Here is a 141,451-nt window from a genome sequence, read left to right on the forward strand (position 1 = left end):
ATACTAAAACATTATTAGCTGCTGCTTTGAAATTTAAATCCCACTGGTCAGGACTTCCCTGGGGGTCCAGCTGTTAAGACTCTGTGTTTCCAATGCAGGGATGCAGGGGGTTGGGTTCTATCCCTGGTCGGGGAACTAAGATCCCACATGCTGTGTGGCCTGGTCAAAGTTAGAAAAAATATCTCCCTGGGTGTCTTCCTCCATATTTACTAAATTTGACAGCCCTGGAGTGTGAAACCTTTGTGGCCTGGACATGGCCTCCTCCAGGAAGACTGTCTGACTTCCAGCCTGGGCTGGGCATTTTTTTCTCAGTATGTCTCTAATACTGCCCTTGACCTCATTAGGGTTTTCTCTGACCCCTTGTCTCTACCCTGGCCTGGGAGCTCTTGGAGGCAGGCACCATGCTGAGTTGTCAGTGGGTTCCTGGGCTCAGGAACTGGGACTCACAGGTGTTGATAAAAGCTTTTCCCCTGAGAGTGTCCCTGGTCCCTTGGGGGTCATTCATTTTCATAACCCTCTCTCCTCTCCAACTGAGGCTCTTGAGCACTATTTCCATTTAAAAGTGAAAGGAAGGATGTGCCAAGCAGGCTGGACTCTGCTCCCCGACCCGAAGGGCTGGACACTCCCTTCAAGTCACCTCTGTGACTCAAGGTGGAGACTGGGCTGTGGGCCTGGGCCATCCTTCGTGTGAACCTGCAGGCCTTCCCTGCCTCAGCAGTGGGCTGGGGAAACAGGCTCCCAAGATGCCGATAGCTTCCCTGCAGGGGATAGGGACAAAGGACCAGACAGCCTTGAGCTTTCTGGCTTCCACACCAGTGCATCCAGACTGCGACTGAGTTCCAGGGAAAGATAGTCTCATACGTTCACTGAAATACATAGATTGGACCCTTATATGTTCAATATCTTCCAGGAACCAGGAACTCAGCTTCCAAGAGCAAAACACAAACATAAGGCAACCGAGAAGCCAAGTGGTGTGATGGCTGGAGCATATGGCCAGCCTGCATGGGCCGGGGATTGTGGGCAAAGTCCCCACCGCGATGGAGAATTCCATGCGAGCTGTGAAGGACAGGCAGGTTTGGGGAGGACTTTGAGGGGGTTTTGTGGCATCACAGCTGAGCTGGGGGAAAGGGACCCACAGCACATTTGCAGAGCAGTGAGCAGGTTAGCTGGCTTAGCAAAGGCTGCATAGGGCCATAGTTCTCAACTGGGGTGATTTGCCCCAACGGGGCCTCTGGCAAGGAGTGGAGAGTTTAAATCATCACATGTGGGAGTGGTGGATGCTCCTGCGATCTAGGGGGTTGAAGCTAGGGATGCTCTTAAATCCTACAGAGCCCAGGGCAGCTCCCACATTGAAGAGTTATCAGGCTCAAAATGTCCATGGAGTCCTGCAAGCAACAATAGGGGAGGGCATGCTGAGAACCAGGTGGGAGAGAGCAGGGGCTTCTAGGCATGTTACTCAGGAGTGCATATAGCTGTGTTAAGAGAAACTCCAGGATAAGGATGTGAATGAACAAGGGTCAGAACAACTGGATGACTGTAGACTTGGAGCAACGTCACTGCAGTACCATTATGGATCCAGATTATTCCATCTTCCTGCCCTGCCATCTTTTTTTTTTTTGTAATTGTGGTAAAGCATACATAACATAAACTTGATCATCTTAATCATTTTAAGTGTATGATCTACATTGCTGAAAGGTGAAGTATATGAAGTAAATTCACATTGTTGTGGATTCACTACTATCCACCTCCAGAACTTTTTCACCTCCCCAAACTGAAACTCTATACCCATTAAATGATAACTTCCAACCCACTCTAGGAGCTCCTGGAAACCACCATTCTATTTTTTTGTCTCTAGGAGTTTGACCACTCTAGGGTCCTCATATATGTGGAATCATACAGTATTTGTCCTTTTGTGTCTGGCTTATTTCATCTAGTTTAATATCTTTGAGTTTCATCCATGTAGTAGCATGTATCAGAATTTCATTCCTTTTTTGTGGCTGAATAATATTCCAAGCCTGTATATGCCACATTTTATCCATTCACCTGTTGATGGGTGCTTGGGTTGTTTCCACCTTTGGGCTGTTGTGAATAGTGCAGCAATGAACATTGGTGTACAACTATTTCTGCTTTCAATTCTTTCCGAGTTGATTTCTTTGTAATGACACATTTTGATTCTGTTCTTGTTTTCTCTTGTTTATAGTGTATAGCTGCGTTTTTTGGTAGATAGCATGGACATTAAATATAAATCCTAAAATCAGTCAGTCAGTTCAGTCGCTCAGTCGTGTCCGACTCTGCTACCCCATGAATTGCAGCACACCAGGCCTCCCTGTCCATCACCAACTCCCGGAGTCCACCCAAACCCATTTCCACTGAGTCGGTGAGGCCATCCAACCATCTCATCCTCTGTCATTCCCTTCTCCTCCTGCCCTCAATCTTTCCCAGCATCAGGGGCTTTTCAAATGAGTCAGCTCTCAAATCCTAAAATACAACTATCTAATCTGAATTGATGATAACAATGTCAAAGAATACAAAACTCTATTCCTATACAACTTCATCTTCACTTTATATTACTGATGTCACAAATAACATCTTCTTACAGTGTTTGACCAATAAAAATCAAATTATAATTTTCATGAATTTGTCTTTTAAATCATGTAGCAAATTTAAAAATACAGTTACAAACCAAAGTTGCAACAATACTGGCTTCTATATTTGCACATATATTTACTTTACTAGAGACCTATATTTCTTTAAGTATTTTTGAGTTCTGTGCCCTTTCATTTCAACCTGAAGAACTCCCTTTAGTATTTCATGTAGGGCCGATCTAGTGGTAATGAACTCTTTCAGCTTTTGTTTATTTAGGAATTTCTTAATTTCTTCCTTATTATTGAAGGGTAAGTATGATATATATAGTATTATTGATGTTACTTTCTTTCAGGACTTTAAACAAGTAATACCTTACTGCCTCTGGCTTCCAAAGTTTCTGATGAGAAATCACTTTATAATCTTACTGAAGCAAATTTATACATGATGCGTCACTTCTCTCTTGCTGCTTTCAAGGTTATCTCTTTGTCTTTGGCCTTTGACAGTTGATTATATATAATGTATCCTGGTATGGATCTCTTTGTGTTTATTCTACTTGAAGCAATGATTTATATCTTTGAGAAAATCTGGGAAGTTTTTGGCCATTATTTCTTCAAATAATCTTTCTTCCCTTTTCTGTCTCTACTCTTCCTTGGACTCCCATAATGTATATGTTGCTTTGCTTGATAGTGTCCTAAAGTCTCATAGTCTTGTCAGTTTTGTCTCATGCTTTTTTATTTCTGCTCTATATTCAAGTCCACTGATCATTTTTTCTGCTTACTTACATCTGCTGTTGAACCCTTCTAATGGATTTTTCATTTCAGTTATTATACTTCAAGCTCAAGAATTTCCTTTTGGTTTCTTTTTAGATTTTCTCTTTGTTGATATTATAATTTTGTTAATACATTTTTTCCTAATTTCCTTTAGTTCTTTGTACCTTCACCCGCCCCCCCGCCATTGCCTTCTTGAGTATATTTTTTAAGAAACTAAACGTTTAAAAATATTTAATTATTTGGCTGCACTGGATCTTAGTTGTAGGATGCGGGATCTTTGATCTTTGTTGGAGCACGTAAAATGTTTAGTTGCACCATTTGAATTCTTAATTATGACATGTGGGACCTAGTTTCTTGACCAGAGATCGAACCCAGGCTCTCTTCATTGGGAGCACGGAGTTTTAACTACAGGTTCACCAGGGAATTCCCCAAAATAGACTTTAAATAAAAAAGTTTACAAGAGACAAAGAAGAACCTTGTATATTAATAAAAGATTCAATACAAGAAAAATAATTGTATATAAACATTTATGTACCTGATGGCAGACCATCAAAATCTATGAAGCAAAACTTGACAGAATTAAAGTGAGAAACAAAGTTCTACAATAACAGTAGGAGAGTTCAATATCTCACTCTCAGTAGTAAGGAAATAGAGGACTTGAACAACACGTTAAACCAACTAGATCTAACAGACAGATACAGCACACCCTGCCCAACAACAACACAATACACATTCTTTAAAATTCATGGGTTTTTTTTTCAAATATAATGGAATTAGGTCACAAAGTCTCAACATTTGAAAAGATAGATATAATGTGATATATATCCTCTGATCAAAACTGAATGAATTTAGAAATAAATAATAGAAGGAAAACTGGAAAATTTGTAAACTTGTGGAAACTATACTTAATTTTTAAACTCTTAAACAATCAATCACTCAAAAAACAAATCACAAGAGAAATTAGAAAATAACTAGAGATGAATGAAATGAAAACACAATATACTAAAACCCATGTGATGCAGTGAAAGTGGTGTTAAGAAGGTATTTATAGTTGTAAACAAGAAAGTTTGCAAATTGATAGTCTAACTTTACAACATAAAGAATTAGAGAAAGAGGAACAAACTAAACCCAAAGCTAGCAGGAGGGAGGAAATAATGAAGATTAGAGCAGAGATAAATGAAATGAAGAATAGAAAAATTGTATAGAAAATTAATGAAATCAGAAATTGGTTCTTTAAAAGCATCAACAAAATTGACAAACCTTAGTTAGAATCAAGAAAAGGAAGAGGGAAGACTGCAATTATAAAATTTTAAAAATGTAAGTGGGGACATTACTACAAATTCTACAGAAATAAAGTATAAGAGAGTACAGTGAACAATTCAGATCAGATCAGATCAGTCACTCAGTCGTGTCCGACTCTTTGCGACCCCATGAATTGCAGCACACCAGGCCTCCCTGTCCATCACCAACTCCCGGAGTTCACCCAGACTCACGTCCATCGAGTCAGTGATGCCATCCAGCCATCTCATCCTCTGTCGTCCCCTTCTCCTCTTGCCCCCAATCCCTCCCAGCATCAGAGTCTTTTCCAATGAGTCAACTCTTCGCATGAGGTGGCCAAAGTACTGGAGTTTCAGCTTTAGCATCATTCCTTCCAAAGAAATCCCAGGGCTGATGTCCTTCAGAATGGACTGGTTGGATCTCCTTGCAGTCCAAGGGACTCTCAAGAGTCTTCTCCAACACCACACTTCAAAAGCATCAATTCTTCAGCGCTCAGTCTTCTTCATAGTCCAACTCTCACATCCATACACGACCACAGGAAAAACCATAGCCTTGACTAGATGAACCTTTGTTGGCAAAGTAATGTCTCTGCTTTTGAACATGCTATCTAGGTTGGTCATAACTTTCCTTCCAAGGAGTAAGCGTCTTTAATTTCATGGCTGCAGTCACCATCTGTAGTGATTTTGGAGCCCAGAAAAATAAAGTCTGACACTGTTTCCACTGTTTCCCCATCTATTTCCCATGAAGTGATGGGACCGGATGCCATGATCTTAGTTTTCTGAATGTTGAGCTTTAAGCCAAATTTTTCACTCTCCACTTTCACTTTCATGAAGAGGCTTTTGAGTTCCTCTTCACTTTCTGCCATAAGGGTGGTGTCATCTGCATATCTGAGGTTATCGATATTTCTCCCGGCAATCTTGATTCTAGCTTGTGCTTCCTCCAGCCCAGCGTTTCTCATGATGTGAACAACTGCATGCCAACAAATTAGAGAAATATAAAATGAACAAATTCCTAGAAACGCAAAATTTACCAAGAATAAATTATAAAGAAACAGATAATCTGAATAGACCTAAAACTAGTAAGCAGATTGAAGCAGAATAAAATATCTCCCAATAAAGAAAAGTTCTGGACCTGACAGCTTCACTGGTGAATTCTACCAGACATTTTAAGAATGAACACTAATACTCCTAAAATTCTTCCAAAAAATCAAAGAGGAAGGAACACTTTTCCCACTCATTCTATGAGAACAGCGTTGCCCTGACACCAAAGCCAGACAAAGGTAGAAGATAAAACTACAGAACAATATCCCTCATGAAAACTGAGGCAAAAATCATCAACAAAATATGAGCAAACAGAATTTAGCAGCATGTTAAAAAAAATTATACAGCACGACCAAGTGAGAGTTATTTGTTAAATGGAAAAATGTTTCCACATACTAAAATCAATCAATTTAATGTGCCACATCAACGAAATGAAGGAAAATAAACCCACTGTATCATCTCAATTGATGCAGGAAAGAATTTCACAAAATCCAATATGTTTTCATGATTTAAAAAGAAAACACTCAGTAAATGAGGACTAGAAGGAATACTTCATCACAATAAAGGTCATATATGGAAAAACCCACAGCCAACAGTGTACTTAGTGATGAAAGACTGAAAGCTTTTTCTCTAAGGTCAGAAACATGGCAAGGATACTTACTTTAATCACTTTTTTTCAAATAGTTCTGACAGTTCTAGTCAAAGTAATTAGGCAAGAAAAAGAAATAAAAGGCATCCAAATTGGAAAGGAAGAAGTAAAATGATCACTGTTTGCAGATAATGATCTTATATGTAGAAAACCCTAAAGATTCCACAAAAATACTTGTTAGAACTTAATAAATGAATTCAGTAAAGTTGCAGTATACAAAGTAAACCCATAATCTCCATACATGACACAATTCTGTACAGACAATTCAAAAAACAATTCCATCTATAATGGCATCAAAAAGAATGCAATACCAAGGAATTACCTTCTTTAGTAAAAAGGAGGTGAAAGACTCATACACTGAAAACAGCAAAACATCACTGAAAGAAATTGAAGATGATGTAAATAAATTGAAAAACTTCCAGTGTTCATGGCTTGGAAGAGAATATTGTTAAGATGTCGATACTATCCAGAGCAATGTACAGATCCAGTGCAATTTGTATCAAAAGTCCAATGATAGCTTTCACAGAAAGAGAAAAACACACCCTAAAATTTATATTGGAACCTCAACAGCTAAAACAATTTTGACAAAGAACAGAGACAGAGCACTTACACTTCCTGATTTAAAGAATTATCACAAAACTATGTAAGCAAAGCAACATAGTATTGGCATAAAGCCAGAGAATAGAATAGAAAGCTCAGAAATAAACACCCACATGTATGGTCAAATGATTTTTTGATAAGAAGACCAAGACCATTCAATGGAAAAACTGTCCATTCCCCCATTGTCCATTCAGGGGAATGGACAGTCTTTTCAACACATGCTGGGAAAATTAGATATCCCCTTACAAAAGAAAGACGTCAGACCCACACTAATACCATATACGCAAGAGACCAAAGACCTAAACTTAAGAGCTGAAAAGCTACAAAACTCTTAGAATAAAATATAGGACAAAGTTTGTATAACATTGGAGTTGGCAGTGATTCCTTGGGTGTGACACTAGGAGCACACTTAGCAGAAGGAAGAGTAAACAAAGTTGACGTCATGAAAATTAACTTTGCATCAAAAGTCACTGTCAACATAGTAAAAATACAACCCACAGGATGGGAGAAAACATCGGCAAATGATATATCTGACAAAGATTAATATGCAGAATATAGAAAGAGCTCTTAAAACTCAACATCAAAAAACAAAACAAAAAAACAACCTATTTAAAAAATTGGTGAGGAACTTGAATAGATATTTCTCCAAAGAAAATATATGAATGACTAATTAGCATATGAAAAGATGCTCATAAAGGAATTGAAAATCAAAACTACAATGGGATACCACCTCACACGCATTAGGATGGGTACTATCAAAAAACCAGAAAATCACAGGTGTTGGCAAAGAAATGGACAAATTAGAACACTTGTGCACTGTTGGTGGTAATGTAAAATGGTATAGCTGCTGTGGAAAAAGGTATGGTGGGTCCTCAAAAAATTAAGAATAGAACTGCCATATGGTCCCATAATTCCATGTCTACGTATATTCTCCAAAGAACTGAAGCAGAGTCTGGAAGAGATGCTGTACATCCGTGTTCACAGTAGCATTATTCACAATAGTCCGAAAGTGGAAGCAAGTGTCCTTTGACGGATGGGTAAGCAAAATATGGGTGTATACATACAAGGACTGTTATTCAGTCTTAATAAAGAAGGAAATTTTGCAATATGTTATAAGATAGATGAATCTTGAGGACATTGTGTTAAGTAAAATAGACCAGTAACAAAAAGACAAACACTATGATTCTACTCATATAAGGTAGGTAGAGTAGTCAGATTTATAGAGGCAGAAAGAATGGTGGTTGCCAGAGGCTGGGAGGAGGGGAAGATTGGGTGCCAATGTTTCATGATATCGAAGTTCAGTTTTACAGGGTGAAATGAGTTAAGAGGATAAATGATGTTGATGGTAGCATTTATTTATATTTAATGTATTTAATACCTCTGAACTGTACACTTAAAAATGGTTAGATGGTAAATTTTGTTATGTGTATTTCATGAACCATAAAAAAGGTATACATACTACTCAGCCATGAAAAAGAAGGAAATCATGCCATTTGCAGCAACATGGATGCAACTAGAGATGATCATACTAAGTGAAGTCAGAAAGACAAATATCATATGATATCACTTAAATGTGGAATCTAAAATGATGGCACACGTGAACCCATGTATAAAATAGAAACAGATTCACAGACAGAGAACAGACTTGTGGTTGCCAAGGGGAGAGGCAGAGGGATGCACCGGGAGTTCGTGGTTAGCAGATGTAAACTATGACATTTAGAATGGATGAACAAGGTTCTAATGTATAGCACAGGGAACTATATCTAAACTCCTGTGATAAGCCACAATGGAAGAGAATATATATATGTGTGTGTGTGTGTGTGTGTGTGTGTATAACTGAGTCACTTTGCTATACAGCAGAGATTGTCACAACATTGCAAATCAACTGTACTTCAGTAAGAAAAATGTATGCACAAAGAGCTGTGGTTTTCAGCAGTTTGGATTTGGGGAGAGGGAAGGATGAATAGGTGGAGCACACCAAGGGGATTTTTAGGCCAAGACACTATTCTGTATAATATGATGATGGTGGATACATGTCATTATACATTTGTCAAATCCCATAGAATGTGCAACACCAAGAGGGAACTTGAAGGTGAACTATGGACTTCAGTGAATAATAATATGTCAATATTAGCTCATTGATCGCAACAAATGTGCCATACATTAATGCCGGATGTTGATAATAGATGAAACTTTTGAAGGGATAAGGGGCATCTGGGAACTGATACCTTCTTCTTAGTTAAAAACATTTTTTTTTTAATTAAAAGATTTACAAAGCTGTGTTTGCTTGGTTTTTCTGTAAACATAAGACTGCTCAAAAATTAATTTTTTTTCAAAAGAAGTCTTCACATTGGGCAGAACAGGATCACGGGACCACTGCTTGTTGCAAAGGAGGTTGGGAGAGCAGGGAATAGCATCTTTAACCTGGACTGTAAACACAGCTCTTCAGCAAATAGAATCAGGATCTGATGGCAAAGATGAAAGCTCCACAAGATGACCAGGCTTGAAATCTTAACCTGCAGGCTGGTTACCCCCCAGGAGCCAGAAATTACCAGAGGCTATTCACATCCCTGCTAGTCAGAGCATAGCACACGTACCTGGCCAGGTGCCACGGCCTGGACCAGTGACCAGTAGAGCATTGCAGTCATATCTTGACCTCTCAGCCCAGACTGCAGACCCTCTGCAGGCTCCTGGGATGCACAGAGGCCAGTCAGTGAGGGAAGCTGAATCTGCCAGGCATCCCTGACCGCAGGAGAACCGTCCTTGCCACTTCCTGAGCTTAGGGATGGTGTTCAGTTCCAGTTCTCTCTCTGCTACTGCTCAAACATATTCAGTCCCATTAGAAATAAAGGAAAATTGAAAATGAGGCATCTTTTTACAGTTATTAAATGTGTAAATCTTGATAACAGATCGAACACACCGTGAAGATGAGGCTAGTGATTTGGCATTTTTGATTTTTGCTGGTGTCAGTGAGAAGAATCACAGACCCGGGGAAATTCATGGGTGTCTACCATCACCAGACACCAACCAGAACCAATCAGCACTGATCAGTAATTATCAGGAAAATTACTCAATGTATCCTAGATTAGATTAGCCCAAGGAGAGAGCTGATGAACTGTGTGCACTTAGGGTTGTAAACCTGGTACTCTTTAACACTCCAATCTCATCTCTAGAATCCCGGATTAAGGAAGGTAAACATGAAATAGAGGAAACAGAGTTAGGCAAGGAGATAGTCACCCAAAACTTGTTTATTGGAAGCAGCCTGACCTTTGGCACGAGGAAAGCAGACGATCCATCACTCTGTGGGACACAGCCCAGTGACACAGGTGCTAGTCAGAGAGTAAAGGAAGCGTTGAGTCTGTGTTAAAAGTCAGGAGATAAAGTGGGATACAGGAGTGTGCAGAAACTGTGATCACAACTGAAGTCTGTGCCCCAGGGCATGACCTCAGAGACCCCACATGCACAGGGAGCAGCTGGTGCGTCTGTGGCTGAGCGTTTTCCTCTGTAACTCAGAACTGGCTGGTACTGCTCTCATCCTGTGTGTGTCTCAGAGAAGACTGCAGATACCATACATCTGGGCTCCATCTCTAGGGGCCTCCCCCTGGGAACAAACTAGATCAAGGGGGTGTGCCTGGGGGCTCCACACATGGCAGGGGGGGCCTGAGACTGAATCTGCAGGGAGCATCCTCAACCAGCAACCAAAGAAAATGATGGACAAGCCCACACCCTCTGGGGCAGTCTCCCCGCCATTTCCCAGAGGATCTCTGTGGGCACACAGATGCCCACATGGGAGCCTACTCTTTTTTTTTTTTTTTACTGTAAAGCATAGCATGTGGGATCTTAGTTCCCTGACTTGGGATTGAACCTATGCCCCCTGCAATGGATGTGGAGAGTCTTAACCACTGGACCACCAGGGAAGTCTCAAGAGCCCACTCTTCAATGCACCCTGGTCAATTCTTTCCATGTCCTGGCTCATCCCTGCTATCTGGTACTGCCCTCTGGGATCATCTTCCAAATCAACTATTCACACTGGAATCCCTGTCTCAGCATCTGCTTCTCAGGGAAGACATCTGGGAAAGAGAACAGAGCCCATAGCTGTGAGCTGGAGTCCTCAGCATCTGCCGGTTAGGGTGTGTGGGGGCAGGGCCAGGGAGATGCTGGAGGGAAGTCACTGCACACAGGCAGTCCCTGGGCCATTGACTCTCCTCTCCACTGTGGCTGATTCCAGGTTTAGGGATCTGTCTGCTCCTGCCCCCGCATCCCCCCTTGGCGTCTGGTTCCCTTCCTCTTGGCTTCTGTCTTCCCCCGTATGTGTTGGGTAGCTCCCTCTGAGTCAGGCCAGTTTCCGTGAAACAAACACAAAACCAGGGAGTTAGCAGGTTCCTTCCTGCAACTGCCTCTGGCAGGTGGCCACAGGGGAGATAGTCTCTATAGGCTGCCCTTATCAGCTCAGCCTTGGCATGGGGGCCAAGGTCTGGCCCATTCTGGTGATAGTGAGCCCAAGGAAGCCTTCAGAGATCCCTATCTGGAGGGAGCAGGGGTGAGTGCCGAGTACCTGGGCCCATGGAGGGTGGGGCTGCTCGCCTGGGTCTCCCAGCAACATTCAGCCCCCTCCACGGTGGGTGGGGACAGACACAGGCAAGGGACATAAGGGAGGGGGCCAGGGCTGAAGAGCAAGGCTGTGGCTCTCAGCCCTGGGGTCTCTGTGCGCTGTCAGACGCCAGCGAGCTGGGCCGTCTCCTCTACCCGCGGGAGGAGACTATTGTCCCTGCGTCACTCCACTCCCCCCTGCCCCCTCTGTTATCGGATTGTTAATATTAATTAACAACAGTTGCTAAGGATGACAGTGCAAGGGTGTGCCCTAGCCAGAGCTGGCCTGGACCCAAGAGGGCACTGAGGAGAGTAGGGGTCTGAGGCTTGGGATCTGGGGTGGCTGGTAGGGGCGGTAGAGTTTCGGAGGGCCAGTGTCCAGACCCACCTGAGTCTCCCTCTTCTCCTGGGCCTGGTAGCTCCTGCAGCCGAGGCTGTGTGGGAAACTCTCGGCAGGTCGCTGGCTGGCCCAGCCCTCCAGCCTTGGCCACTTTGGGAAGTGGGTAAAGGGGAGACCCTGAGAGGCTCATCTGAGAGGGTGGGACCAAAGGTGGGAGGGACAAGTGATCAATCATTAACTAGCTGAGAGCCCTGGGAGGCACAGGGCTCAGCCCCATTGGTCCCCAACCCAGTCAGGTGATGCTGTCCCTGGTAGGGAAGCTGGCCTGTAGTCCGTCCCCAGTTTCAGTATATGTACGGCTGAAGTGGGCTCTGGCATTGTCAGGAGCCGGCCCTTGGCTGTCCCCAAGGCCTGGCCTCACTTACCCTCTGACCCCTGCCCAGTGCCGGGATGGTGGAGACTGGCCTGAAGGGCTGGTTGCTCTGGGCCCTGCTCCTGCACTCGGTGAGTCCCAGTCCCTGTGTCCACTCTGGGCAAGGGCTGCTTGGCAAATGTGAGAGAGGGTCAGGGGTCTGCAGACGGGGGCAATTTCTACATAGATGAGGGATGCCAGGCACCCTAGAGAAGGGGTGCAGGTCGGGGGTCTTGGGCTGCTCAAGTCTCCAGATCATGGGGTCAGATGGACACAAGCATGGGGAATGGGACAGGTGGCTTGGGTGTGACCAAGTTCTTCCCATTGCTGGTCTGCTGTGGGTGTCCTGGCCTAAGGTGACTGGTGGGAGATTAAAGGAAGATCCAGTCCTGGGGTGCTGATGAGGTGGATTCAAGGGGAGAATCACCCACAGAGGATTTGGCATCCAGGGAGGAGGTCCGAGGTTCTTACCTCTCAAGTTTGCTGCTCATTTCCACGTCTGAGGAGGTGGGTGAAGGTTTTCAGCTCCCAGCAGGTGAAGGCAGGGGAAGCTCTGCTCAGAATCTCCAAGAGGGGCCCCGGCCTCTGGGTGTGGTCCACAGTTTGGGCATGGTGGTGGCTGACTGCTATGGCAATGATGCCCGAGGCACACAGGGCCTGCATCCACATGGCCCCTGGGAGTCAGCCCCTCGACTTGTCCAGGGGCCACTTTTTCTCAGGAGGACCACACAGGGGTCCAGGGGTCTCCTGGCTGACCCTGTTCTCTCCCAGATATGTCAGGTCACCTCTTTCTTCAGGGACCCTGTCACTCAGGGTCAACCAGGCCTTCACCCATCCGCTCACAATCCTTAGACACCGCCGAGAGTCCCATGTGCTACTTGGGCATCCCATCTCCTCCAGTGCTCCCCTGGACCCCCTGGCATCGTGGAGCTGCCCGACGTCCACCCCTTACCTGCCCTGTTTGGCATCATTCCCCACGCCCTCCCTGGCTGCCCACTGCCCCATCAGCTACCCAGAGGTGCTGGCCAGCGCTGGGGCCCGTGGTGACACTGCCCTGTTCCACAGGCCCAGAGTGAGGTCTACACACCCATACACCAGCCTGGCTACTGTGCCTTCTACGATGAGTGCGGGAAGAACCCGGAGCTGTCCGGAAGCCTGGCTTCGCTGTCCAATGTGTCCTGCCTGGATAACTCGCCTGCTCGCCACATCACAGGTGACCACCTGGTCCTCCTACAAAGCATCTGTCCCCGTCTCTACACTGGCGCCAACACCACCTACGCCTGCTGCTCCTCCAAGCAGCTGGTGGCCCTGGACATGAGCCTGCGGATCACCAAGGCCCTCCTCACTCGCTGTCCCGCCTGCTCTGACAACTTCGTGAGCCTGCACTGCCACAACACCTGCAGCCCCAACCAAAGCCTCTTCATCAATGTGACCCGAGTGGTCACACAGGGGGACAGCCAGTCCCAGGCCGTGGTGGCCTACGAGGCCTTCTACCAGCGCAGCTTCGCCGAGCAGACCTACAACTCCTGCAGCCGTGTGCGCATCCCCGCAGCTGCCACACTGGCCGTGGGCTCCATGTGTGGCGTCTATGGCTCTGCCCTCTGCAACGCCCAGCGCTGGCTCAATTTCCAGGGGGACACGAGCAATGGCCTGGCACCCCTGGACATCACCTTCTACCTGTGGGAGCCTAGCCAGGCCGAGGGGAGCGTGATACAGCCTCTAAATGATGAGGTCGTGCCCTGCAATCAGTCCCAGGGCGACGGTGTGGCGGCCTGTTCCTGCCAGGACTGTGCTGCCTCCTGCCCCGTGATTGCCCAGCCCCGGGCCTTGGACCCCACCTTCCGCCTGGGCCGGATGGAAGGGAGCCTGGTCCTCATTATCATTCTCTGTTCTCTCTTTGTCTTGCTCACGGCCTTCCTCCTGTGGTCCCGCCTGGCCAAGTGGTGCAGGGGCAAGCACAAGACGCCCAAGCCCAAGGCAAGCATCAGCCTGGCCCACAGGCTTAGCCTCTCCACCCACACCCTCCTCAGCCGCTGCTTCCAGTGCTGGGGCACTTGGGTGGCCTCATGGCCACTGACCATCCTGGCAGTATCTGTGATTGTGGTGGTGGCCATGGCAGGGGGCCTGGCTTTTATAGAACTGACCACGGACCCCGTGGAGCTGTGGTCAGCCCCCAACAGCCTAGCCCGACGTGAGAAGGCGTTCCACGACAAGTATTTTGGCCCCTTCTTCCGAACCAGCCAGGTGTTCATGACGGCACCTCACCGGCCCAGCTATAGGTATGACTCCCTGCTGCTGGGGCCCAAGAACTTCAGCGGGATCCTGTCCTTGGATCTGCTGCTGGAGGTGCTGGAATTGCAGGAGAGGCTGCGGCATCTGCAGGTGTGGTCGCCAGAGGAGCAGCGGAACGTCTCCCTGCGGGACACCTGCTACGCCCCCCTCAACCCACATAACGCCAGTCTGTCTGACTGCTGCGTCAACAGCCTCCTGCAGTACTTCCAGAACAACCGCACTCAGCTGCTGCTCACAGCCAACCAGACGCTGTCAGGGCAGACCGCCCAGGTGGACTGGAGGGACCACTTCCTCTACTGCGCCAAGTGAGTCCTCCCGGGACCAGGTTCTGGGGTCAGCGTGGGCCTCGTGGGGCCCAGGCCGGGTACACATCTTGTATGGTCGAGGTGCTCTGCCTCTCGGGTCATGTGGGCTGTGATGTGCCGTGTCTCTCCGAGTTCCTTCTTGGGTTCCGCATCCTCAGTGGAGTGCACGCTCACCATAGCTGATTCACACTTGACTGTCCTGGCCTCCATGTGGTCTTTCTGTAGCGCTCCTGATGTAGCTGGACTCGTCCTTGCATGTTCTTGGTTTAAGGGTCACAGAGCAATCTGAAGGCCCTGCTCACTGGTGTGCTTTGTAGTTTCCCTTCTTTGCTTCTGTGCTGGGCCTGGGTGCAGGCCAGCAGGGCCGTGGGCAGCCCAGGAGGTGCCCCGGGCCTGGGCCTGGGCCTGGGCCAGGTGCCCTGTGCAGGTTGTTTGGGGCTTGGTCCCCAGCTGCGTCCACCTGGCTGTAGTGCAAGCAGGAAGCCAGTGAAGCTTATGGGTCTTAGGACCAAGAGTGGAGGTTTGAGAGCTACCAAGCCTTGAAGGGAGCAGGCTGGCTAGCAGCACTGAGGCCCCTGGGGTTGGAATGGACAGAGGTCTTCAAACGCTTGGTCTCAGGGTGCCTTCACTCTTGACAAAAGACCAAGCACCCCAGAGAGCTGGGGTGTGGGTAGAGGTTATATTCACTGACATTTACCACATGAGAAAGTAAAACTGAGAAATGACAAAATAGTTAATTAATTCTGTAACAATAGCTATAATAGGCCCATTATATGCTGACACAAATAACATTTTTTATTTATTTATATTTTTAAAGGAAATTATTAATTTTTTTTTTTTCTGTGCTGGGTCCTTGTTGCAGCACACAGGCTCTTTGTTGTGGTGCTCAAGCTTCTCATTACGGTGGTTTGTCTTGTTGTGGAGCACAGGCTCAAAGGCACGCAGGCTTCAGTAGTTGTGGTTCACAGGCTCATTAGTTGTGGTGCACACATGGGCCCAGCCGTTCTACAGCATGTTGGATCCTCATGGACCAGGGATGGAACCTGCGTCCCTCACACCAGTAGGCATACTCTCAACCACTGGACCACCAGGGAAGTCCCATAACATATTTTTATGAAAAAAATCGTGTTTTCTGTACTGAAAATATCAGGAGTGATCACAGTAACATTGTTTTACATCTTTGCAAATCTCTTTGGGGTCTGGCTTAGCAGAAGATGCTGGATTCTGGCATCTGGTTCTGCATTTGGCCTGTTGGTTGAAGTGCAGCGAGAATGCTTGGCCGCACACCCACCCATGTAGCCAGAGGAGGGAAGTGTGTTGTCAAAGCCTTTCCAGAGAATTGTGGGTTTTCTTTACTACTTCATCTAACTCAGCAAGTGATGCTTTCTTAAATGTTAGCTGCAATATGAAACTAAAGCCATGTCAGTGAACTGTCTGTAGGCCACAGACTTGAGATCAAAGAAGGCTGAAAACAGAATGGCATCTTAGTGTTATTATGGAAATAGTTTTGACTTTGTAGACCTTGAAAGGGTCTCTAGGACTCCTGAGACCCTGGGTCACCCTGAATACCTCTGGATTAGAGTCAGGGCTCCCACCCCTCAGGCAAACCAAGTGTGGGCTGCTTCCCGGAGTCTGTGCCTCAGCCCCAGGGCTGGCCCTTGGAACTGGCAGGTCAGGGGAAGAAGCTCTGACTCCGGGTTTCCAGTCCTTGTTGTTGTTGTTCAGTCGCTCAGTCGTGTCTGACTCTTTGAGACCTGATGGACTGCAGCACGCCGGGCTTTCCTGTCCTTCAGTATCTCCCGGAGTTGCTCAAACTCATGTCCATTGAATTGATGATGCCGCCCAACCATCTCATCCATTCCAGTCCTTGAATTGCCTTTATTTTGATTTTGGATGCTCACAACTCTTGGGTGGCCTGATTATCCCCATTTCAGAGACAGGGAAACTGAGGCTCAGAGGGGTGTGGTCAACTGCTCAAGGTCACACAGCAACCGGCACTCCCTGCCAGCTGGTGACTCACAGACGCACTCAAAATGAGAGCTTTGTCCAGGCGCCTATGACCCATTTACAGAAAGGCCTCAGTGAGGGGCATGGAGACCCGACCACAGTTACAGGGCTGGAACATTGAATGAGGAAAGAAGGAGTTCCCACCTCAGGGCCTGGAGGGTTCTGGGCTGGTGGGAAGAGACCCCTGAGGGCAGTGTGAGGCCTGTGTGTCTCTGTTGGTGCTTAGGACTCAGGGAGGGGCTTGTACCAGAATCCAGCCACCACTCCAGGGGAGTGTGTGTGATGCTCATCCCCCTGCCAATCTGGAAGGAGATGATGGTGGAGCCAGGACCATGAGGCTGGTGAAGGGAAAGTGAACTTGAGGTCCTGCTCAGGGAGCCCCAGTTCACTCTGGATTGGACCAAGAAATGTTCTGATTGGGGGTCAGGTGCTGGTGCTGGGGTCTGGGGTGAGGCACAGGGGCCATGGTGGTTGGAGTGGGGTCAGGAAAGGTCCTTTTCTCTCCCACCAGTGCCCCCCTCACCTACAAAGATGGCACGGCCCTGGCCCTGAGCTGCATGGCTGACTATGGGGCGCCCATCTTCCCCTTCCTCGCCGTGGGGGGCTACAAAGGTAAGCTCCGACCTCCCCAGGAGGCCAGTGAGTGGACATATGGGGGCAGGAGTCATAGACAGAAGGATGGGAGTGGCCATGGGGGCTTCACTGCCTGGGAGCGGCTGGGTCAGTGGGGGACTCATGGGGACGACAGAACTGCCCATCCTGCATCCTTTCTCTGTCACTTATTGCATCTTCCGCCAACCCTGCTCAGGTGGTCTGGTTCTGTGCCTGAAACCACAGGTTTTGCCTTTGACTGAGAGAGGGAAGTAGGATGTAGAATTACACAATGACTTGGATGAGGAGGGTGGGGGAGGAGAGGCAGGGGTGTGGCTGCAGTTGGGGGAGGGGAAGCAGGGGTGAGGCTGGAGTAGGGGGAAGAAAGCAGAGGTGTGGTTGGAGGTAGCCGAGCATTTTTCTTTCCAGGAAAGGACTATTCTGAGGCAGAGGCCCTGATCATGACCTTCTCCCTCAACAATTACCCTCCTGGGGACCCCAAGCTGGCCCAGGCTAAGCTCTGGGAGGGAGCCTTCTTGGAGGAGATGCGAGCCTTTCAGCGTCGGATGGCTGGTGTGTTCCAGGTCACATTCATGGCGGAGGTAGGGGCTGCAGGGTCTCTGGCTCTGGGGCAGACAGTTCAGGTGGTTTTGGTGGGGTCCTGTATCCCCATCCTGCCCTCACCCCTCCCGAGTGACCCTGAGCTAACGGGTGCCTGCCCAGGAGGATGGGGTGATGCTACAGCTGTTTGTGAGCCACGTCAGAGTTCACAGGGGCTCACATACACGGTGCCCTCTGGCTGAGCTCTTGGGTCAGGGGGTCTGGTCGGGTGTGTGTCCACAGCGTTCCCTGGAGGATGAGATCAACAGCACCACGGCCGAGGACCTGCCCATCTTTGCTGTTAGCTACCTTGTCATCTTCCTGTACATCTCCCTGGCCCTGGGCAGCTACTCCAGCTGGCGTCGGGTACCGGTGAGAAGTGAGAGGGGAGCTGTGAGGGTGAGCTGGCCCACCATCAGGGTGCCTAGAACTTTCCCAACCTACTTTCTAGAGCACTTCAAAACAGCAAAGTGGACATACCCAGGGTGGCTCTTCCAAGGGGTGATGCTTCTTGAAGTGTTCTGTTTCGAAAGGCCATGCGAGTTTTCACTCTGCTCATGACAACACTCCCTCGACTTGTGAAAATGCAAAGTTGGTATTTACATAGTCTTACAATGCATGCTCGAGGAAGAAGTGGTCAGGCTCACAGGGCCTGCTCTCGGGAGGACGGCGCTGCAGAGTGGCCAAAGTGCAGAAGCTCAGAGCATGCAGCTCTCCTCTAACGAGGGTTGGGGCACATCGGGCAGCCCTGCAGCCAGGAGGCTGAGCCTGGTCCCATTGCAGGTGGACTCCAAGGCCACGCTGGGCCTGGGCGGGGTGGCCGTGGTGCTGGGAGCAGTCGTGGCCTCTATGGGCTTCTTCTCCTACCTGGGTGTCCCTTCCTCACTGGTGATCCTTCAAGTGGTGCCCTTCCTGGTGCTTGCCGTGGGGGCCGACAACATCTTCATCTTCGTTCTTGAGTACCAGGTAAGAGGACAGGAGTTCTGCACACCTTCAGCTGCCCCTACACGCCCAGGCATGGCCCCATGGGTTTGCTGGGTTTATTTCAGCCTCTTCCTAAGCACTGATGTCCATGTGTACAATTCCTGTAGAAAACAGTGCTCTGTGTTTATCTTTCACATAAATGCATTTGTACATCACATGTCTCCTGAACTTGCTCTCAGTTAGCCCCACACTGTGTCTGGCAAGAGTGTCACACAGCACATTTGTTACTGAGCCCAAGCTCATACTGCTCACTGCATGACAGTCCAATAAATTGAGAGATGAGGTGCTGGGGAAAGGAATAGTGACTTTATTTGAAAGGTCAGCAGACTGAGAAGATGGTGGAGTAGTGTCCCAAAGAACCACCTTACCTGAGTTAGAATTTAGACTTCTTTTATACTAAAAGGGGAAGTGGTGTGGCTGGGTGTTGCAAACCTTTTGGTGCCAGAATCTTTTATTCTTGCAGCTGTCAAAGTAGGTCCTAAACCCCTCCAACAAGGCAAATGTTAGATTCTGTTCTGCACCCTTTTAATCTCTATATGAATGGATAAGTGTTATACCTTTAAAGGTCAGAGCCTTGGCAATGGGCTGTCATGTATATTCCAGGCTCTGGGCAACATCCTTTTACAAAAGATCCAGAGACAGCAAGACTAAGCACAGGCAACAGAGCCCAAAGTTAGAGGTTCAATATGGAGTCATGTTTGTTCGTCTCTGTTCTACATAGAGCCACCTCTGTCTTTGTAGTGCTAGATAGCATTCCACAGAAAGACAAGTAGAATCTTTAGCCTCTCTTGTTAATGAACATTTAGAGTTCTAGTGATGAGTCAGAGGAAGGATGCTATGGACATCCCAAAATACACTATGCATTTCTCTGGGCCAGACCCTGAGAAGTGGAAGATGTGGCACGGCAGAGTGTCACTGCCCCACTGTCCCCACTGGGGAATGTGGGGGTAGTTCCTCAGGCCTGGCTGCATCTCCAGGCAATGCCCATGCCTTGGGGAGTGAGGGCATGTGGCAGCTCCCAGCTGGCCTGTGAGGGACAGAGCCCTTGGTCAGATCTTGACCCTGTCTCTGCCATCCACATGCAGAGGCTGCCTCGGAGGCCTGGGGAAGAACGGGAGGCCCACATCGGCCGAGCCCTGGGCAGAGTGGCCCCCAGCATGCTTCTCTGCAGCCTCTCTGAGGCCATCTGCTTCTTCTTAGGTGAGCCCGAGCAACCCCTCCCCACCAGGCACTGGGAGTTCTTAGGCTGGCAGCCCCCTTTCCCTCTATTCCCATCTGAGCAGGTGCCAGGCCCTGAGATTCACTCTTGACCCCCCTCCCCATCCCCCAGGAGCCCTGACCCCCATGCCAGCTGTACGGACTTTTGCCCTGACCTCCGGCTTTGCAGTGCTTCTTGACTTCCTGCTACAGATGTCAGCCTTTGTGGCCCTGCTCTCCCTCGACAGCAGGAGGCAAGAGGTAGGGGTGGAGACAAGGCCCAGGGACTCACCCTTGGTCCCCATCTTGGCCGGGGATGGAGTGGCTCCACTTTGCACAGAAGGCTCAGAGCATGGGGACAGAGTGTGGGAACAGCGTGCTGGAATGTTTAGGCCACAAAGTCCCTGATGTCCCGTGGAAAATTAACTTTGTTTTGGTCATTTGGGGGAATATGATCAAACCTGCTAAAAGTACCTGAGGTCGTGAAATAAAGTATAAATGAGAGATTGACAGGGAGGGAGCTCTTGTTTCGGTGATGGTGCAAAGTTCAAAGGTATTTTATCAAGGCCGAAAATGAAGATAAAGAAAAGAGCACACTGACATGTCCCCTTCATGCGGTGCTGGCACAGTCCACATGTGGAAGGTGACTCTCCCACTCCACGGGAGGGAAGTGGTCCCCAGGGTCTGTTTTGGGGTCATCTTGAGTGCCTTCCTCCTTCTAGGCCTCCCGGATGGACATCTGCTGTTGCAAGACAGCCCGGAAGCTGCCCCCGCCGAGCCAGGATGAAGGGCTCCTGCTCCGATTCTTCCGCAAGTTCTACGTCCCATTCCTGTTGCATTGGCTCACCCGCGTGGTCGTGGTGAGTGGGCGAGAGGGGAAGCAGGGGGACCTTATGCCACCCAGGGCTGGGGGTGCCTGGCAGTGTCTGGGGCGGGAGGGTCTGCTTAGCCTTGATCCTTGCCCGTGGTCATCGGAGGGATCTGGAGCTTGCCCAGGTCCAGGGGCTGAAGCTGGGGCGGGGATGGGGGTGCTAAGATTCAAGTTGGCCCAACTCCAGAATGTTTCCTACAAGACCCCGTCCAGACCCAGACTGGGGAGTTGCTGGGTGGGAGGCTTTCAAGTGACGCTTCTCTTCCCAGGTGCTGCTCTTCCTGGCCCTGTTCGCAGCGAGCCTCTATTTCATGTGCTACATTAATGTGGGGCTGGACCAGCAGCTGGCTGTGCCCAAGGTGGGTGCCCTCCCTCCCCTCTCCTCAGTCCCCAAGGCTGTGAGGGCAGTCAGCAGCACAGAGTGGATGGGTTGGCCTGAACCAGGGGTGTGGTAGGGGTGGGGGACCATTCATCATGCGGAGTTAGGAAGAGAAGCCATATTCTGCATGGAAAGTGCCTGAGTTCGGTTCCAGCCCCAGGCCACCAGAGGGAGACGACCAGGCAGCCGAGTGACTGGCTGTGGGAGCCGATCGTCCAGGCAGAATGACCAACACCTCAGTGAATGCCTGCCTAGTGCCAGATGCACAGTGCCTAGTGCCTAGTGCCTGCCTCTCTGTCCTCAGGCCTGGGTTTTGCAGCAGCAAATATCCCTGGACTATCCTCGGAAAGACAGGGAGGGTTGGGGGCTCTGGGGAAGAAAAGACCTGGATGGTCTTGAGGGTTCTGGATGGAAGAGAGGCTTGAGGGGTGTCTGAGCATGAGTGGGATTTTCAGAGGAAGGAGGCAAGGGTCACAGCACTGACCCATGGGCGGTTGGGGCGCACCAAGGCTCATTTACTGTGTGCAGGGCTGACTGTAGGTGTGGGAAGGAGAGGCAGTAAGGCCGAGAGCTGGAGGCGCTGTAGGTGACGGGGTGGGGAAATGTGCTGACCAGGACCAGCAAGCATATGAGGTTGACAGGAATCATACATCAAAGAGGCCAGGGACCTGAGGTTTGTCTGGACATGCAACCAGAGCTGGGCTGGTGGCTGGGGGAAGCAAGTGTGCATACCTGTGCTCTAGGGGAGAGAGAGCATCATGAGGGCTTGGACATCCAGGGCCACTGTAGGGGTGGCAATGGGGGTCTGGGCGTGGGCAGGAATCTTGGATTCAGTGGCCTGGTAGCCATCTTCTGGTGGTGCTGGTCTTGGAAGCAAGATGAGGCGGGAGCAGAGCAGACAGGCAGGATGGCACCTTCGAGCCACCATAGGGAGCAAGAAGAGGCTGCAAAGCCAGCAAGGGTCCAGAATGACTTTGCCACTCACGGTGGCCCTGGGGACTGCTCACACGGCTGAAGAGAAGAGGGTCCCATATTAGTGGCCTGGTAGGCCAAACCAGTGAGAAGGAAGGTGGTACTGGGCTGTAAGACCAGCTGAGGGATTTTTTTTTTCTGGTTGCATTGGCTCTTAGTTGGCATGCTCGGAACCTTTAGTCCTGGCATGTGAAATCTTTAGTTGTGGCGTGTGGGATCTAGTTCCCTGACCAGAGATCAAACCAGGCCTCGTGCACTGGGAGCGGGGAGTCTTAGCCACTGGACCACCAGGGAAGTCCCCCAGCTGAGGTTTTGTCTATGCTCTTTGTTTATTTTCCTTTGGGGGAGATTTGTTTCTTATGACTATATAAAATGTATTTCTTTCAATTTTTTTTCTGGTAAAATATAACATAAAATTTGCCATTTTAACCATTTTTTAAGTGGCATTAAGGACGTTGTACAATCCTCACCATCATCCATCTCCATAGCTCTTTCATCCTGCAAAGCTGAGACTCTGTCGCTATTAAACGCTAACTCCCCATTCCTCCTCACCCAGTCCCTGGCACACCCCCTGCCCCATTCTCCTTTGTGTCTCTGCATTTGTCTATTCCAGGTCCCTTACATATGTGGAATCATCCATTTGTCCTTTTGTGATGGGCTTATTTCATTTAGCATGATGTCCTCAGGGTTTGATCATGTTGTAGCATGTATCAGAATTTCCTCCCTTTTTAAGGCTGAATGATATTCCTGTATGTATGAATGCATATATATCACATTTTGCTTAACCATTTTTCTGTTGATGGATATGGGTTGCTTCCATGTTTTGGCTATTGTGAAATAATGCTGCTATGCACATGGGTTTACAAATATCTCTTTGAAACCCTACTTTTAATTATTTTGGGTATATACCCAGAAGTGGAATTGTTAAATCATATGGCAATTCTATTTTTAATTTTTTGAGGAACCTTCATACTGATTTCTATATAGCTGTACCATTTTACATTCCTACCAACAGTGCACAGGGTTCCAATTTCTCCATGTCTTCACCAACACTTATTTTCTGAGTTTTGTTTGTTTGTTTTTTGACAACAGCCATCATAATAGATATGAAGTGGTATCTCATTGTGGCTTATTTGTGTTTCCCTAATGATTAGTGATGTTAAGCATTTACTTATTGGCCATTTGTATATTTCCTTTGGAGAAATGTCTATTTTTGAATTGGGCTGGATTTTGTTGTTGTTAAGTTTAAAGAGTTCTTTAGATATCTTGGATAATCAATCCCTTATCAGATATGTGGGATTAATATCTGATTAATTAATATTAGATATCAGATATGTGAATTGTGAATATTTTCTTCATTTCTGTTGGTTGCTTTTTTACTCTATTGGTAGTATCTTTTGATGTACTTAAGTTTTTAATCTTCATGAAGTCCAATTTGTCTATTTTTGTTGTTGTTGTTAACTGTGCCTTTGGTGTCATATTCAAGATAAATCATTGCTGGGATGTATAATTTCTATGACTTTGTGAATTTTTCAATTTTCCTTCTGTTGATGATTTCTAACCATGCAGTCATGGTCAGGGTGTATACATAATATGACATCTATCTTTTTAAATGTTGAGATTTAATATGTGGCCAAATACCTAGTTTATCTTGCAGAATGTCCCATGTGTATTTGAGAGGAATCTGCATTTTGTTGTTGTTGGGCAGAGTTTCTGTATAAGCTTGCTAGATTTAGTTGGTTTAGCGTTGTTCAAGTCCTCCATTTCCTGACTTGTGTTCTGTCTGGGTGTCCTACCCATTACTGATGTGGAGTACTGAACTCATTGTAGAACTTACTATTTCTCCCTTCAGTTCTGTCAAGTTTCGCTTCATAGATTTTGATGGTCACTCATTAGGTGTGGAACTGTTTGTATACACTTACCCTTGCTGTACTGAATCTTTTAATAATATATAATGTTCTTCTTTGTCTTTTGTAAACTTTCTTGATTTAAAGCCTATTTTACCTGGCAGTGGGATAGCCTACTATTGCATGGAATATCTTTGCAATCTTTGCAAACTGTCTACTATTTGCATGGCATATCTTTTTCTATACTTTCACTTTCAACCTGTGGATGTCTCTGTATCTCAACTGACTCTTATAGACATCATATTGTTGGATCCTATTTCTCTAACCCATTCTGTCCACTTCTGACTTCTTATCAGAGAGTAGTCTATTTACATGTAAAGCAATTACTGATGAGGAGAGACTTGCTATTGTGCTGTTTGTTTTCTATGCACTTTATAGCTTGTTTTTCATTTCCTGCATTTCCATCTTCTTTTGTGTTTAGTTGACAGTGAAACGTTTAAATTCTTTTTGCATTTCCTTTTGGGTATGTTATATGACTATTTCTTTTGTGGTTACCAGGGAAATTATGTTAAATATCCTACAGTGTGTTGAATTTATCCTAGGTTAACATGGATTGCTTACAAAAAATCCGTTCCTTTACTGCGCCTTTCCATTTCCTTTCAGTTATTGCTATCATAAAATCACATCTTTATACATTGCGTATTCAAAAACACAGAATAATACTTTTTTAATGTATCAATCTCTTAAGATATGTAGAAATAAAAAAATGGAACTGCAAACCAAAGTTATAATAAAACTAGCTTTTATAATTTCCCATGTATTTACTTTTACCAGTGATCTTTATTTAATTACATGACTTTGAGTTATGCTTTAGCATCATTTCACTTTAACTTGAAGGACTCATTTTATAGCTTCTTGCAGGACAGGTCTTCTGGCAACAGACTTCTGTAGTTATTTTAATTTTTAATGCTTTAATTTTTCCCCTCATTTTTGAAGGACAGTTTTGCCAAAAATAGGGCTCCTGGTTGAGAGTTTTTTCCCACTTAAGTACTTTAAATATACAAATCCACTGCCTTCTGGCCTCCAAGTTTTCTGATAGGAACTATGCTTATAATCTTTATATATAAAAGCCTCTTCTTTCTTGTTGCTTTCAGAATTCTCTTTTTGTCCTTATCGTTCAACACTTGAATTGTAATGTGCCTTGGTTCTGGGTCTCTTTGAGTTTTCCTACTAAGAGTTTGCTAAAGTTCTATGGATTTTTATACTCATATCTTTTATCAAATTTATGAAATCTTGGCCATTGTTTCTTCAAATAATCTCTTTTCCTCTTTCTCTCTCTTTTCTTTCTGGGATTCTTATGATGTGTGTGTTGTTCTGCTTGATGATGCTGCATGATCCCTTAGTCTCTGTTCACTTTCCTTATTCTTTTTTCTTTCTGTTCTTCATTTGATAATTTCAATTGTCCTGTCTTCATGTGTGGCCATTCTTCTTCTGACTGCTCAAATATGTTTTTGAATCCCTCTAGTTATTTCTTTATTTATTGTACATTTCAGCTCCAGAACTTCTTTTTGGTTCTGTTTTATATTTTCTCTTTATTGATCATTCCATTGTGTGTGTGTTGTGTGTGTTTTGGCTGTGCTGGGTCTTCATTGTGGTGCACAGGCTTAGTTTCCCTAAGGCATGTGGAATCTTAGTTCCCTGACCAGGGACTGAACCTGTGTCCCCTGCATTGGAAGGCAGATTCTTAACCACTAGATCACCAGGGAAGTCCCTCCATTTTGTTCGTACATTGTTTTCTTGACTGTGTCCAGAAAACAATGTTATTTTGGCTCTTTGAGTATCTCTAAGATAGTTGTTTTAAGGTCTCTATCTAATATATCCATTGTCTGGTCTTTCTCAAGGATAGTGTTGATTAATTTTTGTCCCCAGGTATCGGCCATATCTTTCTGAGTCATTGCATGCTTTATGATTTTGTTGTTATTTTTGAAAAATGGACATTTGAGTCCAAAATAACTCCAGAAATTAGATTCTCTCCCATCCCCAGAATTTGCTTATTTATTCATTTATTTTAAAAAGTTAATTGTTGCGGATGTCTCTGTCCTGGAGATCAGCTTGAGATGTAAAGTCTTTACAGATCTTTTCTGAGTCTCCGCTTTTCCCTGGGCATGTGCAGTGACTATCTACTTTTCCTTGTATTTGTGGTTGCTTTTGAGTGTCATGTTTCTTAAACGTCTGGCTCTCAAAAGGAGATAAAGGGAAATATGAAGGGGGAAGACAAATTTAGCACTTGCCCTTTAATATCTTGGGCAAGTAAAGATAATCTTTAAATATCTTGGCAGTCACTTCAGTTTGAGGTGAAGGTTCTAATGGCACCTGACTTTGTTTCTGCTCTACTGAGATTAGAAGCAGCAATGAGTGATGAGAACACAGATCCTTGATATTTAAGAGGTAGGTCTGCAAGCTGTGTGCAGACTGTTCCTGGAATGCATTCATGGCTGCCTGCCACAGGTCCGGGAGGATAAATGATGACTAGCTAGTACCATACTAAGAGCTGAAGTAGATCAAATTAACCACAATCTACCATCCAGAACTTTCTCTGGAAACTTGAAGCCCTCAATAGACCCCAGAGTGCCAAAATAGTTATATCAGGCAGATTCTGCCAGTGCAGTTATTATCTAGATGGGGAGGTGAATCCTGGTACTTCCTACTCCACCATCATTCCTGATGTCACTTTGAAGTTTTATGTTGCAGGAGAAGGGAATGAGCCATGAAGATGCCTGGCATACAGCCTTGAGGGTGTGCACGAGGGTGTTTATATATGTGCATCCATGTGGGCTGTGGTCATAGGCTAACTTGCTAGACTGTGGCTGTGCCAAACAGGGGATGATAGGAAGGGGTAAAACTATGTGTATGTGTTCGTATGTGTGTGTCAGAGAGCGTGTTCACGCAGGGGGGTATGTGATGCCCTGTGCTTGTACCTCCGTTGAGTGTGTTCTGTGTAGGTACTTGTGATTATACCTAGATAGGTGTATCTTGGAGTGTGTGTGTGCCTCTGTGGGTATACTTATGACCATGTACGTCTGTAGTGGAACTGTACACATGACTCTGTGAGCCTGTACCTCTGTGTGTATCACTGTGTGTGTATCTCTTGAGTGTATGCTGGAGGTGTGTCTGGCCATGGGCTCACTGACTGTCTTCCATTGCAGGACTCATACCTGATCGACTATTTCCTCTTTATGAACCGCTACTTTGAGGTGGGGGCCCCAGTCTATTTTGTTACCACTGGGGGCTACAACTTCTCCAGTGAGGAAGGAATGAATGCCATCTGCTCCAGTGCAGGCTGCAACAACTTCTCCTTAACCCAGAAGATCCAGTACGCCACCGACTTCCCTGATATGTGAGTGTCCCAGCCCACCTCTGTGTGTCTCTCTCCCTCCTGCCCTGCTGCCCACCTGCTGCTATGCGCCTGAGGGGAGCCAGCGTGGAGGTTGGACTGTAGGAAGGACCCACAACAGCTTGCCTATCTGGTCCTGTCCCCTGACTTCCTCTTCCCTGACATTCAGGTCTTACCTGGCCATCCCTGCCTCCTCCTGGGTGGACGACTTCATTGACTGGCTGACTTCATCTTCCTGCTGCCGCCTTTATATCTCTGGTCCCAATAAAGATGAGTTCTGCCCCTCGACTGTCAGTGAGTATGGGGCCTCTGGGAGTTCAGGGCCCACCATAGCCTGGGGAAATTGAGACTAGAGAAAGGACAGGACCAGTGGAGGATCTCTTACCCCTTCCTGCCCTCCTACCGGGTCAGTTTGGGGCAGGGGCCCTGTCTAGGAGCTAAGGTTGGGGTGCTACACCTATATATGTAGATGTCCAGCTGGATTACCAGGCAATCGCACCCTCCTGGCCCTGTTGAGTTGTGCCCATACCCACTGAGCAGACTGGTGCTCAAGTGCCATGTGAGTCGAGTGAGAGTTGAGGTTGGTGCATGATCCTGCCTCAGCAGCTGCGCTTGTAGGTGGAGTGGGGAGGCCCCGTGGAGGCTGTTTCTCTGCCCTGAACTTTGCTTCCTCCCCTGCTTGAAGGTACCAGCAGTTTCCATATATGAGAGGGGCACTCCTCCCATCTGTAGAGGCAAACACATATCTCTCCACAGTAACCATGCTTGTTACAGCAGTGGGAGTGCATGGGGATCCTGATGGGAAAGGAGCACAAGGTGGGGCAGGGCATCGTCTGCCTGGCCTTGGGGGGTTGCTGCTGCCTAGAGCCCCCTACTCTCTTTGTAGACTCCCTGGCTTGCTTGAAGACTTGTGTGAGCCCCACATCGGGCTCTGCCCGGCCATCCGTGGAGCAGTTCCACAGATATCTTCCATGGTTTCTGAGTGACGAGCCCAACATCAAATGTCCCAAAGGGTAGGCAGTGGGCGGTGGTGGGGGGCACTGAGGAGGACAGCTGTGTGGGTGCCCATGGCAGGGTCACAGGGGGCAGGAGGCAGTGCGGGGCCTCTCGGGGTAGCCATAGGCCAAGCTCACAGAGGGGACAGATCCTTGGCTAATCTGTTCTGGTCCTCCTCCTGCAGTGGCCTGGCAGCATACAGCACCTCAGTGAATATGAGCTCAGATGGCCAGATTTTAGGTAAGTCTGGCCTTGACTGGAGGGGAAGACCAGGGTCAGCTGCCCCGGGGGCCCCAAGAGTCCCAGGAGACAGATTCTCCATCTTGAACCTTCCCTCCTTCTTCCTTTCTGGGGGACTTCTAACTGTCCTGGTCCTGTCTTCAGAAGTCATGTCACCCAGTTTCACGTCCTCGGACTCCACCCCGTGTCTGCCTGCTTCCTTCTCCCCATCCCCTAAATTCATAGTCAGTGTGACATTCATGGAATTCTCAGTGGCTGATGCTGCACTTGGGGGCCACCTACTTCCCCTTCTCTCAGGTGCAAGTCACACCCAGATGTGGGCAGTGGGCAGCCGGTTCAATGAATGACTATTCTACTTACCCAGGGGGTCCCCCAACCCACAGCTCTGTTAAGTCAACTGTTGTATTTTTTGTCTCCCTTTCTGGTCCTTTCTTATAGGAAAATGTGCATTGGAAAAATAATGAAATTAATGTTAAGAATCCAGTGCATGTTTTGAAACCAGACAGAGCAGTGTTTGGGTTCATCCAGGAGATCTCTCTCTTTCTTTAAAAAATATATTTATTTATTTGGCTGCATTGGGTCTTAGTTATGGCATGCAAGCTCTTAGTTGTGGCATGTGGGATCTAGTTCCCCAGTTAGGAATCGAACCCAGGCCCCCTGCACTGGGAGCCTGGAGTCTTAGCCACTGGCCCACCAGTGAAGTCCCTCAGGAGAACTCTTTAAGTTTCATCCATCAGAGGCAGGGCCAGGACTTGAGTCTGGCACAGCAGTAGGACCAGCTACAGAGCTTGCAGGGCTGGGGGAAAACCGAAATGCAGGGCCCTTTGCTCAACATGTATTAAGAGTTCCCAAATGGTGGCAGCGGAGCCCTGAACTCAGCTGAGCACTGCCTCTTGGGGGTTCTGAGGGTATCTGATGCAGGCTCTGGCTTTCACAGCCTCGCGGTTCATGGCCTACAACAAGCCGCTGAAGAACTCGCAGGATTTCACGGAGGCTCTGCGGGCAACTCGGGCACTGGCAGCCAACATCACTGCTGACCTGCGGAAGGTGCCAGGCACCGACCCAGATTTTGAGGTCTTCCCTTACTCGTGAGTGCATGTGCTCCAGAGGGGGGTGCGGGTGAGGGTGCTGGGTTGGCAAGGGTGGCCGCGAGGTGGGGGTGGGCTCCAGCAGAGGGGCTTCAACTGCACCTGGGCCCAGTGTTCATCCCGAAGTGGGCACAGGAAGCTGCGGAGCAGTGACTGTGCTCTGTGCCCCACAGGGTCACCAACGTGTTCTATGAGCAGTACCTGACCATAGTCCCCGAGGGGCTCTTTATGCTCACCATCTGCCTGGTGCCCACCTTTGTCGTCTGCTGCTTCCTGCTGGGCATGGACGTCCGCTCTGGCCTCCTCAACCTCTTCTCTATCATCATGATCCTGGTGGACACTGTGGGCTTCATGATGCTCTGGGACATCAGCTACAATGCTGTGTCCCTCATCAACCTGGTCACGGTAACCCGCCAGCTGGAGTGTCAGGGCTCTAGTGTGGGAAACGAGGCTCCCAATTCTTTCTAGAGTCTAGGTGCTGCCTGCTGGCCTGGGTGAAGGCCCCTGCCCCTGCCCTTGGGTGGCTGAAGCCCCCTTTCTTCCCTCAGGCGGTGGGCATCTCTGTGGAGTTTGTGTCCCATATCACCCGCTCCTTTGCCATCAGCACCAAGCCCACCCGGCTGGAGAGGGCTAAGGAGGCCACCATCTCCATGGGCAGTGCGGTGAGTGATAGGCTGCCTTGTATGGTCCTTGGCCAGCCACCCTGTGCCCAGTCTGACACCTGCTTGTGACCCCCAGGTGTTTGCAGGAGTAGCCATGACCAACCTGCCTGGCATCCTTATCCTGGGCCTGGCCAAGGCGCAGCTCATCCAGATCTTTTTCTTCCGTCTCAACCTCCTCATCACTGTGCTGGGCCTGCTGCATGGCCTGGTCTTCCTGCCCGTCATCCTCAGCTACCTGGGTGAGTGCCAGGCCCCTCCCACAAGATTCCAAGCCACAGGCAAAATGCCAGGAACACTCACAGCACCCCCTCACCTGGAACAGGTACTGCCCCAAATTGTGGGCACACCGTTCCTCCTGGTTTGGAAGCTACAGTTTTTCGTTTAGCATATGAAAGCATCTTTTTTGGGTCAGATGTGCGTTTCAAACACATTCAGTGGCCATATGGTTCTCTGCTGCATGCCATTGAACTTTTGATCAAGACTTGAGCAAAAAATAGATTTTCACATTGAGAGGTGATATGTACAGGTATGGACATGGACATGCAGAGTAGAACAGGCCTTTCACAAAATAACACTGCCTAAGAAGCTTCAGGTATTTTCTGTTCTATTCTATCATTGATTTTTTTAAAAATTCCAGTGTTATCTGAGAAATTGATTTCATGAGTCATTCATGGGTGACAACTTGCAGTTGAAAAACATATCCTTTTGTATGGATTGGCCACAGTCCATTTAGCCAGCCCCCAGTTGCTGGACAGTAGACTGTTTCTGGCATCACCGACGTGATGGACATGACTTTGAGCAAACTCCGGGAGTTGGTGATGGACAGGGAAGCCTGGCGTGTTGCAGTCCATGGGGTCACAAAGAGTCGGACACTACTGAGTAACTGAAATAGAGCTAGAACTAGACTATTTCTGACTTTGCATGTTATTGTCAGTGCTGCAATGATTATCCTTTGTGGCTGAATCCTTGACCTCATTCTCCAATATATCCTAGAGAAAGTTCAGTCCATGAATACTGATTGTTCATTCCAACTGTTAACACCCTCCAAGAAGTTTTACCATTTAAACTCCTACTAGCAACATGTACATTTTTGTTTCCTCACTGTGGAGCATTCAGTTCAGTTCAGCTCAATCAAGTCTGATTCTTTGCAACCCCATGGACTGCAGCATGCCGGGCTTCCCTGTCCATCACCAACTCCTGGAGCTTACTGTAGAACACAATTATTCTTTTTTAAAGAATTATTTATTGGCTGCTCTGGGCTTTCTCTAGGTGCAGCGAGCAGGGGTTACTCTCTAGTTGTGGTGCGTGGTCTTCTCTTGTTGTGGAGCACAGGCTCTAGAGTACATGGGCTTCAGTGGTTGTGGTGCATGAGCTTAGTTACCCCGAGACATGTGGGATCTTAGTTCCTGGACCAGGGGTCAAACCTGTGTCCCCAGCATTAGCAGGCTGACTCCCAACCAGTGGACCAGTATAAAAGTCCCTACTGAGCACAGTTATTTACACACCCCATCCCTCCACAGAGATTTAAACAGGACCCCTGGATGGAGCATTCCCCCATAGGGTGGGCAAGCTGAGAGTTCAATTTTGCACTGTTCCCTGACACCAGGACTAATAATAATGGTAATTTTAGATGAAACATTTATATTAATAGAAGAGTGTGTTTGTGTGCTAATAAATATATATTAATTCTCTTATCATCCCTGGAGGTAGGTGATGTTTTCATCCCCATTTCACAGATGAGGAACCTGAGACCCCTCCATCCCAGTAATAGAGCTGGTCACATGCAGTGTATTTGGAGGCCACACAGCACCGGCACCCCTATGCAAGGCACCCCAGTCTTGTAGAAACTTCCTGACCCCCTTTGGAAGAGGAGAATGTGGTTGTTGGGGACCTCCCCAGAGGCTACCTGGCTGAGGAGCCACAGGTCCCATAGGTCATGGCCACCCCTTGGAGATTCTGAGTGGCCCACCCCCTGGAGAGTGGCTGGGATCCTGACAGAGAGGCGAGTGGCAGGCGCAGGGATCCGGGTCCCCTCTCTGACCTGAATCTGATGACAGTGAGGAATGGCTTCTCTCAGCAAGGAATGCTTGCACAGCGTGTCCAAGGAAGAGAGGAGGGGGAGGGAGTCACTGGCTATGGGTGGCTTGGGGCTTCCCCTGCCAGACCCCCAGACAGCAGGGACCTGCACTGGAAGGCAGGGGGGACCAGGGGCTGGGCGTGGGTGGCAACTGACAGTTACCAGCTTTTGGAGGGTATGGTGAAGTGAGGGCTGGGGTGAAGGGCAGTGATGGGAGGTGGGGGGCTTAGGACTTAGCTCTCCCTCTCTAGAATTTCCATTTGAGGCTCCAACACATGCCTGCATCCCGCACCCAGCATGCCGCCTCCCTGACCGTGTTGCTCGTGTCTGTCCCTCTGCAGGGCCTGATGTCAACCCAGCTCTGGTGCAGCAGCAGAAGCAGGAGGAGGAGGCAGCTGCGGCCAAGGAGACCTCTTGCTCAAAGCACCCCACCCCGATGAGCACTGATTATGGTGTCTACGTCAACTACAGCTTTGAACATCCTGCCAAGAGTGTAGGAGGCCTCGAGAGCTCTCCATCAGAGAACAGGCAGAAGTTCTGATGGGGCCAGAGACCCTGTCCAAGCTCATCAGCCATGACCTGAGGGGCCACGAAGGCTCCTCCTGGGGGTCCTTTGACCTATCCTTCCCCCAGGCCCTGAGAGAGGCTGTCTCCACAGGACCGTCCACCATCGGTCATCCTCTAGCCACCAGATCTCACCCATAAGGACACTGATTGTGATAGAGGTGCCACGTGATGGCTTGGGTGTGACCTGGTCCAAGTCCATCTCTTGAATTTGACATGTGTCCTCCTCATGCAAGTTTTAAAACTTTAGTTCCATATATGTGAACAACATATTTGTTCACATTTAAAATTTTCCTTAATTGATACCATACGTGACCTATCCTCTTACAATAAGGTTTTTTTTTTTATGCAGCATACATTTTTTCGATTTATTCATGACGATACATGGAGATCTAGTCCAATCATTTTAACTGCAACACAGCTTTCCATTGTGTGAATGAACAGGATGTTTTTTTATCCATTCCCCTGCTAGTGGGCAATCACATTGTCCTCAATTATTTTTTCTGCTATAAGTCCACAGTCACTTATGTGGAATTTCAGAACCCCCAGAACTCTGAAAACCTAGTGTGTTTGTTTTTTTCTTTTGTAAGTTTGGGACAAACTCATTTCATAGCAAAGACTGATCAGACATGATGTATCTATTTATACTCTTTATAAATAGGCTTCCCTGGTGGCTCAGATGGTAAAGAATTTGCCTGCAATGCAGGAGATTCAGGTTCTATCCTTGGGATGGGAAGATCCCCTGGAGAGGGAAATGGCAACCCACTCCAGTATTCCTGCCTGGAGAATTCCATGGACAGAGGAGGCTGGCGGGCTATAGTCCATGGGGTTGCAGAGTCAGACACAACTGAGCGACTAACACTTCTCTCTTTTTTTTTTTTCCCCATAAATAGGATACTTACACTCTTCAACCAACTTGATGTGAATAGTCATATATTTCAGCACATTAACAAGTTTGATTTCATGTTGCTACCCCAGATCCTGATGAGGTCTAATATCTAATGTACTGTAAGCATCAAATTACCTTTCTAAAAAAATGTTATAAATTCTGAAATTCAGCTCGCGTATGGGATTTCAGGTATTGAACCATGGACCTGTGTGATGAGCACGTGTTTACACGTCTCCTGTCTATGTGTGGGGAGCTACCATCGCTGTAGCACTGAATGGATACAGACTAGCGTCTTCCAGGGCGTCTGCCCTATTCACAGCTCCACCAGCAGGGGATAAGGGTGCCTCTTTCCCTGCACCAATACCAACACAACGCTCCACTTGTTTCTGGGAGGGAGGGGAGTGGGGTTATGGATTGTTATCCTTTTCTAAAAAATACTTTTTTAAAAGAAAACTTTTTTTATTTTAGAATAGTTTTACAGAAAAATTACAAAGATAATACAGAGAGTTCCTGTATGCCCCCCGCCCCCCAAAATTTACTTGAGTAACACATTAGTGTGATACACTTGTCAGTGTACCATGAATGAACCAGTACTGATAATTACTACTAACCCAAATCCATATTTTGTTTAGATTTCCACAATTTTACCCAGGGTCCTTTTCCTGAGCCAGGATCCTGTCCAGGACACTCCACAACACTGTTGTTATGTCTACTTAGGCTCCTTTTGTTTGTGACAGTGTTTCAGGCTCTCCTTTTCTTTGGTTTTGGTGACCTGGACAGTTGAAGAGTGGTCAGGTATTTTAAAGAATGTCCTTCAAATGGGGTCTGTCTAGTGTTTCTCCCAATTAGACAAAGGTGATGGGTTTTTCGGAGGGAGATCACGAGGCAGAGAGCCGGTCTCAGCCTATTGTGTCAAGGGTGCCTGCAGTCACCGTAACTTGTCACTGTCACACTGGCCCTGACCACCTGGCTGAGGTTGTGTTGGCCAGGCGTCTCCTCTGTACACTTATCTTGCACCTGTTTGCGTGGTGCACTCTTTGCAGCGAAATTGCTATGCACAGCCCACACTTAAGGGTGAGTGGTTATGCTCTACTTCCTGGAGGGTGGAGTGTTTACATAAATTATTTGGAACTCTTCTGAACAGGAAAATTGTTCTCCATTTATTATTTATTCAGTATGCTATCTTTATCAGTATGGAACCAAGGATGCTCATTTTTTACTTTGGGTTTTAATATAGTGACTATTTGCTCCACATTTGGCCATTGGGAACTCTTCCAGTTGGCTCCTAGGTCCCTTTGATGTATTCCTTTCACTGTGGGGTTTCCCCACACTTTTTGAGCACTTTTGTACTTCCTGGCATTATAAGATAGTATAGGCTCAACTTGTATATTTCTATCCCAGTCCTAGAGTCAGCCATTTCTCCCAGGAGTTCCAGTCCTTCATCTGGAGATAAGATTAGAAATCAGGATCTGGGTATTCAGTGTGTGTTGCTGCTGGGGCTTTGTTGCTTCTGATCCTCTCAGCTGAGAGAGCAAGGGCATACATATGTGATTACTGACCTGTATATGTACACATTTCTAGAAGTATTTCTATGAAAAGCCATCTGTATCTACATTAAGCTAAACAGGATTTTATGCCGATACCTCCAGTTCTAACCCATAACCACATGAATCATTCTAGACCCCTTTCTTGCTTCTCTGTAGACTCTCATGCCACTAATGAGAAGCCGGGCTCCACAACCCTCACCATTTACTTAGTTGTTGATTACCTTTATACATATGTAGGAGTCTGAGAAATGATAACCTATACTCCTGTGGAAAACAACTTTAGAATTTAGTGTTTACGTGCAATTCCTTTTGCCTTTAGTCTTACAGACATCATTCCTTTCCAAAGTTACTTGGGTTAGCATCTTTCAGATGGGGTCAGTATCCCTTTCAGAGAAGCTACTTCATACATTGAAAAAATATTTATTTATTTATTTTTGGCTGAGCTAGGTCTTTGTTTCTGCCTTCAGGCCTTCTCTAGTTGCAGAGATCAGGGGCTACTCTTTAGTTGTGGTGCGTGGGCTTCTCATTGCAGTGACTTCTGTTGTTGCAGAGCACAACCTCTAGGTGCATGGGTTCAGTAGTAGTGGGGTACGGGTTTAGTTGTTCTGCAGCATGTGGAATATTCCCAGACCAGGGATTGAACTCATTTCTCTTGCATTGGCAGGATTCTTAACCCCTGGACCACCAGGGAAGCCCTTATACATTTTTAATATAGTTAGATTCTTGCATCACATTCTTTATTCCATTCTGATTTTACAAAATCATGTGTGTAAAAGTTTGTTGGGGGTATTCAGGAGAACACGATCCCTGGTTGACCCTCTGGCTAGACCCAGGCAATGGGAGACTCCTCACGCCTTCCTCTGTCCTTGTAATGTATGCTCTGCTGCTCTGCGTACCATTCCCACAGCGAGAGTTGTTTTCAACAACGTCTTCCTCTCAATACCTTGAGAGAGTAAGGTGTTTTTGAGACCATCTGGACAGTGTATGTGATTGAACCCAGTTAAGGTGTCTGTATAAACACTTGCGATTCTGGCAAAGTGGATGTGAAAATATACTGGTCTTGTTGCTGCCCAGGACAAGTAACTTTCCTTGCTTATTAAATCTCCTACCTACCAGTCTGAAGTGGTCTGCCTTTTTCTTCCATCTCTCCTTGCTCTGTGTTGTGTATACAGAGACTAGATTGTGAACAAAGATCCACTCAAAGTATTAGGACAGACCAATGGATATTAATGTGACGAAGTAGGAGACATTTACTGATACAATTTCAGATTTCACAGTGCAACTAATCTTTAAGAAACTACAATTTGTTGAATGTTGATGTAGTTTCCAAGAATACTCCTCACATTTATTTGAAAAGGCAATTAAACTGCTATTTGTATAAGACTGGGTTTCTCATACTTCAATCAAAACACCATACTGCAATGCAGTGAATGCAGCAGATGTGAGAATCTGGCTGTCTTCAATTCAATTAAGCTAGATAGTAAAGAGATTTGCAAAAATTTAAAAGGATGCTTTGTTTCTCATAAACTTTTACTGCTCTGAAGAACCTTACTTCTTTACAAAAATATGTTAACATGTTTTTATTATGTTAAAATGCATAAATAAATATTTAAACATTTTCTGTTTTTATGTTCAATATGGTAACTATCAATAAACATAATACACATAAAATTTATGGAAGACTCCAAAGAGTCTTTGATATATTTTAAGAATGAAAATGGGTCTTTTTTTTTTTCTCCTTTTGGCCATGGCCACACTTGTGGGATCTTAGTTCCTGGACCAGGAATTGAACCTGGGCACTCTAATGTGAGAGTGCAGAGTCCTAACCACTGGACCCTCAGGGAATCCCCTGTAAATAGGTCCTATGTCCAAAAAGTTTCAGAACCGCTGCTCTAGAGCAATTTATCTGAGTTTGACTTTGTTTACAATTCATTAGAGTCCATACACTATGAAGATACATGTTAACTTGTCGATTTCAGGCCAGTAGAGATGCAAATCATTTCTATCCACTAGGAAAGATAATCTACATCATTTTATAGGATACCAGCCAGCTTTGTACCCAATCTAGCCATCTTACTCTGTTTTCTGAAAGCGTTATAAATACCCAGTTTCTCGAAAAGCTTCTTCAAACTAGCTTTATCATATCATTGGTTACTGTTAATTAAAATGGATAAATCTCTGATGTGTTCATTATATATTTGAGTAAGTGTTATGTTTTGAGTTTCAGATTATGCTTTGAAAGACACTTAAAACATGTATACATGCTGTCTGTGTGTATATATATACTATGCATACGCATATATACTACACACACATATATATGCGTATATGTATATTTCACAGGCTGGCACACCAGATTATTCTGCATCTAGCTCTTTCCATCTAATACTGGTACATGCACTCACTTGACAATCTTGTCTTCTTTTATTTATGCACATCACCTTGCATTTCTCTCACGACTACGTTAGTAACGGGAAACACAACAACAGAAAGGTCGCATTTTCCTCTTTGGACTCGCAAGCAAAGGGTTCTCGCTGTCCCGCCTTGTTTCTGGATATCCAGTCTGGAACACAGCCCACAAACCACGTGACAACAGCGTGGCTCACGTAACAGTTGTTGCCCGCGCTACAACTTCTCCGCCAGTTTCCAACATGGCCACTAGGCGCCCTCAATGCCTAAGCCCCGGGCCCTCTTGCGCTTCGGGGCCCACTTCTGCTCCTCAGCGAGACCTCCCGAGAAGCCCGGGGGCAATAGGGGCGGTGCCCGGGTCCAGTCGGCTCCAGCGCAGTCCAGCCCATCTCCACCGCGGGGGAGAACAAGAGCGGACCGGAAGTTTCCCGGGCGCGCTAGCGGCCGAGGCCGTTACTGCAGAGCACCGGAAGTGGCCATAGGCCGGCGTCCGGGCCGCGCCCGCAGTGAGTGAGCTTTCCTCCGGCCGGCGACGCCATGGAGCCCGGGGCGGCCGAGCTGTACGATCAGGCCCTGCTGGGCATCTTGCAGCACGTGGGCAACGTTCAGGACTTTCTGCGTGTGCTTTTCGGCTTCCTCTACCGCAAAACGGACTTCTACCGCCTGCTGCGCCACCCGTCGGACCGCATGGGCTTTCCCCCGGGGGCTGCGCAGGCGCTGGTGCTGCAGGTAACGCGCGGTGGGCGGGAAGCTCGGGGTGAGGTGGGGGAAGATCGTGGGAGCCCCGACCCCTGCGAACCCGCTCCCGTAGTCCCCCACCCTCTGGGAGCTCAGGCTCCTGCGAGCCCGCCGCTTCCGCCGCTGCCGACCTCAGTTCATCCTCTGGCGCTTCCCCAGACCCGCCTCCTGCGGCCGCGGCTTCTGCCGAGATGCTGCTCTGTTATCAGTTTACTCCTGTGCGAGAGGTGCCGGCTCTAGAGCAGCTTGGTCCGATAGGGTGCATTTGGATGTCAGAAGCGTAGGGCCGGGTCAGCTCCAGCAGCGCGTAACCCCTTCGAGTGACAGGGCCGGCCAGTCAGAGAATGAAAACAGTGCAGGCTAGACTGGGGAAGGGGCGGCGGCAGCACGGACACCTGCACACCTCAGAACTACGACTACTGGACGAGGGGGAGGCTGTGTGATGGGTGTGGTTCTCTTATTTGAAACGTGACTTTTCACGTCGAAGACAGTATAATAGTACTTAATAAGTTTACATGTGAGCATAAATCTGTGCATCCCAGGTTAAGCTTATGTTGGAGGCTATCATTCACTGAAGTTGACGGGGTATTTGAAATGTAGTAAGCAAGAGTTCACACTCTCAGCCGCCGCAGGCATTGGAGATACACTGGTTATGCGGATGGTTAAATTATGGTTTCTCTGCTTGGGACACTTAACGCTCTGTTTAAAGAGATGAAATATAGTAGCAGGGATCTTTGCCTGTTACCTGACAGAGCCATTGGAAGGAAAGGAATAGAAATGATCTTTTGGAAATGAAGACAAGTTTTGTAGAGGAGGTGGAATTTTGATGGGATCGAAAGAGGATACTCAGTCAAGCATTGAGCCAGGAACCTGAGAAGGTAGAAATGCTGGCGATACCTCTCGCTGTTGTCTAGCACTTTACAGTTTATGAAGTGATTTCAAAGGTTCATCTCGTGAAGTCTTGCTACTCACTTCAGGTTGGTCCCATATTACTTTCCTAAGTGCCTGCATGAAGAAACAAAAGCTTAGAATGTTTGAATAACTACCAGAGATGATATGGTCAAATGAGGAGTGAGGTGGGTATTCCGTTTGAAAACTTAAGGCTGTTCCTCATCCTTGTAGTGGTTAAGTACCATCCAAGTGATCAGAGAACTGTGTGTCAGAGATGGTTTTTAGCAAATCCTTTGGCAAATTAATAATTTCATGGAAGCCTGAGAAGTAGATAAGGTTGAATTTTATGTGGCAAATGAGGATGCTAGTTCAGCAGATCAGGTGGTTTGACCAAACTCCTCATAGAGCTAGAGCTCAAAACTTCATTTTTCTGATTCCATATCTTTCTGTTCTATTATTTAACCAGTCTGTTGTAGAGTGGCAACACTTTTATCTAGGGTGATCTTTTGCAGAAAAAAGAAAGGAACATTTACTGAGCACCTAGCAGTTGTTATGTAGTTTTTGTTCTAGGTTGTCTTTTGTTCCTAACAACCTGAAAAGGTTGATCTTTCTCCTTGTTTTACAGGTGAACTGACAGAGGTAATTCATGAATCTGGTAACAGTATGTAAGACACCTGCTATGTTTTAGAGACTCTCAAAGGTTAAGACTTGGTGAACAGTTTAATAAAGTGGAGGTGGGGAACAAGGCAGAGATGGGTGGGATGGGCCAGCAGTGACCCGAGGTTTCAGACCAGGGCACTGTAATATCAGTAGTGCATTCACTGAATTGTCACATGAGTTTAGGGGAAGAAGCTTAGTTTTAGACAAGCGGAATTGGAGATTACAGACAAGTCTCTGTCCATAGGCTGTTGAATTGTGGGACTGAATCTCATGGGAGGTAGAAGAATCTGAGTGGTTTGAAGGAGAGGAGCTGAAGGTGAAGGAGCACGGCAGAGAGAAGGTGCCTTTGGAGGGAAGGACCCCAGAGAAGGAATTGGAGAAGCAAGAGGCTGTGGGAGTGGGAGGGGGATGGAGGGAAGTGGGCAGGGCAGTAAGTTCCATGGAAACCAGGAGGGACAATTTCTAGCAGGTAGTTAAGAGGGGTGTAGTGTTTTTTGAAAGTGGTTCTCAATCGTCAGCATTGCCCAAGGAACTTTAAAAGAGCAGATATCCCCTGGTTATTGTGGTTGAGTAGATCAGGGTAAATCCTGGGGAGCTGTTCTTTTATTCACAGAGGCATTGGGCAGTGGGGTGCTTGGGGGGTCTTTTCAGAACTCAGGCAAAGAGAGTTTGGATGGGAGTATTGTAGTGCTCCATTCTGGAACTCCTGTTTTCCCCTGGTATTTTGGGGTATGGGATGTTTGTGTGGTTTAAACCTTCTTCAATTTTTCCTCCCAGTTCTAAGGGCTTGTGCAGCCAGGCTGTACAGTTTGAAGGACCTTCAGCAGGAAAGATGCATGTGGAAATTGTATTCCACTCCCTTATTTATTAGTGTATTTTAAGAAAAGAGTAATTTAGACTGACATTTTGTTCATTTCAGTTGAACCTGTGTTTATTCTGGAGTTCAGTTTGGGAAGCCTGCTTAAAAGGTTACCCCCCCACCCCACCTCCCCATGAGTGTCAGGAAAGCTAGCTCTTTTTGCTCCTCCCGGAGCTTCTTGGAAAGTTTTGGGAGACTCACTCTTCTCTCTGTCAATTGAGAAGGTTGCTTGGAGGTCAGGGACACGTCTTCCAGCTCCGCAATCCAGAATTCTGAAATGAGTGCTGAGGTCAGCGGCGATGTGAGAGGTGAAGCACATGTCATCTTAGAGGAGCTGGGGGTGCTGAGTAAGCAAGGGCAGTGGGGGCCACAGTGTCATCAGGAGTATGAGGCCTGGGGTCCAAGGGAGGTCCCAGTGTTTGGAGAGAGCCCTTGCTGTTAACTTCTTTTCTGGAGTTAAGATGAAGATGTGGTGTGTCAGGAAGATGAACGGCTCTGAGGGCAGTGGGTCTGGTGTCTGGTGACATTGACATGGGTGTGAGAGGAGTGAGTCAGGGGCTCAGGTTCTCTGGAGAAGCAGAGATAGGTACTGTTTCTAGTTTTTAACCTTAGGATTTCCCTTGCCTTCCTCTGCCTCCATTTCCTTTCAGTGTTTAGTGTGCTTCCTGTATAATTGTTTACTTTCTTCTTTCATTGGCAGGATCTTGGGCAAGTTACCCTCTGAGCTTAGTTTTCCCTCGTCTTTGAAATATCAGTGCTATCTTCCTAACAGCATTTTCCAGAGGGTTGTGAGAGAATGTTTATAAAAACACTGACATTGTAACTTCTCTTGTTCTGTCTTCTCGCCCAGTGCACACAGCAGTTATTTAGCCCCTGTCTGCATTCTAACCCTTTGGAAACTGACTTCTACACACTTTAAAACATTTTTGTTTTGTTAAGACTACTTTTTGGAGTAGTTTTAGGTTCAGAACAAAATTGAAGGGAAAGTACAGAGATTTCCCATTTACCCCCTGCCACCTCCACCCCTACAGCTTCCCCTGTTGTCAATATCCCCCACCAGAGTGGTGCATTTCTTACAATGGATGGACCTGCATTGACATATCATAGTCACCCAAACCCAGGCTTCACTTTGGAGGTCATTCTTAGTGTTGTTCACTTTATGGGATTTGGACAAATGTATGATGACATGTATCCCTCCTTATGACATCACACAGAGTATTTTCACTGCCCTAAAAAAATCCTGTGTAGTCTTACCTGTTCATTCCTTTCTCCCCTCAACCTCTGGCGACCACTGGTCTTTTTATTGTCTCTAAAGTTTTGCCTTTTCCACAGTGTCATATAGTTGGAATCACACATTATGTAGCATTTTCAAATTGGCTTCTTTTACTAATATGCATTTAAATAACCTCCATGTCTCTTCATGGGTGATAGCTCATTTCTTTTTATGGCAGAATAATATTCCATTGTCTGGATGCACCAGTTTGTTTATCCCATCATTTATTGAAGGATATCTTGGTTGCTTCCAAGTTTTGGCTATTATGAATAAAGTTGCTATAAACATCCGTGTACAGGTTTTTATTGGTACATGTTTTCATCTTCTTTTGGTAAATACCAAGGAGCATGGTTGCTGGATTGAATGTAAGGGTCTCCTCCCACCCACTTTTCAACGTGGATCTTCTGGCTTTCCTGTGTCCAGCTGCCATAAGAGATATTTCTTGATGAGCCCACCTCTTGGCGCTGTGACATTTCCTCCTGTCATTCCTCTGGAAGACATACCTTTCATTCAAGGTCTGATTCAGACCCCCTTCTAAGAGCTGTCCTTAGCTCTCTGTCTCCAGAATGCTCGTTTGCACCCACATTCCGATGGCATCCCATGAATCTATCACAGCCTTTCCTGTCAGACTTGTCACTTCTGGGTCTGTCCTGGCCACACTTCAGGGTTATGTGCACCCTTGAATAGTGCATGCAATATGCCGTTTTCCTGTGCACTTTTTGGATGGAGAGTTGCAGTACTTTTTTGGGTGTGACTGTGTCCCGGGAAAGATTAATGACTGATCCACATGCCAGAAAATTGAGTCCTTCAAGGGTGGGAGCTGTTGCTGGATTTTTGGCGCTCCTGGCAAGTTGTAGGCACGTTGTGAATGTCTTCTGAATTCCCAGGGTGAGACTTGCACTGTCCCTCCTCCCGTGCAGCGTAGGACGATAGCAGCAACCCAGCGAGCCGGCCTGCATTGTGGATTGAAATTCAACCAATTCCCCATCTTCCCTTTTTGCATCTGAGTTGTTGGGGCCTTTATAGCTCCCAGCACCAGGACAGTGGGTTCTTTGCATTTTGAACAAGACTCTCTGGGGCTGTAGAAGTAATGACAGATGAGACCATTTAGTTACACATCTTTTGACGTAAATGTTGGGCTCATAGGTGTGTAAATATTGTGAGCCTTGGCTTGTAAAAGTTTCACTTTTTCATTGATTTTGGAATTCTCCTGTTAAAGATTGTTTTTGTAGTGGCTTTTGGTGAATTTGAAGTGCATTTCCATTTTGCCAGTGGGAACATTTTCTTACCTATTGCTTTTTCATTCTTTTTTTTTTTTTAAACCAGATTTTGCTGTATTTCTACAGAATGTGTAATACAGTACTGGCAGATGAACTCAACACTGAATTGCTGTTTGATTTTAGGTATTCAAAACCTTTGACCACATGGCCCGTCAGGATGATGAAAAGAGGAGAAAAGAGCTGGAGGAGAAAATCAGGAGGAAGGAAGAAGAGGAGGCCACGGCGGTGGCAGCTGCCACAGCGGAGCAGGAGCCAGTCCCAGCCCCGGTTCAGGAGGTGGAGGTAGACTCCACCACAGACTCAGGTGGGCCCCAGGAGCCCCCAGGCCCACGGGGCGCCCTGCAGGAAGTGGCTGTCAGCTCTGGGGAGGCAGAGGCACCGGGAGCAGATGCTGGCGCTGCTGAAGCCCCCAGGGAACCACCAGCTCTTCCCAAGTAAGAATCTCTACTCGGCTGCTTCTTTGTTTTCTTTTTCTTTTCCCCCATCATGGTTTATTACGAGATACTGAATATAGTTCCTTGTCCCATACAGGAGGATCTTGTTGTTTATCTGTTTTATACATAGTAGTATGTGTCTGATAATTTAAACTTACAACTTATCTTCCCTTTTCTCTTTGTTAATTGACAAGTTATCTTCCCTTTTCTCTTTGTTAACTGTAAGTTTGTTTTCTGTGTCTGTGGGTCTGCTTCTGCTCTGTGTATAAGTTCATTTGTATCTTTTTTAGATTTCACGTGTGAGTGATATCATATGATACTTGTTTTTTTCTCTGTCTGGCTTACTTCACTTGGTATGGGGTATGGTAATCTCTAGATCTATCCATGTTGCTGCAGATGGCATTATTTCCTTTTTTTTTAATAGCCCAATAGCATTCCATTGTGTGTGTGTGTGTGTATCACATCTTTATCCACTCATCTGTTGATGGACACTTGCATTGCTATCATGTCTTGGCTATTGTAAACTGGGGTGCATATGTCTTTTCAGATTAGAATTTTCTCTGGATATATGCTCTGGATATAGGAGTAGTATTGCTGGATTTTGTGGTAACACTATTTTTAGTTTTTTAAGGAACCTCCATGGCTGTACCAATTTGCATTTTTACCAACAGTGTAGGAGGCTGGCCTTTTCTCTACATCCTCTCCAGCATTTATTATTTGTAGGTTTTTTAGTGATGGCCATTCTGACCAGTGTGAGGCGATACGTCATTGTAGTTTTGATTTGCATTTGTCTAACAGTGATTTGATCATCTTTTCCTGTGCCTGTTGGCCATCTGTACGTCTTCTCTGAAGAAATGTCTGTTTAGGTCTCCTGTCCATTTTTTGTTTGGGTTCTTTGTTTTTTGTTATTGAGTTGCACATTGTTTGTATATTTTGAAAGCTATAGGTCAACTAGTTCAGTCCTCTTCCTTTTTCTCTCTGTAAGGTAAGGTAATAGTCTGCCCACAGTCATACAGCCAGTTAAGAGCTTGAGCCAGAGTTAGAGCACTGGGTTCATAGAGTTATGCTTTTCCATGAGACCTACTTATCCGTGTGGAAGTTTCTCCTCAGAGTCTTGATTCTGTTCTTCCCCTACAGAAGTAACTGCTGAGATGCAGGCCTGCGATCCTCTTGGTCTAATGGACACGTGAAGATGTTATCTGATACGGGGGACTGTGGACCCAGAGTTCCCCCCAGAGTCTGCCATTTAGTAAATGTATTATCCTGGGCAAGCAGGGTCACTTTTCTGTGTCTCCGTTTTTGCCTTTGCAATGCAAAGGTGGTAATTACAGCACCTGCCTCACTGGCTGTCGTGACTGTTGAATGAACCAAAGATCATACAGCTACTGAGTGGGAGGGCTTCAGTCAGGCCCTGTGTTGGTGCTTGTCTCCACTCTTCAGAGGTTCCGCTCCCTGGCGCTTCGCTGCTCCCATTTGGGTGAGAAGAGCTGATACCTCCTTGTGTATGAGCTGAGGCAGTGTCTGAAAGACTGTGCTGCTCCTGGCCTGTTGCTGTTTTTAGGCAACTCTGCTTTCTTCCCTCTTTAATAGGACCGCTCCCTGCCCTCTCCTGGGCTGCCTCTCCTGCCTTATCCCATCTAATTTAACTTCCCTTCTGTTCTTCCCTCTCCTTGCACTCTGCCTGTGACCTGTTCTGGGGAAAATGAATTTTTTGGAGACAGGTTGGGGCAAGGCAGCAGAGTCTGAAAGGCTAAGGTCAACTGCATGGAGGATCAGTGCCTGTAACCACCACGTGTTCAAGAGGGGGTTAACTGTATGTGTGAGAAAAGCCTGGAAGGAAATACATTATGAGTGGAATTGTGAGTGATTTTCATTGCCTTTGTTCTTCCTTACTATATTTTCTAATTTTTCTTTTTTTATTTTCTAATTTTTCTACAATGAGTTGTATACTTCATTTTACTAATTTTTTGCATTCTTTTTATGTCTAAAACTCTATTAAAATAGGGGGTTTGTTTTTGATTCATGAGTAATAGATTAGAATAGCTCCCTTGTTGTTTTGCAGAGACCCTATTCTTAGATCAAAGAGTTGTGTTCTGGGTTTTGTGAATCCTACCCTGGTGTAAGTATAGACTGAAGACTTGGGTGTGTCCCAGAAAACCTTAGACTGATGCTACAGGCTCAGTGGTTCCAGGGACTGAACCTTCTTGGCCTTCAGGTACTTGCTGATTTTCCATGAACAAAATAAGAAATTGTGGTCCAGATCTCTAGCTTGCTCTGACAGGCACTGCTGGGGCAGCTCTGAAATGGAACATGAAAGCCATCCTTGTGCCCCAAGTCCCTCCAGTCAGTGCCCAGAATCACTTATCCTGTGAACTGTAGATCTGGAAAGTGAAAGAAAGAAAGTGAAAGTCGCTCAGTGATGTCTGACTCTTTATGATTCCATGAGCCTGCCAGGCTCCTCTGTCCATGGAATTCTCCAGGCCAGAATACTGAGTGGGTGCCGTTCCCTTCTCCAGGGGATCTTCTCAACCCAGGGATCGAACCCAGGTCTCCCGCATTGCGGGCAGATTCTTTACCGTTTGAGCCATCAAGGAAGCCCCTGTAGATCTGGGGATTCTGTTAATTAAATAACCTAAGACAGTTACTCTTGAGGTAGCCACACAGGAGCACTGCCTTTCCTGGGTACCCTGTCCGAAAACCAGTTTACCTAGAGTCTGATTTCCAGTTTGAGATGACTGATTTCTGATTCCTCCTGCTTGCTACCTGTTTGCTGGTGGTTCTGCCCAATATTGGGTAGTGGTGATGGCAGCTTCTCTCAGTCTACAGGCAAATCATTCTTTGGAGTCAACTCCTTGTCCCCAACCTAGGCCCTGCCAACCACAGGTTAAAGTTTTTGCAGTGTACATTTTTGCTTATACATAAAATAATGTGCAGATTTTTAACACGTGCAGATTTTTAACACATGCCACCTCAGGGCTTAAGATGCCCAGTTTTATTCCTTAGAGAAGAGAGCATTTGGGCACACAGATTTCCTTGTCCATACAAGATAGCTTTGAGAACATGCTTACTTTCTGCAGAGGAGCTTCACAGCCTCACAGTGTCTGAAGTGAAGATACTGTAAAAAGTACTGTTTCGAGTCCCAGTGTTTCTATTGGACTTGACCCAGCAAACTGTGCTCAAAGGACTTCTAGGGATACTGCTGGGAAACTTTCAGAAATGCTGATGACGTTACTGTTGCTGTGGAAGGAGAGGGATGCAAAATCAGTACTATCAACATCCTAATGGCTACATCGGACACCTCTCAGAGCAGCTGGTGGGTGGGGTTTGCCTCTGATCCCATCTCTGTGTCTGGTCCCACTTTGGTGGCAATAGGTCCTGCAGTTTTGCTCTGGATCGGCAGGTGTCGCTGTAGGCAAAACAGTGATAATGGCACTTGCTGGTGCTGGAGTGCTGACAAAGATGTCCGAAAGGCTGTGCTACCTCTGGCTTTTGCCTTTATAAAATCATGAACAGAATTTTTTAAAAAGAAGAAAAAGGAAAGAAAGCATTATTGGCTCTTCCACAATACAACCTTGAACTGTGCAGGTTCATGTATACATGGATTTTTTTCAGTAGCAAATACTACAGTACTACAGAATTCCTGAGTCCCTCCCGAACTACCCATCTTCCTGCACAGGGAAGCAGACAGAAGAGCCTCATGAGGGGGTGGTGTCATGAAACTACTTGATGCATTGACCTGTGTGGTAAAGTCCTGATAGAAAAAGGGTGTGTTAGAAAGCTGCTCAGTGCCTCTCTTATTTTGGGTGGCATGGCCTTTGTGTTCAGTTATTCCACTTTCAGATTTCAGATTTCCAGTAGTATCCCCAACAGATGTTTCATCTTTATCGTGCTGGTGCATTTGCCCATGCACAGCACGCTCTTCAGTGCTTCTGTCCCCTCAGTAAGGTCTTCCAGCCTTCTGTCCTGCTGCCTGCCACAGGTAACTGCGTCTCCTTTGAGTGTGTGTTTCCTCTTACCATTTGTTTATGACTAGTTCTCACATCTTTCAGCGTTGGGAAGAGACTTACTTAGCCTGTCTCTGGTCCTAGTTCCATGTTAGGTGAGTGTCTGATGCATGCTGAGTTCATTCCTTCGTGCCTCTCCTTTGGTTCTGCTCACCCACATCCTGTGACATCTCTGCCTTAGAGGTGCAGAGGGCATCTCTGCATGGGCTGTCACAAGAGCAGAAAGGCAGAAGTTTTCTGCTGGGGCATCCTCCCTGCGTGCAGTCACGCTGCCTGAGAGCTGGCTTCCTGGGCTTGTCTCTAAACAGGGTCCTTGCTTTGTTGGTCCCTGCTTTTTCAGGTGCCCATTGCAGGAGGCCCTTTGATAGAGTCACGTGGACATACCGGAATGCCACCCCAAGTACCCACCCTGTCGGCTTATGGTGAAGATTGACTGAGGTCAGTGTGTAAGACCTGATGAGCAGGAGTCCTGCACATAGTGAGCCCTCAAGTAGGTACTGTTCTCGGTATTGCTTTTCTTTACTTAAATAAGAACAGACTGTTTTTCTTCTTCATTATAATCAATGTAGGCTATTTGGATAACAAAGATAAGGGTATAAAGACAAGAAAACATCCTACCATTTCCCCTTAATTTTATGGGATATTTCTGCAGTTTTTTCCTATGCATGTAAACGTGCATGCATGTGTTTGAACACACACACACACGCACACACAGTATGCTTATAATATAGTTGTCTTACACTTGGCTTCTGTTTTGCTGAACATTGTATGCTGAGCATTTCCTGCATCCCTTTTGCTGATTTTGATTTCATGTTGTGTGTGCTGTTGAGTGTCGTGTGTCCAAGAGGTTCTTTTGCTCAGATGAAGGTGTTGGCTGTAAACATGTATTTTGAGAATAGTAAGTGGAAAGCCAGAGGTCCAGGGATGTCTGCCTGCTTTCCCCATAGACGCAGCTCTCAGACCTCACTGGGGCTGTGCTGGGCCCGCCTGCCTCAGGGTCTGTTTTCAGTCTCATCCAGTAGAGAAGCTACTCTCCCACCCAGCGATTCACCCTGAAACTGCCCCTTTTCTAAGGAACCTCAGGTGTAAGAGGCCTCAAGGATTTGATTTAAATTACAAGTCAAGAAACATGATATAGGTTGTTTGCTAGAAGTATTTTTTTTTCCTCTAGAAACATTATATTCCTGTTTTCATTTTGGGATTCATTTCTAGCTTCTAGGCTTCATTTAGAAGAGGTTAGCCTGTATATCTTATAGCAGTGACTTAAGTTTATTGGATACTGAAGCCGCATCATAAAAATGACCTGGTGTCCTAGCCTGTGAGAGTGAACATGAGTGTGTGGGGAAGGAGGGGGCCAGTGAGACTCCCCCAGGGAGCCCCCCCCACCCCAGGAATGTGTATTTCAAGATGCCAGAGCCTGACATTCTTCCTTTCCACCGACGGGTGGAACAGTGTGAAGTGCTTTGCTTGAAACCATAGTTAGAAGGGAAGGCCAGAGTCAAGGGGAATTGAAGCAGTACTCAGTGTGCTCTGGGGCCCAGATGTTCTCTTTGTTGTGTTAAGAAAAAAAAGAAAACAGCTATTACCAGAACTGTCTGAGAGATACTTTTCAAAAGTAAAACAGTCGGTTTCTATTTGAGTGTTTTTTGGTAGCATTGAAGAAGTATAGAGGAACCTATATGCAGGTCAGGAAGCAACAGTTAGAACTGGACATGGAACAACAGACTGGTTCCAAATAGGAAGAGGAGTACGTCAAGGCTGTATATTGTCACCCTGCTTATTGAACTTCTATGCAGAGTACATCATGAGAAACGCTGGGCTGGAAGAAGCACAAGCTGGAATCAAGATTGCCGGGAGAAATATCAATAATCTCAGATACGCAGATGACACCAGCCTTATGGCAGAAAGTGAAGAGGAATTAAAAAGCCTCTCGATGAAAGTGAAAGAGGAGAGTGAAAAAGTTGGCTCAAAGCTCAACATTCGGAAAACGAAGATCATGGCATCTGGTCCTATCACTTCATGGGAAGTAGATGGGGAAACAGTGGAAACAGTGTCAGACTTTATTTTTCTGGGCTCCAGAATCACTGCAGATGGTGATTGCAGCCATGAAATTAAAAGACGCTTACTCTTTGGAAGGAAAGTTATGACCAACCTAGATAGCATATTGAAAAGCAGAGACGTTACTTTGCCAACAAAGGTTCGCCCAGTCAAGGCTATGGTTTTCCCAGTGGTCATGTGTGGATGTGAGAGTTGGACTGTGAAGAAAGCTGAGCACCGAAGAATTGATGCTTTTGAACTGTGGTGCTGGAGAAGACTCTTGAGAGTTCCTTGGACTGCAAGGAGATCCAACCAGTCTATCCTAAAAGAGATCAGTCCTGGGTGTTCATTGGAAGGACTGATGCTGAAGCTGAAACTCCAATACTTTGGCCACCTTATGGGAAGAGTTGACTCATTGGAAAGGACCCTGATGCTGGGAGGGATTGGGGGCAGGAGGAGAAGGGGACGACAGAGGATGAGATGGCTGGATGGCCTCACTGACTCGATGGACATGAGTTTGGGTAAACTCTTGGAGTTGGTGATGGACAGGGAGGCCTGGCGTCCTGCGATTCATGGAGTCCCTAAGAGTCAGACACGACTGAGCGACTGAACTGAACTGACTGAAAGAAGTATAGCTTTTTATGCTTGCTTTTTTTTTCTGTTGGAAAAAAAGTATATGCACCTTGTGAAAAATGTATTAAGTTGACTTTAAGTACAAAGGGGAGAAGACGGAAGAATGTCATGGATCTGGGTGTACTCATTGCCAACCTGGCACCCAGCCATTTCTCCCCCTCCTGTGTTATTTAGAAGTAAGTTTTATCTCATCATTTCATCCATAAATGTTTTCAACCAGTGTTTAAACTTCCAGTTTTTCATAGTGTCAAAATGTTTAAAAAAGTTTAAATCTATAAATTAAAGGCTCCAACCACATATTGCTTATAGTTGACCCTCTGCTTTTCTATTCTCAAAATTTATTTGTTTAAAAAATCAGGTTGTTGATATGCTGAGTTTCCCACTCCCTGATTATTATGTAGTAGAGTAAATGGTAGGCTGCAGTCCACGGGGTCGCACAGAGTTGGACACGATTGAGCGATTTCACTTTCACTTTTCACTTTCATGCAATGGAGAAGGAAATGGCAACCCACTCCGGTGTTCTTGCCTGGAGAATCCCAGGGACGGGGGAGCCTGGTGGGCTGCCATCTATGGGGTCACACAGAGTCGAACATGACTGAAGTGATTTAGCAGCAGAGTAAATTAGCAGTTGGATTTAGGGTGAACACTTTTGAAAGTTATGTGAATACTGAAAATGAGTTCTCCCTAAAGGCAGCCATTGTCCATACTTTTGTAAAAACCTTTTGAATTTATTTATTTTTAATAGGAGGATAATTAAATAATTAAATAACCAATGTTGTTGGTTTCTGTCATACATCAACATGAACCAGTCATAAGTATACCCCTCCCTCCTGCCTCGCAACCCCTCTAGGTTGTCACAGAGCATCGGGTTGGGGTCCCTGCATCGTACAGCAAATGCCCACTGGCTATCTGCTTCACATATGGACATCTTTATGTTTCAGTGCCACTGTCTCAATTTGTCCAGTCGTCTCCTTCCCCCGCTGTGTCCACAAGTCTCTTCTCTATGTCTGTGTCTCTATTGCTGTACAAATAGGTTCATCGGTACCATCTTTCTAGATTCCATATGTGTACATTTATATACGATATTTGTTTTCTCTTTCTGACTTACTTCCTTTTCTATTACAGACTCTAGGTTCATCCATCTCACTAGATGTAAAATTTTTCTGTCTTATAAACTTTTATTTTTCATATTGATTTATATATGATATACTGTGTGGACTTTTAGTTACATCCCTGAGCAGCTGACAGGCCGCTGACAAGGATTGAGTCTTCCTGTTGCTGGGTGCCCTTTCTCCTGATATGCATGGTCACTGTCTTCACAACTACGGGACTTTTAAGATGCTGATTGCTGGACCCACCCCTCGAGATCGAATTTAACCGGCCTGGCTGCCACCGTGTGTCAGAGTTTTCGGAAGCATTCTGAGCGAATCTGCCTGTAGCTAAGGGTCAGACTTGACTGCAGCCTTTCAGCTATCGCACAGGATTCTCCCGCGTGGCGTGGTGTCATTGTTTAGTGAGTCTCCGCAGGGAGTGTAATTAGGCTGTTTCCAGTCTCCCGCCGTCACAAATGATGCTGCAGCGAGTGTCCTGTACCTGCACATGTTTCTTGGAACATGTGTATGAATATCTGTTGGATGAATTCCCAGAACAGAAATTACTGGGTCAAAGGGTATGAAGTGTGTAATTTTGATGGATGTTGCTAGAGTGGTCTCACAGAGGTTGTAACAGTTTGTTCTCTCTCTCCTGGAATGTCTGATGGTGGGTACCTGACCCAACCCCAGGTGCCAGCTAGCAGCCCTAACGCATTTCTTGACTGCTGTTACCTTTGCTCCATTGGTTTTACTTAAAATGTGTTTTTTCCTTTTCTGTTCCATTTATTCATAAACACTAAACCATTTGTTCTATTTGTTTGTTAGTACCTAGCTGTTTTATTTACAATGGCTTTATTGTGACACATTTTAATACTTGGTTTAATCCCTTGTCAGCAGACTTTTCTGGAAAATTTTTCCATGTGAAAAATTCTGTTGAAATTTTTATTGGTAATACATTAAATATGTAATTGTAATTAGAGAGAAATGACGGCTTTACCTTATTGAGTCTGTCTAAGAGCTGGGTACATTTTGTTTATTCATGTCTTGTTTTATATTCTTCTGTAAAATTTTAATGTTTTTATTCAATAAGTCCTGTGCACCGATACTGAATTCTCTCACTGTTTTGTAATGGTGTCTCAGTTGATTTTCTTGGATTTTCTAGGAATATAAACTCTTTAGTTTTATTATAGTGTTTTAGTGACAACTGTGTTTAGTAATACATTATATATATTTTTAATATTTTTGTAAATTCATTTTTTTTCTCTCCCTTAAAATTTGTTGCTCTGAGCCCCCTGGAAGGGTGGAGCTGACATTTGCTTGAAGGGACGGGGTAAGGGATGGCTAGTTCTGAGGGTGACAGGTTAGGCTTCGGCTGCAGTCATGTGTGTGAGGTCTGTGAGTGATGTCGGTAAAATCCGAGGACGCTAGTGATCTTGGGTCTGGAACTCAGAGGGTGGGATGTAGGCGGGACTGGAGTTGGGAGTTTGAAAAGCATCAGTATATGAATGGGTCTGAAGCCACTGACTGGATCACAGACTGGATGAGGCAGTGAGTGTAGATGGAGAAGAGGTCCAAGGATTGAGAGCTGGGGCACTATACACAAGGTGAGGGGGCGTCTGCCTTGGGGTCAGGAGAGTGGGGTGTGTGATTGGGGGCAGAGCAGGGCAACCACAAGTGCCCTGCCACGAGGGTGGGAGGCCAGTGGTGACACGTGTGCAACATTCGCTGCTGCTCCACCCTGTGCTTGCTGTCCGCTGCATCCTGCGCATCCTTGGCCTGCTTTTGTCAGTCGTCACTCCCTTCCTTCAGGACACACTCCTGACCTCTCCCCTGGTCTCTGTTTCTTTGGTTGGCTCTCCTTGTGGCAAGCGCTTCTCTGGCCTCTGGCTCAGACCCTTGTCTCTGGCCCCTGGTGGCGGCTCCCGTGTGTCCCCATGTAAACTGCCTTTTTTATATCTTTAGCCCCCTGTGTTAGTTTTCTCACCAGGAAAACCAGGAGAAGGGCAGCTGGCAGAAAGTGATGGAGGGACAGAGCCCAGCTTTTCTGTTACTGTGTGCACCTTGGCTCTATTTATCCTGTCCACCGTGTGTCCAGTGCCTGCGACGTCCCTGGCACATAGCTGGCACTTAGTAACCAGCCTAGTGAATGAGTGATTCATATTAAAAGTCATATTCAAAAGTGATAAACTTTTGAATTTTAACCTATCTAAATCCATTATCGAGTAACATTCAGGTTTTCTTGAATTTTCAAAGAGTTATGAAAATTTTCATAGAGCTTTCACATCTATGTTCTGTTCATCCCTGTCTTCTTTTATGGCAACTCAGCATTCTGTAAACTCCCTGGTTGAGTCCTGTGTGACCACAGAGCCCTTAGTCCCTGTCTCTGTACGGAGAGGCCAGGCACTTAGCTTTCCTGCTGGTGAAGAACCCTTGAGGGACAGGCCTGGGACTGGGAGTCCAGAGCCCTAGTCTGAGTGGGCCTTGGGCTCTGTAGGCTTTACTGCAAGGAGGCTGAAGCAGGCCCGAGTTTTTAGTCTCTTTCTCTTAAGCCAGGGAATCCGTCCTCCTGTGGGTAAGAGAAATCCTTCTGGGAAGGCCACCAGGTACGACAGGTGGGGGCTCAGCAGTTGGCGACATAGGGCTCTACCTCCAGGTTCACTTGGAGAAGCCCTGGAATAGGTCATCTACGATGACTCCGCTTTGAATTCTGTGTCTAGTTGGTTGTGAGCTTGGATTCTGAGTTTCTCTTGAGGGTCAAGTGCATGTCCTGGTCTCAATGATGCAGTGGAATGCAGTCAGTTGTTTCTTAGCTAAACAAGGGCCAGCATGTGCTTTTGCATATAATTCTCAAGGTCTATTTATTTTGTGGTCTTTAAAAAAAAAACTTTCTGTTTTAGATGATTAAGACCTGCCAAAAAAAGAAAAGTTGAAAAAACCATGCAAAGAATCCCGTGGATCCTTCTGTCAGCATGCCAGATGTTTGTACCTCCTGTGACCAGGGGCTGCTGTGAGCACATCTGAAGGCCTTGTTTGGTTTCACCCACTGTTCCACTAGGGTCCTTTCTCCCTGGCCAGCGTTGCGTTTGTCGTCGTCACTGCATTAGGGGCATGTCTCCTCAGTCTCCGCTCCCTGGCACAGTTTCTTAGTCTTCTCTCTCATGACCTTGACACTGTTTGCTTGGTAAAATGTCTCTCAGTGTGGTTTTTGTCTAATGTTTTGTTTTGACCAGCCAAGGTGGTGTCAGTGACTCCTTTTTTTCTGCGCTAAAGAGTTACTGTTTTCCCCTTTGTAATTAATAAGTGTCTTGTGCAAGAAATACTTTGAGACTCTGTAAATATCTTTGTTTCTTCTCATACATTGCCCACTAATTTTAGCAACCATTGATTATTCTCTCCTGAAACAGTTACCGCTGTGGTGTCTGCCAAATTGCGATTTCCCGTTTATATCCTCCTTTCCACATTTATTAGTTGGGATTATATTGTTAGGAATGGCTTTTCTTCCTCCTCCACTCACTCTCATTCATGCACTTGTTTCTGTGTGTTGGAGTGCCTTACGATGTTGACTCTGTAGTTATGACCCCCATGTCTTGTGTTGTTGCTCAGGAAGCCCGTCAGATGGACTTATCCTTTTGACATCTTCACATCATTTTCTGAGCACTTCTCATGCTTGTGCCACAAGATGTTCCATGTCATCCTATTGTGAAGTCGGCTTTTTCTCCAAGAGGCCTTGGGGTTTGTTTTGTTTTGTTTTGTTTTTTTTTTTGCTGTGCTACATGTGGGAACTTCGTTCCTCAACCAGGAGTTGAACCCGTTCTCCTTACATTAGAACGTGGAGTCTTAACCACTGGACCCCCAAGGAAGTCCTGGGTCTCGGGTTTAATTGGAGAATGGTCTGAAATTGAGAATCTGGGCACCAGGTGTATTGTCACTGCTTGTGTCCTGGCTACTAGGCCTGGGTTATGCCCGTTTCCCGGTTTCTTTACCTCTGAAACTATCCTGCCCAATTTTTCACTTCCAGTGTTCTTCTCCGCGCCCCCTTAAAAAAAAACAAACTCATGGTATGGATTAAGGGTGTGCATCTTGGGAGTCAGAAACCCTGCATTCAGATGCCAGCTCAGACCTTGTTAAGCTGTCTGGCCTTCCGGCCTTAGTTTCTCCATATGTCAGGTAGGGGTGATGATTCTCAGCTTAAAGGGTTGTTGTAAGGGTGAAGAGAGACAGTAAAATGAGAGTGTTAGTTCAAGCGGAGGGCTCACTTGGATTCTTTCATCCAGCAAGTGTTTCTGGAATGAATACACGTATAGGTTTGTCTCAGGGTCTGGGGCACGTGGCGTGCAGCAGCGCCAGGCCCGGTGGGCCCTCTGGCCGGCTGGTGCAGGGGCAGCGCCTTGGACGCCTCCGCCTTCCCGAGCTGCTCTGAGCTGGAGGGAGGCGTGGGGAGGAGTGGGCGCTTGGCTGTCCCCAGCTAAATGAGCAGTCCCGGTTCTGTCAGTGCGTTCTGCTTCCGGCAGCGAGCCCCACGCTGGGCTGTGGGTGGCATTGTCATGTGTGGAGTTGGAAGAAACTACTCCCCTCCTCCGGCATAACCTTTCTGCCTTCCTTGGCCAGTTCTTCTGTGGGGTGGGGTGGAGTGGGGTCGAGTGTGACTCGCGCTAAGTGCGGCATGGGGGCCAGTGAGGGGGACGGAGTCAGTGCCCTTCAGGTTTCCATGAGCCCTCAGGTGCTTAGACAGAATCTTTTCTGTGGGGCAGATCAGCAGGAAGTGCTGTTCCCCCTGCCCCTGCAAAGCCCTATGCCTCAGGCAGCCACTCCACCCCCGCCAGCGTCCCTGGGCAGGCAGGCTCGCTCCCTGGGAGCTTTCTGTTCTGCTGCTGCCAGAGTGTCACAGTAAGTGGGTAGGTAGGACTAGCTGTGACCTAAAAACACTTGAGCATTTTCTGGGCGTCCCTGGGGAAAGCTGAATAAAGTAGGAGGAATGTCATTTCAAATGCTCATGTTCTCCCAGGAGAACAAACTTCCAAGTCTTTTCTGGCCTCTTGTTTCTGAAGGCAGTGCTGCTGACTCTGCGACCCTGGTGCCCACAGGCTGGCCCTGTGACCCTGGTACCTACGGGGTGACCCCATGACCCCGGCACCTGCATGTGGACTCCATGACGCTTGTGCCCACATGCTTGGCAGAATGGGTGCTGCACAAAGCGATGTCATAACGACTGGTTTCTTAACTTGCTTTGTGGGACCGCCCACCCCAGCCCACTCTGTTGGGTCCTGAATAAGAGAACAGAAAGAAATCTGTTCTCCATCCCAAGAAAAACAAGTCCCCAACTCTCCGAAGAGCAAAACACAAAGGGAGTACCTCCCAGAGCTCAGGGTGGGGAAGGAGGGGGATGGTTGCCACACAGCAAGGGTCTGTGGAGCTGGGTGTGGTCCCTGTCCTCCAGCAGGTTGGCAGTGCCCTCTTTCAGAGTAGATCTCACTTTAACAGCAGTGTTCAGGTTTCTGCCAAGGATACTGGGGAGAGCCCTGCTGAGGGTGGCCCAGGGGCTGGAGTCTCACTTGACCTGGTTGGCAGTTTCAGTTGGCTGCAGGGTAGAGGCTGTGCCCCTGGGTCCAGTGGTCATTTCTTTACAGCTGGCTCCTTGTGCTCATCTCTTTCCCACTTTGTGGTCTTGTGGCCGAGGACCTTTGATTTTGCTGCTGCAGTGTCTACTTAGATCTGCCTCCCGTTATCTCTCTAGCCCTGATGCTCATGCTTAGTTGCTCAGTCATGTCTGACTTTGTGACCCCATGGACTGTAGCTGGCCAGGCTCCTCTGTCCATGGGATTCTCTAGGCAAGAATACTGGAGTGGGTTGCCATAATGTCCTCCAGGAGATCTTCCCAGTCCAGGGATTGAACCCTGATCGCCAGCATTGTAGGCAGATTCTTTACTGTCTGAGCCACCAGGGAAGCCCCCGTCTAGCACTAGAAATTCCTTTTTCCTTAAAACTGTTTTTTACTGATGTTTTGAAAAATGCTATATGCAGATATTTAAAGGGATTGTAGCAGCAGAAAGGGGAGCCATGGAACTTCAGTCCTCCTCTCATCATGACCCCGCCTCCTGTTCTTTCCACAGAGAGGTGTCTCTCCCCCTACCCCAACTCCAGGCATGAGCCAGTCACCACGGGGGACGTCTTTGAGGATCCGCAGATGTTTATTTATGCCTCGCCTCTACTTTTTAGAAAACAGACTATTTTTTAGAGGAGTTTTAGGTTCACAGCAGAGTGAGCAGAGTACAGAGTTCCCACGCACGCCTGCTCCCACAGGCACAGCCTCCCCCACGTCATCACCCTGTCTTTCAGATTGAATTTTTGCAGGGATGATAGCATGCTGTGTACACTGCTCTTCCCTTGCTTCTTTCACACAGCGACTCTTACAAATGTGTCCTCGCCGGCCTCATCGGTGCTGTGTGTTCTTTGGAGCGGCCGCCTGGCGTGTTCCGCTGTGTAAACTGCTCGGTGACTCTGTCTGCTCTGTCGGCCGTGTTTCTTGTGGAATTAGAGAACGGTGACCAGACTGTTAGATTCTGAAAGTCCTCAGAATGTCTTCAGAAGTAATACATATTCATTGAGGAAAATGAGACAGCTCAAAAGCCTAGGAGTAGGGGTTGTCCGTTTTCATAAGGTTTTTGGTCCACAGAATAAAAAAAGACAGGTTTGGGCGTCTGCAGAGGTGTTTGTTTCTGTGACTGCTGTGTTCTTGAGACGTCCATGTGTCATTGGCCTGCGCCATGCCACTGTCACCTGGAGGTCGGTCTGGAATAGAGAAACACGTGATATAACCCAGCATTTAGTCCATGGGGCCTTTTCCTTTCTAGATGCCCTGCCCCTTGGGGGACTGTTATAGAAGCACTGAGTTCTCATTTATTTCATCCAGAAAATATGATCCTTTGAAATTTTTCATTAATTTTTACTTACACAGATAACTGAAGAGTACACTCAGAAACATAGATAAATCTCAGGTAAAACCACCCCTATTGCAGTGTGCTCCCAGAGACAACTACTTTCCTGGAGTTCACCTTTTGTGTTTCCTTTTTTTTTTAATTTCAGTGATCACCAGTTTCTCAGCTGGCCGATGGATTTTCTAGAGTGCAGTATCCCTCCCATCGCTTGGAAGGGTGATCCTGTCTGTTGTGGGGTCCTGGTGCCCTGTTCCTTCTGGGGCTCACAGCAACACTTCTTTCCCTGTAGAATTTGGTGGCCCCCACCCTGGGAAGCTGGCTTGTCTCAGGGCTTGGTGATTCCTGATTTTGTGTTCCTTTTTGTGCTCCAGACTCCAGTTACCCTGTCTGTGAAGTCTGTCATTGATTCACAGCTGGTCTCGAGCAGTGTTTAGCAGGGCACGGGTGGCCTTGGCTGTACTGAGTCCGTCTCTGTTCTGCAGGAAAGGAGCACCACTTCCTACGTGTCCCCAGACGTGTCCCCACGCTCTCTGGGTTTGGTGCCACTTGTTTCATATTTTGCGTGTGCTGGGAAGAAGGCAGGAGGTGAACCTGTAGTCCTTCTGTTGTCCTGCCCTCAGCACACTGGCCTTCTTATTTGAGCAAGACCAGAGCTGGGTCTATCTCAGCATCTTTGACCCCTCCATGCAGACTGGGGCTTGAAGCCTCCTACTCGGTTCGTTGCCTTTCTCCATTCCCTTTAGTCTCATGCACACTCAGGCAGGTGTGTAAGATAATTCCCCGAAACTGGTGGCCCCCTCTCTCCCTCCCCACCTAAGGCTTCTGGTCACTTAGCCTAGCTCGTTGACACTCACTTTCTCTCCATTGCTTTTGTCCTGCAACCTCACACTCTGCACCGTTTTACTTCAGACTTCTCCCCAGGGAGCTGTCTCCTGCTCTCCCTGCCTGCCTCCATCCCCGGCTCATTCCCTGCTCATCCCCTGATCCTACCAGAATGTCCCCCCTCTTGGGAGGACACTCCCCTCTATTCCCTGGCTCCTTTTCTGTCCTTCTCCTTCTCTGACCATGCCACTGGTTCTGGGTTCAGCCTGCCTGAGGTTAGTCACATATCCTTTTCTGCATCTCAGACTTGGTCTGTGTGCATAAGTACAACTTAGGCTTGAGGGGTACACCCCGAAGCTAATTATCCGAAGCAGGTTGTAAGTGAGAAACTGGAAAGGTCATCTGCCTGAACTGCCCCCTCCACGTGCCCAGGATGCCCTCCTGAGTTCTGGGGAGACATGGGCTCTCAGGCATTAGCACCAGCTGGCTCAGCAAGGTGCCGTCTCAGTACAGGGCTTGCCCCTGGCTCTGCTGAGGGGACAAGGCCACCCCTGCTGAGGGCCCCCTGGCCTCGTCATCTTCCCGCTGTCCCTAGACACTGGATCGCCTGGCTCCAGACTTGGAAGGCCCCTGGAATACTTGGTAAATTTACCACATCCTGCGTAGTCGTAGTTCTTGCAGGCCTGACGGTGGTCTGTTCCGCCACCAGCTGGAAACCTGGTTAGCTGTAAGTGATGAGGTTGAGCTGGAGCCCACCAGACACCCCAGGCCTGTGTCTTGTGTCTCACAGTTGAGGCTGCTGCCCCCGTGAAACTTTCACTTTGATCCACAGGCGGCTTCTGGCCGACTTGAATTCAGAATCTCCCAGGGAAGGGAGTTCGCGAAGATGGGGTGCTTAGGCAGAGTGACACACCACACGCATCTGTTATGGGTGCAGTTTTCAAGTATAGTCTGATGTATTTTTACAAGCGAGCATTGCCATGAATCACCACCCAGAACAAGATATTCCCAAGTGAGAAATAACCGGAAACTTGCCCATGTGCTCCCTCCACCTCCTCCCTTACAGTTGCGAGTGTGTCCGTGGTTTTGTTAGATCAGCCATGGACACTCCCCTGTGGAAGGCTGAGCTGTCTGCATTCCTACCACAAGTGTCTATGAGCCTGTCCCCACAGCTCGGCCAGCGGAGGGTGTGCTGAGCTTTTGAATTTTTTACTCTTTGAAAGATGAGATACATCATATTTTTAATGTTTATTTCTTTTATCATGTGTAAAGTTGTGCATAGTGACATGCAGCTAAGGCTAATTGTATATCTTTTTTCTGAGAGTACTCTGTCTTTTGCTCATTTTTCTGTTAGGGTTTGTTATTTTTTTACTTTGACTTTTAAGAGCTTGCTCTCTATTTTGGAGAAATTAGGCTTTTATCTGTAATATATTATAAATATTTTCCTCCAGGTTGTCTCTTGACTTTGTTTATGTTAGGTTTTGCTCCAAGCAAAAGCATTTTTTAATATTCATAATGTTTGTGTTATAAAATTAATCAATTTTGGGGGGAGAGTTCTGGAGTTTGAATTAGGAAGCTTTTCCTGTGCTCAGTTCGGGAAGGATTTCAGCCATTTTCCTCAAGTACATGTATGCGTTTTTTCTATAGTTCTGTGAAAATAAAACCCTTGTGTGGTCTCATTTTTTTATATTTATAAAAGATCCATTTGCTCTCTCTGTATGTGTGAGATGTGGATCCAGTGTTACCATTTCCGAGATGTCTCTTCAGGTGTCCTTATGACATCTGTGATACACTGCAGGGACCGCGTTTTGCAAGAGGACTCCGACAGGTCTGGGCCCTGGGGGGCCTTTGGCTCAGCGGTGGCCCTCTCTGAGGCAGTGGTGACACTGAGGGGCCACACATCGTCCAGGAGTGTCCTGTGGTCTGAAAGACGCCTGTCAAGCAGTGCTCCTGCTGGGAGAAGCTCCCTCACCTCCCTGTTCTAGACAGTCTCTGAGGCACTGCTTAGCACTTACTCCCCAAAAGTGTCTGAGTGGACTCACTCTGAGCCTGGGTCAGGACGAGATGGCAGCAGAGCTGTGGACAGTGCCTGTGGACAAGTCACAGTTCCGTCCTGGGTAAATGAGGGGATTGTGCTGGATCATCTCTGAGGTCCCTTCAGCCCTCTGTCCTGCACATGCACGGAGCGGTTGTCTTGCGTGGAGCTGCAGCGTCCCCTGAGTGTGGCCTGAGCCCTGTGCACACTGTTCTTCGTGGGCACAGAGGCTGGCAGGTGGCTTTGTCTGTGGGGATAAGCTGTGTGGCTTGGTGAGGATGGTTTTGGGGATGATTCAAGCACATTACATTTATTATGCACTTTGTTTCTAATCTAATGCCGATGCTGATCTGATTGGAGGTACTGGTCCGTGGCCAGGAGGTTGGGGATCCCTACTTTAGATCCTGTTTTGCTTTTCTATAAGTTTATATCAAGAGGTGATTCTCCAAAGAGTTGCTAAGCATTCATTTATTTAAAAAGTGAAAACTCTGTTTCTTCCTTAGCTTCTTAACCTTGCCAGACCATGCTCCCTTTTTATAAGAAATATTTTGTGTCATTGCACTTTACTGTCCTAGGTGAAGTTTACCAGTGCAGGTACTTAAGTCTACCAGTGCAAGTCACTTAAGTGCTGTGCTAGTCAAGCATTTTCAAAGAGGTGACTAACTTTCAGGAGAGCCCAGAATCAAACAGATTCATACACGGTTGTACGCCTGGAAAATTCACAGTGTGATGAGAGACAGGCAAAAGATTGTTAGGGTTTTGTTCTAAAATTAGGCTCTATTGCAGGCTCAGATTAGTTGTAAATAGGCTGCCTGAAGTCTAGAGGGAAGGCTTGGGGGCAGAGGACAGTGTGTAGGCAGAGTCACCTGCTTCCTCCAGGCCCCCAGCGCTTCATGGCATCTCTCCCTTTGGTATCTGTCAGCCAGGTAGGACTTTGCTGTTTTCATGCACATTTGAACAGGTGGAATGAGCTGCTTTCAGGTTTCTTTATTCCACGAGAAGTTAAGCTTATACACATACACGCACACATTTATATGTTTTTAAATGTTTATTTATTTGGTGGCTTTGGGTCTTAGTTGCAGCACTCAGTGTCTTCATGGCGTCATGCGGGAGTCTCTTATTGTGGCACATGGGCTGCAAAGCTCACAGTAGTTGCAGTGTGAGCTTAGTTGCTCTGCGGCATGTGGGATATTAATTCCCCAGTTAGCTCAGTCGCTCAGTCATGTCTGACTCCTTTCGACCCCATGGACTGCAGCATTCCAGGCCTCCCTGTCCATCACCAACTCCCTGAGCCTACTCATACTCAAGTCCATTGAGTCGATAATGCCATCCAACCATCTCATCCTCTGTTGTCCCCTTTTCCTCCCACCTTCAATCTTTCCCAGTATCAGGGTCTTTTCCAATGAGTCAGTTCTTTGCATTAGGTGGCCAAAGTATTGGAGTTTCAGATTCAGCATCAGTTCTTCCAATGAATATTCAGGACTGATTTCCTTTAAGATGGAGTGGTTAGATCTCCTTGCAGTCCAAGGGACGCTGAAGAGTCTTCTCCAACACCACAGTTCAAAAGCATCCTTTGGCTTTCAATTTTGTTTGTAGTCCAACTCTCAACATCCATACATGACTATTGGAAAAACCATCGCTTTGACTAGACGGACCCAGCCTGGGATCAAACCTGAGTTCTCTGCATTGCAAGGTGGATTCTTAACCACTGGACCACCAAGGAAGTCCCAAATTTATATTCTAATCAATTTTTTATACTTATTCTCATCCTGGAGACATGATTGTTAGAGGATTTTGGCATATGAATTGCATGTGTGTTGATTTATTTATATAGGTTATTACATAGTGAACATGTTAACAACACACTGAAGAGTTGCATTTGTTCAGTAGCTGTGACTAAAACCCTGGAAATTAGTTTCTGTTGAAATCTTAGGGCAGTTTGTGAAATGTCATTTGTAAGCAGGATGTATCCAGTTCTTTTACTGTTACCTGAAATATTCTCAAGGATCTAGAGGTAACACGCATTTCTCTTTGTCTTTCCTTCTCTCCCAGGGAGTGTGTGTCTGGCTTTATTTTTACAATGCTACAGATAGTCTCCTAGGGAGGCCACCTGTTCTTGGACATCTGCTGCACGGCTGACTGGTGTGAGCGCTGATGTTGTTTGCTGTAGAAGTTGTCCTGTCATCACCTGTTCACCGCAAGTGTGGACAGCTTCCATGTGGTCACGAGTTTGGGCCAGCTGCTGAGGAGGGTGGCAGTGTCCCCAGGGACTGCTGTGTCTCACCTGTCTGGGCTTGGCTCACAGGCTTCCCTTTTCCTCAGTTTCCTCAGTTTCGGCCACTGGGGCTGAAGGCATGGCAGCACTCCATTCATAGGATGGCCCAGCCTGCGCTCAACAGCTGTGAGTGTGGGTCCCTGACCCTCAGCAATGGGGGTGGGCTGTCTTCTGCCCTTCCACTCTCTCAAATGTGGGAATCCATCAGTCCAGTGGTAGGAAACTGATTATTTGAAGTTTCTTCTTTTCGCAGGCCACCCTGATGTTAGAGGAAGTGTCTCTCTATGGTCCTGCCCTTCTACCCTCTCACCCTACCTGTGTGTTGTGTCTCTGTGGCCCGTGCCAGGCCCTGCCGTTGCAGCCAGAGGGACAGGAGGTGCTTGCAGGCTCATGGTGTGGGGATGGCAGCAGACAGCTGTGGTCCAGTGTGATGAGTGTCAGGAAGAGGTCAGACAACCCGCTTAGACATCTGAAATGCTTCCTGGAGAAGGTGTGCTGGACAGGGCCCCAGGAGCTAGGAGTGGGGGCTTCCTGGTATTCCAGCCCATGTCGTGGCAGGAGGCAGGCAGGTGAGGGCCCTGCGTGTGCTCAGGAACTCATAAGATGGGCAGGGTTGTGGCCAGGCTAGTCTTTGGGTCTGCTGTCTAGGGCCACCTCGAATTGGTGGGTGTGGAAATGAGTCATCATGCAGTTCAGATAGGCTTTAACAGAGACTTTGGGTTTTTTCAAGAAAGCCAAAATCTCTTACTGCAAATTTTGTGAAAAGCATAACAGTCACTTCTTCATGTGGAGTGTCTTGTGGTATTTGTGATGGAAAAACCCAAACAAACATTTTGGGCAACTCACTATGTTATCAAGTAAACTCCCATTAAATTAAAAAAAAACTTTGTGTTAAAAACAGATATATCATTGCATTGTTCATGGCTTCCTTTCCTTCTCTCATTAAATTCAGTTACAGAAAGTTGTCTGGAGAATTATATACAGGTTTCATGTATTCTAAGTGCAATTAATATCCAGATATTTAATGTTTGTATTGCATTTAGGAATGGCGTTTTCTTTGCCACTCTGTGTTACAGCTTGTGGCAGTTAGGAAAGCAGTTCCTCTGCAATGGAAGTACAGAGTCTTAACTGCTGGACTGCCAGGAAAGTCCCTGGAGTGTAAGTTTTATCATTTTTTTGTTAAATTTATTTCTAAGCATTTTATTCTTTTTGGTGCTGTCGTGAGTGGAATTATCTTAATTTCTTTTTCATATTGTTCACTTACTGTTATGAAATGCAATTGATTTTTTCATATTGATTTTTTTATCCCACAGCTTTGCTTAACTCATAATTTTTACTGAATTCTTAAGGATCTATTTATTATCTATCTGTCTACAAGATCATGTCCTCAGCAAATAGAGATATTTTCACTTCTTCCTTCCCTTCTGGGTGCATTGTATTTATTTTCTTGCCCAATTGCCCTGGCTAGCACCTTCAGTATTACATTGACTAGAGTGGTAAGAGTGGACATCTTTTCTTGTTTCTAGACATGGGGAAAAGCAGTCAGACTTTTACCATTAAATGTGATGTGAACTGTGGACCTTAGTCTTCCTTTACTCTTATGTTTTAGTTGAGAACACCTGCTAGTAACTTCCTGAGAAAGTGTCCATGAGAGAATGTTTTTGAGATGTCACCAGGCTTCCTAATTTTCCTGGGATTAAGGGGTTCTTGGGATAAAGGGACTTTTGTTTTGTGGGCAGACAGTTGCCCATGACTGAGTGGGTTCCCAGGATGTGAGAATCCAGTGCTGAAGCCAAGAAAGTCCTGGGCAAACTGGGGCAAGCTGGTCACTTTCCCAAATGCCTGAACATGTCTGTGTTGCCTTTATACTGGATTGGTGGTCTGGCTCTGTGCTGAGTGTTAGACTGGCAGTGTGCCCTGCATTCCCTTGTTTTCTTCTGGCTCACAGTGCACTCCTGAGTGTCAGAGGGCATTCTGGTTCTTGCTCTTACTGAGCTTACTTTTCCCTGTGTTCCTGCTGTTCCAAAAGTGTGTTCTGCTTCTCTGGGTTTGGCTCTCGTTCAGTTCAGTGTGCTTTGCGCCTGGTGGGCCTGTCAGACTGTAGATTGATATTCTTCATCTCTACAAAATGTCTTCAAATTCTTTCTGGTTATCTTCTCCCCTTTATTTTCTTTATTCTTCATCTGATTTTTCTGTTATTAGGGAATTGGATCTCTTGTTCCAATACTCTTTTTTTTCTTTTGGTGATAGGCACACCCTGCAGATATTACAGGTTTGGTTCCAAACGACTGCAGTAATGCAAATGTCAAAGTGATATGAATATTTTTGTTTCCTAGTACATATAAAAGTTGTTTACACTATAAGCCTATTAGGTGTGCAATAGCATTATAATTCAAAAACTAATATACACACCTTAATTAAATTATTATTATTATTTTTTTTTGCTAAAAAAATGCTAACCCTTACCTGGTAGTGAATGCAAGGTTGTCATAAAGCTTCAATTTGTTTTTTTTTTTTTTTTAAAAGCAGTATCTGCAGAACGCAGTCAAAATGTGATAATGCCTGTATACTCTGTCTCTGACTTTTTTTCTGGGAAACTCATGCACGATGTCCTCATCTGCATCCTCCAGTCCTTTTGTATTGAGTTAGTTTTTACTTTGTTGTCATTATTCATTTCCACAAGCTTTTTCTTTGTTTTCTGAAAGAGGTTGTTGCTGTCCTTTAACATAATATTCTGTTTTTCAAGGCTGCAGTATCCTCTCACTCTTGTGAGAGGACGGACACGTATGTGAAGATGGAGGGGGGTGTGTGTGTGTCTAGCTATTTTCAGTTCCCTGTGGAGTAAACCTTGAGATTTTGCAGAGTAGGTAGGGGTGGTTGCTTGTTTCGTGGAACAGGGGAGGGGGCTGATTTTTCCTAGACAGATTCTTTATCCTGTCCTTAGTAATTAGCCCCACTTCTCTACTTCGTAAAGTAACTGTGTCCCCACCTCAAGAGCCTTTGGGGGTTCTGTGGTCACAAGGAGTGTGCGTTTGGTTTCAGGTATGAGGTGACTGTGGGGACCTGTGAGTGAAAGTGGTTAGCTGACAGGAGTGTGTCAGTCTGAAGTTTAGGGAGGGGAGCAAAAGTTGGAGCCACTCATCATCTTAGACGTGATGGTTGTAATCGTGGGAATGAAGTTTTATCTCTGAAAGGAGTGAGAAGGGCTGTGGCCAGTGAGAGATTGGGGAAAGTGTCCTGAAGATCTGGGGATGGCTGAAGAAGAAGAATCAGTGAAGAGGGGTAGGATGGCTAGAGGGGGATCTGAAAGCAAGAGGGTCTAGGAAGGACTTGTTGACCTGAGCTGGGACAGTGGGCAGAGCTGTCGGGGGAAGGGTGAGGTGGGTCTCAGTGGACTGAAAGCAAGTTCAGGGAGTTGAGCTCACCCATTGAACCATGTGGCCATATTTGGGATGGCTGCTGCTGCTGCTGCTGCTGCTAAGTCGCTTCAGTCGTGTCCGACTCTGTGCGACCCCTGAGACTGCAGCCCACCAGGCTCCCCCGTCCCTGGGATTCTCCAGGCAAGAACACTGGAGTGGGTTGCCATTTCCTTCTCCAGTGCATGAAAGTGATAAGTGAAAGTGAAGTCGCTCAATTGTGTCCGACTCTTAGTGACTCCATGGACTGCAGCCCACCAGGCTCCTCCGTCCAGGGGATTTTCCAGGCAAGAGTACTGGAGTGGGGTGCCATTGCCTTCTCCGTTTGGGATGGCAGAACTTGGTAAGTCAGCAGATCCTTTGTTCATGTGCTCTTTGCTTACTTTTTTGACATGGAAGATAATTGGTTTATGTTACAATGTGTTTGACCTACAATATTGTATTAGTTGCCAGTGTACAACATAGTGATTCAGTATTTTTATAGATTATAGCCTGCCAGGCTTCTCTGTCCATGGAGTTCTCCAGGCAAGAATCTGGAGTGGGTTGCCATGCCCTCCTCCAGGGGATCTTCCTAACCCAGGGATCGAACCCAGGTCTCCCGCGTTGCAGGGAGATTCTTTACAGTCTGAGCCACCAGGAACCCAAGAATATTGGAGTGGGTAGCCTATCTCTTCTCTAGGGGAACTTCCTGACCCAGGAATCAAACCCAGGTCTCCTGTGTTGCAGGTGAATTCTTTACAGCTGAGCTACAAGGGAAGCCCCTGACAGGTATGAGGTGGTATTATTGGTTTTTATTTGCATTTCTTGACTCGAAAGAACCTTACTCTTTACATTTAAAGACAGATTTTGAAGCCCAGCATCTTAATGTGGAACATTAACCCTAACATCCCAGTATTAACTCTAGGCATGCCTGGGATGTGATGGGGCCTGTGTGTGAGGGTGGCTGGTGACAGCAGACACGTGGTGAAACTGAGTCCCAGCCCCTTCTTTCTTGGGCCTGACCACGGACAGTGACGGCCTGTCTTGGTGGGCCATTTGTGAGTCTGGTCTCTAGGATGGCAGGATGCCCATTGGGAACCCTGTTCTGGTGCCCGAGGACAGGTTCTCCGGCTCCTCCATCACTTGGGAGGTGAGGGTGTGACTGCAGAGTCAGCGTCGGCTCCCTTGTCAGGGCGTTGGCCTGTGCACCCTCAGGTCCCCTGCCAGGGCCCGTCCCCGAGGAAGGCAGAGTGTGTCCTCCGTGAAAGGAGGAGTGGTTTTCCATCAGTAGCCCGAGTAGACGTGCCATATTTGAAAGACTGCCTCTCAGAGGTGCCTTTCTGATGCTGGTTTTGTTTGTGACTCTTCCAATAGTAAAGAAAGATCTTTGTAAACCTCTACATAGAACTCTCCAGTCTGCATTGCCAGAACCCGGGCTGTGTTCCTCAGGCATTGTTAGTCCAATGAGGTAATTAGATTCAATAGAGTATCTTGTTCCACTACTTTAAAGGGTAAAAGTATGGGAGTTGCAAATATATACAGTAGTCTAAGAGGCTCCTCCAAAGCACTTTTTTCAGGAGGCAGTAAAATTAACAGTGCTGTGTGGGGACAGGCAGCGGGAGCCAAACAGCAAACTAGCTCCGCGAGGCTGAGTGGCATCGTGCTACTGCTCACGACCCCGGGCTACGGGAGCACCTGGCCAGCCTGTGGCCTGGGTCTTGTCCAGCCATCCATTCAGCCCCCTTCAAAGCAGCACTGGCTGGAGGGTCTCAGCTCATATATATGCAAGAAGCGGGGGCTGTTAGGGAGGATTGAGTCTCTGACACAGAACTTTATAAATAGTAGGAGTGTTTCTCCAGCCTGTCTTCATTCTGTTCGCAGCTAAAATTCCCTGGCAGCCTGTAACTAATGAGAACGGAAAGTACTATTTGCAGAGACTGAAATCCAGCAGGCGTTAGTGTTCCCATGGCACGCTGTTGCTTTGGCTGAACTCTTGGGCCACCATCTCTTCCATGTTGAGCTGTTGTCAGGCTGTGAAAACAGCTCTACTCTGACCAAGACCCTGGATGTGTGTGGAGAAGTGTGTTTTGTCAGTGTGAGAGCCTGACCATACACTCTCAGAGCTTAGGGTCGTGTGCATGGGCAGGTGGCTAGCACCCAGAAGTCCCAGTTCTGAACCTGAATTTGGACCTGAATTGTGCCATCTCATGTGTGTAAATTGGGGCTAAGGACCAACACAACTTGTGGGTGGATTCTGGGGGTTGGCTACTGCCAGTCTGTTAGTGCACAAGCCTGTGCTGTCTCCTCAGTGAGGGGTTATGCTTCCCATTGCACCAGTGAGCACACCGAGACTTGGGGAACTGGGCCAGCTTGTCCATGGTTCCATCGCTGGTTGCTGGCCCAGCAGGGACCTTGACTCCAGAGTCTGTGTCCTTGAGCACGAAATTATTCTGCCTTTTTTTTTTTTTTTAATCTGAATTCCTTCGAAGATGTTCCTTGCTCTGACTAAATCAGACATGTGAACCCCTTTGCCTGGCCTTCCATTTTCTCTCTAGGGTCAGGTGCTCATTGCTTCTCAGTGTTACATAAGCTGCTGATTCTGGTCCTCACACTGTGAGTACCATCGATGCTGTGTCAGAGTCTGGAATGCACCTTCTACTGTGCACATGTGTGTGTACACACACGTACCCCAACAACCCTCCTCCCTTCCAAAACAAGACAGAAATACCAGGCACAGTTAGTGGGGAGACTCTGCCAGACTCCCAGGGAGATGGTGTGGGAGGTCAACAGGTTGAAAAGGGTAGGCAGCCCTGTCGGGGAATTCCAGTACTGGTGTGCCGGTGTTCTTGTGGTCCTGTGGGAGGTCTGAGGAGAGAGGGCTTGTCGGTACCTGGGGGCTGGGATGACCTGGTGAAGGACCCTCACTCACGCTGAAGAAGTGGGTCTATCTTGTGGGAAATCGCCAGTGGTTTCTAACTCGAGTTTGGGACTGTGGCTTGTTTGCAAGTTAACAGGGAGCAGACATAGCTGGGGGTGCAAACAGGATACCTCACTGGCAGTGTTTCCGGAGAAACACTGTGTGTGGAAGATGCAGGGTTAGTGCTGTGACCCTTGGAGCTTATGGGGAGGATGGGGCAGAGGAAAGGTTGGCCGTTGGAGACCAGGTGGTGATGGGTGTGATGGTGGAGGAGAGAGCTGGGGACCAGGTGGTGATGGGTGTGAATGTGGAGGAGAGAGAAGGGGGGCCCAGGTCTTGGGCAGAAAGTTGATGTCAGATACTGTAGGGGGAGTGCAGGCTCTGAAACTACAAAAGCCCTGCTTGGCTATGACACTTGGAAGTTGCTGGGCTTGCCAGAGAGTTTCACAGTGGGGTGCTCTGGAGGGTTAGGTGGAGAGGAAGTGACTTCCTGAAGGGAATGCTGGTAGGGAACGGGGTTTTTTTTAAGTCCTTGTTTGTTGTTAAGGTCTGCTGAAGAATGAAGTGGGTAGCAGTAGATGAGAAGAGCTGGAGGCTGTGAGAGACAGTATATCCATGGGAAGGGTCAAGCAGGAAGCAGTCAGGGGGCCTGGCAACGTTGATCTTGGCAGTAGGAAGCAAGAGCAGCATCCCAGCTCCCTAGGGCTCAGCATTTCTAGTTAACATCGAAATTGTGTTCCATAGCATTGTTAGGAGTGGAACTTTGCTATGTCAAATGAATGCTTCACTTTGTGTGTGTGTGAGTCACTCAGTCATGTCCAACTCTTTGTGACCCCATGGACTGTAGCCCGCAAGGCTCCTCTGTCCATGGGGATTCTCCAGGCAAGAATAGTGGAGTGGGTTCCATTCCTTTCTCCAGGGAGTCTTCCCGAGCCAGGGATCGAACCCAGGTTTCCCACATTGTGGGCAGATTCTTTACAGTCTGAGCCACCAGGGAAGCCCATTAACTAACACCTTAGTTCACTGGAGTAGTTCTCTTTGCAACATATATTCGTGCCACGCCAGTGTGAAGGTCTTTGGGGTTGGTGCACCTCTTCCTGGCCTGGCAGAGGGTGGAGAGGGTGGAGGGAGTCAAGATGGTGATTGGGCGAGAAAAGGGCTAATTCCCCTGCCTTGACTTTCTCTTTGGATTTACAGTTGAAGCAGTGGATGAGGGCCAGGCAGTAGGAACCTGAGGTGAGAATAGAGGAGACAGGTCAGTTCCATCTCAGAAACCTGGAGAGCAGAGAGGATAGAAGTGGCCGGATGGCGCCCAGGCCTGTGGCTGCCCCCATGCTGGTCAACCAGCCTTATGCCAGGCCCTGTCTCAGGTCATCAGCCTGCAGTTCGTGATCGATTTTCACTTATTGGAATTTAGTGGATTCAGTTCAGTTCAGTCACTCAGTTGTGTCTGACTCTTTGCGACCCCATGGACTGCAGCACACCAGGCTTCCCTGTCCATCACCAACTCTTGGAGCTTGCTCAAACTCATGTCCATTGAGTCAGTGATGCCGTCTAACCATCTCATCCTCTGTCGTCCCCTTCTCCTCCTGCCTTCAGTCTTTCCCAGCATGAGGGTCTTTTCCAGTGCGTCCGTTCTTCACATCAGGTGGCCAAAGTATTGGAGTTTCAGCTTCAGCATCAGTCCTTCCAGTGAATATTCGAGACTAATTTCCTTTAGGATGGACTGATTTGATCTCCTTGCAGTCCAAGGGACTCTTGAATTCCAGGTGTGAGTTTTTGCCTGCTGCAAAGGCATTCTAGAGTTTACTGAGAGGAAGCTGGCGCACATGCAGAAGGCTGACATGAGGCTGACCTGCAGCAGGACAACTTCAGGTCAGGCCTGAGGCTGCTTCAGTGGACAGCCCTCCCCACCCCTGATGGCTCCAGGCCTTCACAGCTGAGGAGATGGACTCCCTCTCTGCTTAGAGTTCCAGGGTGTTCTTCTCAGATGGAAAACGACACTCAGACATTGGTAACTTGAAACTTTTTGGATGGATTTAAAAGAAACAGTGTGAGAATGTCTTCTTTAAGATTATGATGAATGTATAAGTTCTGTGGTTTACATTTAATGTGTTCAAAGCTTGTCCAGCTGTATAGCAGACTCCGTGTTAGGTGTGGTTTTTCTTCTGGAAGATTGTGATTTCACGTGGGGCCCCATGACAGCTGTGCCTTTTGCTGCCCAAGTATAAGCGTGAGACGAGCAGAGAGCACCACGCGTGCCGTCTGCGTCCTGGTGTTGAGTGTGAAGGGGGGATTCATCCCTCTTATCATCAGGGATGAAGCTTGGTCCTGGTAAGGGCTTGGTGGGGAAAGGCAAGGATGGATGAGCGGGCTGAGGAAAACGGGTGGGTGAGGTGAGGCGTGCCTCCAGTGTGATTGGGTCACCCAGTCCCCGACTCTCAGCCCCCAGCTTCTGAGTATCTGGCCTCTGCCAGCCCTCCAGGTGCTCGCCCTCCTGCTACTCCCGCCGTCCCTTTAGGCTCCCATGCCACCTGCTGGCTGGTGCCCCCAGTACCCTCTCCTCCAACCTCTTCTTGTCCCTGCTGACCCCCCACCAGCTTCCTTTCCCACACTGGGAGCGGCCTGCCATCTGATCAGCTCCACATGGCAGCCTTGCAGGGACCTTTTAAAGCCATCAAATGATATCACTCCTGGTTCCAACCCTGTGGTGACCACCCATCACTTTTTGATTAAATTCCATATCCTGGTTTTAAAAGCCCAGGTCTTACCTGGCACAACTGCTTCTTGTCTTTGACAAAACAGTGACAGTGTTTACAGAATTGATGATCCAGGTGAGTAATGCTGCTGACGGTGACACTTGCTCCGGCAGGCTCTGCTCTCAGCGCTTGTACGTCTTGACTCATTTAATCCTCACATCTCTGAGATTGGTACTGATAGGTCCCCATTTTACTGGTGAGAAGCTTGAGGCATCAGCCCAGGGTCACATGGCAAGTCGCTGGCAGAGCTGGCTTAGGGCTGGGCGCGTGCCTCCCCTGCTTGCCGGGGTCATAGGCACCCTTCTGCCTGTCAAGCCTCTGAGTGACTCCCTTGACCAGAGATGTGGCTCTGTGGCCTTTCTGAGCAGCCTGTCCTGTCGTCTAGCAGATCTCAGTGGGAGGCCCTGGAGGCTCTGCAGGGGCCACCCAGTCACGTTTATTAACACGGTGCACCACTGGCCCTCGTGGTCTGAGCCCCACTCAAGTGGGCCTTGCCCTTGATGCCCCCTCTTAGGCCCTGGCACCCAGAATGGTGTAGGCATAGTGGTGCTCAGCTGGTACTTCTTGAGCAGCAAGGGTGTGGATGCTGCAGTCACAGAGGTTTGGCTTTGGCACTGCTGGTGGCCAGGCCTGGACAGAGCTGAATGTGGGGGCCTGAGGAGAGGGTGGCACAGGGAGGCCAGTGCCAGGCAGATACCAGGCAGCGGGGCTGGGGGTCAGGCAGAGTGTGCCGAGAACTTGGGCTATTTGATGTGGGTGACCCTTTTAATCGGGACGGGGCAGGTTGATGCTGATGCTATGGGGCTTGTTTCCCAGCAGATTGCTTAGCTCTTCTGCTGGAATTCCTCCCAGAAGTTGGTGCATGCAGGAAAACAAAGAGCCATCTTTCTGAGTCTAGATTGGAGTAATTCAGGCTAAAATCCCTTAGGTCCACTGTCGCCAAACTGTGGTTCAAGTTAGGAAGCCAGCTCATCAGTGCCCTTCACGGACTAACTGTTGTGCAGACACACCTTGCTATTTGTGGATCCCTGGCACTGTCGCCCCCAAAACGGCAGGAGCAGTAAATAACCACTCTCCAGATAAAGCAAATGGGAAAACACTGCCAGAATTTGCTACATCGAGTGCTATGAACAATGGCAGTCGGCAGGGAAATTATGCAGAGGGAAAAAGCCCTTTTATTTCCTTTTCAAAATTGGTGGGGCTGGAGAAGTTCGGGAGGTAGGGAGGAAAAGGAGGGGGAAGAGTAAATACAGTAATCTTGAATTGGAGATGATGCCAAGCCTCATTGCCTGGGCTTTGGTTCAGCATCACGGGCAGGAAATGTTAGCGAATGTCTATTATTAACAACCCTGCATCGTAGGGAGCTGCTTGCACACGGAGTACTGGGTGGGGTCTTGTGAAAATTGTTTGATGTAAGTCTTTCAGCAGCCGTGTGAGTAAGCAGGTGAGGAAATCCAGGCTTTAAAGGGGTTGAGACATGTGATCATATAACACCCTTGCCCCAGTGAAAGTCAGGATTCAAACTTTGGGGTAGCTTGAATCCCAGGGCCTGAGTTCTGGCTGTAGAGTGAGCCTAAGAGTGGAGTCGCCCTTCTGCCCCCAAAGTGGGCTGGTGCACTTGTCTTTTGGGGGTTTTCTGATTTTGGTCCTACCACCACCACCCCTTCGCTAGCTAGTGTTCCCTTTCTGTCCAGAAAGGAACAGAATGCCACCTTGCGTGTTGTTGTCGTTTCTTTAGTCACTTTCAGCCCGGGACAGTTTCTCCGTCCCTTTGGTTTTTGTGACTGTCAAACTTCTGAAGACATCAGGTGTGTTGTAGACACTCAGTTTGTGTTGGTCTAGTGACGGCGGAGCCTGGTGGGCTGCTGTCTATGGGGTCGCACACGACTGAAGTGACTTAGCAGCAGCAGCAGTCTTTTCTCATGGTCCAGTTGGGGTATGGATTTTGGGATGAAGACTGCAGAGGTGCTGTGTCCCTCCCCTCACATCCTATGAGTGTCCGTCATACAAACGTGACTTAAGACTGTGATGTTGGCTTGGTTGCCTGGTTGAGGATAAGTCTGCAGGCGTCCTCACCCAATGTCACTGCTGTTCCCTTCTGTTCTCTGGTCACTGAGCCCATCTCCACCTCTAGGAGGGTAGAGGAGTTGCTGAGAATTTGTTAAATTTGTTAAATTCTCAACATAGATTAAAACCACATTGATGAATGTTTCGGGGGAGATACTGTGAGGTTATGCAAATATCCCATTTCCCCTTAAAAATCTCACCCACTATTTTTAGCATCATCAGTGAATCTTGCTTACAGCAATTATCACTGTGGTATTAACACTGATTTTATATTTCCCTCATTCCTCCTGTTTATTAATTAGTTGTTTGTTTATTCAGTCATTCATTTGTATCAGAGTGACTCACGGGTATCACTTTATTCTCTGCCTTGTAGTCCAACACTGTGTTACGTATTTAGCCACTCACATCAGTTCCAGCTCTGCCCCATTGGGAGGTCTCTGGTTGGCTTCTTTATCCTCTTGACATTCTGCATCCTGTGGTTTTTTGAGCGCTTCCTTACTTTCTGGCATTGCCTGGTTCCAGGCTCATCTCATTTTCTCTTACACCCGTTCTCCAAGGAGCCTGATTGCTTTCTTTACAGGCAATATTTAGAAACCATACATGGCAGTGAATGAGCTCACTGCTTCTGGGAACCCCTGCCGCTGGGCCCCCCCACCACTGCCCTGTCAGTGTATGTGCTTATTATCTTTTTTTCTAGAAATGCATTGAAATCTTTGTACCTTTCTCTGAGAGTGAGAACAGGGCTCCTATCACCTATAACCTGCGATGGAATAGGCCAATCCTTCTAGTAGGTGAATTCTGTGTCCCAGCTTGGATGCGTTCTGGAGGAGGTGTTCCTGCTTTTGTGATTGACTGGTTGACTGTGAGCCCCAGGTGCTTCTCTGTCTGTCTTGTGTTGGTGGATATATCCACCCCCAACACAAGCACCACCCAGTCATCACCTTTCGTCTTTAAACGGTGTTTCCAGTTGTGCAGCCTCATACACTGGACGCTGATTGACCTGCTGTCGTGCTTACCCCCCTGGATGTCAGATAGATCTCTGATGCGATGTCCTGCCTACTCTGTGACCCCCTTTCTGCCCCAGGGCCCTCCTCTGGCCCCGTGACCCTCTCTTGATCCCACGGCCTCTCCTGGCCATGGTGCAGCTCCTTTCCTGCATGTGTGCTGGGTTCTCTTGGGCAGCAGCATGCAGACTCTCTTGGCTGCGCCCTCAGATGCCCAGTGCAGATGTGGGGGCAGCTCCACAAAGCTGTGCTGGCTCTTTCTCTGCAATACAGCTTCCCATTTTCTGTTCCCTGTTGTGTTCTGTTCCACACGTAGATTTTATGACCCACATGCTGAGAAGTGCTTTTGTAGGGTATGCACTCTCCAAGGCTTCATGGAAGGTTATACTCCTCTCACCCTGCTCTCTCATTATCTCAGTGGTTTATTTATTATTTTTTTTTGTCAGTCGATGGGTGAGTCCATCATTTTGCTCATGATTGTGGTTACTTGCAGGCCATGTTGTTTGGTGTTCAGTGGCAGTTCAGGTTCCTCCTCTCTGAATGTCTTCTTGATAGCCCTTGCCGACTTTCCTATTTTTGTTACTAATTTGTAGAAATCCTTTATATATTTCAGTTCTTTGTTGGTTATGTGTCATAGATTTTCCTCCTCACTTTGCCCTACCGTTTGTTTGTATTTAAAAAAAATTTTATTTATTTATTTATTTTTGGTTGCTGCGAGAAGACTTTCTCTAGTTGTGGCGAGTGGGGGCTACTCTTCGTTGTGGTGCTTGGACTTCTCATTGTGGCGGCTTCTCTTGTTGCAGAGCACAGGCTCTAGAGTGTGGGCTCAGTAGTTGTGGTGCACGGGCTTAGTTACCCCAAGGCATGTGGAATCTTTCTGGACTAGGGATTGAACCTGTGTCCCCTGCATTGGCCAGCAGATTCTTAACCGCTGGATCACCAGGGAAGTCTTTAACTTTGTGTGTTTTTGGGGCCTTCTCTTCTAGAAGTATTACATTTAATTTAGATGTAAATATTCTTTATATCTAATGTATTTTCTTGTTAATACTTTTCTACTTGGATGTGGTAAAAATATTTCCTACAAAATGTTTAAAGTGTAAGTGTGCTTATCACGTCTAGGTTTAGTTTTGTGCGTTGGCGCCCTTGGTCATACAGCCATTCTTCCTCACCTCGGTGCCACCCAAGTCCATGAGGGAGGCACTGGTTCAGGGTTGGGTGGTCTTCCTGCTCACCATTTGCTCCCTGAGTGCCAGGGCCACAGTCGGCATTTGCAGGGGATGTGTCCGTCCCCTGCTCCCTGCCCCCGCCCCGGTTTGTCCTCTTCGGAATCATCTTGGTGATTCTTGATATCCCTTTTGGTCTCTATTTTAATCCCCCTACCTCTGTTTTTTCCAAGCTTCATCCTCATCCCTCTAAGGTCTGGACTAGAGACGTGGAAGCCCGAAGCCTGAGTGTGCCCACCTCACTTGGTGGGTGAGATTGTCTAGTCAGGGGGACAGTCAGGAAGGTGTTGAGAGAAGAGGCAGCAGACAGCTTCCAGAATGAAAGACCATTTGCTCTCCTCCTTGGGACAGGGGCAGGGATGGGGTGTTGGGAGGGCTTACGGGAGGGAAACACTAGATAAAATCCCATAAAACGTGTGTTGCCAGGTGCCTGGTGTGCATGCACTTCCACGTGATTGTCACCTGAGAATCCTGGGAGGTAACAGGATGAAGAGCCTGCAGCCCAGAGTGGGTGTGAGTGGTCTGGCTCATCATCCTGAACCCCTGGCCCGTCTGCTGTCCACTCTGACCCTTCCTAGGTTGGAGCCACCAGGAGTGGGGGGAGAGCCCCATCTGGCCGCATGTCCCAGTGATTGGAGTCCTTTCATTTCAGATGCTTTCTTATTGATTAAAATTGTTGCCTTTTAAAAGTTTTCTTGAAACATGGCTTTTCAAAAATAACAAAAACAAAAAGCCCAAATGAAGCAAACCTCATTAAAAACTAACCCCCAAATTCCAAATTGCAAAAACTAATTTAAAGGGCCAGCTGGTAAATATTTCAGGCTTTGCAGGTCACACATTCTGGAGCCCAAAGCAGCCAGAGATGCTTTGTAAATGGGTTACTGTAGCTCGTTCCAGTGAACCTTTATTTACCAAACAGGTGCTGGGCTATCATTTACCAACCCCTGACCTGTTGTATCTCAGACAGTGTCTTAGTAAAACACTTTGAAAATATAACAAAATAAAATTTACGTTAGCCTTCTCAGTACTAATGATGGGACGTTTGTGACACGTGGCTGTGTTGCTGGTTGCATCCCTGATGATATGCAGCTCCTGAAAGTTTGGGTGTTGTTTTCCTCTGGTCCCATTACACACATACCTCATTTTATCTCACTTTGCTTATTGTGCTTCACAGATACTGTGTTGCGTACCAGTTGAAGGTCTGTGGCAATCCTGTGTCAAGCAGGTCTCTCAGCCCCATTTTCCCAGCAACATTTGCTCACTTCTTGTCTCTGTGTCACGATTTGGTAATTCTCCTAACATTTCAAAGCTTTTCATTATTAATATGTATGTTATAAATCTTTAATGGATGAGGAGTTGCTTCTTATGGATGTGCAAAGAAAGTGATTTCTTGAAATGGAATCTACTGGTGATGATGCTATGAAGATTATTGGTGAAATGACAGCAGAGCATTGAAATATTACATAAACTTAGCAGTAGGATTTGAGAGGATTGACTCCAATTTTGAAAGATCTCATGTGGGTAAAATGCTGTTGAACAGCATTGTCTGCTTGAGAAATCCTTCATGAAAGGGGGAGTCAACCCATGTGGCAGACTTCATTGTTGCCTCCTTTTAGGAAATCGCCACAGCCACCCCATCCTTCAGCAGCTATCACCTTGATTGGTCCATAGCCACCACATCAAGGCAAGACCCTCCACCAGCAAAAAGATTGACTCACTAAAAGCTCAGATGATGGTCAGTAGTATTTAGCAATAAAGTAATTTTAATTAAAGTATGTACATTGTCTTTTTAGACATAATGCTGTTGCACAGTTAACACAGAATAGTTGTATGGTATAGTGTAGACTACATGTAACTTCTGCATGCACTAGGAAACCAGAAAATTCTTGTGACTCACTTTATTGGGGTGTGTGGTGGTCTGGGACAGAACCCACCATATCTCTGAGATACATTTATATCCCTCAGTTGGGAAGTCTGTTGGAACTTGAAATGGTGAAGCTAGTCATACGTGTCCTGATTTTGGATGAATAGGAATAGAAAATTGATTTAAAAGACTAAGAATTCAGCATATTTATGGAGTAAATTATCTTTTTTTTTTTGGGGGGGGCGGTAGAAAGAGCGAGAGAGAGCGAGAGAGAGAGAGAGTGCGCGCGCGAGAGAGAGAGAAAGAAAAAGAGAGAGAGAAAGAAAAGAGCGCACGCACGTGGGACAGAGAGTCCCTATCTTTTTGTTTTAAAATGTATATTTCACATTTATACACTTGTAAAAAAAATTGGGATGTCTCTTTCCCTTGTAAAGTAATTAACATGATTTAAGAAAATGTCTCACTATAACCAACTTATATCTTTTGTTAATTAGAAGAGTTTGTAGTAAATATTGATTATGTTTTTGTTGGCTGACCATCTGATACAGATTGTCAAAGACATTCCCTAAATTTGCATTAACACCTGTCAAGTGATTCATGGGCATATCATGAGACTCCAAGCACCTTGCCTCGTTTATTTTAGGTAAATATAGAATCAGCTCATATTTTTAACTGTACCGCAAAATTAATTTTAAAACATTAAAAGCACATTTTCAAAATATACTTGTTGTAAGAATTTTTTTCATTAAACTGAGCCTTCCTTAAGGTGGGGAGTGGGCGCCAAGGACCAGAAGGTATCCCAGAGGAGCTGGGCTGGTGCATGCAGTGACTGCGGCAAGTCCTGTTCCCGGCTGGCCCCTGTGTTCCTCAGCTGGACTTGCTGTTTAGACAAGCTCCTGGTCCAAGTGGTCAAGAGAAGAAAAGACTACACAAGGAAGCCAGGTTGAATGCAAAGGGCATGATAACTCCAAAAACTAGAGATTAAAATGTTAGAGTATTCCTGTTAGAAAATAGATGCGATGCCCTTCAGACTTCAAGGAGGGAAGGAGCTGTGAGATTGTTTCATGATAGTGATGGTGCTTGAGTTAATCAAACATCTGGAAGGAAGGAAGTAGGAAGACAACTTATCAGCCAGGAGAAGGCGTTTGTATACTTGGAAACCAACAAAGAATTTTATCAAAAATTTATGGAGAACTTCTTCAAACCAGGGAAAGCACAAGCAAAAGCCATGGCAGGAATTTTGCAGAAATGAGTCGCATATGGCCAGTTAACATTATATGCAGGGAAATGTGAATCAAGACCAATCGGAAACACTATTTTTTTGTGTGTATTTAATTGATAAAACTTGAGAAGGTGTTCCAGTGTTGAGCAGGACCCTGTGCACACCACTGTTGAGTAAGAATTGGGACAGCCCTTGGAAATGAGTTTCCCACTGTCTCTTAAGGGTGAGATGCTTTCTTTTATACCCTTGACCCAGCAGATCCACTCCTGGGTGAATAGTCAAGATAGATCCTTCAGGTTTGGTGACACAGAAAGGAGAGGAGAGCATAATAAATGTCTGTGAGGTTCCCCCACTTCTTCATTAACAATATGTCAGAATTCATGTTTCCTTTCTTTCTCTAATCCCTTTTTTTTTTGATGTGGCAGAGCCCAGAAATCACAAACTTTCTTTCACCCATGCGTACTTCAGTAAAAAAGAAAAGTGGACTAAATGAATATCACAACTGAACAAATTTATAATTCCCTGTAATCATCTAATGTCCAGACTGCGTTCACTTTTCCCTCATTGTCTCAAAATGTCTTTTTACAGTTGGTTTTTTCAAAATACCTGTCCAGCAAGTCCAAACATAACATTTGGTTTCTCTGTCTTCTAAGTCTCTTAATTTAGAATAATTCCTCTTTTTTTTTTTTCATTTTGTGATGCCCTTTGTAACCATTTGTTTGTAAAGAAACTTAGAACTTTGTCTATTGTAATTTCCCAGATGCTGGACTTGGCAGGTTTTATGTTGGTGGTTTTGATGGATACATTCTCTGCCGCTTCTGCTGTCTGTAGTCTGGTGGTTAGACCTGTGGTGTGGAGCAGATTTAAGGCTCAGCATTAGGACAGGACTACCCCAGAGGTGAGGTTCCCTCAGGAGGTGCCTGGTATCTTGCTGTTGTGGACACAGCAGAATTTTCCAGTCCTTCTGTGAGCAGACTCCCATCCACCTCTCACCTAGAGCTCAGCATCCGTCAAGGAATGCTGCCCAGACTCAGCGTTTCCATTGTAGGTTACACAGTGGTGATTATCTCATTCTGTTGTACCTTTATTTATTATTTTTGGCTGCACGGGCTTTTCTCGAGTGGCAGCGAGTGGAGGCTACTCTCTAGTTATGGTGTGCAGGCTTCTCATCGTGGTGGCTGCTCTCATTGCGGGGCACGAGCTCCAGGTGTGGGATATGGTAGGATCAATGAGGAGAGCAGGAAATCAATGCGAGATGGGGCTGCTCTGCAAAGGGGGAGGATGAACTACTGTCTGCTAATGTACATACACACGTACTGGCTACACCATGTACACCCCCCAACACAGGCTTGCACGCACACACAGCATGAACATGCTCACACCACATGTTCACATTACACACGCACACATGCACATGGAAGTGCTCACACACTGTGTACTCCACACACACACACTGTGTACTGTGTACTCCACACACAGGTACACAGCACATACTCACATGTACACACGCACACCACATTCCTCATGCACAAGCCCTGGCCTCTCCCCCGGGTACATGGACAGTGGCATCTACAGGTGGGTGAGGAGCTGTTACACCTGTGTACCACTGAACACCCAGGAGAGGTGGCCTTTGCCTTAGAGCATGAGGGACAGGTGTGAGTGAGTGGAGGCAGGGTGTTCCAGGGTGGAAGCAGCTCTTTTCTGGCTCTAGGAACCTGGTGAGTGCTGGCCAGCACCTGTCTCCACATAGTGGGGAATCTACCCCTCCCCCCACCCCAAACCCTGGGAACCTGGAAAGGGGCTTGAGAGTGCCCCCTGCTGAATTACAACCTGTTCCCTATATGGGCTCCAGCCTCCTGCACAGAAGCCTTTATTTGGGGGCTGTGACCCCTTTTACCCACCACTTCTCCCACTCCCACGCCGCCACCCCCACAGGGCAGGGGCTTGGAGAGAGGGAGGGGGGAGGCGGCCTGAGTTCCTTTCCCACCTGTGCAGGTGCTGCTGGCTGTGGGCACCTGCAGAGCCTCTCCTTTGGAGAGGGCCTTTTCTTTAACAGTCACAACCCTGTTATCTGGGCTGATCCGGCTCATCAGGCGTGGGTGCTGCAGTGAGGCCTGCTCCCTGTCTGCACCCTGGCTGCTGACGCATGCTCCTCCTCCCACCCTTCCCACTCCCCCCGCCCCCTTCCCCCTCCCACCCCAGTTCTGGCCAGCAGCTGCAGGGGTGTGGCTGTAGGCTGGTCTGGGAGGACAGGGTGAGGGCGAGGGCCCAGAGAACCTGCATGTGACAGGAGACTTATTTTATGCACACTGTCGGTGGGAAATAATCAACTTTATTTAATGAGAATGTGGATTTAGAGTGTTAAAAACACCCAGAAGCTTGCTCATCTGTGCTGGGGAAAAGCTGCAGGTCCAAACAGGGTTGCAGGGGGCAGGGAGGTGTGCGTGCCTGCTGAGCTGCCCACCCTGTGATGCTCCCTGGCCAGCGCCCTCCACAGCCACCAGCTGCACAGCGCTCGCCTCTGCCGCGTGGCTGTCTTCTCCCCGAGGTTCTTCACGTTGTCCCTCTGTGCGTGTGTCTTTGTGTCCAGAGCCCCCTCCCTTTAAGGACATGGTCGTATTGGGTCAGGCCTACCCTAATGACCTCATTACAATGGATTACATCTGTATAGACTGTGTCTCCGTGTGAGGTGCCGAAGGCTAGGACTTGAACACACTCATTTTGGGGGACACAGTTCAGCCCGCAGCAGCCACCAGTTTACCAGCCCAGAGAGCCTGGGCTGTGGCAGAGGCCCAGCCTCAGATTTAAGGTGCAGAAGGCACACCCACAGGAGGGAAACATGTTCTTGGCTTACAGCGTTCACCTGAAAAGTGCATCCTCATTAACCACCACTTGCGGCCCCTCCTGACCAGAAGTGAGAGGCTGATGGGGTACAGCCCTTGACCCTCTTGTGTGTTTTCCTCTGCAGACATGTGGGCGTGCATGGGAGTGTGGCAGCCCACCCATCAGCCTCTCTCTCCAGGCGCATCAGCGGGCTCCGCACGCGCAGGAGAACGGGGCTGCATGTACCTGTTGTTGGGATGGGCGTGCTCATAGGTGTTGTCTCCTCCTCAACTAGGTTTCTGTCTTTTAATTTAGATCAAAAACTTACTATGATGGACTCTCAACTTATTTCTATGTGGTGTTTTTACTATTATTAACAGTTAAATTTTGTGACAATTGTTTTATCGTGTTTTATTTTTGACATCAGCTTCTGGCCATGCCTGTTTACATCTGTGCTGGGTTGGTAATACACGTACAAGAAGATTCAGCTGACGGAGTTTCTTTCCTAGGCTGTCTCATAAGCACACTGCTCACATCTGAAGAAAGTCTGCAGTTCAGTGCAGTGCCTTGGCTTTGATTTATTTACCAGGGGAAGATGGAGGCTGGGCTTGGATTAGAATTGAAGTTGAGTAGCTACAGGCTAAAGTGGTTTTTTGGTATTCCCCCCGCCCTGCCTTTTTTTAAAAGAAAATATGGCCTGCCAAGCAGTTTATGGGAAACCAGGCACCCACAAGCCCCAGGATGTTATTAATTAGGCTCTTTGGCTTGTGGACTGGTCTGGTTTTTAAGCTTTGTGAAGACCAGGAGGGCCAGGCTATGCCATGGACTGCATTGACAGATATTTTTCCTAACCTTGAGGGTGCTACACAGGGTCTTCTCCTTGGATTTTCCCTTTGTTCCTGTGACTTCCCATTGAGGCCCGAATTGGGTGGTCAGAAAGGAAATCAGCCAGAGGGAAGGGGAGTTTTAGACGCAAAACCAAGCAAGGTTAGGTGAACGTTCTCAGGACCTGGAGACAGTATGTTCCTGGGACCCTGTGGGCTTCCTGCCCTGCTTGTGGGCCTGGGCTGTCGTCTTACTTCTTGTTCTTTCTCAGGAGACAGGAGCAGTTCCAGAGAAACCCCGACAGCTACAACGGTGCTGTGCGTGAGAACTACACCTGGTCCCAGGACTACACGGACCTAGAGCTCAAGGTGCCGGTGCCCAAGCACGTGGTGAAGGGCAAGCAGGTAACCGCCAGGTTCTTCCAGCTTCATCTGCTCAGCTTCTTTCCTGAAGCAAAGGCTTCAGGCTGTGGGCTGCACTGGAGCTGCTTCGCCACCAGCACAAGACTGCTTCTTGTCTTCAGTCACCAGCATACCAGTCTCCGTGCTCTTTAACCACGTCAAGTATGAGACCCAACTTAGCCTCCTATGTGAATAGCACCTGAGCTTTTTTTTTCTTTTTAATTATAGTATTCTCATATCATTTATTGTCTTTAGTCTCTGCAAAAGCACTACAGAGTAGGCAGGGCAGTTATTGTTACACCCATTTCACACTGGAGAAGGTGGAGTCCTGAGGCAAAGCGGAGCACCACAGGTTCTGTTGTGATAAGCGGACAGTCCTGTGGTCTGTGGAGCCGTAACATTTACAGCTTGAGTGGATTTCTCCATCTTAATGAGCTTGAGTGAGTAGAAATTTAATCTTTTAGTGAGATAGAGATGTTTACTTGGGGACCTTGCTGAGAATAACATTATTATAGCTCGTTGTAAGTAGGCAGGCTTCACATTAAAGAAAAAACTCTCATGTGAAATGGGACATTGTTACTATAATCCACAATGTAAAAAATTCTTACATATGCTAGAAACTGTTTTCTTATTTCATTTGTCATGAGAAACTACAACCTGCAAAGTAAGTGGTATCTTTCATGTTTTATAGATGAGAAATTGAGGCCGAGAGAAGTTACTCAGTTATCCAAGTTGACATGGAAAAGTCACCATGTGTCTCCTTCACTCTTGCTATGCCAGGAGCAGTGAGCACTGTCTGAATGTTTTAGAAGGAGTGAGTGACTGAATGGGTGCCCTGGTACAGCCGTGGTTTGATTCAGGTGTGTCTGCTTCTAAAGCTCATACTGTTTCCCCTGTGTCCCACTCCTCACTTTAAAAGCAGAAACAACTGCAGCCTTCTTTAAAAGGGACGGTCCCAGAGCATATGAAGCGGAAGTTGAGTTTCATGTACGTTTCAGAGAAAGGACCACTGTGTGAAGTGGCTCCTGCTGGTCTGGATACAGGCAGTGAGCAAGCCCTTCCAGACCTTCCCCTTAGCCCACTTCCATCCTGAGGTCCCTCCTGGTCCCTTTGTGATTACCCAGGCTCTACCTAAAATAAACCTGCCCTCTGCAGCAGTCTGGGTGGGTCTGGGGAAGCCTCTAGAAGACTGCAACTTCCTACCAGTGTCAGATAAACGCAGTTCATCCTGCAGCATGGAACACAGGAGCAGGACTGGAGCCCCTGGGTCTTCACAGCTCCTTGTGGGTGTGTGTCAGGGCGCCACGGGGATGGTGTCAGCTGCAGCACCACTGTCTACCCATCTCTCCCTTTCTCTCCTTCCCCACTAGCCCAGGAGATCGCACTAGGGCTCAGTGACCTCCTGACCCGATGGACTTTAGGATCCAGGTCATACTGGTACCTAGGGGTCATCCCCACAGAATCCTACTTTTGATGACTGTGTCCTCTCTGACACTGTAGGTCAGAGCCAGTGCAGGCTGTGTTGCCCAGCATGCTTTAGAATTTTAGTTGGTCAGGTGTTGATTTTCATTATGTTTTTTTGGTAGGATTACCTTGTATGTAGGCAAATAAATTATGAAAAGTGTTGGTTACACACTTAATTAAAAATGTTAGAGCTTCCTGGTCTAGAGTGTCTTCTAACTTCTCCATGAACTTCGGGAACTTTCTCTGGAAGGACTTTTGTTAGGCCCAACCTAAAGCTAGTTATTTTGGGGAATTCCTTGGCAACCCAGTGGTTAGGACTCTCATGTTTTTACTGCTGACAACTCAGGTTTGATCCCTGATTGGGGAACTAGGATTCCTCCAGCTGCACAGCATGGCCTCCCCACAAAAGGCAAACCCCACCCCCCCAAAACCCCAAACTAGGTATTTTGACTTAAGAGACCTAGGTCACCTGACAGCTCTTGCTGAGCTTCCATGGCTACCTGGGAAGCCTACTCATTGAAAACAGCGTCTCAGATGTGCCCGCTAGTCGCTGGGGTGTCAGTCTCATGATTCCAAGCTCTGCCGCCAGCAGTGTGTTGTGAGGGGCCTGCCCTTCATCCTACTGTGCTAAGGGACGGACCGCCATGCCCCCGGCACATCCTTGCCTCTCAGCTCCATTTGTCTTGACCTCTGGGGTGAGATGGCCTCGGTTTCACTGAGGATGGCCCTGGGTTTTGCTCATTTCTGCATTAGACATTTACCGAGCCCATGATGGTCCCTGAGACTGGTATGAGATGACTGCACGGGAGCTGACATGTGGGGCTCAGGTAACAAGGCAGGTGCGCCAGCACAGTTCCAGGCTGTGTGGAGCGTAAACAGGCTGTTTGTTTAACGTGCACTGTGCAGCCAGGCACCCCTAGGGCCCTTCCTCCAGCAGTCCTTTGAGGCCTTGCGGTTCACAAGGGGAAACACAGAGAGGGTCAGGGTCTCCAGGCTGGCTTTTTCTGGAGCTAGTGCTCCCTGCACTCGGGGGTGTGTGGATGAACCTGAGTGTTTGTGATGCTGGGACTGGAAGAGGCTCATTCTTTGTAAGGCAGTTTTTTATCTAGTGCTGGCCCATTGTGATACGTGCTGATTTAATTTGCACTAATCTCCTGTGTGGTTAGATTTTCTTTTCTCTTTCAGTAGTATTTTTTCCCCATGACATTAAAAAAAAAGAGTATGATTGATACACAGTGTTAGTTTCAGGTGTACAGGATAATCTGTGTGTTGTGATATCTGTGTGTTGTGGAACGATCATCACAACGTCTGGTTAACATCTCACCATACTATAGAGCTCCGTGTGTGTGTGTGTGTGTGTGCACGCGCGCGCTCAGAACTTTTAACATACACTCCTCAGCAACTTTCAAATTCTGTATTTTTCTTAAGAATTCATGATCTCTCTAGTTTTTAGTGATCTAAGAGATTTAGTTATGCCTCACTTACGGCACCCCACTCCAGTACTCTTGCCTGGAAAATCCCATGGATGGAGGAGCCTGGTAGGCTGCAGTCCATGGGGTCGTGAAGAGTCAGACACGACTGAGCAACCTCACTTTCACTTTTCACTTTCATGCATTGGAGAAGGAAATGGCAACCCACTCCAGTGTTCTTGCCTGGAGAATCCCATGGACGGAGGCGCCTGGTGGGCTGCCATCTATGGGGTCGCACAGAGTCGGACACGACTGAAACGACTTAGCAGCAGCAGCACTTAAAGTTTGAGAGTAAGTTTATTTTGTATCTCTTGGCTTTTGCTGGCCTAAGGGTTTTTCTGAGTTGCCAGTTTCTTTCTGGACTGGCTCCTTTCCAGTTGTTCCCTGCGGTACCTGTCACAGCTACCTGTGGGCAGTGTTTATTTTTGGTTTTTGTCTGTGGCACCTTTCAGATACCATCATGGTGGTAGCTGTGATGGTAGCAGGTCAGCTGATGGAGTCGCAGTTGTTCTGGGTTTGTAAGTAGCTCTCTGTGAGGGGGGCAGGCATGTTGGGCATAACGGGTAGATGTGGCAGGCACCGAGTGTTAATGGAGGGCGGTCCTGGGCCCCCTCTTCTTCAGCTGTAGCTTGTGCTTGAGGCCTCAGAACACTGCCTCTCCTTTACTCCTTTTTGATTTTTTTTTTCCTGTGGAAATGGGTTTGCTTCTCAGGTGTAGTGGGGGACAGCTAAATGCATGTGGGTTATGCTTTATGTTCAAGTGTTGTTATTTTACATGCAACCATTTTTAAATTTTTGTAATTTCTATTGTTTTGCTGGTGAATCTAAAGGAAAATTTCTCAAAATGAAGCTTTGGTCTCTTTCATTCATGAGATATAGTTAGATCTTTGCTCTGCACAGGAAAAGCAGCCAAGTTCCCCATTCTGTGCTCAGCGTAGCCATGAAGTCGGGAGAAGGAACTTTGCAGTCAGGACGGAGATCTTTGTGTGATCGCAAAAGGCAGCTGGGGCTGGTTATATACATGGCCTTTCATTGAATCATAGGATTTTAATGATGGAAAATTGAACTCCAGAGATTTTTAGTCTAACCTCTCACTTGGCACATGAGAAAACTTTCCTGGAGATGTGAACTGCTAAGGCCCTACACTGTCTGGTGAGATGGTGGCGGAGTAGAGAGCGGGACCCAGCTCCCACCCCCTTCTCTGTTTGATCAGTCATCTTCTGAGTGGAAAATATCATGATATTGTTGTGCACAGTCCTGACTGGATGACAGTGAGTGACAAGTGAATTAATTTCCTTTGAAATATTCATCTCGGAGATGGTGCATGGTCTTTACTGACTAATGATGTCCTGCGGGCTGGTGGGCTCATGACCATGCTGCATGTCATCTCTAGCCTCACCATGGGAACCTTCCAGAAGAGCACCAAGACCCCTGGGCATGTCTTGCACAGTGATGCTGTGCCCCAGAGCTCAATGCAGCTGTTGGAATTTGTGCTAAAAAGCTCTGCAACACAGTGTTCCCTTCTTAGAAGGCGTTTAGAAAAAAATGTAGGAAGACTTTTATTATAGGAAACTTCCATAGCAGAAAAGGCTAATAGGTTGCATTTATCTATTAAAAAAAATTTTTTTTTGCTTGAATGCATAGGACACTTACCTGTTTAAAACAATAAAAATGTACAATGAAAAGTTTCTCTCCTGCTTCTGTCCTTTTATCCTATTCCAGCCCCCACCCCAACCTCAGAAATCACATTCCTAGTTTCTGGGATCTTTTGGCAGGTGTTTTCTTTCTTTCTTTCCTTTTTCTTTTTTTTTTTAAAGATTTTTGATGTGGGCCATTTAAATTTTTTTATTGTGTTTGTTACAGTGTTGCTTCTGTTTTTATGTTTTGGTTTTTTGGCCACAAGACCTATGTGGGATCTTGGTTCCCTGAAGAGGAATAACCTGCACCCCCTCCATTGGAAGGGGAAACCTTAACCACTGAATCACCAGGGATGTCCTGCCAGATGTTTTCTATGTGTATCTTGTCAAATATGACTTGATACCATCATGACCCTACAGGCAATACACTCCCATTGCCCACATTGGCCCTTCCAGGGCGGCTCTGGTCTCTTGTTTGCTGCCCTGCTGCCCACGCCTTAGCTGAGCCTGCCAACCAGCAGGTGGCTGCCCAGGAAAGTCTCAGGGGACCTAGAATTTCCCCTGATGTCCAGCTTCATCTATCAGGACCCCGAGAGTGTGTGTGCCTGAGCCCACTGCCCCTTCCACTCGGGGCTCCAGTCTCTGGTTTTACTCTGGTCAGGTTGTTTTGGTGGTACTTACTCCACTTTCACTACATCCCTTTGGATCAGGAGTTTCTTGAATAGTTTTTTGTTTTTCTGGAGTTTCTTGATGTCTTGCTTTTTTTTCTTGTCAAAAGCAGTACACTATCATCATAAACTCAGAATTACCCAGATTCTCACAGGTAATCTGTATTGTCTAGAAATCATTCTCTGCAGACCATTTCACCCATGACTCCCATTTGGACTGATTATTTTCTAGTTCAATATTATATAGCTTGCATCCTAGAACTTTTTTTTAACCTCACCTCTAGGTTAAATTCACTGTGTTTTAGATCCTTTCTGGGCCTTCCTCCTTCCCCCCGCCCCCTTTATTTTTATTGAGATATAATTGGCATATATCATTGTAGTAGGTTCAGGTGTGCAGCATAAATATTTGAAATGTGTATGTGTATATATATACATATATGTAGCAAAATAATTTCCACCATAAGTTTAGTTAAAATTACCACCTCCCATAGTCACAGTTTTTTTCTTGTGATGAGGACTTAGTTCTCCTGTCTTAGCAACTTTTAAATATACAAGTATTGTCAATTATAGTCACCACACTATACTTTAGATTCCCAGAACTTACTCATTTTATAAGTAGAAGTTTGTACTCTTTGACCCTCCCTCACCCAGGATCTTCCTCTGTTTTAGTTTCATCCTCATTTTGTTATGTTACAGCCTCAAGTAACTTTCTCAGAATGATGGTGTGGTAATAAATACAGTGCTCCCGAATGTCTTCAGTTCAGTTCAGTTCAGTCGCTCAGTCGTGGCCGACTCTTTGTGACCCCATGGACTGCAGCATGCCAGGCTTCCCTGTCCATCACCAACTCCCAGAGCTTACTCAAATTCATGTCTATCGAGTTGGTGATGCCGTCTAACCATCTCATCCTCTGTTGTCCCCTTCTCCTCCTGCCTTCAATCTTTCCCAGCATCAGGATCTTTTCCAGTGAGTCAGTTCTTCGCACCAGGTGGCCAAAGTATTGGAGTTTCAGCTGCAGCATCAGTCCTTCTAATGAATATTCAGGACTAATTTCCTTTAGGATGGACTGGTTGGATCTCCTTGCAGTCCAAGGGACTCTGAAGCATCTTCTCCAACACCACAGATCAAAAGCATCAATTCTTTGGTGCTCAGCTTTGTTTATGGTCCAGTTCTCACATCCATACATGACTACTGGAAAAACCATAGCTTTGACTAGATGGACCTTTGTTGGCAAAGTAATGTCTCTACTTTTTAATATGCTATCTAGGTTGGTCATAGCTTTTCTTCCAAGGAGCAAACGTCTTTTAATTTCATGGCTGCAGTCACCATATGCAGTGATTTTGGAGCCCCCAAAATAGTCTCTCACTGTTTGCATTGTTTCCCCATCTATTTGCCATGAAGTGATGGGACCGGTTGCCATGATCTTAGTTTTCTGAATGTTGAAACATTTCTGAATGTTTTAAGCCAACTTTTTCACTCTCTTCTTTCACTTTAATCAAGAGGCTCTTTAGTTCTTCGCTTTCTGCCATAAGTGTGGTGATATCTGCATATCTGAGGTTATTGATATTTCTCCCGGCAATCTTGATTCCAGCTTGTGCTTCATCCAGCCCGGCATTTCGCATGATGTACCCTGCCTATAAGTTAAATAAGCAGGGTGACAATATACAGCCTTGATGTACTCCTTTTCCTATTTGGAACCAGTCTGTTGTTCCATGTCCAGTTCCCACTGTTGCTTCTTGACCTGCATACAGATTTCTCAGGAGGCAGGTCAGATGGTCTGGTATTCCCATCTCTTGAAGAATTTTCCACACAGTCAAAGGGTCTGGCGTAGTCAATAAAGCAGAAGAAATGCAGTTATTTTAACCTTTCACTTATTTTGTGATTTGAGTTTATATGGAATTCTAACTTTAAAGAATACTTTCTTGGGAGTTCCCTGGTCACCTAGAATTCTGGGCTTTTGCTGCTGTGGTCCAGGTTCAGTCCCTGGGAGGGGAACTGAGATCCAGCAGGCTGCGTTGTGTGGCAAAAACAAATAAGCAGACTCCCCTAGCATGATTGTAGGTGTCATTCTTTTCTTTTCTTACATCCACTGTTACTGATTGTAGTGATCTCTTCCATTCCGGTTCTTTGTGCATAAATGTTTCCCCTGTTACGTAGAACTTTTTGGAACTTATTCTAAATACTTAGCAATATGAATTGTCATCTTTCATTCCTTCTGTTCAGCCCTCAGTGGGTTCTTTCAAACTGAAGACATGTTTTTTTTAAGCACTGGTCGTTGTCTTGTCATAGTTTCTGGGATGCCAAACTGATTGCCTGGGTTGGTTTCTTATTCTACCTTGAGTTTTTTTATCTTCTAGCCTTTCTATTGAAAATTTTATTTTCACTCTATTTTTTTCTAAGTATCTTTTGTTTGTTTTGTCTAGTTCTGTTTTCATGTTTTATTCTGGTTCTGCAGATACAGTATCTTCTCAGGTCTCTAAGAATATAAATTGGACATATTTTAAAATTGCCTTTTTACTTAGGTAGCTCTGTAGTCTTTACCTTTTTTTTTGTTGTTAACCTAAGTCTGTCTTTGGGGACTGCTGCTTTTTCTCATAGGATACAATCCTCATTTCCCTATTAGTTTTTTTATTTAAAAAATATATGGTCCTCATTCTTTTGAGTGTGGAATGATGATGGTTTTCTCCTTTACATGTCTGAGGTCTGCTCCCCCCATCACTGCTCACAGCTGAGGGCTTGACTGGTGGTTGGCTTTGCCTTACGGTGTACTGGGCCAGTGTCCACCCAGTCCCCTCAGCTGCTGGCCAGGTTTTCTGGAGCTGGGCTGCCTGTTGCTCAGTGGCACACGGTGGGTTCCAGTCTCTCCTGATAGGGCTTCGCTGGCCCAGCTGCCCTGTGGACTGACTCAGCTGCTCTGCCTCCACACTCCGTACTTGGTGACTGCCAGCCGGAGGCCCCACGCAGCTGTGCTTGTCCCTGTTGTGTGGTGTCTGTCCCCACACACTTCTCCTTCCTCTCCACAGAGCTGTCAAAAGCTTGTCTGTCCCGGCCTCTCCCTATTTACCTTGTGCTGTCCGGGGTTTTTCTGTTTGTGTTTTGTTCCTGTCATCTCTGTGGGTCAGAGGATGACCGCCTGTTCTCAGAGTGACGCCTTGGACTGGAGCTCTTGGAAGCGTCTCCTGCCTGGTTTCCTTTGGTGCCTGGGTGCATCCCCTTTGTACAAGAGACAAGTGTTGTGGAAGCTCACCCAGATTTGGAAATTATCCTGTTAGGTGAAGCTGGCTGGAGAATTTCATTTGTTAAAGTGAGCTTGTTCCTGGGAGGCCAACTGATGGAGCCTTGGTCCACTCTGTCAAGTGTTCTTTGCATCTCTGAGTTCATGGTCAGGGACACGATTTGGCCAGTGATTATCTGGATCCATCTAGGAGTGAGCTGGGCTGCTGTTGGGCAGCTGGGAGTGAAGTGAGTTGTGCCTGTGCCATAGCAGAATCAGTTGAGAAAGTGGTAATTCTCCCAGAAGTTGAGTGTAAGTGAAGCTGGGGCTTACAGGGCCCCATTCGGCCGGCCTGTGGGCATGGTGTGTGTAGACATCGTTTTCCTTTCCATCACTCTTTATAGTTATTTAAAATTCAGGTAGGTTATAGTATCAGATTCCATCAACGTGTGTGTAAACTCCAGTTCGAAAATTCTGTGACACTGAGGGAATCTTTTCAAGTGCTTTATAAGCATTTAATAAGCACTTACCAAGTGACATGGGAGGGCCACCTGCAAACTGTTTTGACACCTTGACTGACCCCACGCTCCGGTGAGAAAGTTCTAAGTTAGCCAGCCTCTGTTCATGTAATGAATACATTGTGTAAATACTATTATAAAAAGATTTTTGCATTGTAAAACACAGAATTTAGAATTTTAAAGAAAAGGGGGCGGTGGTGGTGGTGGGGAAATCCCTGTAGTTCTGTTTTCTTTCCTGGACTGTTTACTGATTTGAATGTACTTGGGATGCTGCTTGCTGGGATCCACGCATGAAGCAAAGCCCCTAGTCCAGCAGCTCCAGCGCAGGTGTGAAGACAGACGTGTGAGAGCAGAGATCCAGTGAATGACTATATGGAGAACAGAGACAAAATGTAAAACCAGAGGATCTGGCCTCACCCTCCTGGCTGAAAGCCGAGCTGTGGCCATAGCCGGCATAGCAGCTCCTGGAGGGAAGAGGAGCTGGCTGCTCCGGCCCCCGGGCATGTCCTCTGGGTGGGACCCCAGACAGCAAGGTGGGCCTGGGGAGAGTAGCCGCCTGCCACACTGGCCCTGCTTGCCTTCCGTCCAGGGAGTTGGTCTCCCCTAACTGGAGAGGAGATTCTGCTCCCACAAAGCACCCCCTGTTACTGTTAGGCATGTTGAAACTGTAAGTGCATTCTCTTGAAGGACATGACAACACAGTCTCCTTCATGTATGAATTGGTATTATTTTCTTGGTTCAGTGGACCTGGTGACTCTTGGCGTGGACTTGCATCCTGTTCTCCTACCGTGTGCAGCCAGGCACCTTGGAAACCACTGTTCCCTCCTGTCTTGGAGCACAAGGTGATTCTCTTTCGCTCTGTTCCAGGTCTCGGTGACCCTCAGCAGCAGCTCCATCCGGGTGGCTGTGCTGGAGGGTAATGGGGAGCGTGTCCTCATGGAAGGAAAGTTCACCCACAAGATCAACACCGAGAGCTCACTCTGGAGCCTCGAACCCGGGAAGTGCGTCTTGGTAAGTGTGGGTTGTGAGGCTGTGAGCGTGTTGATTGCTGCAGCGGGGGAGTTGCCCCATTGTTTCCCACGTAGCTCAGAAGGCACCTTTGTGGGCTTCTGCTGACTCACTGCTGCATCTGCAGCCTTGGCCCCTGGGGTCCCAGTGCTTGGCTCCTTGAGGTGGAGCCCCTATCAGTGAGAAACTCAGGGGCCCTCGAGTGCAGTCTGTTCTCCTGCCCACACACAGACCACACACGGTGACCACGGAGGAGGTCCTGGCGGGGCACCATCCCCAGAGTGCGGCGGCGGTGCTGCTCACACTGGATGTGTCTCTTCAGTCTCAGAGGCCTCTCTCTCCAGGGATTCAGTTATATCTAAAAGGCAAAACCAAATAAGTTAAAAATTAAAAGTCAGATCATTTACATGAATGCCAATCTGGAGGATGCAGAGTTAATAAACTCAGACAGCCTTATTTGATAAAGGGGGTCTCAACTGGCTAAGCTAACCAAGGGTGTGGGATCCAAACTAAGGGGAATGTGTTCCAGTTACTACATTCTTCCTTCATAAGAGCCTTGCACCTGTTCAGTGGGCAGCATGCAGGGAAGCTTCCTCCACCAAAGGGAGACTGTATATATGGGTTCATTCTTTTCCCTCCTCCTGGGGTGCTTAACCTGGGGCATGGTGAAAGGGGTAAAGATGAAAAGAAAAATATTAAGTCTTTGGACAAAGAAAAGCCTCAGAATTTTATGTAGAAATGTTCTTTATGTACAGTTTCGTCAAGATCTACTTGTCTCTGGAAAATAGATGCCCATGGGCCTGCCTGTTTGGTCCTAACCGGCAGGCCCTTGGGGTTCTGTTTGGCTTCTCTCAGCTCGCAGACACCCATGCCGGATGGAACAGAGAGGAACCCCCAGTGCTGGGTCGGCTGGAGGTCTTGGTGTGCTCGGGACGCATGGGCGCACGCAGCCCCTCTGTGTGGCAGGGACACCGGTGGCAGAGCGCTGGCCAGGTCTGCCAGAGTCTTGTTTAGACCTTGCTGTGTTGCATAGGCCCCGTCCTCAGCACGAGCGTGTGACAGTTGTGATGATTCCCCCTCATTGCCCTGGGGCTCAGTCCCTCATCTCTTCACCCCTGTGCCTCCCCACTTGCAGACTGCCTTCATGGTCATGGTCTCATCTGGACTTCGCATGGTTGTGGGAGGTAGAAAGCCAGGGTTTCATTGTCCCCCTGCCTACTGAGGTCGTGCCAGTGGCCAGTGGGAGCCAGCGGCTGGCAGGCTGCCCTCCACAGGTGCTGCTGTGATGGCTCAAGTGGTCCCAGAAGTGTGGACTCGTGACCTTGGCTGCCCTGTTGTCCACGGGCACCAGGCCTGACGTCACCTATGTGGGGTTGATGGGCCGTCCAGAGCAGTCCCAGCAGGCAGCTGCTGTGCTGGTCTCCCTCTGAGGGGCACTTCTGCTATCTTCAGCCCTGTAAACCCGAGCCCGTGCCTGGGATGGAAAGACCGGCCTTGTTGCTGGACCCTGAAGGTTCACAGCCTCTGTTTACAGCCCACTTGGTCTGTCAGGGTTGTAATCAGGATACCGAGGATTCCCTTTATTTGACATTACTTCAGTGAAAATGAGGTTGTTACCAGGTAGCTCACTCTTTAGGGTGTTTGTCACAAGAGGTAACACTGACTTCTTCACACCTGTTCCAGAGTCATGTCATCTTGTGTGTTTTATACAACTTAACATCTGAACGCAGATGTGGCTTGTGGCCAGGGCCTTAACTCCTTGTAATTCAGGCCTCCATCTATTGTGTACAGGCACTCTGGCCTGGCTGTCTGAGATGCCTGGCAATGCTGTTTCATCTCAGCAAGCCTGTTTTACAAACCAGGATGCTGACACTCAGGGTGAAGGGCTTGCTCAGGGTGGATCCAGACCCCAGACACGGAGGCCTCCTGTTCCCTCCTTCTCTATCAACTGGAAGGTACCCTGGAGGGGGCAGGCAGGGGAGGAGAGCTGGTAGCAGTGTGGTGGCATTTGTGAGAGGCTGCACTGGGCCAGCAGGGAGACTGGGGTGTTGCCGCCTCTGCCAGCCTTGCTGAGGTGGCCCAGGTGGCCGGTCATGTGCCCAAGCCCCATGGTCAGCCCAGGTCCTCTTCTGGTCCAGGAGGAAGCTTGTGCCCTGGCCACCATTTAGTTTTCCAGTTTGCTTTTGCCAGGCACCCGCTGCTCAAGGAGTTACAAAGGAGCAGCCCTGGCTATGGACCGAGGGACACCTGTTGCTGCCCATAAGCATGGCTCAGTTCTGCTCCTGCTCACTGCGCAGGGTCCACATAGAAACCTCCGGGGATTGCGGGCGCTGCGCTGGTTCTTTCCCTGGTTCCTTTGAGTGGCTTTCGTCATCCATGGATGGTGTCGCATTGCTAATGCTGCACCACTTGTAGAAGGGAAAGGGGACTTGTTTAGAGCATCATATCCTCCTCTGGAGCTTTCTTGACAGCACAGCCGCCTGTTCCCCTGGCGTGCACTTTCTCCTGAGATGCGGGGCTCTGCCTGTCTCCGCCTTCCTCCTGACCATTGGTACAGCCAATGCCTGTGTGTTGTGGAGACACTGTTACTTGTGGAGCTGGAGGTTTGGTTTGTTTTCAGTGTAGTTATTTATTTTATTGATGACGCCGAGTGCCATGTGTCTGAGATGATACTGTAGTGCAGTGAGCACGCTGCTTGGATGTGTGAAGACCCTGGTGCACCTGCTGCGAAGAACCAGTGCCACTCCCTCGAGCCTCCGGAGGAACCAATGTGGCTGTTGTGGTCACCAGGCCTGCTCTCTGCCTCAGTCCCACTAGCCTGAGCCCCACGGTACCTCTGTTCCCTGGTCTTAGAATGAGGCTCAGAGCCTTGTGTGCTTATCACTAAGTGCCAGACCCTGTGCTAGGCACTGGGGCGATTGAGGGAAATCATCAAGGGCCCACCTCCTAAACTCTGAGTGGACTGGAAAGGGCCCCCAGATGTCCTCGCCAAACCCCAGAACCTGCAGATAGGGCCCGTTTGGAGGAAGGGTCTTTGCAGATGACAAGATGATCCTGAATTATCCAGGTGGGTCCTAAATCCAGTGACAAGTGTCCTTAGAAGAAGAAAAGACACAGACACACAGGGTGACATGACTGCCAGACAAGGTTCCCTAGAAGCTCCAGAGGGAGTGCAGGCCGGCAGTGCCTCGATGTCGGCCTTCCAGCCTCCAGACAGAGAAGATAGATATCTTGTGGCAAGCCCACCATATGTGGGCTTTGTTACGGCTGCCCTGGGACACTCGCACAGGCTGTACCACAAGGCACGGTTTCTGTGGGGGCCACATGGGACAAGAGGGGTCCCCCCAGGGATGCCTGTCACCTCGCCAGAGCCCATGGCCTGAGTCTTCACCTCCCAGGCAGGCTGATGCAGACATGCCCCTTGATTCCCAGCCACCGCTCTCTCCTCGCCTGAGCCGGGATCCGCATCAGACACGCCCAAGCAGCCTTTCAGAGCAGGCAGGGGTGGCAGCTAAAACCGGATGACAGTTCTTGCCTCCCTCCCTCCCACACTTGAGAATGTTAAACGAGGCTGCTTGATTCTCAAGCAAGCTCCTTTCTTGGTTACGGAGACGTGAAACCAGAGCCTCCCCCTGTGTCTTGTTCTGTCCCAGAACCCGCGTTGGCTCACTGCCCTGGTTTCTCCCCGCAGGTGGGGCTGATGGCCAGGCCCTGGGCGCCTGCAGGCCACGGCCTCGTGCCTGTGATGCTCCATGTCTCGTAGCCATTTGAGAGGCGAAGCCCGTTCACACGCTGACATGACCCACACTCGAGTCATTTAAAGTCAGTGCAGGAGCTGCAGTGTTTGCAGACCTTTGTCCACTTGCCTTAAAGCTCACACGGCTGTGTGTCTGGTGCCTGAGCCTGGGAGTGTTTTAATGCATGCTGCACCCCCATATTTAGATGATTTCTTTAAATTACAGTTCTCAGAAGCGGGGTTACAGGCTGACTGTCGTCCTTGGCCATTGCCATGGCTCTTCCCTGAAGGATGTCAGATTTCTGTGACATCACCAGGTCCCTTTGCACCCCAGCACTGGGCTTGTTCATTTTAACTTGTCTTTGCTGACTTATTTGCATTTATCCCATTTGTTCCTTTCCATTTTTCTAGGGAGGATATATGTTTCTCTGTGAAGTGGTTCACCATCTTTGTTTCTTCGTGGGTGGCTACCTGCCCCTTTCCTGGCCCTGAGGGACCATTGTTCAGCTTAAAATACAGATTAAGTTATGTTAGTATTTTGGCAAGAGCCCAAGCCTGGAAATTAGTCCAGGGAGTGAAATGCAAGTTCTTGGCTTTCAGTACCCATGTCTCCCGGGACCTGTCATGTTTCTCAGGCTGGTCACATTTTTGGCATCATTGCCAATCCCCAGGTCCCAGCCAGAAAGAGCTGAGGCCTGATGTTGAGAAGTAGGTGGCCTAAGGCATCATGTTCCAGCACCGTTCTGGAGAAGTTGCCCAGTGAACAGGAGGGATGTGCCAAGCCGAACCAGAGGACCACGCTCCCAGTGGACGAGCAAGCACCCCCTCCATCCCACGTGGGAGGAGAGAGTAGAGGAAGCTCGGCAGCACGTGGTCACTTTCTCCCAGCCACACCCCCATCATAGCCAGCTTCTGTCTGGACCTCAGCGCTTTAATGTTAAAGCTTAAAAATTTGTTAACATCAAAGACTGGCAGTTTCCCCACAACAGTACTGCCCCTGGCAAAGCCCCGAGAGGTCAGTGGTCTGGCTGGGGATCACGTTCTCCCCGCAGAAGTACCTGAAGCTGAGCAGGCCCCCTGCTGTCTCTGCCTGTCTTCTGTCCTGGTTTCAAGGCAACCCCCTGAAACATCACCCGCAACTTTCACGCACATCTCCTTGGTCCAAACTTGATCCCACGTATGGGCAGCTGCGAGGAGCTGTCCTCTTGCCGGGCACACTGCCTCCCTGAATAGAAACAGGGTTCTGTGGGGGGAGGGGAGGGGGATGAGTGTCAGCGAGTCATCAGCACAGATTGGGGTGCTGAGGTAAGCCGATCCACATGGAGGTGGAAGTTTCTGCGAGGACATTTTGGGAAAACTGTTCAGCCAGCACTCTGGGGGTTCCCCTGAGAAACTGATTCTCGATCCGGGACCAGTTGCTACAACCTGGAGGAAGGCCGAGGGATAAGGGTGAGTTATCAGGTCACAGCAGCCACCCCTGACCAGCCAGGCTGGGGCACTCTGAGTGCTGCATGGTCAGGGACTGGAGTGAGTGAGAGCTGTTGAGATGCTGGACATCCAGGAGCTGGTGCCGAGAGAAGGCCCCTGCCGGCCTCCCACAGCTTCTGTTGGGGCTGGCAGCATAGTCTCCCCGCCACTGGGGGGGAGAGGGGGTCAGGGAGGAACCCCCAGGCGCCGCAGCCACGTGACGTCTGTGCCTGCCGGTGGGACGTCGCAGGAGGGGCACAGCATTGCCTGTGCAGGGTTCTACTGGGGGAGCCTCCCTGAGTCATCAGGAGCAAGCACTAGACAAACCCCAGATGAAGAATGGATTTTATTTTATTTTTTTTTATTTAGATCAAAGGATTATAGTTTTTTTAATATAAATTTATTTATTTTAATTGGAGGTTAATTACTTTACAATAATATTGTATTGGTTTTGCCATACAGCAGCATGAATCCGCCACAGGTATACATGTGTTCCCCATCCCGAACCCTCCTCCCTCCACCCTGAAGAATGGATTTTAACAACAGAAGACCGCAGCGGCAGAATGTTCTAGGTTAAAGGGGACAGGCCCACTAAGATGTAGTCGGGACCCTGGACTGGATCCTGTGCTAGAGGCAAGGGGAGCTGAACTCTACTGGATTGTCCAAAAAGTTCAGGTTTTTCCTTAAGATGTTACAGAAAAATCCAGATGAACTTTTTGGCCAACCCAGTAGTGAAGAACTTTCATATCTTCAGGAAGAGGCACTCACTGAAGTATTAGGGGTAAAGGGCCAAGATTCTGGAACAAGTGTCATGTAACTTACCACATATTATATATATAAACTTACACACAGTGAGAGTGTGTGTGCAGACACATGCATGTAATAAAAGGGGTAGTGTGTTAACAGTGGGTGAATCTAGGAAAAGGGTGTGTGGCTATTGTTTGTACTTGAACAATTCTAGTAACTTGTGATATTGAAATTGTTCCAGATAAAATGTTTTAAGAAATGAGATGGCACATAAGTCCATGAAAAGATGCTCAGCATTGTTAGTTGTTAAGGAAATGCCAATTAAAACCACGGTGACATGTCACTTCATATTTATTTGATTGGCTCCTGAAAAGAATCAACAGTAGCAGGTGCTGGCAAGAGTGTGGAGCCCCTGGAGCTCCCCTGCGGAGACGAGGGCCATGAAGTTACACATACACTTAGACTACGGATGGGAAGGTCATAAAGTTACACATACACTTACCATAGGACCCCGCAGCCCTGGTGTCTGCTGGGTGTCTACGAAGGGGAAGGGAGACACATGTTCACACACAGCCCTGCAGGCAGCCTGGTAGGTGACTGCTGAACCCTGGAAAGGCCCACCTGGCCACCCACAGGTGCGTCAGCCCACCGTGTCAAGGGGTTACCCCTCCATGCATGCACAGCGTGGCTGAACGCCAGACCACTATGCTAAGAGAAGAGCAGACCAAGACACAGACCAACAGATGGCAAAGCAGGTGGCGGGCTGAGGGGATCACTGACAAGGGGACCAGGAACTTTAGGGTGTGGCTTGATAGTGGTGGTTGTGTGGCTGCATTTGTCAAAACTCATAGGGTGGACCTACTCTCACAAGTGAGTTTTACTATGTGCCAGCTTACGCCCCCACAAACCCAATTAAAAAAAATAACTGTTAAAAAATCAAAACCAAATGTTAAACCATCAGACTACTTTATCAAAGATATTATTTTTAGACCTGAATCCTTCAGCCCTATTCCAAGAACATTTTCCCCATGTCCTCTGGGTGCAACATTTCGTATTGCTCAACCTGGAAAAGGAATAAAGTTCTGACCCACTAGCACAGGAATGTGAGGACATCGCATTGAGTGAAAGAAGCCAGGCATGGGACACATAGCCTTTGGGTCCATTTCTGGGAAGTGTCCAGAAAAGGCAAATAAATGATTTGTTGCCAGAGCTGGGGGAGGGCAAGGCTCTGGGCAGAGTGGGGAGCGACCACTTGTGGGTACGAGTTCTCTTTTTGTGATGACAAGAATGTTCTGGAACTAGACACAGCCTCTGTGAATGCAGAATGCATTGAACTGTTCACCTTAAAATGGCTAATTCTATGTTGATGTGAATTCCACCTTAAAGGTGGTGCTAGGCTCATCTTAATGCCTGTTGGGTGTGCAGAGTGCCCTCGCAGACGTGTTCTGTGGAGGCGGGAGGCACAGGTAGTGAGGCCCACCAAGCTCCTCGTCAGGATCAGTCCCGTGGTGCCCCGAGCCGTGTTAGGCCTGGGTGTGCGTGGACCTGACTGGGACACCCCACATGTGGTTTGTGTGAGAAGGACCAGCAGCAGAGCACCAGGGTGGGGTTCAAGCTGCCCCCCCCCCCCCCCCCCCCAAACAGTGCCGTTGAGGGCTGTTGGCCTGAGCGCGGCTCTGCTCTGCCTGTGGCATTGGGCAATCCAGGTGAGGTGCTGACTTCCAGGTAGAGGTAACAGTGTGCATTTTACAGGGCTTGGATTAATGCTAATGATACATGTTAAGAGAGCTCAGCAGTGATAATGAGATCACTGCTGAGATCAGTGATCACTAACAAAGACACGAATAAAATAAATCCGAAGGGTTTGTTCTCTTTGGAAATTTATATTCTGTAAGTACAGTTGTCTCTCGGTATCCTCAGGGGGTTGGTTGCAGGACCCCCAGAGGATACCCACGTCCAAGGATGCTCTCATCTCCTATATAGATGGTGTTGTGTCTGCACATAACCTACATACATCCCCTCTCATACTTCATGGGATGTACCTAATACAATGCAAATGCTATGTAAAGAGTTGTGGCTGAAGGAGACAAGTTCAAGTCTTGCTTTTGAAAACTTTCTGGAAATTTCTTTCCCAAATATTTGTGATCTGAAGTTGGTTGAGTCAGTGGATAGAGGGCTGACTGTTCCTCAGAAGCTCTCCTGGAATAATATGAAGAGAGTGGATTTCCCCCTCAAGCCTTTCACTGCACTGGCCCAGAGATCTGCAGTTCCATGAAGATGGGGCTCAGAGCTTGGCACTGGGGTCTTGGAGGGCCAAGTCAGGTCCATGCATGCAAGCAGGAGAGTAAGTGGGCAAAAAGCTGCCTGAGCAGCTGGGCTGAGCAGCTGGGCAGAGCATCTGGACACAGAGACTTCACTCTGACTGGAAACCGTGGTGTTGGCAGGGTAGAGGCCATTCATCTGACGAGGAGGGCAGGGCCCCTGCCGCCTCACCCCTGCCATCTGCACGTCCATGTCCACCCATGATGGTCAGAAGTGGGGCAGCCTTGTGTACTGGGCTGAGATGCTGACGTTGATTCCGTGCTTGCGGTTTTCTGGAGCTGTCTGCACTGCATGACCTGCCCTATCAGCGCCCACACCTCAGCCGCTCTCGGTGCCTGGGGCTGAGCTCTGCTGGACCTGGGCTCCGTAGGGGCTCTTGGTGCACCGGGGCAGAGGGCTGGAGTTGGCAGCACTGCCCCCCACAGCCCGTGAGCCATGGGGCAGGCTGACTTGTGGCCTGTGAGCACGCAGTATCTGCACAGATGTCACTTGTCAGGATTGCCCGCTAGCCAGTCACACTGTCCTCATGGCTCTCTGAGTAAGAGCTGCTCTTGCTGTGGGCTCCTCATCTCTATCACCTCTGCACACCTTTGGGCGTGACTGGGGGTTTCATCCTGTCCGAGAGTGGACAACATGAGGTAGGTTCGCAGCTCACCTGTCAATTCTTGGTCAGCTGATAGAGAGTTTCCCCAAGAACCCAGCCGCTGGGTGTAGGAAGGGGTGTGGCCTGGACCCTCCCTGTGTGGACGCTGGGATGCGTGTACTTGGCTTCACCTTCAGGCCAAGCCCTGCTATTCCGCTATCCTTGTCTCTGAGTTCTCATGCCCCCCTGACTCTTCTGTCTCCTCCCTGGGCTACACCATGAGGCTGGGCAGAAAGTGAGTCACACGCAGTGGTCGCCCTGGCCAGGCCAGGGAGGACAGTGGGACAAAGAAGCCTGGGCATCTGGTTGTGGGGGAGTCTGTCAGGCTGAATGCTTGGTCCCCTGGGTTCCAAGTGCCCCCAGCAGGCAGGAGACTGGCTACTGCACTTGGAAGCAGGAAAGGTCATTGTAGGGGTGGTGAGCTAGTGGGGCTCCACAGGTGTATGTTGAAAGAAGCTCCTGTTTCGGCTCAAGCTTCCCTTAGCAGCTCTGGAGGCTGTGACAGGGGCCAGTTACCCCTGGTGGTGCAGCTCAGAGCAGCTGGAAACGTCCCCTCTGATGAGCAAGCTGGGCTTCTGGTGGCTGAGCAGGTAGGGTTGCTGATGCCGGTCGGGGGGGGTCACTGTTTTTCTGAGAGGACCTGGAGACAAGGACCATAGGCACCACTCAGTCCCAGTTCTGGAGAATGGAATCCTCAGTGTCCCCACATTCCCGGGTCCCCAGTGCCGCCTCCCCAGCCCTGACCCTGTCTCTGCCCTCGTGTGCCAGGTGAGCCTGAACAAGGTGGGTGAGTACTGGTGGAGCGCCATCCTGGAGGGTGAGGAGCAGATCGACATCGACAAAATCAACAAGGAGCGCTCCATGGCCACGGTGGACGAGGAGGAGCACGCCGTCCTGGACAGGCTCACCTTCGACTACCACCAGAAGCTGCAGGGCAAGCCGCAGAGCCACGAGCTGGTACGGGCACTCACACTTCCTGGGGCTTGAGCTGGGGTGGACCGGGCATGCTGCTGTCTGTGCAGCTGCCTCCTGGGTCCCGACACGGCAGCCTGGGCCTGGTCACTGCCTGGGGTGGGGCTCTGGTTCTGTGCCTGGACCGAGAGCCCAGGTGGCAGGGCCGAGAGGTGCCTCTCCAGAGGGTCCTGGTAATGCTGCGTGTTCTCACCTCACATACTGGGGCTGTTCCTCCCCTCAGCCCCTCCAAGACCCTCAGTACAGGAGGAATAGCCTGGCCCCGCCCTACCTCAGGTCCAGTGCAGGTTTGACCACAAAAGACCAGGGGGAAGAAAATTCTTCCAAGTCACTTTCGAAGTCAGAGGCCTGAGAAGCGTGGCTGGCCGGCAGCCCAAGAAGGGCAGGAGGACATCAGTGACTGGAGAGGAGGCTCGTCTGGAGCCTGTGGTGGCAGAGAGGAAGATTAGACTCGTGCTGTCTTTCTCCTGTTTGATACTCCCAAGAGGGGCTGTTTAGAGAAGAGAGTTCCCTTCTCAGTGTCCCAAGTGAACCGCACAGAGATTTGAGAGGAGGGTCGAGGTGTAGAGGTCACAGCACGTTTTCAAGGTCCTGTAGCTGGTCTGGCAGCAGGGTGGGGTTTGAACCCTGAGCTGGTGTTAGGCTTGTCTGTCATCCTTCCCTGAGTCTCTGAATCATCCCTTGATCTGGTTCACCAACCTTACCTGGGCTCATGGGGCTGGAGGCCAGGACTGTGGTTGACCATTGGCTCCCAGGCACCTGGTAGTCTCATCTGTGGAAAGTGGCCTCAGGCTGTAATCCCTGAGCTGGCCTAACATAGGACATGGGGTGCAACTACCTCTGTGGACGTTTAGGTGGCAGTTTTATCCAGTTAATGCTGCATTTGCCTGTAGCCGTCAGGTGAAAGAGCAGTCTGAACACTGACCTGACAGGAGAGGGCCCTGGGAAGCTGTTGAAAGTTTGGATGTCCGGCCCCAGAGTGGGCAGGCACTAGGCCATGAGGTCTAAATAAGAAGCAAGAGGTTCCTGCTGATGAGCTCAGGGCTGGGATCCACCGATCAGGAAGCATCTGAAGAAACCTGAAGACGCTGGTCTGATGGAAAGGCTTCCGTGGTTTGAGTCAGAGGTGTTGGTTCTAGCAGGACTTGTCAAGGGCCCGGCAGTGCTGACCGTGATGGCATGAGTGCCTGGCTGAATGCAGTGCCCTGTGGAGGCCTTCAGTGGACACACGGGAGCCCTTGGATCTGGTGCAGGCGGTGGGACTCAGTGGTGACCCCTCATCCAGCTGACCTGCTGCTGGACGGCTCGGTGCCTCGGGGCTGCGTTAGGAGAGGCAGGGGCACCAGCACTGCTGTCTGGGACTCCTCTGGGCTCAGCAGGGATTGGGAACGAACGTCTGCATGCGGGGCTGGGCTCCTAGGCGTCCCCCTGGACTGTCTTCGGTACACGGGGCCTTGAGGGACATGCAGTGTGGGGAGCAGGTTTGGAACCGAGAGGAAAGCGTGGAGGCATGAGGATCCGGCAGAGCTGGCGTGGCCTGGTGGTGAGGCCACAGAGCTGGCCTCTGTGGCGTTGAAGCCCTGCACAGTCACTGTGGTCCCCGGAGGAGAGCGTCCCAAGGAGAAGAGAGTCAGCACGCTGCAGGTGGCTTTGGTTGAGGGTGGTGGGAGGAGAGGCGGCTTAAGAAAGTAGGAGGTGGCAGTGAGGGGCCTGGGGCAGGACCAGTGTGGGGAGCCGGCTGAGGACCCTGTGGGGCTGGAGCAAGAGGGCCCATCAGACTGCCCATGGCGAGGCTGGGGTACGGGGACATCACCGTGGGTCGAGCTCAGAGGGTGTGTCTCAAGTCAGAGCTCACTGGAGAGGGTTTGTCTCAAGATGCTCAGATGAGGGGCGTGTAGTGAGAGCTTGAGGAGGAGGTGACTCAGAGTGGGCAGTGGGCACGAGCCGGAGGAGGAGGGATGGGATGCAGCTCGCCCTGTGGCTGCCGGCACCCAGAGGCACGCAGGTGGGCGGGACTGGGCATCTAGCCCCTTCTCGGGCGGCCTGCGGGCAGCTGTGCCAGGTGCTATTCTAAGGTCCTTGGCGTGTGTCAGGTGTGCCGAGCTGAGCGCAGTATGTACTGCATGTCTGACATGTTTGCTGCTGCACCACTTAGGTGGAGTAACGGGGCAGAGAAGGCCCCGTCAGGAGCCCTGCAGTCTTGTCAGACACCAGGAGCTTTCCCCTCAGCTCACTCTGTCAGCCTGGAGGTTAAGAGGTGGGCAGGGCTTTCTGGCCCTGTGGCCGTGAGTCTCTTCATTTCTCCTGGTCAGAAGGAAGGGGAGAGGGTTTCCAGCCCAGTGTGTTTGCAGGGAGGACATGGAGGGCAGATGTGGGAGGGGACAGGGGGCAGCTTCCTGCTGCCACCCCAAAGGCTGGTGGTACAGACTGGGATGATTGAGCCCACCTTTGATAACAGCTTTGGCCCCTGCCCCCAGGGGCTGTGGGATCGGTGATTGGTGGGTACACAGTCAGACATCCTGAGGTCTCTCCCTTTGAGTCACATTCCTAGACTATCTGAGAGCACAGGCCTGGAGACTACCCACCTTGTCCCTATGAAAGGGGAGTAGAGACCCTCTCTAGAGCTCAGTCGGCTCTGTGGGCTGTGGCCCTCAGGCCCTCTGGAGCTTAGACAGATACTCCTGGTGAGCAGGGACAGCATCCAAACCAGGAAGGTGGCCGGTGTTGCTCTGGGGACAGGATGGGGTGGAACCCGAATGTGGGGAGCAGGGGCTTGCAGAGGGTCTGCTGTCAGCCCAGGCGGGTCCTCTTCCAGAGGAAGCAGAGCAGAACTCTGCTCTGGGACGTGCAGGCCTGGTGAGTACAGTAACCTCTCTGTTTTCTGTTTGTAGAAAGTCCATGAGATGCTGAAGAAGGGGTGGGACGCTGAAGGCTCTCCCTTCCGAGGCCAGCGATTCGACCCCGCCATGTTCAACATCTCCCCGGGGGCTGTGCAGTTTTAATGACTGGAGGAGAGGACGCCCTCGCCGGCAGGGAAGTGGGGCCTCGGTCGTGCCCCTCAGCTCCCTCCTGCCGGGGACTCGCTGTCTAGTTCACCTTTGCCATCCTTTCTTTCAAGGGTGAACCGGTCTCCACCCCTGGCCCTGCGTCTCCAGACTGTTTGAGAGCAGGGCGGGGCTGTGCGGCCTTGCCGAGGGGGTGTGGGGAGCAGGGGCTGTCCCAGCAGGCGCAGCTCTGGGCCCTGCAGGCGCCGCTCGCCGCTCCCTCCCTCCCTGCACTCGCTGCTCTGCTCCTGTGCTCTCTGCTTGCTGTTCTCCGTGCGCTCGGGCGGGCATGGGTGCCCCTAGGCTGTGGAAGCGCAGGCAGGGATGTGCAGGCTGAGGGCTGGGCTCAGGGCCAGTTTGGGGAAGCTGCCGCCTTGCCCTCTTGCTGGGTGTGTTCTTGTGTAGTCTTGCCTGTCTGCTTGTATGTGTCCCCTGCCTTCCTCGTCGGGGAGCCACGGAAACCAGGGTGCTGGTCTCTGGTTCCGGATGCTGGAAGCGTCTCTGGTGGCCTCAGGCCCTGCACAGCAGGGTCTCTGTCTTCTGATTGGCTTGTCCTGCTGCCCCCAGCCTGGCACTTTCCCCTGGGGGACTGGTTCTTGTCAGAGCAAGCTGGGCCAGGTGCCCTCAGGAGACCCCACGGTGTGCCACTGCTCACTGCAGCCCTGGGTCCTTTCTTGGCTGAAGCCAGACTGTGCCACCCAGAGCTTGGGGCCCTGCTCCCGCGGCTCTTCCAGGACCCAGAGCTCTTGCCCTCCGCCAGGACCGCACGGCTGCCCTAATGGTTGTTACCTTGCAGGCCTCTGCACCCTGGAACCTGCCCTCGAGCTCTGTGTGCTGGACTTGGGGAGGAGGAGTCCTGGGGCTGGGGACGTTCCTTCTAGAAGCTTCCCCCTTCAGCTGCGTGGGTGGGAGCTGGTTCATTGCCGTGCGTGGGGGCAGGTTTCTGGCTCACAGGGACCTGTAGACACATCCCTGGGAAGCAGTTGCTTGCTCCGGTGCCATCACGGGAGGTGTGTACCCCTGGTGACTGGTGGGAGCACCACCAAGGGGGCACGGAGCACTGTTGTTGGCTCTCGTCACCAAGGCTGGTCATGGAGCTGCTGAGGCCCCCCTTCAGCGTTCTCTGGGTCTCACCTGTCCCATGTAGTGAGAGGTCTCACCTGTCTGTGTGAGAACCGTTCTGGCGCCGTGCCTGTCTCCTCCCCTCCGCCACCACCAGGGGTCCTCTGCCGTCACCGGGTGGGGTATGAGGCCTGCACCTTGGCTGTTTGGGAGCTGTGGACTCCATGGTCAGTTGTCTTCCTTTTGCCTGATTTTATTTTCAAGTGTTCGCGTTTCTCCCCACCCCACTGGGGGTAATAGCAGCTTGCCGGCATCTGGGAGTGGCAGGCTGGAGGGCTTACCATCCTGTGGGCTGCCTGCGCCCCTCGCTGCTGGCCTGGGCCCTGGACCTGTGCACTCTGCCTGTTTTCTCTCTTCAGACACGGCAGGAGCAGTTTGGCCACTGAGCTCCATCAGCTGAGGTCCAAGGAAAATGGGGTGCCCGCCTGCGAAATCACCTTGTCTCCGGTGTTGGTTTGCAATAAATCTGTATTTAAGCACTTCTGGGTCTGTGTGTGATATTTTATGCCAAGACAGTTTTCACTATGTGGTCATTACCCGAATTCTAGCCATCAGGCCCATGTATACAGCAAACACCAAAATGGGAATTCCTAAATAGCTCCCAAAGCTGTTTCTTATCCAGCCTGCATCCTGGCAAGACTTCACACAGCTTTCAGAAACATAATAAGCTTTCAATCAGGAAAAAAGATTGTAGCTCTAGAGCTCACATCCATTTCCAAGCAGGATTCGAAAGACTTCAGCCAGAGGGTCCTTGGTGCCCCATTTACCTGCAGTGGCCCCAAAATGCTGGGCTCATGCTTGTGCCTGCACCCCTCCAGGCATAATAGGCTTGTGGCACGTCCTGGTGCGTCAGTCACATCACAGGCTGTCCAGTGTGGCCTCCCCCCCACCCACCCCCATTGCAGGGGCCGAGCTCAATGGGCAGAACCTGGTGGGTATTTCTTGAATGAATGAAGAATGTAGACAGTTCAACAGTGAAATTACCAAGCAAACTCCCAGGGCAGAAATAATCTGCCAGGAAGGACAGCACCGTCTTCAATAGTTTGTCTCCAAAGTGTGCAGGAGGGAGAAGTCAGGAGTATTTTGTGTGCAAATGTGTCCAGGAGGTGGCAGCTGCCTTACAGAGACCTGACCACTCAGAGCACAGTCTGGGGAACAGACCCAAACCCACCTCCAATCTGCTCCCCAGGCGGCCAGCTGGCAGCAATCTCAACCCAGGACGGACAAGTTGTTTCTGTGAATAAAGAGTGGAGTGTGGGCGTGGAAGCAGTCCTCGGTGAGCACTCTCTCCCTCGTGGACAGAGGGCAGGCGCCAGAGCAGAGCCCCTGCCCCGAACAGTGCCGCGCACATGGCGCTGGTCCCCCGTGGCCTGGGAATCAGGTTGTCCAAGCCTGGCTGCTCCCAGGCACACCTCTCCTGGACAAGAGGTTGGCACGCTGTCGCTCGGCTCGCTGATGCCCCCTGGACATGGTTAGGGATCCCAAGGCCTCTCCTTCAGTCCCTATCACAACTTCAGGGGCGAGGAAAAAGTAATCATCTGCGATTTCAGGCTCAGCTCACCCCTCAGCTTGTCCACACGAGCTTGGTTTTATCTACATCCTTGGGTTTATTCTTTATAACTCAAGGTTGGATCACTGGTCTGCTTTCAAAGGGGAAAAAGGAGCATCAGATGCCAGGTGGGGCCTTAGATCTCCCTGCCCCTGGAACCTTGAACTGGACGCCACTCCCTGCTCTCCCAGCCCTGTTCTGCGGAATCTGGCATCTGCTGCCATTGGTGTGGGGAGGGGACATCTGAAATCACACCCTCCAGCCCCCGCTGGGAGAGTCTGGCTACTATGACTCAGACTTGGTGGTGCTGAGAGGGGTCAACCTGGTGGCGCAGGGAGACACCACCTGTTTACAGGGCACCCGTGGGCCTGAGTGGCCGTCCTCCCGCAGAGCAGGCCCAGGCCTGTCCTTTCTGGAGGAGGCCTTTGCAAGAGAGGTGTCGACCCGAGGATGAGTCAGGGCTTCTCCAGGGAGCTCAGGCCAGACCTTCCATCACCTCTGTCCTGGTTCCTCCTGGGAGGGATCCTAGGCTTTTGGCCAGCGCCGGCTGGGGCATTAGAGACATTTTGGCTTAAACTGCCCGTGTACAATGGCCACAGGGGAAGTGTCACCACTGAGGCGTGAGCTGGGCCCCGCTTGTGTCCTCATTCCCAGTGGGACCCCCTGCCTCTGCTCTTGCATCACCCCAGAGATGGTCTGGCTCTGCATATAGATGCCGAAGGGGTGCAAAGCATCCCCCAGCACCATTCACCCACTGAAACTCTGACAGCCCAGACACTCCGAGAGAGGCCCCCCGGGGCACTTCAGAAGCCACAGCGGAGCAATGATGGGGGGTGGGTGGTTGGCAGAGGTCCCTCCTGTAGGGATGGCGAGCCTGCTGCCTGAGGGACAGAGTCACTGGGAAGCTGCTCAGGTTATGAGCTTGCAGGGACCAGGGTCAGGAACATCGTGTTAGGGTTAGAGTGTCCCCTGATGGGCCCGAGCTGCAGAGTTGTGGCATGGGGAGTCAGCAGCCCCCAAAGAGGGTCTGTCTGGCCTACAGAGTGCACACAGGGGGTTTGGGGTTAACAGAGGCCAGGGAGGGGGTGCAGAGCGGGGCCTCTGGTGGAGAAGGTGCCAGCATTCTCAATGACCACCCATCAGGGCCGGGCTGGTGCGGAAGACCCAGGGTGGGAGACCTCAGTCCAAGGTGCAAGGTGCCAGCAGAGGGCAGAGGACAGCAAAGGGAAGCGAGGCAGGGGCAGGAAGGAGGAGAAGGGCCCTGCCGAGCCCTACACAAGCTGTGTTCTTAAACAGCCCCATCCGTTGAGCACAAAGCATCCACAGGAGCCACCCTGAGCGTGTGGGGTTTGCGCCAGCTCCTTCCAGGGGTGTCAGCACACACATTGGTGGTTCATACAAGCATCAGTACCAGCACCTGGCAGGACTTAAGATGTGACCTACAGGGCCAGAAACTAGGTGGGAATTCAGATGCTTCCCAGAGTCTGAGCAGTGCTGTCCACCCACCCTGGCGGAGCACCCTGAATCCAACCATTGGGTTAGCAGTGCGTTTGGGGCCCACTGACGTGTTGGCCCTCGCCCGCCTTCAGGAGAGGGCTGGCGGTGCTTGCTAGAGAAGGAGGCTGTGTTCTTGTGCTCCAAATTCCTTCTACCTCATTTCAGGACACTCAGGGTCCAAGAGCGAGGAAGGAAGGAAGAAAGGAGAGCAAGCAGCAGGCAGGTGGGGAGTTTGTGCCCCTCCTAGTCTCTGGACCACGTTCCTATCAAGAGGTTGCATACGGGGTTCCTCAGGACACTGTCTGAGGCTTCCTCCAGTGGAGAGGGTAGCAGGGCTCACCCCTCCCCATGGGGATTCCACTGGCCTGTTCCACCTGCTGCAACACCTCCCTTGGTGTTCCTGCCCAACCCGACTGCCTCGGGGGCTACACTGCAGCCATGCTCTGTCTCTGAGTGCATCAACCCAGTGACAGGAACCCTGTGTTCAAATTCTTGGTTAGGGGGAAGCAGGTGGTGTTTCTGGAACATTCTATCACATTCTGTTGGACTGGACACCATCAGGACATCCTGGGTACCCCCTGGGACTCTAGATCAGCATCGCCCAGTGCCAGTCACAAGAGCACATCCCGTGTTTATGGTCAGTAACAAGCGACAAGGTCTCTGGGACCTCCAGCTCCCTGGGTTAGTGGCTCACATGAAGCCCAGAGATCTGGGGCAGGCCAGGGTATGGGCAGGCACCCCACACGCCCCTGGGCCTGGGGCCAGGGATGTGGCAGTGAGGGCCCAATGAGTCCAGGTCTTGAAAGCCTGTTCCAGGTGTGCAGGGTGGCAGGTCCTGAAAAGGCACCCGTTGACCCCTCCAGTGGCATCGTGACCCCAAGCTTGCCCCCCTCACCATCGCCTTCACACCTGGAGAGGTGGGTGCACCTGTGAGTCTATCCAACCATCCCTGGCCTCTGCTCGCCTCCCCGCTCCGGCCCCCTCTCCCCTCTGCTTTCATACTTCTCTCCCTTCCCCTTCCCACTCCCCACCTCCACTTTTCTCTCCCCTTTTCTCCTCTCCCACTGCTTTCATCTCCCCTCTGTTCCCATCCTTTCCTTCCTCCCTCCACTCTCCTCACCTCCTCAGCCCTTCCTCTTCTGACCCCAAGGCAGGAAGATGACCACACCCTTTAACATGTTTATTGTGGCACCATATGCACGAGACAGAATTTAGCGTCCTACCCATGTTGAAGCGTGCAGTTCAGTGGCATTAAGTGCATTCACGTGGGTCTGCAGTCATCACCACTGTCCACGTCCAGAACTTACCTTCCCAAAGCGAAATTCCATATCAGTTAAAATTTTTAAAAATTCGTTGCAGGTATTGGAAGTGAGATTTAACAGAAGTCTCAGTTTCTGGGCTCTGTTGACAGCTTTGGGAACCCAGACAGGTGGCATCCGGGCAGCTGTGGCCGTAGCAGATGGGCGGAGCCAGCTACTGCAACCCCCTTCACTCCACACTGCCCACCGACGCTCCCTCAGGTGTTGGAAGTGGGGGCAGGAGAGTTCACGTCAGAGTGCTGTAATAACGGGAAGACATGACCAGCCATTGCTTCCTATGAAGATGGTGGGGGCCTGTGGGCCAATAAATGTAGGCAGGCTCTCCAAGCTGGAAAAGGCCAGGAGAAGGACTCTCTCCCAGAGCCTCGAAAAGAACACAGCCCTGCCAACATTGCTTCTCGCCCCACGAGACCCATCTGGGGCTTCTGACTTCCAGTACTCTGAGAAAGTAGCTATGCTTTTTTTAAAAAGTTATTTATTTATTTTTGACTGCACTGCCTTCGTTGCTGCCTGTGGGCTTTCTCTAGTTGCGGCGAGCAGGGGCTTCTCTAGTTGCAGTGCGCAAGCTTCCTGTGATGGCTTCTCATTTTGGAGCACAGGATCTAGGGTGCACAGGCTTCAATAGTCTTGCCTCACCAGCTCAGCTGCCCTGTGACATGGGGGATCCTAGTTCCTAGACCAGGGATTGAACCCACGTACCCTGCATTGGCAACAAATTCTTAACTACTGGACCACCAGGGAAGTCCCAAATGTGTTCTTTTAATCTACTAAATTTGTGGTAATTTGTTAAAAAGCAGCAGTAGGAAATTAACATGCCTGAGTGATAGACACTGCCAATATTTTATATTTTAACTGGTCTAATAGGTGGGTGCTGGTTTCTCATTGTGATTTAATTTGTATTTTTCCAATGGCTGACTGTGGTAAACATCTTTTTATGTGCCTTTTGTCATCCATATATCTTTTTTGGTGAAATGTTGGTGAAATGTTTTGCTTGTTTCCTAATTGGACTAATTGTTTTTAAAAGTTTTAAATTTTTAAAATATATTCTAGGTAAAAGTCATTTGTTGGATATGTGATTTGCAAATATTTTCTCCCTGTCTATGATTAAATCTTTTTAATCTTTTAGCACGGACTTTCTCAGAGCTTAAGTTTTTAATGTTGGCAAGATCCAATTTATTAAAATTTTTTTATAATTCATGCTTTCAGTATCATTCTGTTTTGAGATAAGGTCCTTGTAGACAGTGTATAGTTGGGTCATGCTTTTTAAATCCATTCTACCAATCTCTGTCTTTTAATTGGTGTATTTAGACCATATATATTTAAAGTAATTGTTGGTATATTAGGCTTTTGTTTGTCATTTTAATATTTCTTTTCTGTTTTTGTTCCTTTTTTCATTCCTCTGTTTCTTTTTCATTGGCTTTCTTTTCATTTCTTGAACCTTTTAAATAAGTCTACTCTGATTTATTTGTAACATTTTTTGGTATATTGCCTTGTATAGTTTTATTTAGTGATTGCCCTAAGTATCTCATACACATATATAACTGGTCACAGTCCAGTGGTATTGACATTTTCTCACTTTGAGTGAGTCTAGCCATTTTACTTTTGTTAGTGTCTCTTTATTCTTCTAAGTTTTAAAATACATTTGTCTTCAGTATTTCCTCTACATTGAGAAACCGCATCAGATGGTATTAGGATTTTTACTTTAGCCATGAAATGTTATTAAAGAAATTCATGAAGTGAAGTAGTCTATTGTGTTTGTTTATTTTTTGGCCACCTCACATGGCTTGTAGGATCTTAGTTCCCTAGCCAGGGATCAAAACCAGCCCCTGGCAGTGGAAACACAGAGTCCTAACCACTGGGTCACCAGGGATTCCCTGTTTTCTTTGTATTTGTCCTCTCCATTGTTCTTTTCTTGAAAAAGGTCCTTGCCTTCTTTTGTCATTATATCTGGAGAGCTTCCTTTAGCCATTCTTTAAAGTTAGGTTCTGATAGCAACATATTTTCTTAGTTTTTCTTCATCTTGGAATACTTTTATTTCCCCTGCGTTCCTAAAGGGTAATTTCACTGGATTTTGCAATTGACTGTTCTCTTTTTTTCAGCACATGAAAAATAATATGATAATTGTGCCACTCACTTCTGAGCCACCAGGGTTTCTGGTGAGAAGTATGCTGTCATTTGAATGATATTCCTCTATTAGAAATTTATTGTTTCTATTTTGAAGAGTTCTTCTTCTTCGTTTTCAGAAGTTTAGTCATGATGTTTTGGTGTGGATCTCTTTAGGTTTTTCCTATTTGGGGTTTGCTCAACTTCTTGAATCTGTACATTTATCTCTTTTGTAAAAATTGGGATTTTTAAAAAGATACCGTTTCTTAAATTACTTTTTCAGCCCCATATTCTTTCTTCCTGCCTTCTAAGATAATAAGAATGATACAATATGAATGTTGGATCTTGTGTCCTTGTTCCATAGATCTCTTCATTTTATTTTTCAGTCTATTTTCTGCCTGCTGTTCAGAATGAGTAAATTCTATTGATCTTTCTTTAAGTTTACTGATTCTATCCTCTGTCATCTCCAATCTACTGGAGAGTTTATTCAGCAAAGTTTTTAATTTGGTTAGTGTATTTTTCAGTTCTATAATTTATACTTTATAGAAAATATTCATTTTTTTAATAAAAAAATTTTTCCCTACCCCTAATCCCACCTCTGTCAGCCACCAATCTGTTCTCTGTATCCTTGAGCTTTTTTTTTTTTTAAGTTCCACTTATAAGAGACATTATATGGTATTTGTCTTTCTCTCTCTGACTTATTCACTTAGTATAACGCTCTTGAGGTCCATCCATGTTGTCAACAAATGGCAGGACTTCATTCTTTTTTATAACTGAATAATATTCCATCAGATGTATATATCACAATTTCTTTGTCCATTCATCTATCTGTGGACACTTAGGTTGTTTTTATGTCTTGGCTACTGTAAATAATTCTGCAGTGAACATGAGGGAACGTGTATCTTTTTGAAGACTGTAAGCAATGGAGACAGAGTTCTTAAACAGCCACCCTCAGGCAGAGCAAGAAGAAAACCTGTTAGCTAATCATCATGACGAAGCCCTAAGGGGCAGGTTTCCAATTAGATATACATTTAGGGGCTAACTGTAATCTTTTCCAGAGACCTTGGAGGGTGGATGTTACCTTTCTACTTACCCCTGCCATGCTACAGCAGCCGTGTCTTCTGGTGGCAGGGAGTGGGGGGATCTTTACCTGCATTAGGGCCCTTGTTTCTATGTTTGGTGCCCATTTTTCTGTGACTGACCCACCCAGGAAGCACCTCTTGATCACCCGGTTCCAATGACCAGAAGGGCTTTTATTCCTGGGTCCCACAGGATTGCAGCAGTTGGAGAGATGGTTCTTGTGAGGCTGCTACTCCCAGGACACTGCACAGACTGTGAACTGAGGCACGTCCTCCAGTCTTGCTGTGAAAAAGGCTTCTTTGCTTCTCCTAGAGCATCAGCCTGAGGGGCACACTTCAGGTTTGGCACACATTTAGTGGCTTATAGAGCTGCTCTCAAGGAATGTAGGCTGTTGTCACCGTCTTGACACTCTCCATCTGTCTTGCTTCAGCTCACTGGAGTCACCCAGAAAAGAGTTACACTCATCTGGAGCCCTGATTTTTGTGGCTGTGGCCCAGCGGATAACTCCAGGTCACCTAACTCTGATCGCCATTGGGGCTTACTTACCCTTGCAGTTCCACAGGACTGTGTATATTTGTGTATTTTAAAAGCTGTTACCTGAGGGTCTGGCTTCCAGCCAGCATGAACCTAAGTACAGAGATCCTGTGCTTTGGGACATTGACTTGTCTTGGCACATTCTCAACTACTGGGAGCTATTAAAAACGTAATAGGCTGTTTGGACAAGCACAAAATTTGAGAGACAACAAAAAGTTGGGGCAGGGTTGAACAAGATTTCTCTTCTATACAAGGTAGCTCTTTTCAAGACTAGGAGAAGTGGTTGTTTTGTCTATTGAATAGAAGCTTACACATAGAGTCAAGTAAAATAAAGCAACAGAGAAATAGTTTTCCAATGAAAGAAGAAGGCAAAAACCCCAGGAAAAAAGCTGTAATTAAATAGTATTAATTATTTACTTGATAATTTACCTGATAAAGAGTTCAAAGTAATTGTCATAAAGATGATCACTGAACTGGGGAGAAGAATGGACGGACACAGTGAGAACTTCAACAAAGAGATGGAAAATAAAAGAAAGTACCAAATAGAAATAACAGAGCTAAAGCGTACAATAACTGAACTGAAAAAGTACATCAGAAGTGTTCAACAGCAGACTATATGAAGCAGAAAAAAATAAATAAACTTGAGGACAATGCAGAGTAGCAAAAAGAAAAAAGAATGAAAAGACTGAAGGTAACTTAAGGGAATTATGAGACAACATCAAATGGAGTAACATTCACATTATAGGAGTCCTGCAGGTGAAGAGAGAGAGAAAAGGGCAGAAATCTTATTTGAAGAACTAATGACTGAAAACTTCCCTAACCTGGGGAAGGAAACAGGCATCCAGATCCAAGAAACCCAGGGACTACCAAAAAACAGGACTCCAAAGAGATCCACAGCAAGGCACGTGATAATTAAAGTGTCAAAAGTTAAAGATACAGAGAGAATTTTAAAAGCAGCAAGAGAAAAACAGCTTAGTATATACAAGGAAACTCCTATAAGACCATCATTAGATTTTTTTCGGCATATACTTTGCAGGCCAGAAGGGAGTGACATGATATATTCAAAGTGATGAAAGGAAACAAACCTCCAACCAGGAATACTTGACCCAGCAAGGTTATCATTCAGAATTGAAGGAGAAATGAAGAGTTTTATGGACAAACAAAGCTAAAGGAGTTCAATACTACTAAACAAGAAATGTTAGAGGACCTTATTTAGGCTGAAAGAAAGGCTGCCAAGTAGTAAAAGGCCACATATGAAAGTATAAATCTCATTGGTAAGCGTAAACAGATAGTAGTGGTTTAATTACTTGTAAAGCTAGTATGATGATAAAAAGACAAAAGTAGTAAAACTGAGTTTAGTAATTAGCTAAGGGATATGTTGAAAGCAAAAGTGACAGTCGCTGAGTTGTGTCTGACTCTGCGACCCCATGGACTATATAGTTCATGGAATTCTCCAGGCCAGAATACTGGAGTGGGTAACCTTTTCCGTCTCCAGGGGATATTCCCAACCCAGGGATCAAACCCAGGTCTCCCGCATTGCAGGCAGATTCTTTTCCAGCTGAACCACAAGGTAAAATGTGACATCAGAAACATTAAGCCAAGGGTGGCAAAGTGCAAAAATGTTGAGTTCTAGAATGGGCTCAAGCATAAGTTGTTAATCCACTTGAAACAGACTGTTAAGGATATAAGTTGTATGTAAGCCACATGGTAACCAGAAAGCAAAAACTTACAGTAAATACACAAGATAAAGAGAAAGGAATATAAGCATACTGCTTAAGAAATAAAGTCACAAAAGAAGAGGACTTTTTTGAGTCCTCTCAAAGAGAAGAACAGAGGAACTACAAAAACAGCCAGAAAACAATAAACAAAATGACAATAAGCACATGTCTGTCAATAAAGAGTTTAAGTGGGGTAAATTCTGCAAAGACATAGAGCGGCTGAAAAAACAAATGAGCAACAACAACAAAAACCAGTACCCATCTATGGGCTTCCTACAAGAGACTCCCTTTACATGTAAGGACACACAGGCTGAAAGTGAAGAGATGTGAAAAAGAGATTTCCATGCAAGTGGAAACCAAAAGAAAATTGGAATAGCTATACTTACGTCAGACAAAAGAGACATTAAAGCAAAGGCTGTTAATGAGAGACCAACAAAGGTGTTATGTAATGATCAAGAAGTCAGTCCAACAAAAGGATAGAACAATTGTATATGCACCGAACATGGGAGCACCTGAATATATAAAGTAAATATTAACAGGCCTAAAAGGAGCAAGAGACAGCAACACAATAGTACTAGGGGATTTTAATACCCCACTTACTTCCACACAGAAAATCAGTACGGGAACATTGGTTTTAAGCAACATGTTCAGCAGATGGACTTAACAGATATTTTTAGAACAATCCATCCAAAAGCAACAGAATACACATTCTTCTTAAGTGCACATGGAACATTTTCCAAGATAGCTTGTATGTCAGACTATAAAATAAGACTTAATCAATTTAAGAGGATTGAAATCATATCAAGCACCTTTTCTAAGCACAATGGTATGAAACTAGAAATTAATTACACAAAGAAAACTGGAAAATTCATAAATATGTGGAGATTAAACAGCATGCTACTGAACAACCAATGGATTGAAGAAGAAATTTTAAAAATACCTTGAGACAAACGAAAATAAAAATGTCTGATCAGCATACCAAAATTAATGGGGTATAGCACAAGCAGTTCTAAGCCGGAAGTGTTTCTTTTAATGTGTTTAATTGAACACATATTTACTAAGCGCCTGCTTTGTGCCAGGCACTGTGTTAGGCACCCTCAGTGTGTAGTGTCCCCACAGCATTGTAATCTGCTCAGAAACAAAACCAAGATAAAGAAAATTGTCACAACCCCACAAACTAGGGGCGGGTGGAAGTGGGCAGAGTGAATGCAGGCGATTCCTGTGCCAAAAAACACACCCACCAGAAACTTGTTTTCTTTCTTGGGACAAATCTCTACTACGTGGTTGTTTTGAAACCTCTCCGTGTATACTGAGAGGGAAGTTGCTGTCAGCACATCCCCACGCACTGGTGCCTGATGGACATTCGAATACTCTGAACACGACTCAGAAAAAGGAAGTGGCAAAGGAAGGTATTCATATTTGGATTCGAAGAGACTTTTTTTTTTTTCAGTTCATGTGGTTGCAACAACCCTTAAGAAAGATATAAACATCCCTGCCTTGACAGCATAAATGTTTAAGGTAGACCTAGTTTTGGATTCCTGAGTCAGAATCGTTCAGTTATCTACAAGCTCATAAGGCCAGAGAAGCGAAGGGAGATTTCTGTTCCGAGGAGGAGAGCGTGGACAGCATCTCGGGTTTGGAAGCGCGACACACTGCACCTGCATTTACAGAAGCAACGAAACGAGAGGACAGCCTAGCGCTACCACTAGAGACCCCTCTTCCACACACACGCTGGGGACTCAGGAAGAGACCCCCTCTCACACACACACTGGGGACTCAGGAGGAGACTCCCTCTCCCACACACACACTGGGGACTCAGAAGGAGACCCCCTCTCACACACACACGCTGGGGACTCAGGAGGAGACCCCCTCTCCCACACACACACTGGGGACTAAGGAGGAGACCCCCCTCTCACACACACACTGGGGACTCAAGAGGAGACCCCCCTCTCACACAGACACTGGGGACTAAGGAGGAGACCCCCCTCTCACACACACACTGGGGACTCAGGAGGAGACCCCCTCTCTCACACACACGCTGGGGACTCAGGAGGAGACCCCCCTCTCACACACACGCTGGGGACTCAGGAGCAGCCCTGCCTGCTGGCACCCAGCTTAGAGAGGCCCTGGTGGACGTCTTGCAGGGCACCGATCGTCCCACCCAGCACCTCCGAGAAGCTCTCCAGCTCCACCTTCAGGTGGTGGTGTCGGCACTTGCTCTCCTCAATGTCTGTCTTCAGAGAACACACCTTGTCTTCCAGGTTCCTACTGTCTCTCTCTGCTGCCTGTAACTTCTGAGAGATGTGTTCACACTCTGGCGTGAGTGGAGGTGTGATTTCACTGTGTTTTCAGAGGCCTTTCAGCTTCATCTCTTTTTCTTGGACCCCAGATCCTCAGCTCTTCTCTTCAACTGGATATTCTGCTCCTTCTCTCTGTTTATCTCATTGCACTGCTGTTCCAGCTCATCAGACCTTGTCCGGAGCCAGTCATTCTCACTGTGGCCTCTCCAACTGCTCTGTGCTGGCTGCTGACACCTGTAGCGCTGCGATCAGCTGAGCTACTAGGAGGGAGTTTATAGCAATAAATATCTATCTCAAGGGGAAAAAAGTCCTGAACAACCTAACTTTGCACCTCAAGGAACAACAAAAAGAAGGAGAAAGCCCAAAGCTCATAGAAGGCAGGCAATAACAAAGCTTAGAGTAGAAATAAGTGAAATAGAGGATAAAAAGACAATAGAAAAGATCAATGAAACTAAGATCTGGTTCCTTGGAAAGGTAAACAAAATTTACCAACATTTAGCTAGGCTTGCCAAGAAAAACAGAGAATATATACATAAGATTGGAATTTCATGAAAAATGAGGTACCACAGAAATACGAAAGATCATAAGAGACTGCTATGAACAATTATACACCAACAAATCGGACAACCTAGAAAAGATAGATAAATTCCTAACGACACAGGACCTTGTGCTATGCTGTGCTTAGTCGCTCAGTCATGTCCAACTTTTTGTGACCCCATGGGCTGTAGCCCGCCAGGCTCCTCTGTCCATGGGGATTCTCCAGGCAAGAATACTGGAGTGGATTGCCATGTCCTCCTCCAGGGGATTTTCCCAACCCAGGGATCGATCCCAGGTCTCCCGCATTGCAGGCAGATTCTTTCCTGTCTGAGCCACCAGGGAAGCCCATACCGGGACTTAGTCATGATGAAACATTAATAGAAGATCTGAACAGACTGATTACCAGTAAGGAGATTGAATTCATAATCAAAAATCTCCCAACAAACAAAAGTCCAGACTGGATGGCTTCACTGGTGAATTTTACCAAACATTCAAAGAATTTATATCAAACCTTCTAAAACTCTTCCGAATACCAGAGTAAGAGAGAACTCTCCCAAACTCATGGGCTAGCAATATCCTGATACCAGAACCAGACAGGGATGCCACAAGAAAAGAAAATTACTGGCCAATATCCCTGATGAACATAGATGCAAAAATTCTTAACAAAATATGAACAAATTGAATTCAACAATTCATTAGAAAAGTCCTACACTATGGTCATGTGGGGTTTGTTCCGGGGATGCAAGGATGGTTCAACATCTACACATCTGTCACTGTAACACATGTGAAAGAACAAAATGAAGGATAAAAGCCATATGATCATCTCAATAGATTCAGAAAAAAACATTTGACAAAAGTCAACATCCATTTATGATAAAAAAAAAAAACTCAACAATTGTGGGTATAATTTTTACTCTGTAGAAAATACTTTTCTTTATAGAAAAATTTTTATAAAAAAACTTACAAAACTTCTGCTTATTGAAGCATTTTCATGATGGCTGCTCTAAAATTCTTGCCTGATAATTCTAACTGCCAAGTTAGCTTGGCATTGGCATTAGTTGATTGTCTTTTCTCATTCAAATTGTGGTTTTCCTGGTTCTTGGTATGATGATGGATTTTTTTGTTGTTGTTATATCCTGGATATTTTGGTTATTATGTTGAGTCTTGATCTTATTTAACGCCTCTATTTAGCAGGTAGTCACCCTTCTCAGGCTTAATGTATACTTGCAGGCTTACTTTTATAGATTGTGGCAACAGTGTTTACCACGTGTACAGATGTGAGAGTTGGACTATAAAGAAAGCTGAGCTCCAAAGCGCTGATGCCTTTGAACTGTGGTATTGGAGAGAATTCTTGAGAGTCTCTTGAACTGCAAGGAGATCAAACCAGTCAATCCTAAAGGAAATCCACCCTGAATATTCATTGGAAGGACTGATGCTGAAGGTGAAACTCCAACATTTTGGCCACCTGATGTGAAGAACTGACTCATTGGAAAGGACCCTGATGCTGGGAAAGATTGAAGGCAGGAGGAGAAGGGGATGATAGAGAATGAGATGGTTGGGTGGCATCACGGACTTGATGGACATGAGTTTGAGTAAGCTCCAGGAGTTGGTGATGGACAGGGAAGCCTGGCGTGCTGCAGTCTATGGGGTCACAAAGAGTCAGACATGACTGAGTGACTGAACAGAACTGAACAGTATTTAGTTTTCAGAGTTCTTGCATGGTGGCACAGCCTGTGAAGCCAGGCACACTTCTATTGGGCCTGGGGCTCTGCATGGCACTGGATGGAGGTGCGGAAATGCAGGGCTCCATGATGCTGCTTGCCTTGACATCTGATGGAAGAGCACAGAGCACCAGCTCCGCTGGGCCTCCCTCTCCCATCCTTTGGCCTGAGAGTAGCTTTTCCTGTTGTTTGTCTGTTTTGTCCATGTCTGGTGTCAATCCAGATTGCAAGCCCCTGTGCTCAACCCTGGGTATGTATGAGGGATAAAAAGAAACCCAGGGACACACAGCATGTTGTTCTCAAGTCCTGTGACCCCCAGGCTGCCTGCCTTCTCCTTTCCAGCTTTCAGGGTCCTTTTATGGGTGTCTGCTGGACTATGTCCAGGCAGGAGGAGCTGGAAAAGGGAGTCCACACCATCCATCCTGTTCTGGAACTGAAAGTCCAGTTCCGGGAGGTTTTACCATCACAATATTTTTTCTCTAAAACAAGGAGCCATGATGACTCCTAGATGACAGCTTGGCAGATGGCAGCCCACACAAACAGCACTAGGGCTTTAGGCTGCCGGAAGGTTCCGATCATTGTGGGGGGGCAGAGAGAAGGCAAGCAGAGAGGAGCTGGGAGCGGGAGGCGAGGAAATGGTCCAAAGCATCCTACAGCTGCCCAGCCCACTGTGACACTGGCCCCACAGATCCCCCGGCTGATGGGGCACAAAATGCAGCACAACATGGAAAGTATCAGTGATCTGGGATGTGGAGACAGAGGAATGAGGAAAAGAAAAAGGGAGGTAGTGAGTGAGGAGGGGAGGACAGGTTACTTTGGGAGCCTCAGCATCTATTCAGCATTTCCTCATGGACCGAGGGATTGACATTCCTCTCTGGGGGCTGTCACGATCCTCCCCCCACCTCTCAGAACTCAGGGACCCCTACAAGCGAGAAGGGAAGGCAGAGCCAGGCATGGGGCCAGGACTAGCGTCTGGGGAGGCGGGGTCCCCAGGTGGTGCAGGAGGAGGCCACTTTTCTGAGCCGTTCCAGTCCCAGGGATAAAAATACCAGTTTGCAAAATCAGCTGCTAATCTTGTTGCTAGGTAGAGTTCAACCCCAGAATTGCCATTCTGTGCTAAGTTTGGCTGAACAGCTTTTTCTGGGAATTAAGATTCTCAGACTCAGGCCCAGGTCTTAGAGGAGGCATAGGGAGACAGGTGCTTTGCTTGTAGCCTTGTGAGGGGACAGACAGACAGACAGACAGGGTGCTTGTCACACCCGAATTGTGGTGGTGTGGTGGCTCTGTGGAAGAGGTCCCCACTCTACAGATTCTGTGAAGAGGCAGCACTTGGAGCCCAGGGGTCCCACTAGGGAGGGGCTAGGGGCTGGCTGGCTGGGCTGGGAGCAGGGGCACCACAGTGAACTCCTTTGGGCAGAGCTCCCAATGCCGGAGGGACAGGCAGACAGTGGTCTGGGCACTGTTGAGGACCCTTCTGTGGGAAGTGCTTCTGCCCTCACCCAGTCACCGTGGCCTCTGCCCAGCGCCTGACCTGATGGCCAGTGTGAATGGGGCGGGAGTCGTGGGGGGGCAGGAGATGCTGCCTAAAACCGTGCCTGTCCAGCTGGGGAGGTGGGACCTGGGGGCCAGAAGCCCCAGGGGACTGTGAGCCCTGGAGGGGCAGGGGAGAGCATTAGCAGCCAGGCGGAGGAGTTGAGGCTGAGGTGCTCCACACGGAAAGGCCTGGAACTGCTGACAGGGCTGCAGTGGCAGGAGGCACCTTAATGACTGTAATTAAAATGCCAAGGCAGCTCTGTAGCGGCCAGGTGGTTCCTGAATCCTGCTGAAGAGCTGCAAGTGCCTGACACCAGGGGCAGCGGGCCAGCCAGGCCCCTCGGGCCTTCAGGCCAGGAGAGGGGAGGGCTGTGCCCTCCTGGCAGTGTACCCTCTGGTCCTTCTCCTTCCCAGCCTTGCAGACTTCACGGGGGGAATCAGAGGACCTTCTTCTCAAGCCTGTTTTTTCCACCCAGAGTCCCACACTTTGCTTCCCCTGGGCCCCAGCCCTGTTGGGAGGCAGGAAAGTCAAGAGAGGGCTCAAGGCCCCCAAGGCCTGCTTGAGGGACCCCAAGCTTCCCAGGCAGAGGCCCACTGGGGGCCACACAGCAATAGCACCAACCAGACTGGTTCCAGCCCCCCTGCTCCCAATCTAGAGCCTTGGTCATAATAAGGGGGCTGGGAGTGGCCCAGGGACCCATCCACGGTCATTCAGCCACAGTCCTCACCCCTTGCCTGCCGCCTTCTCCTTTCTAGCCCAGGTTGTCAACAGCTTTTGCTTAGGAAGGCTGCCAAGGCTGCACCTCCAAAGTCCCTGGGAGAATGCTGACAACCCTGCCCCAAGCCCCTGCCCCTCCAAGTGCAGGAAGGCAGTGGGTTTCCTGAAACCCCCATGCCCAGGAGCCATGAGAGAACTTCCCATCCCCTCAACCCACAAAAGGGACCACAAAGCAGCCTCGTGCAAAGGGCCAGTGCAAATCGGGCCTCCTGAGAGGCTGTCCATGAATTCAAGCGCTCAAGTCCCAGGTGGAACCCGGGCTGGCCCTGCAGCAGGAAGCCCCCAGACACCTTGCCAGATTCGTTCATGCCAGAGGACAGGTCGAGTCCCAGCCCCTCCCCGCACAGAGGGAGCTCAGGGCAGAGCTTGATCTTGGCCTTGCCCATGGCTCCACTGGGACCACTCGTGCTCCTGCCTTTCCTCTGCGCGTCCTCCACTCCCTGGAAGAGACAGATGGCACAGGAGCTGGTGTCTGCATGCTCTTTCCATCTTGGTGATTTGCCAGGATTAAAAGCCCACTGCAGTCACATTTGGGGTTGGGTCCGAAGTGGAGAAAAGTTGGTGAAAGAAGACCCTTTCCTCCTAAACTGTGACACTGCAGAGGAGAATGAATCCTGGGTCTGGGCTGCGAGTCTGATTTAGAACACAGCCCTGGCAGTCCTGGAGCCTGGCTGGCGGCCATCAGAGGCCACAGGAGGGCAGCATGCTTGCTCTCCTAGAAGCAGGAGGCGGGACTGCCAGGCCTGTCCCCCTCCTACGGGCCACCAGCTGTTCTTTTTGTTTGTTTGTTTTAATAACAGCTTTATTGAGGTCTAATTCACATAGCATAAAATTCACCCTTTTAAAGTATACAATTCGTGGTTGTTAATGTATTCACACTTATGCAACCATCACCACTATCTAAATGCAGAATACTTTAATCATCCCAAAAAGAAACCTCATACCCATTAGCAGTCACTCCTTATTCCACCCACCCAGCCCCATCCCCAGGCCTCATCAACCACTAATCTGTCTGTATGAACTTGCCAGTGTCATAAGATAATGGTGGACCCCTACCTCACACCATACACCAAGATTAACTCAAAATGGATAAACCACCCAAATATAAGAGCTAAAAGCATAACACTCTTAGAAGAAAACAAATCTTTGAACTTCAGATTTTATATTGGCCTCTTAAGTATTACACCAAAAAGCACCAGCAACAAAAGAAAACTAGATAAAGTAGACCTAATCAAAATTAAAAATTGGGGGGCACCAAAAGACATTATCAAGAAAGTGAAAATACAACATACAGAGTAGAAGAAAATAAGTGTTTAATATCCAGAATGTAGAAAGAACTACAATTCAGTGAGAAAAAGACAAACCAACTAAAATATGGGGAAATGATCTCAATAAACATTTCTTCAAAGTGCATAGACAACCAATAAGCAGATGAAAAGATCCTTCATATCATTAGTCAACAGAGAAATGCAAAAACCACAATGAGGTACATTTCACCTGTACTAGGACAGTTACAATTTTTTTAGAAAAGTAAGTAAGTGTTGGTGAGGATGTAGAGAAGTTGGAACCCTTGCATATTGCTGGTGGGAATGAAAATGGTGAAGTTGCTATAGCAAATAGTTTGGTGGTTCCTCAAAAAGATAAACATAGAAGTACCATATGATCTAGCAATTCCACTCCTAGATAAATGCCCAAATGAATTGAAAACAGGTTCAAACAGATACTTGTGCACCCATGTTGACTGCCTCATTATTCACAATAGCCAAAAGGTAGAAACAACTGACCACCTGCCAATGCAGGAGACGCAAGAGACTCGGGTTCAATCCCTGGGTCTTGAAGATCCCCTGGAGAAGGGCACAGCAACCCACTCCAGGATTCCTGCCTGGAGAATCCCAAGGACAGAAGTGCCTGGCAGGCTGCAGCCCATAAGTGGCAAAGAGTCGGACATGACTGAAGCGACTTAGCACACACAGAAACAACTGAAATGTCCATCCACTTATGAATGGATAAATAAAATGTATCAATAGTATATCCAGATAGCAAAATATAATTCATCCATAAAAATGAATGACTTTCTTATATAGTAGTTCACCCTTAGCCATAGTTTCACTTTCCAAGGTTTCAGTTACCATGGTCAACTGTAATCCAAAAATATAAAATGGGAAATTTTAGAAACAGACAATTCCTAAGTCTTAAATTTCTACCATTCTGAGATACCCTATCATTGACATTGTCAGCTTATGACATTCAGCCACTGACATCATCATGGCTCCATGTTCCAGGATCACCGTAAGCAGATAATCCTCCTTATGACACATCATCAGAAGGTCAATAATAGTTTGATGCTACATCACAATGCCTACTTCATTCACACGACTTTATCTCATCTTGTAAGCATTTTGTCATTTCACGTCATCACAAGAAAAGTAAATATAGTACAATAATATATTTTGAGAAAGAGATCACATTCACATAATTCTTTTATACAGTATATTGTTACAATTTGCTCCCCTAGTGGCTCAGTGGTAAAGAATTCACCTGCCAATGCAGGAGACGTGGGTTTGATCCCTGGGTAGGGCAGATCCCCTGGAGGAGGAAATGGCAACCCACTCCAGTATTCTTGCCTGGAAGATCCTATGGACAGAGGAGTGTGGTGGGCTACAGTCCACAGAGTCACAAAGAATTGGATACAATTGAGCACATGCAGTGTACATTGTTGTATTTATTTTGTTATGATGGTTAATCTCTTATTATGCCTAATATATAAATTAAACTTGATCACAGCTATGCCTGTATAGAAAAAACACGATATACATAGTGCTTAGTACTATCTGAAGTTTGAGGCATCTACTGGGGAGCTTCATCAAGGCTGTATATTGTCACCCTGCTTATTTAACTTGTATGCAGAATACATCATGAGAAACGCTGGGCTGGAGGAAGCACAAGCTGGAATCAAGATTGCTGGGAGAAATATCAATAACCTCAGATATGCAGATGACACCATCCTTATGGCAGAAAGTGAAGAAGAACTAAAGAGCTTCTTGATGAAAGTGAAAGAGGAGAGTGAGAAAGTTGGCTTAAAGCTCAACATTCAGAAAAGTAAGATCATGGCATCCAGTCCCATCACTTCATGGCAAATAGATGGGGAAACAGTGAACACAGTGGCTGACTTTATTTTTCTGGGCTCCAAAATCACTGCAGATGGTGATTGTAGTCATGAAATTAAAAGACGCTTACTCCTTGGAAGGAAAGGTATGACCAACCTAGATAGCATATTAAAAAGCAGAGACATTACCTTGCCAACAAAGGTCCGTCTAGTCAAGGCTATGGTTTTTCCTGTGGTCATGTATGGATGTGAGAGTTGGACTGTGAAGAAGGCTGAGTGCCGAAGAATTGATGCTTTTGAACTGTGGTGTTGGAGAAGACTCTTGAGAGTCCCTTGAACTGCAAGGAGATCCAACCAGTCCATCCTTATGGAGATCAGTCCTGGGTGTTCATTCGTAGGACTGATGCTGAAGCTCAGACTCCAGTACTTTGGCCACCTGATTCGAAGAGCTGACTCATTGGAAAAGACCCTGATGCTGGGAGGGATTGGGGGCAGGAGGAGAAGGGGACAACAGAGGATGAGATGGCTGGATGGCATCACCGACTCGATGGACATGAGTTTGAGTGAACTCTGGGAGTTGGTGATGGACAGGGAGGCCTGGCGTGCTGCAATTCATGGGGTCGCAAAGAGTCGGACACGACTGAGTGACTGAACTGAACTGAACTGGGGAGCTTGGAGTGTTTGGATGAGGAGAGATTACTGTACAGGCTACACTGTGGACAAACCTTGCAAACATTATGCTAAGGGAAATAAGTGAAGTGAAGTCGCTCAGTCATGTCCGACTCTTTGCGACCTCGTGGACTGTAGCCTACCAGGCTCCTCCCTCCATGGGATTCTCCAGACAAGAGTATTGAAGTGGGTTGCCATTTCCTTCTCCAGGGGAATCTTCCCAACCCAGGGATCAAACCCGGGTCTCCCGCATTCCAGGCAGACGCTTTAACCTCTGAGCCACCAGGGAAGCCCAAGGGAAATAAGCCAGATGCAAAAAATGACAAATTGTGTATGATCCCATCTATCTGAAATATCTAGGATAGGCAAATTCATTGAGACGGAAAGTACATTAGAGGTTACCAGTCTCTGGAGGGTGGTGGGATGGGGAGTTATTACTGAATGACCACAAAGTTTCTGTTTGGAGTGATGAAAAATTTGGAAAGGCACAATAGTAGTGATGATTGCACAACAGTGTACTTAAATATCATTGAACTGTACACTTAAAATGGTTGAGATGGTAACTTTTATAATATATATATATTTTACTATAATAAAAAACAACTTAAAATTTTGTGTGTGTATTTCAGTTGCAAGGGATAGACTGGTTGCCTGGACAAGTTGATTTACCTCCTAAGTCTCCGTTTCCACATTTGTTAAATGAAGACAGACATGGTACCTATCCTATGAGGCTGCTATAAAAATCAAATGGCATAATGCACGTAAGTACTTAGCATCAAGTCTGGCACACGATGAGGGCTCCTTGGAGAGGAGCAGCCATAATTATTTACTCTGTGTGTTTGTGTGTGTGAGAGAGAGACCTGTCCAGTTTGATGTCATCCCTTCCTTGAGTTTCTACTTCCAGCTATGGTGGAGGACTTGGCTAGACCACTGTGAACAATTAGAAAATCCAGATGAAACAATTGGTTTGAAGGCATCTAAGAGCTGCAGACAACCATGAATTGAGGAGCCAAGTTTCCCAAGAAAAGAGAACTGGAGAGATATGAGCTGACATTCTGCACACCACTTACATCTTCAGATGTGAACCAATTCTTGGCTTAGAGAGGCTACGAATCTGAGCATAGGGCTGCTGTTGCTAAAAGGCACAGAAGCCAGCATAATTTTCTATGCGTACAAGGAGAAGAGGAGACATTTTTAATTATAGTGCCAACAAATTAGCCAGGACTGAAGAGACTGGAAGCTCCAAACTCAGATGTGGCCCCTAAAGCATTTGCCTGTATATTAAATGCATGGTGAGAAGCTAAGAACCGAGGAGTGGAATTTTCAATAATCTCATGGTTATGAAGAGACAAAAATTGGAACTTAGGATCTGAGTTGGGGCCTGGGGAAGGCTATACCATGGGAATGGGCATGAACTAAAGACAGAAGGAGACAGAAGGACTAAAATCCTGCCTTCCACTACTTTGGATTAAAGTAGTCTGCCCACACACTAGCCGCCTCCCAGAGGATAAGATGAACCCTCTCTGGAGATGTAGAAGAATCCAGAAACCTCAGTCAATTGTCATGGACAGTGTCCAGCATTCAGTGATAAATTATCGACATACCAAGAAACTCTTAGATGATACAGATTTTGGAGTTATCGGACAGGCTTTAAAATAACTGTTATTGATATTTTAAAGAAAATAGATGATGAGATAAAGAATTTCATTAGAGAAATATATATTACACATTCTAGAGCTGAAAACATAATAATTGATATTTAAAATAAGTCAGTGGGTTTATGTGGAGAAGGCAATGGCACCCCACTCCTGTACTCTTGCCTGGAAAATCCCATGGATGGAGGAGCCTAGTAGGCTGCAGTCCATGGGGTCGCTAAGAGTCCGATACGACTGAGCGACTTCACTTTCATTTTTCACTTTCATGCATTGGAGAAGGAAATGGCAACCTGCTCCAGTGTTCTTGCCTGGAGAATCCCAGGGACGGGGGAGCCTGGTGGGCTGCTGTCTATGGGTCACACAGAGTTGGACACGACTGAAGTGACTTAGCAGCAGCAGTGGGTTTATGATGGGACACAAGAGAATAAAGAACTAATGAAAGTTGATTGACAGGGTTAGTAGAAGCCAGGACAGTAGAAAATATCAAGGCTGATGCACAAAGATGGAAAAAAATAAAATATGGAATATGTTGAAAAGTTCTAAAATGTGTACACTGGAGTCCTAGGAAGAGAAAGGAGCGAAGAAATATTAATGGACATAATGGCAGATGATTTTAAAAATAAATGAATGCTATCAGCCCACAGATTCAAGATACTCAATGAACCCACAAGCAGGATAAATACAAAGATAATCTTAAAAGGAGCCAGACTAAAAATAAGTAACTACAGTGTAACTTCAAAGGAGTGACAATCAGACATAGCAGAGTTTTCAACACAAATGAATACTCAGAAGGCAATAAAAAAACATTTTTAAGTGCTGGCAAAAATAAACACCAACCTAGAATACCGTAGAATTTGGTGGCAAAAATCTTCTTCAGAAGTGAGGGTGAAATGAAGACACCTCAGAAAAAATAGAAAAAATTTAAAAATGAATATCTTCATTGGCAGAATGTGTGTGCATGCTAAGTCGCTTCAGTCATGTTCCACTCTGTGCAACCGCATGGACTGTAGCCCACCAGGCTCCTCTGTCCATGGGATTCTCCAAGCAAGAACACTGGAGTATGTTGCCATGCCCCATTTCAGGGGATCTTCCCAATCCAGGGATCGAATCCGAGTCTCTTATGTCTCCTGCATTGGCAGGTGAGTTCTTTACCACTAGTGCGACTTGGGAAGCCCATATTAAATATAAAGGGATGAATTATTCCAAGATAAAGACTAAGAAAGACTGGATCAAAACAAACTGTATGTTGCTACAAGAGGCATATCTTAAATATAAGGATGCAGAGAGTCTGACAATAAAGGGATGGGAAAATATAGACCATGTGTGTCGCAGGTCCCTGAGACTACTCTCAGGCTTGGTGGTTCACTAGGACTGACAGGACTCAGAGGAGCTGTTATATTCACAGTTACTTTTTTTTTTTTTAAGCAGAAGGAAATAGATTACAATCAGCAAAGGGGAAAGGTGCATGAATGAAATCTAGGGGAAACCAGGCACTAGCTTCCAGGGGTATCCCTCCCAATGTGTGTGTGTGTGTGTGCACGCTAAGCTGTTTCAGTTGTGTCTGACTCTTTGTAACCCTATGGACCATAGCCCTCCAGGCTCCTCTGTCCATAGCATTTTCCAGGCAAGAGTACTGGAATGGGTTGCCATGCCCTCCCCCAGGAAATCTTTCTGACCCAGGGATTGAACCCACATCTCTTACGTCTCCTGCATTGGCAGGTGGATTCTTCACTACTGGCATAACCTGGGAAACCGCCCTCCCACCACCCCCAGGGAAGCTGCTTAATTTTCCTGATAAAGTGTGATAATACACATGTGTGCTGTGTGCGCTTAGTTGCTCAGTCATGTCTGACTCTGCAACCCCATGGAGCAGAGTCCTGCCAGGCTCCTCTGTCCATGGGGATTCTCCAGGCAAGAAAACTGGAGTGGGTTGCCATGCCCTCCTCCAGGGGATCTTCCCAACCCAAGTATTGAACCCAGGCCTCCTGCATTACAGGAGGATTTTTTTACCGTCTGAACCACCAGGGAAGCCTGATAACACACATGAAGCATTGCCAGCTAAGGAGTTCAGCTGAGCCTTGATGTCAAGGGTTTGTATTGGGAATTGGCTGCACTGTCTAATGACTAGGCTTAGTTGCTCAGTCTGCAGCCCCCAGAGATAAGGCCAACACAGGGTAGCCCAGGGCGTCAGGCTACGAAACAGATATTCACCACAAGTCACGTTAGCACAGCTGTGTGATTGTATAGGTCAGCTAGGGCTGCCATAACAAAATTCCACAGACTGGGTAGCTTAAACAACAGAAATTTCTTTTCTTACAGTCCTGGAGACTGGAACATTGAGATGTCAGTGTTGATTTCTCTGAGACCTCTCTCCATGGCTTGCAGGGCCACCTTCTCCGTGTGTCTGCCCATGACTTGTTCTCTGCCTCTGTAGTATCTCTTTGTGTGTCTTCATCTCCTTATAACGACATTAGCAAAATTGTATTAGGGCCCACCCAAATGACCTCATTGTAGTTTATTTATCTTTAAAGACCCTCTCTCCAAATGCAGTCACATTCTGAAGTACTGTGGACTAGAGTTTCAGCATCTGGATTTGTAGCGGACACAGTTAAATTCATCAGTTCAGTTCAGTTCAGTTCAGTCACTCAGTCTGTCCGACTCTTTGCGACTCCATGAATCGCAGCACGCCAGCCTCCCTGTAACCCTGGTCAAACTGATGGAGCATGGCCCAAGATCTCAGGAATATCAAAACACGGTTTTTAGCAAGGATATTCCAAGAGCTCAGAAGTTATTTCACAGAAGCCAGCCAAGGATCAGGCCTTTCTTGGAATGTGCAGGATTTGGGCAAACCAAGTCTGGTGTGTTAACCCTTTATTCCATACCATGCAGTCATTAACCAAAAAAAAGCTAATGTGATTATACTATCATTAGATTAAAAAAACACTCAGAAAATAAAGGTAACTGGAGATAGACATAATAATTAAAAGTGTACTTGCCAGAAATACACAAAGATTATGAATTTTGTATAAACCTAGTAAGCTCAAAACATATAAAGTAAAAATTGACAATACTAAAAGGAGAAACTTTAAAATTGGCAGAGGGAAGACTTTAACCCATCTCTCTTAATTTATGAGAACAAGAGGACAAAAATCTCAGTAAGGACAAGATCTGAATAACACAGTTAACAAACTTGTTATCTTTGATATATATGGAACATTACAAAAATTGATCATATGGTTGAACTATAAGGTTCAACACATATTAAGAGACTTAAGTTATTCAGATCACATCTTAGGAGTGGTTGGTAACTTGTATTCTGTTAAAAACTATAAAAGCATTCTTAGTGATGAAATATTGAAAACATTCCCCCTGAGATTGGGAATGAAACAGGATATCTATAATCACCCTACTGTTCAACATTGTATTGAAGAGCTTCAGTCAGTCAATTCAGTTGCTCAGTCAGGTCCGACTCTTTGCAACCCCATGGACTGCAGCACGCCAGGCTTCCCTGTCCATCACCAACTCCTGGAGCTTGCTCAAACTCATGTCCATCGAGTCTGTGATGCCATCCAAACATCTCATCTGTCATCCCCTTCTCCTCCTGCCTTCAATCTTTCCCAGCATCAGGGTCTTTTCCAATGAGTCAGTTCTTCATATCAGGTGGCCAAAGTATTGAAGAGTTTATCCAGTTCTAAAGGCAAGTAGATAAAGACCCAAAGTTTGAAAATGAAGAAATAAAATGATCATTACTTAGAGATGACATTATTGTGCAAGTAAAATGTCCAAAAAATTTTCAGGCAACTTACTAGAATTAATACGTGAAATTAGCAAGGTTGCTGGCTATAATGTCAATATTTTTAAATTTGTATTTATATGTACCAAAAATAATTAAAATATTTTAAGAATTATCATTTTGATAGGATTAAAAAACACCAAATACTTAGTAATAAAACTAGCGAAAGACATGTAAAACATTTACATAGGAAATTAAGAGCTTTATTAAAGTACACCTAAATAAATGGAAGGACCTATACCATATTTGTGGATTGGAAGATGATACTGAAATAATTTCAACTCTCTGCAATCTGAGCTATGTATGTAATGCACATTACCCCCCAAAAATATCAGCAGTTGTGTGTTTGTGTGTGTGTGTGAAATTGACAAGCTGATCCTAAAACCTACCTGAAATTTCAAAGGACTAAGAAAGGTAAGATGAACTGAAGGAGGAGGAACAGAGAAACAGCAGACACAAGGCTGTAGGACTTGTACCAGCAGCAGCATCACTCACTGCAAAGCTTCAGTAAATATCCAGGGTGGCCTTAGTCAAGAATAGACAAATAGGCCAATGGAACTGAACTGAGTTCAGAAACAGGCCCACACATGTATGACAAAATTACTACTTTCTTATAAATTAGGGGAAGGAGAGTTTTTTCCAAAATTACTGCTGGGTAGATTGAATATACATATGGAAAACTACTTTTGATGCTTACTTTATACTATACACACACAAATACTCACACATGTGTGCATATACACATACCTCTAATTCACAAGGATTGTAGAACTAATTCATAGGGATAAACAATAAAGCTGTAAGAAAAAAAAATAGGAGAATATCTTTATGACCTTGGGAATAAGCAATAATCTCTTAAATAGGATGTAAAAAGCACAATGCCATTGAGGAAAAAATTGATACATTTAATCACATTGAAATTAAGAACTTCTACTGGTCAAAATACACTATTAGTTCTGTGCACAGACTTCCCTGCTTGTCCAGTGGATAAAAATCTGCCTGCCCATGCAGGGGACATGAGTTTGATCCCTCATCTGGGAAGACTAACTTGTACACCACAACTACTGAGTCTGCGCCCTGGAGCCCACAAGCTGTAACTACTGAAGCCCGGGTGCCCTAGAGCAGACGGGCCACGAGAGAAGCCACCACAGTGAGCAGCCCGTGCATGGCAACTAGAGAAAGCCTGTGTGCAGCAATGAAAACTGAACGTGGCCCAAAATAAATAAAGACATAAATTAATTAAAAAATAATGTTCAAGAAGGTGAAAAGGCAAGCCCCAGAGTGACAAAAGATATTTCCAGTGCATGTATCTGACAAAGGATCCTGATCTAGAATACACAAAGAATTTCTACAAGTCAACAAGAAAAAGACAGACAATAGAAAAATGGGGGGAAATATGAACTGCACTTCACAAAAAGAGATATCCAAAGGTTCCTAAAACATATGAGAAGGTTGTCAGGGACATGAAAGTTAGGATCACTGTGTAATACACACCCACCTGAATGGCCCAAAGTTTTACCAGTTTATACTCCCTAGACTATGGAGCAGCCCAAACTCACAGTGTTGGTAGGAATGTAACTTGGTAAAAACCACTGTGGGAAACCTTTGCAGATTGTAAGTCGTCCTCTCTGGGATTCCAGTCTGGTCTGTCACGCACAGCCTGAAAAGAGTTATCGCATACATTTTGTCCAGTTTTATGGTTATCTGAGGAAAGGTTACTCTAGTTCCAGTTCATCCATAATATTTAGACATGGAAGTCACAAGTAAGCTTCTTTATTTAAAGTATTTTAATTTTTATTTATTTATTTAGGCTCTGCTGGGTCTTTGTTGCGACATCTGGGCTTCTCTAAAGTTACTGCTCATGGGCTCTAGAGCGCATGGGCTCAGTAGTTGCGGTGAGAGTGTTTAGTTGCAGTTTGTGGGGTCTTGGCTTCCTGACCAGGGATCAAATACAAGTCCCCGGCATGGAGCATGGAGTCTTAACCACTGGCCCACCAGGCAAGTCCTGAAAGCAAACTTCTTGATGGAGAAGGTGACGCTTGTCTCCACCCCCTGCCCCCACCACCTGTGATACTTCTCTGCCTGGACACTTCTCAGGCCTGGCTTCCAAAACGTCTCCTCTCTGGTTCTCTCACCCTCAGTTTGCTCCTTATTTTTAGTTTTTTGGCTATGACATATGGCTTGTAGGATCTGGGATCTTAGTTTCCCGACCAGAGATGGAACCCGGTTCTCGGCATTAAACATGCCAAGTCCTCACCACTGGACCACCAGGGAACTCCTGGCTTTCTCCCTCTAATCTCTTTCAGCACCCCTTCCTCAGATCATCCCCTTCCTGCAGGCTTCCCCTGGAGACCTACAAATGGCCTTTACTCTCTTCCAGTTGACATTCACTATGGCTCCCACCCGCCTCCTTCACATAAGTCCCTGGTCTGGATCTTCAGTTCCCATCTTTGCTCTGGCCTGAGGGCCTATCTTCACCTGACACTGCAGGTGGCGGTGCCAGGAGGCTCTTTCTCAACACCAAGAAGTGGAACTTACTACCTATGCCTCAAACCTGTTCCTCTCTCATGTCTTTCTCCCACACTGCCCCCCTCAGCAGGAGTGGTCATGCAGCATTTCCTCTCCCCTGACTTCTCCATTGCAGTGGCCACCAAATCATAATTCCAAATGGATACCTTCTGTGCTCGGTTGCTTCAGTCATGTCTGACTCTTTGTGACCCCATGGACTGTAGCCCACCAGGCTCCTCTGTCCAAGAGATTCTCCATGCAAGAATACTGGAGTGGGTTGCTGTGCCCCTGCAAGGGATCTTCCCGATCCAGGGATTGAACCTGCACCTCCTGCATTGGCAGGCAGATTCTTTACCCACTGAGTCACCTGGGAACCTTCTAGCTCCCTGCCAATGACAGTAGCTATTACTAGTATTAATATTAACACCATGAAGAAGGTCAGATGTGCAGTTTCCAGGGTGTGGCTTTCAACAGTTTCTCTTGGGAGGTGAGGGGAAGGTGAGGAGGTTTCAATAGACCCTGGTTCCTAGATGAGGACAAGGATCTGCATGGCCCCCCGCAGAACCCTAGGCAGGAAGACCTGGACACCAGTCACTGTGATAGAGACCCAGTCACGTGGCAGGGAGCTGCTGAGGTGTGAAGGGAGCCTGCCTGGGGACTGGCTGGCATTGGGTGGCTGCTTTAGAGCCTGCCCAAGCTGCTGTTCAGCAGGCCTGCCAGCCAGTCTGCTGAGGCCCCAACTGTATGGAGAGGGCTTCTGTAGTCACCTCCCTGAAGGACAGGGACCTCCTCCCTCTGTGACCGTCCTGTATGTGTCTGTGTTAGTCGCTCAGTCATGTCTGATTCTTTGCAACCCTCTGGACTGTAGCTCTTCAGGCTCCTCTGTCCATGGGATTCTCCAGGCAAGAATACTGGAGCAGGTAATCATTCCCTTCTCCAGGGGATCTTCCCGACCCAGGGATGGAATCTGGTCTCCTGCATTGCAGGCAGATTCTTTACCATCTGAACCACCAGGAAAGCCATGAGTGTCCTGTATGACAGCCCCGAAACTGTTGTGGCCTGCTAGCCTGGGGGTGTGGTGCAGAGGGGTCAGAGACTGGGGAGAGTGGCAGGAGGGCTGTATCCATGGTGTGAAGCTTCTCCTGACCCACTAGGAAGGCCAGATGCAGGCAGGAGCTGGCGGAGGCCAAGCACCTTGGGCTGGGGTCTGGGCAAGAGTGAGGCCACTCCATTCTGTGGGCCTCAGGGTCCACCCGCCACTTCGCTTCCACCCACTGCCCTCATGGCCTCTGGGTGCAGGAGAGCCCAGACACCTGGGAGACCTTCATGGGATGACTGCAAGAGGGGGAGGCCCTGCACCCGGGCACCTCAGAGCAGGGCCCAGGGGAGTCCTGGCAGGATGAGGGAACGTAGTCCGAGAGGGAGAGTTAAAAATGCTATCTCCCCTCTGCTCCCTGAGACCCAGGCTTTGTTCCTGCAGTTAGGAAGGAGGACCCGGCTAGCTTAGAGGTAGGCATTGCATCCCTGGGGCCAAGACTTGTGATCTTACAGCTGTTTCCATCATTGGACTGCTTTCAGGTGGCATTGCACAGCTGGCTGGATCACCTGCCCCCAGGCCTGGGGAGAGCTTCCCCCACCACTCTCCTACCCCTAATCCACTGGGCCCCACCACTATCAGCCCCACGCCTCAGAACCCTGTGTCCTCGTTAGCAAAGTGGTGACCACGTGCCCACATATGGAAGGCTCCGGCTAGACTAGCACTCGAGTTACTCTGGCTGTTTGCTGCCTGGCCGTGGCCTGACACCTGTAAGGGTGCGCATGTCTGCAGTGTCCCGTAATTACGGTGGCTGTGTGCAAACTGCATTATATTTGGCTCCCCCCACGCACAAGGCTCTTGTTTCCACGGAGCTCTCCCTCCCCATGTGTCACGTGGCCCAATATCTCCATCCCTTCCTCCGCAGATCTGCCAGGCCAGTCCCAGAGGGGGGCGATTTGGGCTGTTTCCAGTTTTCTGGTTTATAAATAACACCGCTGTGCATGTCTTTATTACAAATCCTTCTTTCCTCTGAAACCCTGAATAACTAAGCCCCACGAGGCACCGGCGCCCTGCGAGCACATCCTTCCAAACCCTCCTTGCTTCCTGGCGCATCCTACCTGCGCTGCATAGACCCTTGCTATGGACGCTGGCCTGGCAAGTGCACAAAAGGGCACCAGGGGCGGGAATGCAGCCTCTGCCAGGCTCATGGGCATAAACAAACCAAACGAAAAGTAAAGGAGGAGCACCCAGTATTTCCTAATGTTTTATTCCTTTAAATTTGCAATGAACTCTTCTGTGCAACTGGATAGAGGTCAGGTGTGATGGGCCCTGGTCATTCCCCAGTCATGGCTGTTGCTTTTGTTTGCTTATCTTTTTTTTTTTCATATTTTCATTGGCTTTTTTGTAGTACAAATATAATATGTGAAAATATTCTTGTGCAAAGTTCACCATAGTTTTTGCATTTCTTCTATGGTATTTTACTCTTTTTTTGAGTCTCCATGAGTCATTTATATTTTCCTAGAAAATTTTCCATTTCAACTATGCTTTTCCATTTATTGGTAAAATGTTGTGCATAGTGTTCTTTGGTGATCATTATCTCTTTGTTTCATTTTTGTCCTCCTTTTCAACTTTTTTGGGACATATTTTTGCTATTGGCCAAACTTGGCGAAAGTTTGTCTATTTTACTATGAAATTTTTTTTTCAAGTTTTGGTATTACTGGTTAGTTGAGCTTAGCTTGGCTGTTTTTTATTTCACGGATTTCTCTTTGGTTTTATCACACTCCTCCCTTTACCTTTCTCGGGGTTGTTTTTCTTTGCCAACATCTTCAGCTGTAAATCTCAGCTTATTCTCAATCTCACTCATTTTCTAGTAAATCAAACTGGCTTATCTCCTAGGAACACTGCTTGGCCGCACCCGTGGCCTATGGACACGCTGGTTTCACTTGTGTCCATTCATGTTTCACTTTTGTAGTTTCTGTAGTTTATCATTTAAATTTACTGCCGAGTGGATGTATTTGGCTTCCTTTAGTTATTTATTTTTTAATATTATTGCACTGTTGCCGCTGATGCCTGCTTTTGTCAAATTTTTTGAGACCCGCTCTGTTTTCTGATCCTCGGCCAAGCTCTGAGACTGTTCCATGTGACTGAGAAGAACATGTATTCTCCACAAATGATGCCAACATTTTGTGTAATTTTAAAGTTAGGGGTAATTTACATACATAATGATATGTCACTGGCATGTAAATTGCATTCACATAAAAATGCATCGATTTTAAGAGTATGGTTTGTGTAGAGTATATGCTTTTGACAAATGTATACCCTTGTGTTGTTGTTGTTTAGTCGCTAAGTCATGTCCAACTCTTTTGCGACCCCATGGACTGTAACCTGCCAGGCTCTTCTGTCCAGGGGACTTCCCAAGCAAGAATACTGGAGTGTGTTGCCATCTCCTTCTCCAGGAGATATTCCCGACCCAGGAATCAAACTTGTGTCTCCTGCAGTGGCAGGTGGATTCTTTACCACTAGCGCCACCTGGGAAGCCTACCCTTGTGTAATCCCAAAGAAACAGAGACCATTTCTACCACCTCAGAATCTTCCTCAGGCTGCCGGGAGCTGACCTCAGCATTCCCTGAGCCTCTGCTGTGCAGCCGCTTTTATGATTTCTATAACCATGGGCTAGTTCTAGGATTTTGTAGAAATGGTATCTTGCAGCATGTGTTCTTTGTGTCTGGTGTCTGGCTTCTTTTATTCAACTTTAGTTCTGAGAGATTTGCTCATGTTGTCAAGTGTATCAGTAGTGATTCTTATTTACATGCACCGATTTGTTTACCTGCTCTCCAGTGTATGGACATTTACGCTGCTTCCAGTTTCAGCTGCTATGAATAGAGTTGCTATAAATATTGCTGTACAAATGCCTTTTTTCTTCTTTTGATATACATTTTTTTCTTTTGGGTAAATACCTAAGAGAGGAATTAGTGGGTCATAGGGAAGGTATTTGGTTAGCTTTATAAGAAACTGCCAAACAGCTATTGAAAGTGGCTGTCCCTAATTCTGTACATTTTCTTTTAGAGTATTTTGCATCTGTTAAAAACAGTAAATCCTAACAGCTATTAGATATTAGCTCTTGTCACAAAGCAGAGACTCTCAGTTGGGATCAGAATTAGACCCCTGAGCTGGCATGTACTCAGGCCCCTGTCTCTTTCTATAGCTGTGGGCTCTGCAGACATTGACTCTTTAAGACTGATACCCAGAGAATTGGTGGGCCATGTCACAGGCCAGGTGGCAGAGAATTCTGCTTGTCCCTAGGATGCATTCTCCCCTCTACTTCAGTGATGGATCTCCATAT

General features: G+C 47.6%; 2 protein-coding genes across 3 annotated transcripts; both read left to right on the forward strand.

The window, feature by feature from the left end:
- The first annotated feature begins 12,174 nt into the window (after window positions 1-12,174).
- NPC1L1 (NPC1 like intracellular cholesterol transporter 1) lies at window positions 12,175-34,022 on the forward strand. The gene is made up of 19 exons (XM_006051304.3): window positions 12,175-12,357; window positions 13,331-14,862; window positions 17,381-17,481; window positions 17,890-18,062; window positions 18,304-18,432; window positions 18,844-19,026; window positions 20,130-20,244; window positions 20,375-20,502; window positions 20,964-21,101; window positions 21,382-21,471; window positions 27,517-27,707; window positions 27,874-27,998; window positions 28,591-28,717; window positions 28,885-28,940; window positions 29,878-30,028; window positions 30,202-30,433; window positions 30,577-30,690; window positions 30,767-30,929; window positions 33,109-34,022. Exons 1-19 carry the CDS (start codon window positions 12,304-12,306, stop codon window positions 33,306-33,308), a joined length of 4,002 nt encoding a protein of 1,333 aa, XP_006051366.1. The 5' UTR covers window positions 12,175-12,303; the 3' UTR covers window positions 33,309-34,022.
- Window positions 34,023-38,435: 4,413 nt separating this feature from the next.
- NUDCD3 (NudC domain containing 3) lies at window positions 38,436-109,151 on the forward strand. 2 transcript variants are annotated; one of them, XM_044946787.1, is made up of 6 exons: window positions 38,436-38,905; window positions 44,001-44,311; window positions 84,514-84,646; window positions 94,479-94,622; window positions 104,303-104,491; window positions 109,032-109,151. In XM_044946787.1, the coding sequence occupies exons 1-6, from the start codon at window positions 38,714-38,716 to the stop codon at window positions 109,056-109,058; spliced, it is 996 nt and encodes a 331-aa protein (XP_044802722.1). In that variant the 5' UTR covers window positions 38,436-38,713; the 3' UTR covers window positions 109,059-109,151. The 2 variants fall into 2 exon arrangements, with proteins under 2 accessions (XP_044802722.1, XP_006051367.1); XM_006051305.3 differs by having other exon boundaries at window positions 38,441-38,905; window positions 107,398-109,151.
- The last annotated feature ends 32,300 nt before the right edge of the window (window positions 109,152-141,451 follow it).

Source organism: Bubalus bubalis, chromosome 8 (assembly GCF_019923935.1).
Source record: "Bubalus bubalis isolate 160015118507 breed Murrah chromosome 8, NDDB_SH_1, whole genome shotgun sequence".
Taxonomy (NCBI): domain Eukaryota; kingdom Metazoa; phylum Chordata; class Mammalia; order Artiodactyla; family Bovidae; genus Bubalus; species Bubalus bubalis.

Excerpts from the sequence above, each read along its gene's own strand:
- NPC1L1 (XM_006051304.3), top strand. The coding sequence starts at position 12,304 with ATGGTGGAGACTGGCCTGAAGGGCTGGTTGCTCTGGGCCCTGCTCCTG. Across the intron at positions 14,863-17,380 it reads CACTTCCTCTACTGCGCCAA|TGCCCCCCTCACCTACAAAG; the intron begins GTGAGTCCTCCC and ends CTCTCCCACCAG. Across the intron at positions 19,027-20,129 it reads TCTTCGTTCTTGAGTACCAG|AGGCTGCCTCGGAGGCCTGG; the intron begins GTAAGAGGACAG and ends ATCCACATGCAG.
- NUDCD3 (XM_006051305.3), top strand. The coding sequence starts at position 38,714 with ATGGAGCCCGGGGCGGCCGAGCTGTACGATCAGGCCCTGCTGGGCATC. Across the intron at positions 38,906-44,000 it reads CGCAGGCGCTGGTGCTGCAG|GTATTCAAAACCTTTGACCA; the intron begins GTAACGCGCGGT and ends GTTTGATTTTAG. Across the intron at positions 44,312-84,513 it reads GAACCACCAGCTCTTCCCAA|GAGACAGGAGCAGTTCCAGA; the intron begins GTAAGAATCTCT and ends GTTCTTTCTCAG.